At 38.6% G+C, this 121,896-nt stretch overlaps 17 protein-coding genes and 2 non-coding genes across 28 annotated transcripts in view; 10 read left to right on the top strand and 9 right to left on the bottom strand.

Moving 5' to 3' along the window:
- Positions 1-684: 684 nt before the first annotated feature.
- Positions 685-5,626, bottom strand: LOC137942491 (transcription initiation factor TFIID subunit 12b-like). 4 transcript variants are annotated; one of them, XM_068788169.1, is made up of 10 exons: positions 4,999-5,626; positions 4,162-4,386; positions 3,366-3,908; positions 3,046-3,120; positions 2,444-2,522; positions 2,026-2,090; positions 1,902-1,937; positions 1,567-1,814; positions 993-1,091; positions 685-908 (listed from the first exon to the last, which is right to left on the bottom strand). In XM_068788169.1, the coding sequence occupies exons 1-8, from the start codon at positions 5,575-5,577 to the stop codon at positions 1,632-1,634; spliced, it is 1,785 nt and encodes a 594-aa protein (XP_068644270.1). In that variant the 5' UTR covers positions 5,578-5,626; the 3' UTR covers positions 685-908; positions 993-1,091; positions 1,567-1,631. The 4 variants fall into 4 exon arrangements, with proteins under 4 accessions (XP_068644270.1, XP_068644269.1, XP_068644271.1 ...); XM_068788168.1 differs by having other exon boundaries at positions 685-1,091; XM_068788170.1 differs by having other exon boundaries at positions 685-1,091; positions 3,366-3,905.
- A 2,206-nt stretch (positions 5,627-7,832) lies between these two features.
- On the top strand, positions 7,833-15,844 carry LOC137936472 (probable sulfate transporter 4.2). Its single transcript, XM_068781178.1, has 17 exons — positions 7,833-8,264; positions 9,667-9,715; positions 9,799-10,000; positions 10,164-10,332; positions 11,079-11,144; positions 11,250-11,357; positions 11,765-11,872; positions 11,964-12,029; positions 13,120-13,180; positions 13,494-13,621; positions 13,728-13,769; positions 14,093-14,209; positions 14,350-14,401; positions 14,685-14,823; positions 14,953-15,041; positions 15,182-15,258; positions 15,354-15,844. Exons 1-17 carry the CDS (start codon positions 7,974-7,976, stop codon positions 15,618-15,620), a joined length of 2,031 nt encoding a protein of 676 aa, XP_068637279.1. The 5' UTR covers positions 7,833-7,973; the 3' UTR covers positions 15,621-15,844.
- Positions 15,845-17,151: 1,307 nt separating this feature from the next.
- LOC137936479 (probable monofunctional riboflavin biosynthesis protein RIBA 3, chloroplastic) lies at positions 17,152-20,881 on the bottom strand. 3 transcript variants are annotated; one of them, XM_068781199.1, is made up of 8 exons: positions 20,815-20,881; positions 20,193-20,740; positions 19,799-20,102; positions 19,276-19,494; positions 18,870-19,195; positions 18,582-18,711; positions 18,170-18,466; positions 17,152-17,723 (listed from the first exon to the last, which is right to left on the bottom strand). In XM_068781199.1, the coding sequence occupies exons 2-8, from the start codon at positions 20,246-20,248 to the stop codon at positions 17,460-17,462; spliced, it is 1,596 nt and encodes a 531-aa protein (XP_068637300.1). In that variant the 5' UTR covers positions 20,249-20,740; positions 20,815-20,881; the 3' UTR covers positions 17,152-17,459. The 3 variants fall into 3 exon arrangements, with proteins under 3 accessions (XP_068637300.1, XP_068637292.1, XP_068637307.1); XM_068781191.1 differs by having other exon boundaries at positions 20,193-20,829; XM_068781206.1 differs by lacking the exons at positions 20,193-20,740; positions 20,815-20,881 and having other exon boundaries at positions 19,276-19,478; positions 19,799-19,821.
- Positions 20,882-21,623: 742 nt separating this feature from the next.
- On the bottom strand, positions 21,624-29,621 carry LOC137936498 (adenylate kinase 4-like). The gene is made up of 6 exons (XM_068781216.1): positions 29,477-29,621; positions 28,369-28,514; positions 28,127-28,246; positions 27,861-28,028; positions 26,878-26,967; positions 21,624-22,017 (listed from the first exon to the last, which is right to left on the bottom strand). Exons 1-6 carry the CDS (start codon positions 29,583-29,585, stop codon positions 21,916-21,918), a joined length of 735 nt encoding a protein of 244 aa, XP_068637317.1. The 5' UTR covers positions 29,586-29,621; the 3' UTR covers positions 21,624-21,915.
- A 3,913-nt stretch (positions 29,622-33,534) lies between these two features.
- Positions 33,535-40,908, top strand: LOC137942489 (uncharacterized). The gene is made up of 9 exons (XM_068788166.1): positions 33,535-33,806; positions 34,479-34,591; positions 35,092-35,163; positions 35,703-35,738; positions 35,950-35,995; positions 36,659-36,746; positions 39,064-39,121; positions 40,373-40,444; positions 40,635-40,908. The coding sequence occupies exons 1-8, from the start codon at positions 33,728-33,730 to the stop codon at positions 40,421-40,423; spliced, it is 543 nt and encodes a 180-aa protein (XP_068644267.1). The 5' UTR covers positions 33,535-33,727; the 3' UTR covers positions 40,424-40,444; positions 40,635-40,908.
- Positions 40,909-41,230: 322 nt separating this feature from the next.
- TRNAY-GUA (transfer RNA tyrosine (anticodon GUA)) lies at positions 41,231-41,323 on the top strand. Its single transcript has 2 exons — positions 41,231-41,267; positions 41,288-41,323. It is a non-coding gene; the product is annotated as a tRNA-Tyr (tRNA).
- Positions 41,324-41,483: 160 nt separating this feature from the next.
- LOC137942487 (psbP-like protein 1, chloroplastic) lies at positions 41,484-44,765 on the bottom strand. 2 transcript variants are annotated; one of them, XM_068788162.1, is made up of 8 exons: positions 44,607-44,765; positions 44,423-44,525; positions 44,015-44,095; positions 43,768-43,850; positions 43,425-43,547; positions 43,244-43,315; positions 41,936-42,032; positions 41,484-41,794 (listed from the first exon to the last, which is right to left on the bottom strand). In XM_068788162.1, exons 1-8 carry the CDS (start codon positions 44,667-44,669, stop codon positions 41,670-41,672), a joined length of 747 nt encoding a protein of 248 aa, XP_068644263.1. In that variant the 5' UTR covers positions 44,670-44,765; the 3' UTR covers positions 41,484-41,669. The 2 variants fall into 2 exon arrangements, with proteins under 2 accessions (XP_068644263.1, XP_068644264.1); XM_068788163.1 differs by lacking the exon at positions 43,244-43,315.
- A 1,494-nt stretch (positions 44,766-46,259) lies between these two features.
- Positions 46,260-54,522, top strand: LOC137936456 (ABC transporter B family member 20-like). Its single transcript, XM_068781144.1, has 11 exons — positions 46,260-47,050; positions 48,978-49,032; positions 49,117-49,292; positions 49,392-49,592; positions 49,869-50,128; positions 50,232-50,542; positions 50,622-50,845; positions 50,916-51,256; positions 51,574-52,370; positions 52,479-52,720; positions 52,840-54,522. Exons 1-11 carry the CDS (start codon positions 46,676-46,678, stop codon positions 54,067-54,069), a joined length of 4,212 nt encoding a protein of 1,403 aa, XP_068637245.1. The 5' UTR covers positions 46,260-46,675; the 3' UTR covers positions 54,070-54,522.
- A 119-nt stretch (positions 54,523-54,641) lies between these two features.
- Positions 54,642-56,592, bottom strand: LOC137936462 (photosynthetic NDH subunit of lumenal location 1, chloroplastic). 2 transcript variants are annotated; one of them, XM_068781156.1, is made up of 9 exons: positions 56,529-56,592; positions 56,322-56,378; positions 56,140-56,239; positions 55,869-55,952; positions 55,694-55,767; positions 55,473-55,595; positions 55,322-55,393; positions 55,063-55,159; positions 54,642-54,970 (listed from the first exon to the last, which is right to left on the bottom strand). In XM_068781156.1, the coding sequence occupies exons 1-9, from the start codon at positions 56,565-56,567 to the stop codon at positions 54,867-54,869; spliced, it is 750 nt and encodes a 249-aa protein (XP_068637257.1). In that variant the 5' UTR covers positions 56,568-56,592; the 3' UTR covers positions 54,642-54,866. The 2 variants fall into 2 exon arrangements, with proteins under 2 accessions (XP_068637257.1, XP_068637269.1); XM_068781168.1 differs by lacking the exon at positions 56,529-56,592 and adding an exon at positions 56,471-56,499.
- Positions 56,593-56,966: 374 nt separating this feature from the next.
- Positions 56,967-63,049, top strand: LOC137936449 (vacuolar fusion protein MON1 homolog). The gene is made up of 14 exons (XM_068781131.1): positions 56,967-57,595; positions 58,075-58,154; positions 58,279-58,350; positions 58,449-58,488; positions 58,809-58,910; positions 59,041-59,162; positions 59,364-59,496; positions 60,842-60,933; positions 61,035-61,116; positions 61,455-61,519; positions 61,761-62,051; positions 62,178-62,269; positions 62,483-62,547; positions 62,639-63,049. The coding sequence occupies exons 1-14, from the start codon at positions 57,083-57,085 to the stop codon at positions 62,732-62,734; spliced, it is 1,845 nt and encodes a 614-aa protein (XP_068637232.1). The 5' UTR covers positions 56,967-57,082; the 3' UTR covers positions 62,735-63,049.
- Positions 63,050-65,391: 2,342 nt separating this feature from the next.
- Positions 65,392-69,211, top strand: LOC137936437 (receptor-like protein kinase THESEUS 1). Of its 2 annotated transcripts, none has more exons than XM_068781109.1 (2): positions 65,392-66,107; positions 66,340-69,211. In XM_068781109.1, exon 2 carries the CDS (start codon positions 66,373-66,375, stop codon positions 68,899-68,901), a length of 2,529 nt encoding a protein of 842 aa, XP_068637210.1. In that variant the 5' UTR covers positions 65,392-66,107; positions 66,340-66,372; the 3' UTR covers positions 68,902-69,211. The 2 variants fall into 2 exon arrangements, with proteins under 2 accessions (XP_068637210.1, XP_068637218.1); XM_068781117.1 differs by having other exon boundaries at positions 66,337-69,211.
- Positions 69,212-70,011: 800 nt separating this feature from the next.
- Positions 70,012-71,713, bottom strand: LOC137943226 (uncharacterized). The gene is made up of 2 exons (XM_068788916.1): positions 71,665-71,713; positions 70,012-71,043 (listed from the first exon to the last, which is right to left on the bottom strand). Exons 1-2 carry the CDS (start codon positions 71,686-71,688, stop codon positions 70,198-70,200), a joined length of 870 nt encoding a protein of 289 aa, XP_068645017.1. The 5' UTR covers positions 71,689-71,713; the 3' UTR covers positions 70,012-70,197.
- A 10,424-nt stretch (positions 71,714-82,137) lies between these two features.
- LOC137936430 (aquaporin TIP1-2-like) lies at positions 82,138-83,433 on the top strand. The gene is made up of 3 exons (XM_068781096.1): positions 82,138-82,348; positions 82,458-82,708; positions 82,804-83,433. The coding sequence occupies exons 1-3, from the start codon at positions 82,216-82,218 to the stop codon at positions 83,176-83,178; spliced, it is 759 nt and encodes a 252-aa protein (XP_068637197.1). The 5' UTR covers positions 82,138-82,215; the 3' UTR covers positions 83,179-83,433.
- A 369-nt stretch (positions 83,434-83,802) lies between these two features.
- On the bottom strand, positions 83,803-83,889 carry TRNAY-GUA (transfer RNA tyrosine (anticodon GUA)). Its single transcript is given in 2 exon segments — positions 83,803-83,838; positions 83,853-83,889. It is a non-coding gene; the product is annotated as a tRNA-Tyr (tRNA).
- A 444-nt stretch (positions 83,890-84,333) lies between these two features.
- Positions 84,334-87,309, bottom strand: LOC137942697 (uncharacterized). Of its 2 annotated transcripts, none has more exons than XM_068788430.1 (9): positions 87,115-87,309; positions 86,957-87,042; positions 86,806-86,853; positions 86,620-86,708; positions 86,112-86,165; positions 85,103-85,170; positions 84,955-85,004; positions 84,730-84,869; positions 84,334-84,622 (listed from the first exon to the last, which is right to left on the bottom strand). In XM_068788430.1, exons 1-9 carry the CDS (start codon positions 87,171-87,173, stop codon positions 84,521-84,523), a joined length of 696 nt encoding a protein of 231 aa, XP_068644531.1. In that variant the 5' UTR covers positions 87,174-87,309; the 3' UTR covers positions 84,334-84,520. The 2 variants fall into 2 exon arrangements, with proteins under 2 accessions (XP_068644531.1, XP_068644532.1); XM_068788431.1 differs by having other exon boundaries at positions 84,730-84,827.
- A 599-nt stretch (positions 87,310-87,908) lies between these two features.
- On the top strand, positions 87,909-94,814 carry LOC137942485 (diaminopimelate epimerase, chloroplastic-like). The gene is made up of 9 exons (XM_068788159.1): positions 87,909-88,297; positions 88,391-88,558; positions 88,810-88,880; positions 89,137-89,194; positions 90,039-90,218; positions 91,763-91,847; positions 92,684-92,743; positions 94,262-94,335; positions 94,455-94,814. The coding sequence occupies exons 1-9, from the start codon at positions 88,043-88,045 to the stop codon at positions 94,569-94,571; spliced, it is 1,068 nt and encodes a 355-aa protein (XP_068644260.1). The 5' UTR covers positions 87,909-88,042; the 3' UTR covers positions 94,572-94,814.
- Positions 94,815-96,498: 1,684 nt separating this feature from the next.
- Positions 96,499-97,930, bottom strand: LOC137942661 (transcription factor MYB59). The gene is made up of 3 exons (XM_068788390.1): positions 97,761-97,930; positions 97,501-97,630; positions 96,499-97,335 (listed from the first exon to the last, which is right to left on the bottom strand). Exons 1-3 carry the CDS (start codon positions 97,873-97,875, stop codon positions 96,810-96,812), a joined length of 771 nt encoding a protein of 256 aa, XP_068644491.1. The 5' UTR covers positions 97,876-97,930; the 3' UTR covers positions 96,499-96,809.
- A 16,216-nt stretch (positions 97,931-114,146) lies between these two features.
- Positions 114,147-117,193, top strand: LOC137942483 (protein SOSEKI 5-like). The gene is made up of 4 exons (XM_068788157.1): positions 114,147-114,749; positions 114,839-114,908; positions 115,029-115,889; positions 116,489-117,193. The coding sequence occupies exons 1-4, from the start codon at positions 114,530-114,532 to the stop codon at positions 116,661-116,663; spliced, it is 1,326 nt and encodes a 441-aa protein (XP_068644258.1). The 5' UTR covers positions 114,147-114,529; the 3' UTR covers positions 116,664-117,193.
- Positions 117,194-119,813: 2,620 nt separating this feature from the next.
- Positions 119,814-121,896, top strand: part of LOC137942673 (protein ALP1-like) — a 5,186-nt gene continuing 3,103 nt past the window's right edge. The window contains exon 1 of the mRNA XM_068788403.1: positions 119,814-120,274. Within this exon, the coding sequence (XP_068644504.1) occupies positions 120,148-120,274 (127 nt within the window). The 5' untranslated portion in view covers positions 119,814-120,147. The remainder of the gene's footprint in view (positions 120,275-121,896) is intronic.

Raw genomic sequence — 121,896 nt, 5'->3', positions numbered from 1 at the left:
TGCGCAAACCAAGCACTGCAGTTCTCAAGTGTTTAAACTTTGAAACCAATCTCTGGCTCCGTGCATCCGAATCAGGGGCGGCTATCAGGTTTTGGAGTACGTAAGCCTCCCAATGTCGTGCAAATAAAAGAGCTCTTCACCCAGGAGAATTTGTCTGTGAAAAGGAAAGAAAAGAATACCTTGTACACTATCTTTTCCAGTTTTTTGATAATAATTTATACTCACCTAAGGTATTACGTACCTTTATCACATAGAAAATTGCCCTCACATGTGTACACACACCCACATTAAACACTAAACAGAATAAGCTCATTCATGAAAGAATCAGAACATCAGTTCCTGTGAAGGGCCAAATTCAGTACGGGCATGATGGTCTTGCTGATTATGTTACAAAGCTTTATAGGTAGCTTTTCTCCAAAACGAAGTTCATTAGATACTGAAGGGGAGTGTAATTATTTATACCATATTCAAGAAATATGTAAATAATTAGCCCAAAGAAAAGGCTCCTTCCTGGAAAAAAAAACTGGATTGTTTCAGCCAACAGAACATGGTCAACCTGCTCTACTTCATCTGATAATTTGATCAAATTGTAATTTTTTACCTTCAAAAAAGAAGACCAAGAAAACCACAAGCCCTTGATCATTTGGATCAGTCTATCTGCACAAATAAAAACAGATGGTCCTTGTAGCCTGCAACTGTGCGTACCAGTACTTGGCAGCCTTCGATTAGTTTTATCATGTACACGAAGATGTCTCTTACAAAAATCACAGAACTAGTAGATCAATTTACAAGAATGATTCTCTGCCAACTAAGATTCGAGTACAAATCTATTTAATAATGTACAACAAATCTTTCGGTAATTCAATCTGCTTTAAAAATGTTGAAGCCAAGCCTCCTTTCTGCTTCAGCTGCACAAAAATGGAGTCACTGATCACTGGTGTTAGAGTGCATCATACGAATGCTGCATTAAAGGGCAAACGGGTTAGTGCTACCATCCTTCCTACTTGGAAGAGCATCTGTACTCCTCTTTCCGCTAGTGAAATTTCACATGAATCATGAGAATGGTTCCAGCATTTACTAAAATATCCAACCTGCAAAAAAAGACATGAATTCATTTAAAGAGCTCCTCCACATTCTCCTTATTCCGGGAAGACTCTTCTTATTGAAATCAATGAGATTGGAGAGAAAGAACAATTTAGAAATTAATATCTTCCCATCCCTGTATAATAATATGTTGCTACAGAAAACTAAAAAGGTCACTTCCTATCTCTAGAAAATAACCTACTCGTGTCAGGGATGATGAAGATCAAACACTGAAACCATTACAACATAAAGGCAATATATATCTCTTAAAGGCCTATTAAGTTTTTTTACTTTATTTAGACCTTTAAAAGAATAATCAATGACAGCAGGCCTTTTTTTCATCTCATCCATGCGGATCATTTTGTCTTCCCCATAGTGTTCAAATCCATAAAAGGAGGATGAATAGATTTACCCATTGCTGTACTGCGTAGGGCAATGCACACAACTATGAATGAATGATTGACTGGAAACGAGCATACTTACAGTCAGGATCACACAAGTGAAGTGATGCACATTAGAGGAAACCCATTTAGGCTGTAGCTAAACAACTAAAATCGCGGTACTTTCTGCATCATCAAAGAACCCACTGGAGGTGATAGCAACTGTTCTGAACTCGGTGAAGGTTTAATTGGATGATCAACAACTGCTGAACTGGCAATACCCTGTCGGATTGTGTCTCTTGCATTACTTGCGTCAGTTTCAGATTTTGAGGTCTCCATTAGTGCTCGTATCTGTTATGCAGTTCAGTTAATATCAGCTGAAAATTTTGCTTATAATCAGATAAAAAATGACAACCATTTAATGGTCATGTGAATTACCAGCCGCAAACGTTTTCTGTGTGCGTCACTTGATAACTGCATAAATATTTTTAAACAAAATATCTGTCATAGGATTTTATATTCTTGGAGATATGCCATATTCTTGAGCAATAAAAAGTCTTACATTATTCTTTTGAAACTTTCGTTCCTCACTAGTAAAGCCTGGAATAGTCAGATTCCAGTTTTTCTCTGCACAAGTTCCAGATCCAGTAGTAAGAAAGAAATAGCCAGATGTTGACACAACATGCATGAATATAAGAAACACTTTAAAAATTTACTTAACTAATCCGTATTTGCAGCATAATGGAATAAACATATATCAATGCAAAATTCAGTCTTAAATATATTAAGGAAAATTTTGAAAAACAGGCCAGCATCAATGTTAATGACAGCAACCTGGAATAAACACTTCATTTAAGTCTACTTTTTTATTGCAGAAAAAGTCATTTATGTTTGATAAGAAGTATCAGACCAAGATTTCCATTTAAAAATAAAAAAAATAAAAAAAATAAAAAAAATTCTATGAAAAGAAAGTATCAGACCAAGATGTAACAGTAAATCCTTGGATTCTAAAGTAGAAGATTTCCGATGCTTTGCTAGACTGCATGCAAGTGCTGTAACCTGCAAAAGGTGTAGATCAGTTTACATTAACACGAAACAGCAACAAAGCTTTGCAATATTCATAAATCAAAGCTCTATAATGGGTACAGTTAAAAATGGGAAGCAATAAATAAGTTAAGAATTATTCAATTGGCAAGAGTTAAAGCAATCCTAAATGAAGGATTGCTTTTACTCTTCTTTTTTTTTACATTTTTTTAGACAAAGGTTTTTTTTTTTAACATTCAAAAAAAAAATAAAAAAATGAAAGCAGTCTTTTAAGGACAAGCACCATAAATCTAATGTAAAAGACACAAGCACAGGAATCAGTAATGAATTAAAAATTAACAACACATAATGAAGAAAGTATAGAAGTTTTAAAAGAGAGAGAGAGAGAGAGATGAGGCCAGTGAATGTTATCTGCAGCAGTTTCCTCATAAATGCTCTCTAAGTTTTCTTTTGAAAAAAAAAAAAAAAAAAACTACAGTGGATACATGGTCAATGGCATCATCCTGACTTGTACATGCAAAAAAATTAACATCATTACCGAATCAATGAAATCATCAGCAATCTCCAAAAGAAGATCTTCAACCTCAGGATCCAGCTTCCCTTGTGAATCAACCTGCAGCACAATAAAAAAAAGGCAACCAATCAGTGGAGATAGTGGTTTCCAGGGGGCTTTCCACATCTTTAGACAACTTTGTGAAGGGGCTTCAGGTGGTTAACTAGCAATAAGTTGAGTATCAGAGCAAGAAAAGGGTTGATAGATTTAGTCCCTAGAAAAAACATCAGGCAAATAACGGTCCCAATGCATGAAATTTGCTTCATCATGCATGATATGATCTTCAAGAAAAGAGAACAGCAAACCTGTGAAACCAAATCCTGTATTTTTCTCTTTCCAAGCAGAATATTACTTGCTTCTGTCCCTTGACTAGAACTGCCACCGGGCGTAGCTGTGCCAGATACAGGAGTATTAGGCTGTGATCCTGCCATACTTGCAGATTTCTGGACAGCTGGCCCGGCCATCCTTGGGGATTGCTGTTGTTGCTGTTGCATCATGATCTGCTGTTGTTGATGCAACTGTTGCTGCTGCCCTGCCTGCTGCTGATGTTGAACTAGAGCTATTTGTTGTGGATTCAAACCCATTGTCTTTTGATTAATTTGAGGAGATGAGGAGAGTTGTTGCTGTATGAAGGCCTGCTGTTGTTGGGGTCTCTGTTGCTGCTGTTGAAGATGAAATGAAGGAGATCCTGGGGAGGAAAGTGCAGGCTGCTGCACTTTGTGCAACCATTGCTGCTGGGTTAAAGAATTTTGCATCAAAGCAGATTGTCCATTCTGTGCCAGCCCAGACAACTGAGGATTCATTGACGCCAGTGATGCTGTCCTCTGTAAGGTTTGAGCCTGCAGCTTCTACAGATGTACAAAGATCAAAAACCAAATGTTTTGATGTTCAAAATTTTCAAGAAGACTAACAGTGGAAAGAGCTAGTAACGCCTTTACAGAAATCAGTTGCAATTTTTCATTAACAATGACAGTTCTCATAAAATTAACAAAATTGTCTTAGATATATGCAAGTGTAAGGTAACTATAATAGATAAGGCTTAGCCTGCACAGAGATGACAACAGAAATCACTGGCATCAAATGTAGACATGTCGGAAATACCTGCGGAGAAGCAAGAGACATTTGTTGCTGCAGCTGTTGTTGTCTTATTGCAGTTCCATGGTTGACACGTTGCTGGGCATAGTTAAGGGCCCCATTTGTTCTCATTTGTGAATTCAGACCAAGAGAACTCATCATCCCCATTGCCTGAATTCCGTGCAATTGCTGCCCTGATGAATTTGCAGTATGAAATTGGGAACCCTGAACTAAACCAGTCTTGGGCCTTGACTGCATTGAAGAAGGGGAAAAAGCTAAGGGAAAGGTATGATCTAGATCTAACCAACTGATACATCACACTCTCCCAAATCACGTACCAAATATATATATATATATATATAGAGAGAGAGAGAGAGAACTGAGAAAATTTTCTCTCGCACCAATTAGGAATAGTTTGTGTGAAATAATTCCAAGTAGTTGATAGCTGGAGGCACGATATGAGAGACACAAAGTATAAATTGCAATAAGATATTTTTTTCTCATTGTCTTAAAAAAGAATTAAATAAATTGCACGAAGATCACCTAATCACCTTAGAATCGAGCATTAACTCTTAACCGAGAAAGTCGCAAGTAAATCCAAAGTCAAAGAATTAAAAGTGAATTATCTTAAATGTCACAAAAGAAAAAGTCTCTAAAACAATTCAATTAGTAACTACAACTATAGTAACAGTTGGAGAAAAAATTATAACCCAAGAAAATAACACGTAAAATTGGAAAACAGAACTAAATACTGGAAGTTAGGATCAGAAACTAGCTAAGTACCAATCAAACTAAAACCGAAGCCAAGAACCTACTTTTTCAAAAACAAAAAGAATAAATAAAACATAAGAATCTATTTTGTACCGGTGACAGCAATTGCGACTGTAAATTGAACTGAGCTGCAGCGGCAGCCGCGGCCTGCCCTGGCAAGATGGATAGGTGAGCTCCGCCCTGCGCCACCTGCCCCAACAACCCCGCCCGCGAAATTCCACCGCCCAATTGCTGCTGCTGATGCTGAAGGTGAGTGGTGGTGGTGCCACCAAAGTTCATTTGGCCGTACATTCCGGTCGACTGCTGCTGCTGCCTCATCGCTCCAAACTGCTGCTGCTGCTGCTGCTGGATCTGAGCCATTCTCTGCATGGACGGCGACCTATGTAGGGTTTGTTGGATTTGGAAATTCTGAGTAGACATCAGATTATTCTGTTGGCTTTGCTGCAGATGTTGTTGCTTTTGCTGTTGTTGTTGCTGCTGCTGCTGCTGAAAATCCAGGGGGCTCAATTGACTAATACGAGGAGAAGATATTTGGGTAATTTCCATAGAAGGAGAAGGAGCTATGGAAGGAGAAGCAATGCTAGGGTTTGAAGTGGTCTGAGGGTTCGAATTCATCGAGTCAATTGCGTTTGGGGTTTGTAGAGGTTTAGAAGGGGAGGAGTTATCAGCCATATTCAGGGACGCGAGACAAGCAGAAGGAAAATTTGAAAGGGTAGTTAAGGAGGAGAAGACGAAGGTAGTATCATTGACGTTGGAAGGTATGTTCAGAAGCTGGAACTTAATGGACCAAAGCCCAAAACGTATACCAATAGGTCCATCGATTTAACAAACAAATCCGGTTGGGTCTACCGGGTTTGTTTTCCGGTTTATTTTAAAATAAAATTATAATTTTATATATAAAATAGAGTTCCATGAATATCTTTTCCTCTTATTCGGGACATTTTTTAGCCTCACAAAAGCTGACTCCCAAGAGAAAAGCAGAGAAATTGTGGAGAAAATTTTCTCGGCTGCCTCCTCTCCAACGCTTCGTCCTCTATCCTCAGATCGGATTCCTCCCTTCGCAAGGAACCTCTCTCAACGGACGAGTCGTCCCGGTCTTGCAGGTACCTCTCTCTTTCTCTCGCTCGTTCTCATCTGTGCTCTCTCTCTCTCTCTAAGGCTGATCCGTATGCGCTGGATTTTCGAGTATAAAAGACAAAGAGGAGAAGAGTGGATGGACTGATATTGAAACAGTGACTTCTTGTGACCAAATCGATTCCCACTGATCAATGTTTAGTAATGACACGATGACTGCTCTGTATCTCGACATCTACCATTACTGTCGGCTTTTTTCAGTCAGCTGGCTTCTGTGATGCGCCTTTTCTTATCAATTAAGCTCAAGATTCGAGTTCTCTGCTGATATGTTACATGGATTTGGGGTTTGGATAATGAATTAAATGGAGTAATAGATATATTGCTTCATCTAATAGTTTTTTTTTTCCTTTTCTGTTTATTGATGCACGTCTTTTAGCCCTTGCATTTTCCCCCTGGTAAGACGATTCTGGCGTTTGTAGTGGTGATCAACATTTTTGTATACGTTAAATTGGGTTAAAAACATATCCAAAATGACTACCCAAGTAGTAAACCTTTTCGGCTAACTAATAAGTTCAAAAAAAAATTATGTCATTGATCCATATAATACTATTCCTTGACAATCTCCGTAGTCATGTGGATAATTTGGGTGAAAGACTTTATGGGTAAACACGTAGATAATTTGGGTGGAGACCCACATACTGAGTGTTTATTTTGATACCATGTTAAATTATGTCAAAGGCTTATCCTAAAATGACTAGCCAGTTAGAAAAACTCTTTTGCCAACTAATAATCTCAAGATTTTTAATCTCACTAATTCATATGAGGTTATTCCTTAATAATATAGGTTAACCATTAAAATGTTTAATAATGACAAAATGGTCTTTGATGGACTTTATCTTCTTTTTAAACTAATGGAAAATTTCAATAACAAGAAATCATATGGTTATGGTAACATGTGGCTTATATGGCCATTATTGGATCATTTCCATTCAATTCATTTCTCTTAGGAGTTCTCTCTTGTATTAGAGTAGTTTTGTCCACTCTTGTAGGCGGTACCTTTTCATATCTAATAGATCGGTTTCTTAGGTTGTATTGGCTAGCCGCTATCATGGAATCAGAACTGGGCATGCCACGTCTCACGTTCGAATCCCGTGAGAGGCAGTCAAGAATGAGCGGGGTGGGTATCAGAGTGGTTCCGTCCACTCTTGTTGGTAGTAGTTTTTCGTACCTAATAAATTGATCTGTTAGGTTGTATTAACTAAACACTCTGACATCTGGCATTGGCACTTTTCTCTTAATAGTTCTTTTTTGCATTGGCAGTGCTTGAAGGTAGTGACATTATCTGCGTAGACTTTGTAATGTTTAGCAATTCATTTTTCCAGTTTGGTATGGCTTGAATATTTTGGGTCATGGTTCATTTTTTAGTTAACTATTTATTATAATAAATACTTACAAAATAAAAAAGTCAAAATTTAAAATTATTTAATTTAAATTTAATAGTTTAGTTAAAAATTTGAGCGCATATTTAACTCAGTTGTATTTAAAATTCATATTCTTTTTTTATTATTTATGTAATAAAATATAGTTTATTTAGCCGCCTCAATTGTCACGTGGCAAATCTGAACCAATCTATTACATCAGCATTTTCGTACTCGGGATCCCATCAATGTTCTCTTGCAACACGCATCCATGATTGGACGTATCTAGCCACATTCCCGGTCAAATTATGAATTCTCCGCTAATGAAATTAGAAACGTACATTCTGGTAAAATTTAAGCGTCGGCCGAAACTCAAAAAGATTGTTGGAGCCATTCACGGCAAAGAATTTTATCATGAGAATCAAACCAGAGCCAGACGCCACCCAGAGACGAGACGTCTTTATGGTTTTTTACTGTAGCGTCTGATATGTTAAGCAGCGACCGACCTGAATTTCGTTTTTTGTTTTAATTTATCTTGCTTCACGGCCTTTTCGCAGGGGGGGCGTCGTTGTGCGCATGGAGATAACGTACGCCACGTCGAGCTCGTCCGACGTTGCGGCCATGTCGAACGCCCCCCGACAGGTGAAAGTCATCCCTTTTCAGCACCCTTCGGCGTCTCCTTCTTCGTCTTCTCCGTCGATTTCTTTTACTGCCAAATGGCGCGCGAATTTCAGCCGGATGTCGTTTCTGGAATGGATGGAGCTTCTCTTCCCTTGTGTCAGATGGATTCGCACCTACAAATGGAGAGAGTATCTTCAGGTCGATCTAATGGCAGGGATCACTGTCGGAGTTATGCTTGTTCCGCAGGTGCTCACAATTGTGCTCCTTCTGATTTATCACGTTGAATCTCTAGCTGGAGACAACAATCGGGATTTTCAGTCTCCTTTTGAAGATGAATTTCTTTGTTATTCCTCCGAGCTGACTATTTGATCTTCTCGTATTCGTTTTTTTATTAATTAATTGATCCTTGATATCTCTTGGTCATGAATTGTTTGATGGTGTGAAAGTTTGCGACTCTTACGTCGAACAGTCTAGACGGATGGCTTGTAAAGCTGTACTCGTAGTAATTTGGGAAGGAATATGTTTTCTTCGGTTTTAGTTTATTTTGAATTTCTTCTTTGATTTTTGAGTGCAATTGTTTCCACTTTTCATGAAAATTAGCAGAGGTTGTCTGGATCGGTGATAGGTTTCTCAAACTTCTGTTGATGTTTCTCTTTTAGTTGGATTTTGAATGGTTGTTAATTTTTTCATTATTTCACATTATATACCTCTTTTTTGAGGGGGATGGACATCAAATTGGCTTTGTAGAAACTTTTCCTTTGAACCTCTAGTTTGATATTTTCCGGTAATTTCTGTCTTTCATCTTTCGTTTATTCATTTTACTTTTATTTTGGAGTAAAAGGTCACAAAAAATTGCCATTAAATATTAATAAAATTTGATTGAGCAATTTCAGTATATCGTAGTTGAAACTTGCAGAGGCATAACCTGGCTTTTGCAGTAAAAAAAGATTCTTGTTTTGGAGTTAAAGGTCACAAAAAATTGCTGTTTTTAAATATTAATAAAATTTGATTGAGCAATTTCATTATATCGTTGTAGAAACTTGCAAAGGCATAACGTGACTTTTGCAGTAAAAAAAAAATTCTGAGAAGAAGTTAGTGCTTTGGTTTTGGTGTTTGTATACATGTGAAATCATTGCTTTATGCTGTAATTTTTATTTAGTTGGTTATATGGAGGTTATAGTGGACTATACAGTAGTTTAACCACTATTTTAACTATCTGTCTCGTATGACTTTCTTTTGAATAAAATAAACAAACTAGAAGATAGACGCTTAGGTAGTATTACTATAAGTTAACATAATAAACATTAAAATGAGAACCTTGATAAACAATTAAAACGATTTCTGTGAGATTTAAATATTTCCAAAAATAACTTACTATTGACAAATGCAAATTGATGTTGTAAAATAGCGAAAAAATATTTAACGACGAAACATATATTTTGAACTAGTATTTTGCTCTGGATTTGGAATATGGTCAAACTTTTATCCTAACTGTTCAGAGCATTATTTACTTGAATTATGACTTTTAAACCGACTGATTTGTTGTAGATTGGCTATTTTGAATATTAATAGTCTTTTTTGTTCCATATTTGGCACTTCCCTTTACTGACTATTTTAGCCCTTTTCTTGATTTTTTAAAAATGATCAGGCAATGTCTTATGCAAAGTTAGCTGGACTGCATCCAATATATGGCCTTTGTGAGTATTGACTACTTGTTACATACCTCTTGAGCCCTAAGTCCACAAAATATACTTCATTAACCTTTTTCTTGTACAAACAGATTCTGGTTTTGTTCCTATATTTATATATGCTATATTTGGGTCATCACGCCAACTTGCAATTGGTCCGGTAGCGTTGGTTTCCCTGTTGGTGTCAAATGTCCTGAGCAGCATTGTTGACTCTTCAGATGATCTGTACACAGAACTTGCAATATTACTTGCTCTGATGGTTGGGATATTAGAATGTATTATGGGTTTGTTGAGGTATGATGGTTTTGCAATCAGTAAGATTAATTATTTTCTTTAAACATCTGAACAGATATTTGTGTCAGATGATTTAATGCTTCAGTTAATATGTCATTTGCATAATTCATCTTCAGCCAGTACTTGAACAGTTTTTGACTATCATCCTCACACTTCTGTGTAGGCTTGGTTGGCTTATTCGTTTCATTAGCCACTCTGTAATTTCTGGCTTCACCACTGCCTCAGCAATTGTAATTGCCTTATCTCAGGCCAAATACTTTCTAGGTTACAGTATTGTACGAAGCAGCAAAATTATACCACTTGCCAAGAGCATCTTTGCTGGGGCCAGTCAGGTATATTTTTTGTGCATGTAATCCTTTTACTGTTAGAATTTACTTCTGGTTTCCTCCAATTTCATTGCGTTTATGTAAGTTTCTTGCTTTTGAACTTTCATTAGTCCTTATGAAAGAACGTGCCTACTAGTTTACCACCAAAGGATTAAAGAATCATAAACTTTTTTCTACCTCTACTAGTTACAGATTAATCCACAACTGAAGCCCTCATTTTACTTGCTACCTGTTAAAAATCTTACATAACTTCATTATGTCAAGCTTTTTGATGGATTTTGTTCTTAGTTCTGTCAAAATCTCATTTTAGGATTTTATGTTTGTCAATTGTATTCTTTTGAGCTACTTCTGGAGGTCGTTGTTGTGAGCCTGACTTATCAAGCCTCCAGACCTGTGTTTGTGCCTCAAATAATTAAATGAAAGTATAACAAATAGATTATCTATGTCAGCATCTTGATTAACTTACTTTCTGAAGACCCTATGTACTCATTATAACTACTCATAGTTCACTTTTAACTATACAATTGCTTAATTTTGCAATATATCAATAAAATTCTTCCTTTGTTCTATTTTTTGTTGGAGGTTCATGACACAGTGTCGAATAGAACATGCTGAACAAAATCTTCTTCCTGTAAAACCTGCTCGCGTTAGATCGGGAAAATTGTATTGCTGATATTCTTTTCTGTAAAGCCCTTTGACATAAGATGCATGCTCTTCCTTTTGTTTTTCTTATTTGTTTACTTCTTTTGTAGTTCTCATGGCCTCCTTTTCTGATGGGAACTCTCATTCTTGCTATCCTTCTCACCATGAAGCACTTGGTAGGTTTCTTATCTGCTCCTTTACTGGTCCACTTGTTCGCTCTCAAATTTACTTTTCTCACATTATTGGTCATTTGAATGATTGTAAAGCCTTAAATGCTGCAGGGAAAGTCAAGTAAAAGATTGCGGTTCTTACGAGCAGCTGGTCCCCTGACAGCAGTTGTACTGGGAACAGCTTTTGTGAAAATATTTCATCCACCTTCAATCTCTGTGGTATGTGTCACTATGAAGGACTTTCAAAAATATGGAAACATTAGATACTCTATTTCTTCTGCAGTCAGATTACAATGTGAACTTTTTTTAAAATACGTTAAGTATGTGAAATCCAAGCTAGGGCTTGATTCATGTTACTTTCTACTTTATGTTTAAGGCTTGCTAACCATAAAGAGGAGCACTATACTCTCTGTGTGTGGTGTGTGCGTGTGTGTGACTTGTTAACCGTAAAAGGGAGCATTATAGGCTCTGTGTGTGTGCACACACGACTTGTTAACCGTAAGAGGAGCTGTATAGGTTGTGAGCATTTGACTATAAAGAGGAGCAGTATAGCCTCTGTGTGTGTGTGTGTGTTGTTTGTATTTCATTCTCATATGCTTATTACAATTTTTGGGTTTTGTTTATAGGTTGGAGAGATACCTCAAGGCCTCCCAAAATTTTCTGTTCCAAAAGAATTTGGGCATATGAAGTCATTGATTCCAACAGCGATGCTCATCACTGGTGTAGCTATATTGGTACCAGACAGGTTTTTGTGCAGTCAATTTTGTTATGCAATATTTACTGTTTGAGCTTTGCATAATCGTATAAACAAATATATAATTTCAGGAGTCGGTGGGGATAGCAAAAGCACTGGCAGCAAAGAATGGATATGAGTTAGACTCAAATCAGGAGGTGAGGATATGCTGAACATCTTTGGTGTACTTCACGATCTGTCCATGCATTTGTTTTGAAATTTGTTCACAATATTAGCTTTTTTTCAGTATCTACAATCTAATTTTTACTTGAGATATATTTTATTTTGACTGTCATTAAATCTAGAAATGGGGCCTAATATGTTTCAGCTTTTAAAATGGCATTTTGAAAGTGTTGTTTCATTTTTATAAGATGGAGGAAATGGATCCTTATCTGCGCCCTTGAATATCCACCCCTAGCCATGCTTGTATCATTTCCTTCATTTCTATGGCCTCTCAATAGGCTACATTTTCTGATTTTAGTTTCAGAGATAGGTTACTACCTTGGGATGTTTGATCTGAGAAACTACATAGAAATTCTTGGAAAGAATTTGCTGTTGGTATATTGTTATGGTATAATTTCTTTAAGCCGAAAAGATGCAGCTGTATAGCACTGGGCGGGAAAAATATTAAGGGCTTGTTTACTCCTTGCATAAGAAACAGTTAATCTTACTCTTTTTCCAAAACTGGTGACACTTATAAAGTGAAGCAGTGATGATGAAAAATTAGCTGCACTGGCTTACATGGATCTTCTATACAGTATATTAGGTTTGCAGATGTATGTGTAGAAACCTTGTTGCATAAATAAGCACTTTATTATGTCATACATACAAAATGGAGCCATCATCAAAATCTGAAGGGTTCATGTGTCCTAAAAGTGACTTGGCACTTTAACCTGGCATTATTTGGTGTACTCTTTAGCCATTGGAGACCATTCTAACTTGTCTTAATTTGTTTTCACATTTTAAGAAGTGTACATAGAAGAATTTAATGGATATGCATCATTAGAGTGCATATTGAACAAAATCATTTCTCTGCAGTTTTTATGAATCACCAATTTTGTTCAGATTCTGCCCTTCTCTCTCTGTATAAAAATTATATCTTACTGGAATACAAATTAATTATGGGTGACTTGCATGTATTACATTATTTTCACAACCATCATTGCCAGATTGTCTCAAATATGTTGTGCTCTTTTAATTTTTTAGAATGTATGCGGAACAAAAATTTAATGTTGGAGTCTTTTGCAGTTATTTGGTCTTGGAGTTGCAAATATATGTGGTTCCTTTTTTTCTGCATACCCTACAACAGGTAAGGATACTAGATAGTGCTTTCGCCTGTTAAGGATCTTATTTTTCTTTCGTTGATGGTAGGATTTGCTGTTAGGAATTCCTTGCATATGAAATTTCTTTATTCCTATTTTTTTCTTTCTTCATTCTTTTAGAGTAGCCATTTCAGGTGGCAAAACATTAATAAAGTTCTAACTTTCAGGTCCAGTTCCAGTACAGAGATTCTAGTTCTAAATGTTTTGGTCTTATTAGTCAGTTTCCAATATCTGAGTTTGGTTTTGCGATAATCTTGTTCACAGAAGAGTACTTGTCTATGTTTTGAAATCAAACTGCAGGCTCTTTTTCCAGATCAGCTGTAAACCATGAAAGTGGAGCAAAGACAGGCTTAACTGGAATTACCATGGGAATCATAATGTGTTGCGCCCTTTTGTTCATGACACCGTTGTTTGAAGAAATACCACAGGTATCCCTGAACTGTCAAGGTTCTCTCTGTAGTTTGCTTCAGTTCATAATATCTTTTTATTGGTGATTTGCTGACTTTTAAAATGATTAACCTTCGGATGGTGCAGTGTGCTTTAGCTGCTATTGTAGTCTCTGCTGTGATGGGTCTGGTGAGTGTATCCGTATTTACTCTTCAAATAGCTGATAGTTGGCTTAAATTGGACTTAAAGTTATTTATTCTTTGACTTTAAGTTTTTATTAAAAAATTTAATTTTAAGCATGTGGAAATTATTTACTTTTCCCTTTTCTTCGATGAGTAGAGTGTGTTATATTTACCACTTAGTTTAGAGCATGGTACTAAGAAATGTTGAAGGGAGATAAAACAACCGTCAACTATTTGAATAGCAATTAGATGTAAATTCTTTTTGAACTTCACATGGATCTGCATTCGGGGAAGCTGTTACCAAGTAAAAGTTGAACATTGTTGTTTTAGGTGGATTATGATGAAGCTATTTTCTTATGGCGTGTGGATAAGAAAGATTTCGTTCTGTGGACAATTACAAGCATTACAACATTATTTCTTGGTATTGAGATTGGTGTTCTTGTTGGGGTAAGGACGTGCTTTATCTAATGTATTCGTATAAATGTCATTCATGTTTTTTATTCTGAATTTTTTTTATTCGTTGAGTCATTAATTAAGCATCCTAGAGTTCTATTTTGATGCCTATTTATATTTCTTCTGCATTTTAGGTTGGTTCTTCCCTAGCCTTTGTCATTCATGAATCAGCAAATCCCCACATTGGTAAGTGCGCCTGCTAGTTTAGGTGATCAAATTGTAGCATAACTGAGATAACCTTCTTGGTTTGGGATGAAATCTATTGTCTTAAACTGGTGTATGAGGTAAAATTTGCTGGACAGAGACTCTGGTGAACTGATACCAGCAAACTGGAAACTTTTTTATTGGAATAGCATCTAACTTGGCCACTCAAAAAAAAAAAGGGAAGCAGTATTATGATGACATGAACAATACTGACCGGTTCTTTATGCTGAAAAAACCCTCTGAATTCAGTATGTTTTTGTTACAGCTGTCTTGGGACGTCTTCCTGGGACTACCGTCTATCGAAATATTGAACAGTATCCAGAAGCATACACTTACAATGGGATTGTGATTGTCCGAATTGATTCACCTATTTATTTTGCTAATATAAGTTACATCAAAGACAGGTGAAGACTTGTACTCTTTTAAAGTGTAGAGTGACCGTCTGAATAAAAACTCACCAGTATTTTTATTTTGACTATGCTTTATGCTTTCATAAAATTGGCTATTTACTGATTTATTTTTGCTTGTCTTAGGCTACGAGAGTTTGAGATCAACATTGATGGATCTACAAAACGTGGTCCTGAAGTTGAAAGAATATACTTTGTGATTATTGAGATGGCACGTGAGTTTTACTCAATCACCTTAAAGCCTCTCACAGTTTCCTTTTTTTAATTTGGACTCGATGCATTTAAATCTTGAACTTAGGAAATGTCTCCCAATTATATAGAGAAATGATGTCACCTGATGTTCTTCCTGGTGCAGCTATTACATACATCGACTCTAGTGCAGTTCAAGCCTTGAAGGACTTGTATCACGAGTACACGTCCAGAAACATCCAGGTAAAAAGTCTTCTAAGAAGAATGACATATTTCTGGATTCTGCTTCGTGTAGTATCAGTAAACATACTTTAGTATGCCTGTTTATTCCATTTCAGATTGCTATAGCCAATCCAAACCGAGAGGTTCTCTTAACTCTTTCACGATCTGGTGTTCTTGAACTAATTGGCAAAGAGTGGTATTTTGTCCGGGTTCATGATGCTGTTCAGGTTTGCCTCCAACATGTACAGAGAATGAATGGCGCTGCAAAGGCAGGAAACATAGCACCCAAGAAGCAATCAGGCTTTCTGCAAAGGGTATTAATAGACCAGAGCCAGAGCGATTTGAGTTCTGAAAAGGAACCCCTCCTATCTCAGAAAGTGTGAGTCGGTTCTGTGATCTAAATTCTTGATTCATCTGTAAAAAATTTTGTGGCTAGTTAGTCACTATTTGTATCTTTTATTTTGTAAGATGCTCCAAATATGCATTGATTTGTATTTAATGATTTGTGGTTCTTGTGCCCCCACTTTATCAAGTTTCAATACTCTTTCAGTTTCTTTTAGTTGTGTTTGTATCAATGCCCTAAAAACCGATCTGGTTCAACTGAGTTTGAAATAAAAAAATCTGGAGAGACATTCTCCCTTGATGTTCGATGGGGTAGGGGTTATCGTCCTTCCTGCTTGCATGGTAGGGCGATGCCTCCCCCGCGCTCACTCCGAGAGCTCTTTGTTTGCAACAAGAAGTTAGAGATGGAGAGCTGTTCGCCCGCGCGAGCTTGCATTCGCAAGAATTTTATGGCGGGGTTATAAGCTGGCCGAGCGTTGACGTTGCTCACCTTGCAGAACTCGCTCGAGCGGGCCTCCCGGATAACTCTTAAGGTATTCTGTTCTTAATCCTCTCATCAAATGTCAGTTTCTTTGAGCTCTCTTATTAGTATGCATCTTCGCACTATTTTGGAGACCAGAATATCAACTTTACATTTCTCCATGGAGTGCGCTCCACCTGGAGCATCTTCTCTTTTAGGTAAAACTGTTTTGTACATTTTGTTTCTTACTTACAGTTAGCTTAGCTTCTGCACATTGGAAGTGCGAAACTTTTATCTTTGATTTTATTGTATTTTTAGCCTTGAGTGTCTAATTAGTTATTTTGCCTTTATATGCTTTCTGATCTGAATTAGACATAACAATTTGTCATTTTGATTTTCCAATTCTTTAGCAAATAAAAGCTGGTTTTGGGTTGACGTAAATTAGTAAGTTTTCTGAAACAAAAAGACAGAGGGTCTGCTACGCATGGAGCCGAGAAGACGAGCCTCTGATGCATCAGGACGTCCATTATCACCCCAACAACTGAAAGTAACTCGCAGGTCAGTTGTTACATTGATGAAACGCCGAATAAGACAACGGAAGAGAGCTGAGAGATCACCAATAAGACCGAGTGGAACTGGGAATACCTTCTGTGTGTCTCTAAATTGATTCAGATACATGCGTCTGTCCCTAAAATTAAGACACCTTCTAGTTCTCTGCCATTGGTTTTGTGCTTTCATTTTCACCGACTTAGAAGACGTTGCTCAATGAAGAAATCTATGAAGGAAACGAAAGAAAACGAAGGGAATTCATCTTGTCAGTGAGCTACTAGCCTAATTTCATTTTTGTTTCGATATGGCAGGCGATGTTAGAACACAGTTTTCAATGTTATATCTTTGGTGAAGGAACATCTAAGCTTTGCTGAAGTCACTGCTGAAAGCACATTTGATCATCGGATGGTAGATACAATTCACAGGGAATGATTACTTCAAGAAAACAAAAGCAAGAAATGATTCAAGGTGTGAGGTATGTGGCACTTGACTCAATTCTTTATTTTTTTGGTCTTAGTGGTACTAATATTGGTATTAAATGGCCAAAATACCACACACTCGAATGGAAACATATGGGGTGTAGCTCACTAGATTTGAAGATTCACTGTGAGTAGCAAAATACAAGTACAGGAGAATGCTGGCAGATGTGTTTTTTTCTTGCTTGTTGTTCTTCTCCCCAGAGCTATTCTTCTGTCCAAGAGCAAAAGAACCCACCATCATGAGCACCTGCCCTTCTCATGGGACTGCTTCTGGCTCTGAACTCTCATCAATAGGCCGTGGATTTGTAATTAATATGGCATCCTTCAATGCTTCTTTATCTCAAACAATGGTTTCAAGTTAATAGCCGTTTGCACACCTCAATCGACTAATTTCAGTCCCTATCCATTTGCTCTGGTTGGTTTTCCTTCCCTACAAGGGGATCAAAAAATCCAGCCATGCCGCCCGGCAGATCTGAACCATATACATGTCCCATCTTTGTGCGTTTCGTTTCCAAGTATCTCTGGTTTTCCTTTGTGATGGGAGTAAAGACAGGAACACGCCCAACAACTGCCAAACCGTAGCCCTTCAAACCAGTGAACTTTGCAGGATTGTTTGTCATGAGACACATGGTTCTCACTCCGATGTCTCGTAGAATCTACGAGAAAGGCACAAATCTAAATTAGCATGTTCATTTTCAATAATCCTCATCTTGGCCATCACCTATATTGTGTTTGCTTCTTGCTAAGTTATTACACCTAACTTGAGAGTTTCATGGAAACATAGCAGACAACACCATCATCAATTAGCTTCTATGACATAAAAGCATCCTCAAAACTTCAAATGCAAACCATCCATTTGAACGCCCAGGAATGGAAGCTCCAGACTGGCTATGCAACAGTAAGATTCAGCTGACTGATGTGTTAACAGTTGCTAGCTGTTAATGGTGTCTGAAGCAGCCCTAGATGACGATTTGGAGATGACTATAGTAGCACAAACAGTAAGAAACTTGAGCATCAACTGCTTCTGATGCAACTCTTGGAACGTACTCTATACACTTCATCATAGTATATAACACTAATTAGAAACGATGATAACTTTTACCTGGGCACCAATACCGTATTCACGAGAATCCACTGCTAGTCCAAGTTCCAAATTAGCTTCAACTGTGTCATGTCCTTGATCTTGCAAATTGTAAGCATGAAGTTTATGACCTAAACCAATCCCTCTGCCTTCATGGCCACGAAGGTAAACAAATACACCTCGACCTGCCTGCTCAATTAGTTGCATTCCCAGTTCCAATTGATTACCACAATCACAACGAGCAGAACCGAATATATCCCCTGTCAGACATTCTGAATGCACCCTTACCAGAACATCTTGGCCATTTCCTATATCCCCCTATCAATTTCGAAGCAAGAAGAAGATTAAGCATTCCATTCACTATTTCCAGTCCTCTTTCTAGCAGAAATAGTTATCAACATTTCAGTAAGTTGAATTGAACATTCGTTCTTACCTTAACAAGAGCTATGTGCTCCAATCCATCCAACTTTGAGTGATAAGAACAAGCCTGAAATAAGCCCCATTTAGTGGGAAGACGTGAGATTGCAACTCTCTCCACCAAATTTTCCCTCTTTCTCAGATACCTGTAAGAGGTTAATCTTTGAAATTTTTGTTTGTTTAAGTAAACTATCTATAACCATATTAAGAACAAGAGTAAGCAGATAAAAGAATAGTTTTTTTTCATTTAATTTTCTCCCCAGTTCTGAAAATTAGAGGTCGAGGCGGAAACTACAAAACTCACCTTATCAGATCAGTTATTGACACAATGGGAAGTTGGTACTGACCACTCATCTGTCTTAGTTGAGACAAGGAAGCCATAGAACCGTCCTCTGCGTCAATGATAGCAGAAAGAACAGATACAGTCCTTAATCCAGCAAGTGAAACCAAATCCACTGAGGCTTCAGTATGACCAGCTCTTCGTAGGACACCTCCATTTCTGTACCTAAGAGGGAACACATGGCCTGGTTTTCTAAAATCCTCTGGCTGAGAATCAAGAGAAGCAAGGGCCAGAATGGTTTTTGCTCTGTCTGCTGCTGAAACCCCCATCGAAACACCATTTTTAGCATCCTAAACAGACCAGAAAATTAATTTCATCATGATCCATGAATACTTGGAACTGATGGGCAAGATGAGGGAAATAAACCTACCACTGTCATTGTGAAAGCAGCAGCGGACAGACTCTGTGTTTCACCAACAGGGGACATCATCGGAATGCTTAGCCTCTCAAGATCCTCCTCTTTCATGCCTACCGAGACAATCCCAGAACCATGCTTGATCATAAAAGCCACAGCTTGAGGTGTCGCAAAGCATGCTGCCATAATAATGTTTCCTTCCACTTCATTTTCATCATCTACAGCAATCACAAACTACAGGGTGGACTGTGATTCAGATTTCAGAAGAACTGATCTAGAAAGTGATCTGAAGTAAACCCATAAGAAGCAACCAAATGTCTATGATGAAAGTCAATTTCTATAAGAACGACCCAACTGCTCAAGCGATGGTGAAAAACGTATTATTGATTATCAGATGGAACATATGATCCTGTCAAGAACAGCTACCACCAGCCACACATAATTGATTTATACAACACGAGACCCATCACCAGAAATCCACTCAACAGAATGATAGTTCAATAAATGCAAAAATTCTGAAATATGCAAAGTCGCAGACCTGCCCACGGCGCAAAGCTTCCAGTGCCTCATCAATGGAGGAGAAGCCCTCCGTAGGACAGTCAGGGTCACCCTCTGCATCACTAACAAAGAAATCAACAGTCTCATGCGTTATTTCTGCATCTAATGTCTCAAAAGAAGAGATATTTGGCTTGTTGGACCCAGAAAAAATGGGTCCATTTTCGTTCTTCCCCACTGCTCCAAACCCATCACCTTCTGCGGTGCAGCAAGTCAATTTGAACCACCTTTTTCTGCAAACCCGCCCTCGAGAGTGGCTGTGCAAGGTTGTTAACGAACGATGATGACTGACGAGTCGCAAAACAAGGACAGATAAAAGAACGTTAGAGCATGAATTGATCAAGAATGCTTTTTCAGTTTCAAGGAAAAAAACTTACCTAGCATCGGTAAGTAAATTTGGAAAAGAAGGATATCGCAGGAGGAAACAATCCATTTGAGTGGAGAGTCGAAGCTTGAGAAATCCGGATGAAAGGAAGTGTTTCCATGGCGCCACATGTAGAGCTGGATAAAAACGACACTTCAAATCGACATCAGACGGCTTTTGGAGGCGTGCGACCCATTTGAAGCGTTATCCAGCGGCAATTGGTCGTACGGTAGACGATAACCACATAAATTATCAAAGGCCTCGTTCTCCTTCAGTTAATAATGCGAGAAGATAAACGATAGGCTTCTTCTGCTCTCGCGAAGCTCGTCATCTTCGAATGACACACCACCCCCCTGAAGCCAATCTTCCCCATCGTCGGTGTAAAATTGCCTTATCAATCTTGTCCAAAACTGGGTCATTTGGTTGAAAGCTCCCTGCAAATGTAGCCCCACTCGTGACCATTTTGTTGTAATCTGAGAGTTTGAGATTCCAGGGCTCTTACTGTGGAGGGTTATCCCATGCTTCAGACCGAAGGTTGGAGTTGATCACTGCGCTACGGAACTGTCCGGAGTTGCAGGTTAATGTTTGGATTAATGTTGGCGAAGTAGAGGAGTGTTCTAGGAAGGTTGTCATACCCTAGAATAGAGAAGTCAATGAGCTCCCGACTCACGAACACTAAAAGGAGAGCCTATAAAGAGTGACAGCTTTGAGCTTTTTAATCAATCAAACAATGAAAGACGAAGCAAAACCAGTGTTAAGAGTTCTGATTGCTACTGCTGCTCTGATTCCAGCTAGTAGTAGCCATTATCTGAAAGCAGCAATTAGAATAGGAAGAACCGAATAGGGACGCAAGCAGAATTATTTAGTTAGCACTAATAGCTTGAAACAATGGAAGCAAGAGCAAAATCAATAGAATTGCTTTTCAGTTGATTTCAAGAGTTCAACAAAGATTTACCAGAAGAAGAAACTTAGCAATCCCAGAATTTGAAACTGTTTTGTTTATTTGTAAACTAGGCTTTCTTCTATTGTAGGTTCGCGAATAAGAAGTTTCAGAGGAACGGCGAGATTAAATTCAAGATTACTCGCTCAAACCGAATCACGTCTTGTTGCAGGATCCTTACATTCAAAAAGGATTTCTACCCTTTCTCTCCTCCAAGATTATCAGTTGTTATGGGCTCGTTTTTTTCAGTTTGTTTGCTTTGTATAATTACTGCTTAGATTTCCTCTGATTGAAACCACTGCAGAAGGCCTCACATTACTTCAAAATTGCAAAATCTCATAGACAGCTTAAAAACCCAATAAGTAAAACATTTGTTACATTGTCCAAGTGAAAGAATGAAGACATGCGTCACGTTTGTATTATGAAGGATACTCAAACCTATGTGAAGTTAATAGAAAGTATACCAAATCATGAAGACGATAACAATCACAAAACATTTGAAAATAAAAGCAAAAATACTCGGCATACTGTGAGAAAGCTTCAACAAAAATAGCCTTGTGAGACTGTAACAGTATTCTTGGACTTCTGAAGCTAATTTTTATTTTGAAAGAAATCAGTTATGCCTCAGAGGCTCACAAGACTCAACGTTTAATTAGCAGAACAGAAACAGAATAAAAATTAAAAGAAAAAAGAGAGAGAGAACAGTGTTGACGATCCGACAACTTGTACCGGATTAAAATGACTTAAAGCTTTGTAAAATTTTCAAGCTCATACAGATGAACAGGGCAGCCACATGTCATGAAGAAAGAACTTTCTGAACCTCTGCTATAACCTCCTTTGGAGGTTTCTCAGCGTGAAGATCTGTAACAACCCCCTTCTTGGCATAGTAATCAATGACCTGCAAATTCAAAAAGATTAGCTGTTAAGAAAAATAAAATAAATTATTATTATTGAAATAGAAGTGAAAATAATGGTTAATGGAGGAACAAGCAACTGGCAAAAGGTCCATAGAACAAGCTTTAAGCTTTCAAAACATGTCTTTGGAAGAAATGTAATGAACCGATGTCACGAAAGCAACAGCTAGCCTCTCTAATAACAACAACCATACCATTCATCACTAGTCCAGAGACCTGCATTTTTTAAAATATTTTCAGCTTCTCACAATATTGTACCACTTGATGTCACTCCTACCTGTATAAACTCGGTGTTGGTTGTTGATTTTCAAAACTCCGTAGATTACATCTTGGGTAAAGAAGAGAAGGAAGAAGAAGAGAGAAGAGTGAAGAAAGGAGAGAGCACGTGAGGAAAGAAAAGGGGAGAAGAATAGGGTTATGGACTTAGTCCAAACCCTACCCTTAAGCTATATTTATATATGCTAAAAATAACAATATTATACTTATACCCTTTACCCTAGTAAGAGTGAAGAAAAGACAGAAAACATTAAACTAATTACAATGACACTCTAATTACATCATATTTTCCAACACTCCCCCTCAAGCTGGGAGGTAATAGCAGATATCCCAGCTTGAAACAAACAGCATAGATGTATTAATGAGCTCCTCCATTATAGTGTCCCAAGGATAATTACAAAACTAGGTATAGACTCTCAAAGTGTAGAAATGAGTGATAAAACATACATCGAAACCAACCTCAAATGATTTCGAACAAATATAGTAATAATAATCACTAAAATGGGTAATACCTGTCATCCACAAGACAACAAAAAAAAAATCCAAGGGTACCAATAAAAAGTATCAATAGACTTAAAAACACCCATAGATATAAAAAGGGTCAACCAAAGCAATGCACCAAAAGGGTTGGCCAAAGGGTAAGAGTCAAATAAAGGATGGTAGGAGAAAAACTACCAAATAATAAAAGGGTAATGGGGAATCAATAGGAAGATAAGGTGAAGAAGTCGAGGTCACCATGTGCTTTATTTTCCTACTAATTCAAATTCTTCATCAGATAAACCAATGCCAACAACAATTAGCAAACAATGATCCCAAGGCAAGCAACCGAGGAGTTCATCTTCAATAATAATGCCGAGTCAGGAGGCCAATCTGGCTCTACAAAAAATTGAGACTCAGAATAAAGGGCTCATGGGTCCGAGTTAATAGCTAAGTCGGTTTCAGACCAATGTAACCAAGTCAATACCAAAATGCAGTTATCAAACCAATATGCATAACACACCAACTCGGGATCGGGAGTGATATACCAAAGGCAGAGAGCAAATCGGCCTAGTCAAGCTGACTTGTGAGTCCGAGTTGACCCAAGTCAGGTACCAAGTAAGCCGGATCAGTAAGCCGAAGATACAGTAGTAATTTTGAGATAAACTCGGAGTAATAGAAGTAAGAATGTAATTCCACAGAACCGTATAAATTTCCAATATCAGGCTCAGAAAATTCCATTTGAGTCAAGACCGAGTCGAGTCGAGTCCGAGTCAGATGGATAAGGTGCTGGTCTTCAAAACCAGAGTAGCAGAGTTGAGCTGAGACTTCGTCCTCCAGAAACAGCAACGAAGCAGCGATGAAACAGCTCGAGATACCAACAATAGAAGCCAGTTACGATAGAATAAGCAGCAACGAAGATAGCAGTAAACGATGTTCTGGAAGAGGCAACGCAGCAGCAATCAATTACGATTGTAATCGCAATCAAGGAGTTTAAACCGAAAACACGCGCAAAGATTCTGTTTTCGGAATGAGATACTGGATGCCAGCCAGGGAAACTTTGTTTCTAGATGATTTTATACAGGCAGTTGTCACTTTATGATCATCACTGGACAGTTAACTATAATAGATCTCTAACTTGGAAATCATTCCAGATTTCTAACAGCAATCGTGTGCAGGCTCGGATGAAACCATATACCAGTCGGATGACAACAGATAAGGCCAGGCTGGATGAAAAACGAAAGGACGTCCATCCAGCAATCTTCCAGAAACTTCCCAAAATAACTTCAACTTACCAGCATAGTAACGAAGTCTACTGGATCCATGATTCAGGCAATATCAGTAGTGTCAGAATAAAGAATGAAGATGTTGGCAAGATATGAATTCCGACGGCAATACCAGCAAGATACGAGTACCGCCTGCCAGCAGATGACAGCAAGAGAGAGATGGCAGCAATGGCAGAGAGCAGAGAGTGTAAGTACTGACTTCCGACAGTCAAACAGAGTAAGTTACGGAAGCAATGCAGAAAAGAGTCAATCGCCAATGCTGCTGTGAAGGCAGCTTGATGTTCTGGAATTTAAGAATCTCTCTATTGCATGGGTAGAAATTGAGAACAACTGCTCTATGGATCAGTCTTCAGTCCATTTGGTGCCCGCGATCAAAGAAGATGACTGGGATACTGATGGATTTGTAATCCCGAGCAAAACAGTAGGAGAATCCAAACAAAGTAAGCTTCTCAAGACAAGCAACAGTAACAGAGTGCATGATCACCGGACAATACCAACAGGCCGAGCAGAGCAAACTTCCAACAAAAATATGATGATGAGTATTAGCAAGAGATACCAATGGCAGTGATACCAGCAACCTTGAATCTTACTTTCTCAGTCTTGACCATCTCTGTGACTATTTCAAGTTGGCCACCTCCAGTAGCTTCAATGGCAGAGGGAAAGAAAGACTCTTCTGAATATGTCTCATAATCTAAACACGTACCCTTCTCAGTCGACCTTACTCACGAAAACAGAAAACGGAGCAAAAAATACAAAGAATGGTTGCAGTATACTCTCAGAGGAGTTCTGAAAATCAATCACTGCTTTGATACTATGTTGATTTTCAGGACTCCATAGATTACATCTTGGGTAAAGAAAAGAAGCAAGAAGAAGAGGGAAGAGTGAAAAAAGGAGAGAGCACATGAAGAAGAAAAGTGGAGAAGACAACCCTCCCCTTTAAGCTAAATTTATAGATGCTAAAAGTAACAATATTATAAGTATACCCTTTACCCTAGTAAGAGTGATAAGAGACAGAAATATAAAATAATTACATCAATGACACTCTAATTATATCATATCTTCCAACATTGGTTTTGGTCAGTGTTATTTCACCTGGATCAGACTGGCTGATGAACAAGGCTCCATTCAACCCGGTGCCTCATCTGCATCAGAAACACCAAGACCCATCATGGATCAAAACCCAGTTGACCAGGCAGGGTTACCTGGTTCAACCAGGGTCATGTAAGGAAACCTTCCCCTTTTTCAACACTATCATGGGAGGAGCGTTCACCCTTCCTGACAGATGGTGGGGAGGGCAAGAGCCCCTCCTCCAACATTGCCAAACAAAAAAAGGGGGAGCAAAGGCACAGCAGCTCCCTTCCCATTCCCTTTTCTGCACATACACAAGGGTGAGGGGGAAGGGTGGTACTGCCCTCTCCTCCTCCTCTTCACTGCAATTATGGGGAAGGGATCCCCTGCCCTCCCAGCTGGGTGATCCCTTCATTGTCATTGCAGAAATGTTGTAGGGACAGGGGGCAACCCCCTCTCTTCCAACACCATCAAATGACAACATCACCAGTTAAACTAGTGGTCAAACCTGGTGGAACCAGATTCCACCAGACACAATCACTTTGCCAAGTCAATTACCAGGCAAATTTAATAACATCTGTTTTGTTAGCCACTAGCCAGACAACCAACCCCCTTCGACCTACTTCAGGAAATCCCAGAGAGCTAACAAAAAAACTGTACTAATGTCTTTAATTTCTTCAACTTTGTCAAGGCAGCTTTCACTTCTGCTTGAGAAACCTTGTCAATTACATTGTTATGACATACCTCTTGCTTCCCTCCAAATTGACAATTTAACAAAATAAAATGCAATTACCAAAATACCAATTATGAACATTCTTTCCAGCATATGGAATCAAGTTAATGTGCGCAATGGAATTACAATCAACAATATAAAAAGGAAGGAGAAAAAAAAAAGCACAAGAAATTAAAGAGAAAGAAATGGGAGTAGAGAGAGAGAAAAACAGAGGCAACCTCTCCCTAGAATTCCATTTTTATCTCACATCCATCTGAAAAGTTATAGGTCAATCAATTTAACAGTTCAGTCCCCTCTTTTATCTTTACAAACCACCTCATCTTCCATCTTTATCTCACGTCCATCTGAAAAGTTATAGGTCAATCAATTTAACAGTTCAGTCCCCTCTTTTATCTTTACAAACCACCTCATCCAACTGAAATTATGAGAAAATCGGGGGCTTCCCCCTCAGGATGAGAAAGGAACTCCAGAAGGATTGGAATAAATAAAATTTTAACTTTTATTAAGATTAAAATCGCTGTTTAGGTGAGTCAAGGACTCGAGAAAGGAATGAGGAAACAAGGGGCAGATAGAGTGAACAACAGATCTCACCTTTAATATTTTTTCTTGCAGGTGATAATCCTAAAAATGTCATTCATTTGACCAATCAGATAGAGTGAACAGCAATCTCTTTCATAAGATCTGCTGGTAAAATCATAAAACGATTAAACTACCATCTATCGAAATATAAAACCTCCCACTGATTTACTAAGGTTCCTGAAACTCAATGTATGAGAGCCTCGAGCACAGCCCTTTACTACAGAAAAATTCATTCTTACAATTTAATCTCATGGCCACATAAACCAAAGAAAACTTTGGAAACTGTAAATGCAAAAGCAAGGAGCACAAAGCATATATAGCACTGAGAGGTTTGCCATCTGAAACTATAAATATGAACCTTAAAAATCTTTAGCAATGATAATACAACTAGAAACACTACAATAAGTAAGCAAGAGCAAACATACAGGTTTGGTTTGCTTGTGGAATGCTTCCAGCCTTGACTTAAGAACTGCTGCAGTATCATCTTTTCGCTGAATCAGGGGTTCCCCAGTGACCTTTCATTACATAAAAGTAGTAGTAAGAGCAGAGGAAACTACGAGTTCTGAGAATTACATACAGAGTGTGGATGGCCATGTTCGGATATTTCTTATTATGAAATCTGGGTGGGTAACAGTGGTGTAAATTCATATTGGGAAAAAATAACAACAATAACTACAAAGAGAGAACCCAGCCACTTGTAAAATAACATTCTGAAAACAAAAACACAATTGCATCCAAAAACTATATGCATAAAGGAAGCAAGAAATGATTATGCAGGGATTGTTCATCCAGAAGGACTCAAGGAAACTAGGAAGTTCACATCTGTTGACCTACAAGGGACCAACCAACAATATCAGCATAAGATAGAAATGCAAACACAAGTAAAACAACTCTATGCTGCATGCTGGGAATGCTTACCCAGGAAGGCAGTCTAGCAGGCATAACATTTTTCCCAGAGAACAGCAGACATCCCACAAAATGTTGATTAACAAGGACTACTAGACACTTTACCTGGCCCAGTCAAAAACGATGCAGCCTTATCCACAATTAAGGGCATTCATCTCCTTCATTGATATGTAACTTAAGCAAGTAGAGGATAATTAGAATTTGATAGTTTGATAGCAAGGTTCTAAATGTACAACTCCTAATATCTGCAATTATCTCCTGGACTAGACTCCCTTCAACCATTGCATGCTTTTATTATTATTGTTATTCTGAACAGAGATTGATTTTATTACAAACAAAAATTACAGATTCAGAGAATAATCTTGAACAAAAAATGTTGCAGATCAACAGATGTCACATGTTTAATTATTCTTGCAAGATACTAAGTTCAAGTTCAAATAACCTAAATAGCAATCACTCAGTTAATCAACAGCTAAATAAATGATATGTCTTATTGGCTTACATCATCAACACCAGGAGCTTTTGGAGGAGCAAATTTTGTGTGATAGGTACGACCACTTGAAGGATGGATCCATCGACCAGTAATTCTCTCTTCCAATATGGCATCATCAATTGCAAAATTAAGCACTTTATCAATTGTTGTTCCCTGATTTTCAAGCATCTCATCTAGCTGCATCCAAGAACACCAGGTGTGACAAAAAACAAAACATATAACAATAAAACATACTTTACCAAATATATCATCAATGTGTCACAGGGGGGTAGTACCTTCTGCGCTTGGACCACAGTCCTGGGAAAACCATCAAGGATGAAACCTTTCTGGCATGAAGGCTTTTTAATAGCTTCATCAATTATCCCAACAACCAGGTCATCTGATACCAGTTGGCCCTACATGAGTATGAACAAATCCATAAATGGGGAAATATTAAGCAGAATTTCATTATTAGCGAAAAAGAAAACACATAATTCTTCAATTAAATATATAACTTAACAGCCAAATGAAGTATTACGTTATCCATAGCTTCTTTGGCCTTTATTCCAAGCGGAGTCTTTGCAGCAACAGCAGCTCTTAGCATGTCTCCTGTTGCCAGGTGGCATAGGCAGTACTCATCTTTTATGATAGGAGATTGAGTTCCTTTGCCAGAACCAGGTGGACCTGACAATAATTAATCTCCATTGTTATGCATAATGGAAATAGCACCAGTGACATAATTGAAAGAACTATAGCACAACCAAAAACAGCAGGACTGCCTGAAAAAATCTGCGCTACTTTAAACATGAAGGGACAATAAATTGGATCACTCCCTAACGCCCAGACAACCCATGTAATTTACCCAGAGGTTTCACTGATAAGACTAACTGAAGAGTGGATGTGGTGAATGTGATTTCCAGTATAGTAAAAAGCATTTTTTCACGTACCAGCACAATATATAATTAAGAGAAATTATTTAGCATCCATTCTAAGTACCTATGAAAGTGACGAACCTGGTGACCTATAAAAAGAGGTAGTATGTTTCTCAGTTTTCGGTTACATTTACTAATTCTTGAAAACATTGTCCATATCAAAACTGAAAATTGGGAATGTTCAAATTTTAATTCGTCCATGACTAAGCATGTGAGAAAATGTAGATTGACTGGTTGAGAAGTTTTTCCATCAAGCAAAAATGCAGGAGACTAGCAATCAGATTTGCTACAAAATATAGGGAAATGCCAAAAAATGCAAAGTAATTTGGTACAAAGTTAAGGTTGTCTAAATAAAAAATCAAAACGCTAGAAGAAAACAAATTACAGAAAGTCAAACCATAACCAATACCAATAAACATCTACCAAGTTCCATTGAACTTGAAAATAACGAACCAGGATGCGCAGAATCACAACATAAAAATATAAAGAAGTGAGGTATCAACCAGAGAAAAGGATTAAATCACAGAACTAAGATACAAAAAAAATAAAAGAAAAAGAAAAAAACCACAATAACACTCTAAGAAATCTACGACTTTTAGTCATAAACTAAAGCTCCATTAGAACAACCATAAAGCAATATTCGTAAGGCTCCTCACTGGATTACAAATCTGAAACCACATTGGCCGAGAGGATGACATAAACAGAGAAGATTACCAACGAGGATGAGGCGTTTGTCAGGTTTGTCGGCGCACTTCATGCGACGAAGAAGCTCTGTCATTAGAGACACAGAAGGAATATCGGCCAAATCCCCTGAGCTCGCCATTTTACGAACGCAACGCGAAAATCACCTCTCTGAATATTTCTCTTCGATTTCTGGTGGGAAGAAAAGAAACCGAGGTTTATAAAGGGTGTGGAGCCATCATGGCAGACCAAAGCCAAAAAGGACGGTTCCTACAACGGCGGCGAATACGGACCGGATATCGCAGTTCCGAATCCGATCTTTGTTCAAGTATCCGGATATCCAAATCCCGGAAAACGCAGTTGACTCAGAGGCGAATCGTTGAATTAGTGCCCCTAAACGAATCGTTGGATCCAGATCTCATGATTCCAGTTCCTTTCAGGAATCATGTCGGACCTTTATAGGGTATCCGGATCTCTATTTCGCATTATGTTCCTACGAATCCGAATGGATCCGGATAATATCCGGACCCATCGACTACTCACTACGCTGAACATCTGGGAAGGAACGCTACCGGGTCTCTCTCACCAAAATTTGAATAGACTAAATTAACCCTGCTTCCTTCTCGCTGGTGCCGAGAACCGGAATTCAAAGCCAAACCGACCATCGACTCGGCCGGTCTGACATAAACATGTGACTATCTGATTATTTTTTAAAGTATTTTAATTCCGTTTATTTAATTGATAAAATTAAAAAATATTACAAAAAATTTATAATATCTAAATATATTAAAAAAGTATACAATAGCATGCAAAACAAAGTCCTCCCAAAATAGTTATGTTTGAACCAACCCGGTCTATGTTCTGGGTCTATCCGTTTTGGGAAATAAAACCACAGGTGTGGGCATTTTCAGAGAAGGAAGGTGGGAGTGCATATTCTCCCTCCCACCCACCCACCCACCCAACCGCCCGGGTTCCTTATTTGGTTTGGTAGATGAAGTCAAACGTCTCTGCACACGATATTTTAATCCTTTCAATAACAATCCTCCTCTTAAATCATCTAAAAATCCAAAAGAACGATCCAACTTTCTGAAGCTCTGTACGAACCAGTCGTTCCAGATTAGCTTCGTTTCTTGAACCCACGACGTCGTCTCCAAGAGATAATGGATTAGTTTAAGAGATAAGATCTCCGTGTATTATATAAATACTATCCTTAATTAATCAAAGGTGTAATTCAGTTTATCCTCTCATATGGTATCGAATATTCTTCTACATTTGTTGTCTTCTATTTTATTTCTTGTTCGAAATCCTCTCGGCATATCAGTCCCTCTATGCAATGTCCTCCAACAATTCAAATTGAACCACCGGTCACGCTTTGTGTTAGCCATGCGCATGCACTTTAGCAACCTCTCGCATTCTCCAATTTTCCCCATGTTTGCTTCCTTTTCCCCGTCAAAAGTAAGCAGAGACTAGGAAAAAAAACAGTGAGTGTCTTTCTTTCGCTACTCCATGCTATCGCCGCCATCACCTGTTGCTGCATCAGCCTCCATCGTCGTTGTCCATCAGACGATACCTTTGTCACCACTATCAGTCGACACCTCTGTCACTGAAGACCATCACCTCCGTTGCCCGACACCTCCTTCCTGAGCTTGCATCTTCATCATCTAGATATCCTCTTTCCATTGCCAACACCCAAATTCCACCGACGACTGTTCTTCCTTTTGTCGATGTCCTACTGACTTCCCATCGACAACGCATCCCTCATCGCTCCGCCCATCGGTTTAGGGTTACAGTTAGGGTTAGGGTATAGGGTTGAGGGTTTCAAACCCTGCACCCTAACAAATTGGAAAGGGTTTAGGCCCTAAACACACAAAATTGCAAATTTTATTAAAAAATTAAAATCAACTTCAATAGATCATCCATTAGAACAAAATCATCATTTAATTAACATAAATAAAATACAACATTCAAAATCATCAATATTGAATAATCTACTCATTTACTGAAATCAAATACATTAAATGGCATAAAAATCCATAAACTAAAAAAAATACAAAGATCAATTCAATCAAGTTTCAATTAAAGTTAGTAACAACTTTAATTTAAATCACAGTTTAATTTATCTGTAATTGCTAGGATTTTCATTAACAAAAATTCATTAATTAAATTATAAATCACACGAAAAATCAATATAGTAATTAAACTATAAATTACTACAAAAATCCAATATAGTAATTAAATAAATTAATTAAAATCAATACAATAATTAAATACAAAAATTAGATTCAATTAATATAAACCCTACAAAATTACCTTGGTCAATCGGCTTCTGAAATCCAACTTTAGAGGGTGAGGAGTTCAATACAAAACGATTTTGAGAGAGGGAGCAGCGAGAGGATGAACAGAGGGGAATTGAGAAGAAGGGTGAGAAATGTGGCTGAAATGAAGACTAGGTTGAGAGGATAGCTGAGAGGATGGTGTCTATGGCGAGGCTGAGCCACCGTAGCAAGGGAGCAGCGATCGAGCGAGAAGGGAGTAGGCATGATGAGAGGGTGAGAGGAAGGTGTCAAAGTTTTGAAGTGTCGAGAGGGAAGCAGGCGTTAGCAAGAGGAGTGTCAAAAGACCGAGTGTTGAGAGGGAAGCAAAGAGGAGTGTCAAGAGAGTGCGACTTTCTCTCTTCTTTTATTTATTTTATTTTATTTTTTGTGGCTGCCAAACACACCCTTAATATTTTTGCGACTTTCTTAGGGGTGAATAATGGTATGAAAACATGTTTTATGTTAGAATATGATTTTAAAATTAGTGAAAATCACGTGTCTGCATTAAAATAAACATAAACCGTTATTAATTTTTAGGGCCAACACATAAACACAAAAGATTGTAAGGGAAAGATAGAAGACAGGGAAAACACTTGGGAGAGAGGAGTGAAGAAACCAAAAGAGAAAAAGAAGAGGAAAAAAGAGAGGTGTAAAGACGAATTTGAGCTAAGAGGAAGAAACTTAAATATTTTCACCTATGCCTTTAGCCTATATCTATAATTGTGGGAGGTGTTCACAATGACTATAATGTCTTTACGATTATATAATTTAAATGAAACAAAATATAAGAGGACGTACACCAACTTGTATAATTAAATTTTATGTCATATCTATGAAAATTATCTTTATTTATTAGCTCCACCACTCCTACACACATGGGTGTTTTTTAACATTTATATATAATTTTTCATTTTAAGAGAGTTGATCCAATACAAAAAGCCATTTGGTATGAAACATTCAAAATTACTATTTTAGCCGTCCGATCAACGACTATCTCAGTCATCCGATCATGATCGGATGACTGAGATACTATTTCTATGTTGGATGATGATTGATCTAGGATTTTTAATAGACTATTAGGGGTAAAGTGAAAAACAAGGGCCAAACAATTGATGGACAATAGAAAAAAACACAAAAATACTTTACAAGGGTAAAAAATAATTTTAATTAATTATTTTTCTTTCTCCTCTAAGTAGTATATCACTCGTAAATTTCGGGTTTATCAAACCCAAATTGTGATTTCACTTGTTGTGTATAACGTTCTTAAGTGAAAAACGAGTAGATATATGAAATATCTTATTTTATTTATATTATTCACTTAATTATAGAGGGAAGTACACAACTGATCCAATATGAAAAATCATTTGGTGTGAAACATACGAAATGACTATCTCAGCCATCTAATCATAGTTGGATGATTTAGATAGCCATTGATCGTACGGTTATGATAGTCCTGATCCAATATGAAAAACAATCTGGTGTGAAATATAAGAAACGATTGAGATAACCATTGATTATGATCGGACGGTTGAGATAATCATTTAATATGTTTCCAACCAAATGGTTTTATGTATTAAATCAGGCTTCATCTCAAGTACAAATATAAAATTAGTGCATATTATTTAAATTATTTTATTAAAATATCTAAGTTTATTATTCCAATTCGGATATCCGAATTTGGAGTCACTTGGCAGCTCAGCCACTCCGGACGTGCCTTGGTGGAATGCATACTCAAGCGTTGTGAGGAGTAAACCAGACCGGCCCGTTTGAACTCGAGACCGAACTCTGAAGCTTGTCCGTCTGAGAATAAATCGAGTTTCACAAAGACATCTTACCGATCTTCTTCCCCCTTTTCTATAGGCGCTCCATCTCTGCTCGTCTGTCTCCTCTTCTTTTTAACCTCATAGTTGGGGGCCGAGTGAGAGAGCGGAAGGTTTTGAGTTTCAAACAAGGGAGCAGAGTAGGGGCAATGGGTTTTATTGGGGATACTGTGGAGTCGATCCGTTCTCTTCAGATCAGACAAGTCCTCACGCAGGCCGTTAGTCTTGGTAAGATTTCTTTTCATCTTCTGTTCATTCCTCGGAAGCCCTCAGGAATTGTTTCGGTGACTTAAAAATTTCAACTTGATTGAAATCGATTTATGTTCGGCCTCGTCTCTATTAGAAGAAAAGTTTCACTCACGCTTTATTTTCATAGAATATCCTGTATGCTTCTATGTGCATCTGGTTCTATAAATCCGACTCGGTGTTTTTTTGCTTTGGATTCGAGTAATTGAATCAACTTGAGTAGTTAAGCCTCTGGCTAACACTACTACATGGGGTTTATTTTTGAGTTCTCAGGTGCTTGCCATTGTCATTCTTCGTTGAACAACCTCAAATATGTGATGCCAGCTCATCTATTTTTGCAATCACTTATGTTTAGATTAAAGTTGATGGAAGAAACATTGGAAAGGAACCATTTTTACCCAACGGCAATATGTAACTGTTTGGATTTTGATCCAAACTGGCCGTTTTGCGCACTCTTTTCATTCTTGTGTTCTACCGTCAGTTTATATCGACCAATATCTTCTAGATAAACGTCCTCAATAAGAATTTCAAACCTTTGTACTTATGGAGGAATCTTTCTTTTGGCTTTCGGTAAGTGATGTGCACATGGGATTGTCTTGTTTGTTCAAATCCGTTTCTTTTGGATATTCACACTTCTACCATTGTAACTTTCAGGTATGATTGTCACATCCGCACTAATAATATGGAAAGGACTTATGTGCGTTACTGGAAGTGAATCACCTGTAGTAGTTGTTCTTTCTGGGAGTATGGAGCCTGGCTTTAAGAGGGTGAGTCTTTTTAGCAAAATGATTTGGAACTACTTCCTTATGGAGATTTAGGCTTGTTTTGACCACTTGCGAGTGTGATGTGTCACTTGCTTATATTTTTCAAGAGAAAAGGTGCGAAGTATTCAACTAGTCTTCTCATTGATTGCCATAGAAGTCCTTCCACTTGATCATTTGTAACTTCATCAAAATCTCTTCATTGTTACAGCACGTCAGTTCTCTATGAAGCATTTTTTTTATTAACATTCAAGTCATGAGCTCCATTTTAAAAATAAAATCATGATGTTTCAAAATAAAAATAAAAATCAGGAGTTAAAAAAACTGGTGGAAAAAAATTCTCATTTATGCTGATATAGGTCAATGTTGGGCAAAAAATGTTCTCTTTCTCTCCCAAACATAATTACCCACAAATGTGCACATGCATGTGGATGCAAATACACTTTTACAAACATTTTATATTCCTGTCTGATGCTTTTGTAGCATATTCATTTCTCGTTTTGCAGGGAGACATATTGTTCCTGCGCATGAGTAAGGATCCGATTCGTGCTGGGGAAATTGTTGTATTCAATGTTGATGTATGCATTCCTTGCTACTGTTTCATACACTGCTTTTATTATTTTCTTACATTTCTCTTGTATATACATGATTAGTTTAAGGGCAGTTCATATTTTATTTGTTTCTCTTTCACTTAGGTGTTGTTGTCTCAATTGTTAAGAGTCATGCATTTTATTTTTTCTGCCTGTGTAAATAGATCATAAAGGTGTGGATTAACCACCCTGTGCCTACCCCTATTTTGTCCTTCTATTATACCTTTCCTACTTTTTTTTTTCTGTTGTACCAAAGAATTATTGGGTACTTGCATTCTGGTATAACCATAGATTGCCGAAGGATCCACATTGGGTTGTTTTTTTATTTACATTCTGGTATAACCATAGATTGCTGATGGATCCACATTGGGTTGTTTTTTGAGAAAGCTGTCTCTTCACTTTTTTAGTATTTGCTATGGTTGATTGTTTTGTTTTTTCATTTCTTCTTCTTGTTTCTTACATGGTTGTGAATGTTTAGGTTTTTTTATCCAAATCTCTCTTTTATGTCCTCATGTCTTTGGTTGCAGGGACGTGATATTCCAATAGTGCATCGAGTCATCAAGGTACTCTTCTAAGCTATGTTTTCTCTGACTTGAGTTCTATCTGACTTTTCCAACTCTAGTCTTTCTTGTACTGATAGTGTGCAAGGTTTTGTAAATTTCTTGCTACACAGTCATTTGTTAATTTTCGTCAACTTCTTTACTGTTTATTCTTGCATCTGAGGTTGAAATTTTTGTGTTTACTTTTAAACTAACGTTTTTCTTTTTGTTGTAGGTTCATGAACGACAAGATACAAAGGAGGTTGATGTACTCACAAAAGGTACTGAATGTTCCAAGCTACTCTTTGACTCTTGTTCTTTTCCAAACCCAAAATAGGACTACTGTTGGACTAATCTCTTCATGGGTATGATGAATTAAAAATTTTCTTTTGGTGAAGAGATGTGAGCCACTAATAAGATTACTTACAGGTCAAGATTGTCTGTACCCCATCAAGCTATTGTTACATCATGATCAGTTTAGCAATCTATACACCCTAACACCAAAGTTCTGTATCCTATGCATCATTATTAAAAAAAATCTGGATGGGGTATGCTTTATCCATGAGGTCTAGAGAATTTGATAATTTTCTGCAGCTTTAAAATAGGTTTAAGGAACCCTTCTTTTCCTACTCACCTTTTTATTTTTAAGCAAAACAGATTAACTTTGCTTTTTTCTTTTTTTGGAATGTAGATTATACATGCAACTCCCCCCAACCAATATGGCTTATGACAAGAAGAAGAAATTATAAATCGACATAAATATTTATACATGTCCCATCTACTCCATGCATTCCATATTCTGTGTTATTTCCTTTGAAGTTTTTCAATGTGGATATATGTTTTGTCCATCACTGTATTTTCTTTATTAGTTTCTTTATCAACTACAATTTGTGAATTATTCAGTGATGACCTTCTTTATTAGAAAACTTCTCATTATGGTTCAGGTGATAATAATTATGGGGATGACCGGTTGCTGTATGCTCATGGCCAGCTCTGGCTGCAGCAGCACCATATTATGGGAAGGGCAATAGGGTAAGTAGTGAAGCATCCCCTTTTATTTTATATTAATGTACTTTGCCTCCTAGAAACTTTTGAAATGCACTCATTCCATTGAGAAACCCACTTATTGTACTGACCTTGGCAGTGTCTTTCTGTCAAATAAAACTATCTAAGGGTGAAATACCTTAACTAACTGGATAATTTACCATTAATAATCTGCTCAAATGAATATGAAAAGCATGATTGAGATTGAAACCAAGGGAGTGCAGCTCATCCATCATTTTTATTCAAATTTACTTGGAGATATTGATGAATTGTGCATCTTTTGAAGTGCTCTTTAAAGTGAATTAAAATTGTTGCTACCAGTTTAAACAACAAAAGAGTGAATTAAAATTGATGCAACTGAATTAAACAACATAAGACTCTACCATCCTACCAGGCATCGTTTTTTTAGGTTGAGCTCAATTCCATCTCAAAATGTCTAGCCACTCAGGAGACCTATCGCCCAATTTACAAACCATTCACTTCTCTTAATACATTTCAATGTGGGATTTTTTATCACTTCGCACTTCCCTGTGTCCATGCTTACATGGAATGGACTTGCAGTATGTCCACGACACAAACAACCTAGTTTTTACCTCATGGAGTTCATAACACACAAATAACCTAGGAAACACACATTGGGCCTCGGCCCACTTTCACAACCTGCTCTAATACCACTATTTGGTTGAGCCCAGTTCCATCCTAAAATGACTAGTCACTTTGGAGCCCTATTGATCAACCTTATATCCCATTTACTTCTCTCAACATTTTTCACTGTGGGATTTCCCCTTCATAGTTTCTAAGTGAACTGATTAAATGACAGAAAAAATCCATCACTAGAACTTCATAACCAGAATTAATACTGACCATAATGGGGAAAAAAACTGAACCAGGAATCTAATAAACTGAACTTGTTGAAGAAAGGAGGAAAATAATAAATCAACACTAGCTTCCTAGAGGGGTATTATAGTTCAAGTTGTATACTTCTGTATTTTATCTAGATGTTAGAGGCTTAACTGGTGACTACGTCTAACTTATTCTGCTATGTCATTGTTTCTATTTGTTAAGGGCATACTTGCCCTTTTATGAAAGAAACTCACTTATGCCTAATCAGAGAAGAGCATTGTGAAGTAGTAGAATATTAGGGTTTGATGAGAGGGAGGTTCTGGATAGGGGTCAAATTCGGTCCCTAGACCTCTCTTATAGTCTATTAACTTAATAGACATGAAAATTTCAGAAAAAAAGCCCCTCTCTCCGTAATTACATCAAAGACGGCTTTGGAAATACAAAAATTATAATAAAGAAAACATATATTTCAAAGGATAGAGGTATAAAGTAAAACAAAACACCTAAATTACCCTTGTGATAAGTTACAAAATTATCCTTCAGTGTATATAATACAAAATTATCCAGTTTGAGAAACGCTTCCAAACTAATCCTGAAAGTCTTCACTTCTTTAAAACTCTTTGCTGGATCTTCAAAGTCAAATATTTTACAGAGAGAGTACCCTCTTTTGGGATGAGCTTTGTGGTCCTCACATTGGGGAAACAGATAAATACAGAAATTTTTGTGTGGGAGTATAACATAGTAATCTGCCTCAATTGTAACAAACTGGATAATTTTGCTTGGAGAGGTCTTTTGGAGCAGAGAAAGTGAGATCCATGGTTGAATGAGTGACAGAGGGATTCAAAGCACACACAAAGCACACGAAGAACCCTAATCAATAGGAAATTGATTAGCAATGACAACTATGAAGTGAGGTCTTGGGTTCAAGTATCATTTGGGTATAGGTTTCAATATTCCAAAAAAAAACCCAACATTTTTTCTGCTTCTGAGGCAAAATATAAAAAGGCACAAGGGGAACAAGAATTTCTGTGGATGAACTGTTACTGCATTTTCCTGTTTTCCGAAAAAGATGAAGAAAGCGTCAATGACTAGAATTTAAAACTGATGGATTAGTGTAAATTAATAATTTTTCAAGGTGTGGTGAAATAATTTTGATAACTCTTTTTTATGATCTAATAATTAAAAGATAGAATACGGTGTTGGGTTAAAAAAACACTATGAATTGAACAGTTAGAACAAGAGAACAATCAAGCAGTATCCGAAGGCACCTTAAACATCTGTAAACCTTCTATACCTATGAAATTACATGAAAGCCTTGAGGATTGAGTATTTTATATTTTTCAGAAGTAAACAGTTTACCTGTTTATTGTTTTTTTGGGAACTGAAAGATAGAAAGGAAAAATGTGTAATTGTCAGTCATTAACTAATAGCCTATCTATAATGTCTTTTTCATTCTTTACAGGTTTTTACCGTATGTTGGTTGGGTGACCATTATCATGACTGAAAAGCCTATTATCAAGGTTTGTTCTCTGATGTCATTGTCTTTTACCTTCCAAAGTAGTTTTGTGAAAATTATATATCATCTCAAAGTGCTTTAGTGGAATTTTATTTATTTCATTTTATATTGTTAAATATAGCATGGGAGGGTGAATGGTGAAAATCTCCATCTTAAGATTCATGTCTCCTTATGATTTGCTACTAAGAAATTATTTAGGCTGGGCTTGCACCCTTGTAGAAACTTGAATACTGTGAAATAGAGAAAATATTTATTTCCATAGTCAATGCACGTTATGTGATTAATATGAAGAGGGTAAATGTGGGGTACGAAATGCAATTTCACATTAGAATTTACCTATGTTGAGAGGTCAGACTCAACAAAGGTCTTTATTAGTATCCTCTTCTGGAAATGCATCTATACGTGAAACGTTTTCAGGGTGCCCCCTTGTAGAAACTTGAATACTGTGAAATAGAGAAAATATTTATTTCCATAGTCAATGCACTTTATGTGATTAATATGAAGAGGATAAATGTGGGGTACGAAATGCAATTTCACATTAGAATTTACTTATGTTGAGAGGTCAGACTCAACAAAGGTCTTTATTAGTATCCTCTTCTGGAAATGCATCTATACTTGAAACGTTTTCTGGGTGCCTTGGAGAGTTTATATTTCCTAGAAATGTGTTTATCTTGACAATATGGAAAGAGTTTATTGAAGAGAGAAGGTGATAACCTGAGGCTCCAACAAAAAACGCTGAACCTTGCTTTACAGGAAAATTAAAGCAGTTTGGGGACAGAAAACCATGGCATATTTAATGGACAAATTTTAAAAAATGTCCAGATTGACCCCAAGTTCCTGCATTATCCATTTTACTAACATATGGAGGGAGAGAAAAATGAAATGGCTTGTAGAATTTTGAAATTTTTGTTTGTTATGCAGCCACTCAGTTAAAGTTAGTTTATCATGGCTTTTTCTTTTGGATGGATGTTGAGGTTTCACGTCATTTTCCAAGTCTCTGTATTAGGGTGTATAGTAGTATTATTGATAGTTTAGCTGAATTGGGCTGTATGAAGTACCTAATGAAAATGATATTTCAACAAGTAAAAGGTTACTTTTGTGGGCTCCATCATACTCTCTGCTTGAAATTCTCTTTGCTTTAGAAAAATCATGAGACCTAAATCGTTAATAACTAGTTCTTCTGGCATTAATACTACTGAAGATTTCATTTGAGGAGTTGAATATCTGAATTCTGATTGTTGCTGTTTTAATGCAGTACTTACTAATTGGTGCCCTAGGGTTGCTGGTCATTACTTCAAAAGAGTAGGAAGAAGTATTAATATATGTGGTGAGCTTAACTACCACACAACCTGTTATTCCGTCACTTGTACTGAATCCTTGATAAAAAAGTGTTTTACTGGATCCAATCTTGTTGTTTATTTCATGAATTCAGTTCAATGCCATTATGTTATCCTCCCATCTTTAAATCTATAGCTACATTTCTGGTTTTAAACTGCAATTTTTTTCAAATTTTACAGAAGCTTAGTTTCTTGCCAATTCGTCATGTTAAAACTCATGAGCGAAAGGACTTCTAAAGCATCAGGTGAAATAAGAAGAAATGGATAATAGCTTTAACAGCGATCCAGTTTGTTGGTTTTATTATTCATGATCGTGACGTTATTTCTGCTGTTCTTGGATGACTCACAGAAATACTATTTAGAGGAAGGATGAGTATTTGATTCAAACACAGTAGGACTATTTGAATTCTCTGACCTCGAAATGTATAAGACTATTTTGTTCTTCTTTTGCCTATGTTCATCTTTCGTAAAGGGTGGCTAAAAATAAAGTTAAATAGATTAAAGACGAACAGAAAAAGATGGGCGTGCAGTTGATGGTACAAGCGAAAATGCGTCTTGTTAAGCCTGAAAAATGACATTTTCTAAGCTGGCTAAATGAACCTCAATTGCTTCGAAGCGCTGGAGAAAGCCGAAGTTACGTTCAAGTTGAGATGAAGAAAAAATTTTTGACTGCAATTTCACGGAGATTATGTAGGGTGGTAAGACTAATCACAAACGCTTCGAAACACAACAAGGCAATTTGTTCAAAGTTAAATGTATTAAGCACTTTCATCAAACCGACCTTAGCTCAGTTGGTAGAGCGGAGGACTGTAGTCGGACGAAATTCTTCAGAGATCCTTAGGTCGCTGGTTCGAATCCGGCAGGTCGGAATTTTTTACCCCCTATTCATGGGCGACTCTTTATCCAAACATTTTTGGATTTCGTTGTTTTAATCTCATAGCTTTATATAATGTTGATAGGGGAACTCAAATGCTAATGCTGCATTTGATTGTATTTTCTTAGTAACTACCAGTTAACACTCTCAAGAGCAGTAAGTAGGTTTAGAAATTTATTTGCTCCAAGAAATGTGAATGCCTCTGCTTCCAATGCAGATTGTCATCCAGATTTGATAACATAGGAAAGAATCAAAATGATGGGAAGACACCTCCCTATCTACATGTGATTGCTTGTCCAAAATCCAGAAGGATCTTTCAGCAGCAGCACGATGTTTGATACTCATGCAGGGGGGGCAGAAGGGTCAGCTGTGAAAATTTGGAAGGAGTCGATGACAGTGATCAGTTTATCTTTCATCTTTCCCCACCGCCTTTCATTGGCCCCAGTCGTCAATGTGTAGAATTTACCTGTAATGGAAGACAGTTTGAGGAAAATAAAATTAATGGTAAGCTGCCAAAGTTCAAGAGGAACAAAAGGAGAATAGGGAATTTCAATGCACACAGAACTTCGAGTTAAAGACAGCAGTATGGAAGTAATTAGTTAGATACCATTTCCAATAGTAACTGCTCCCAGACCATGGCGTGTAAAGTTTGGAGCCTGAGCTACAAACTCAAATGTGTAGTAAGCTTTGCCATCAACATCTTGCTGTGACAGTGCACATTCAATAATTAGAAAGACAAGGTGCACACATTGATGCTAAGATGGTTCCAAATGTAAGCAAAAATACTTGGTCACCGTGATGTTATCACGTTTTCATCACGGCAGTTGTCATTCAGATTGCTACACTACATCTAGGAGAAAGGCAAAACTCACAAGCAACTAATTCTAATAGAAAAACCAACAGGAATTGTCATTACATTCAGACATAATTGAATTTGGACCATAATAGAAAGCTCTGGGTCATGAAAAAAGAGTAGTCTCACAGAATAGGAGCTTAGCAAGCCTCTTTCCACATGAAGAACATCAGACTGACATAGTTTGTATTTAGTGAAGCAATCACCCAGAAAACTGCAACATGTGACGTGTTTTTGCCTCAGTTTGGGGAAAACAACATAGGCTGGAGTTTTTGTCATAAACTTCTATTTCCAGAATTTTGGACCTATTGATTCTTAGGGGATGCCGAAGTTGATTGTGCCGGTGAGGAAAGTAATGGATGGATTTTACACTGAACAAGAGTTTTGTGGAATTGAATGGGGTAATAATTAGGTAAGTTTATCTCCTAAATCCTCTGACTCAGCTGATTTGATCACTCAGTTGTACTTGAAATTCATGAAGAGTTCATAAGCTAGACCTATAGTTCTACAAGAGTTACTCTTCCATTCCCAGTGGAAAGACCGCAAGTTAATAACATATCCAAATGTACAGCTTGTTATGATTGTAAATTTTGTTATTTTAATTTTTCAGTAGCTTGTAGCTTGGTCAACTGGATACTAGCTGGGATTCTGGTAAGCATACATGCAATAGCTGCCACTTTTATTGCTAACACATACTACATAATTTTTATCTACAAAATTTTTCTTTAAACTTTGCTGCTCATGCAACCTTGTTGATTCTAAGTACTACATGCAAAGTTCTCAAGTGACTGTCCGAACAAACAGACTAAATAATATTGCATTAAGCATTTTTGCATCTTCATTATTATTCATTTGATGTTTGAGAAGTCTGTTAGTGTGCATGCTCTTGACCAGGTAGGCAGGGGTTTCTTGTGGCTCCATCAAAATTGCCAAGCATCTTTCACTTTAGGCATTGATCCACTCCAAGATAAAACAATGGTTGGAAGAGTGTATAAAGAAAACCTGAAAAGAACACTATGATTCCAAATCAAAGTCAGATGCACGTAAGAGAAGATACCAAACCTCTTTTGCCTCAACTAGCTTAGTTTTCTGTGATGGAGGAGCCAAGACCCTCTGGATTAAAGCTTCTGCAACCTGAGATGAATGAATATTTCTCTACTAGTCTTCATAGAAGCAGACATGATATTCTATGCAACACAACAATGAATATGAAGTTCATTCATAGTAAATAAGACTGACAAACCTGCTGAGGTGATCCAAGGTCTCGAATGTCCCCTTTACTTGTTTCAATCAGGTTGACGCTAACACTCTCTAACGGTTCAATTACATCCTTGAATACCTTATCTTGCCCGTCAATAACAACTTCCTGATATGGTAAGTTTGGACGTTGAGTAAGAAGTCTTCACATATAAAGTTCAATTTTTTCGAATCTGAGATACAAACTTTTGATTAGAATTTATCTTAGCTACTGTAGCTCTACTAAACCTTGCAGGCCAGGTTTTCCACTGAGGATATGGTAATTGACCTCAACATGTCTTAAACTTACTAGTTGCTCATGCTAGAGGAATTGTTATCACAGAACTAACCTCCCAACCAAATGGACATAGAAAAGAATATCCATCCTTCTTGTCGTTCACCGCTTGAAATCCTTTCTTTGATTCTGCAGCAACTGAGCCATATCAAGGGTGTTCTTTAGGACATCCATAAAATTCAAGCAAGCAATGCACTGCAGAATAAGCAGGCATGTTCTCAATGCTATTTAAGAATCATTAGGAAAAAAACGAAAACTACAAAAGTAAGAAGACAAAAGGTGAGAGGAAGTATATCACTTACATGATAAGGGAGTAGCATTCAACAGAGAAATGCTAGGTACAAGTGCTGCTGCCATAAGTGCTTGACGGCGTCCAGATTTCTCTGAAAAGAAGAAGTATCAAGCGATTACATTGTACAATAGTCTTCATCTTCTTGCTTACTTCCTTAGTTCTATTACAGATCGGGTGTATTTTTGTTGAATATTGGAGGGTTGGGGGAGGGGATAAGCTTATTATTTTAACAAGATTGCTATCATATCCAGAAGATTTACAGGCCTAGGGTGATATAAAATGTTGAAACCTAAAGATCAGTCAATAATGCAACATTGCTATAGGGTTGCCCACTAGAGGGTTGCTATGGCGAAAAGAATTAAAAAAAAAAAGTAAAAAAAGCATGTACAGATCAAATAGCAGTAGAAATGAAATGTACCTTGTGAGGAAGACGTGGATGCTGTCGAGGAATGTTCAGCCCTGACGAGAACTGAGGTGCTTCTTCTCGAGCTTGGTAAGAACAGCGGAGACTGTGATTTCGTCTGTGCGTCGAAAGAAGAACAAGGCAAGCCAATTAGAGCAATGATCAGAGCTGAGACAGTAAGAGAAGCAGACGTCAAGACCTGAGTGAGCGTGTTTAAGAACAATGTCCGATGAATTGAAGGCCGATTCTGCAGGGAAGCCATTTTCTTCGAATATTATTGTAAAAAAGGTCTTCTAATAATAAATTCGCTCAAATAAATTATTGCCCAGAAGAGCGGTCGCACGGTATCTTGTGGAAAGAAGACTATCTTATCCGTTTATCCAGAGGACATCAAACGACGATTCTGCATTCTTTCTCCTCCGCAGAATATTCAATGCCCGAAATACCCTTTCCCGCCAAAGAGCCTCAGTACCTCGCTTCGAGCAACGATAGCTCGTCATCTACAACGGACTAACTGTATCAGTTGGGACGACTCGAGGATCTCCTCCCTGCTTGGACCATATATTGGTCACATGGGCCTAATTTTGATCCCATTTTTTGGATTCCCATAGAGCTTACTCTCAAACTATACAATCCACAGATCATTGTTCAATTGGCAAAACCGATAGGCCATGCGGCTATATCGCCGCATCAGGAAAACGAATAAACTAGATGCAATTTCATTTTTTTTGTTTATATTTTTCCTGCCAGTTTCCTTCTGCTCCGTGAATCTTGCCACCAATTGTTAAAGTGCTGTTGTTCTCTTTTGTGAACGTTGAATACTCTTGCTGACTCAAGGAAGTGTAAAATCATTTCAACTTCCGAGAGCATAAACACACGAGCGTTCGAAGCTGAAGATGGCCGAATACCTCATCAATGACTCAACAGTTTAAAAAAATAGAATACCGGCCCAGAACAACAGCGAAAGGTGAAAAGCTCTCACCAAAACATTGAGCACGGGAGTAGCCACGGCAGGTATGATTAAAGGGGACAAGTCACTGCAAGCGAACGTGGGGAGTCTCTAGAGGAAAAGTAAGTCCCACCAAACCAGAATTTTACAACTCATTCGATGTCGAAATGGCAATTGGGAAAGAAAAAATGCTTTTAATCCAATTTCTATATAGGTTCCGCTTTCTTGTCTGGGTACAAGTTGGCAATCACATGCAGAGGGCAGAGCCAGCGGCGAACTGTAGAGTGCTCAGCCATCTTCGCCGGTAGGGAACCTTCCACCTTTCTTCTCGAAAAAGTTCAGCTAGTCGGATTACCACGGATAAACTCCATGAAGGTTTGTTGGGATGATGGACTAGATTAGGCAAACAATTCTTCCCGACTGACGTAGACTGGTAGCTGATTTCTGGGTAAGAGTCCATCTTCCAGAATGCCTCCGTTTGTTTACTAATAAACAGCTGAACTGATTCTTATGCCGCCATTAAACCTGTTTGAAGAAATGCCTCAAAGGGCATAAAATAGTCCAAAAAGTAATCTTGATTCTGTTTAGCCTCCGGATCATTTATTAGTTGCGTGTCCGGGGGCGTTACTTACCGCCATATTTCGGAAACTACCCCTGTTAGTTAACGTAATGACGGAACTACCCTTGATGGATGTGATCTCATTTGCCTGCTGGGTCCCTGTAAGTGAATCAGTTGGCGTCTTACGTAGGTCTCACTGCGGGGACTTCTCAGTTTCGTTGTAGCCGGAGGTTTCAACGACCGTCGTCGGAGGCCAGTTCGCGGTCAACGCAGACACGATAATTAGGTTTTAATTGTGAGTAATGAATTTTTGTCTTTGAAATCCAAATCCAAAGATTCTTACGTTTTTTCAGATTGCGCTGGAAAACTGGGAAAAGGCGAGCGTAATGATTCCTGCTTGTGTCCGCTTATTTTCCGAAAACAATTAAGAAAAACAAGACAGACGTCGCTTCGCTTTTAACGCCTCACCGGAAAGGAAGAAAAAAAGATCCACGACGCCACGCCGGAAAAGTTGGCACGAATTGTTAAAAGTGCAGCTCTTCTCAGACGGCGGACTTGCTTGCCTCTTCTGATACCAACCTTTTTCTCTCTCCATTTCTCTGATAACTTTTTTTCTCTTAGGGATTTTTCTCATGTGGGGCGGAAAATGAAGAATCCGTCGGTTTCACTGGTTTTGCTGCTATGTTCTTGTTTATGATGGCGAGAAGCTTCTGGGTGTTGATGAATTAGGGCTAGGGTTTAGGGTTTTAAGCCCTCAAGGATGATGATCTCTCGCGGGCTCTTCGGTTGGTCCCCGCCGCACATCCAGCCGTTGACGCCGGTATCTGAAGTCTCGGAGCCGCCGGAATCTCCATCCCCGTACCTTGATTCGAATGTTGAGTCTGTGCCTGTAGAAGAGGACCCGGGAATTGAGGACGCGGAGGATATTGAGCCGCCTCCGGCTGCTGTGCCCTTCTCGCGACTGTTCGCTTGTGCCGATGGATTCGATTGGTTCCTTATGGTTGTTGGATCGATTGCTGCCGCGGCTCACGGGACTGCGCTTGTCGTCTATTTGCACTTCTTTGGAAAGGTCCTCCAGTTGCTCAGCTCCGAACCGCATCTGTCGAAAGATCAGCTCTTTGACGAGTTCAGTAAGGTATGTTACATAAGCGCTGACTGACCCTTGTTACTTGTTTTGTCTTTTTTTTTTCAAAATTCATTGCATTGTTCTTTTTTGTGAATTAGCTGAACATTTCGATATGTCATTAAAACTAGTACTTACCTAGTCTACATGGTCGCTTGATGAACCTGCTGGATAATTTGTGAAATTTAGTCTAAAAAGATAGTCTTTTGTAGAGTAATTCCCTAGTCTCTGTGGTTGCGGGATGAACCTGCTCGCCAAATTGTGAAATCTAGGCCTAAAAGACAGTCTCTTGTAGTGTAAGTCGTTCTGCTTTCACTTTCATTTTGTTAGAACTGGTTGTCACTAGTTCTTCGGGAGGAATATTGACGGTGCCTTCTGGCACTGTAAACATCTGCAGTTCCTTAGTTTGTTTTTCTTTTGCCTTCTGGCTTTATAAAATTGCACATATTTTCAAAAATAAAATAAAATTTGACAGTGCGTTTAGGCAATTGGTTGATACGTTGCATTGATTTCCTCTAGCCAATCCAACCACTTTGAGAGATGAAATATGGTTCAGTGAGTTTACTGAATAATAGTTTTTAGGGTTTCATTGGACTAAATTTTGGAGTGGACCAAACATCAGCAGTTTATTAGTTTAGTATTCTCAAAGCTCCTAAACTGTAAAGTATGGTGAATTAGTGATTCCTGTGGGTGGGTTTACTCTGGAAAAGTGCATGTGGGACAAGTTCTAGTTCTTGTGAGCGTCATGCTGTCTAGAGATTCCAGTATTCGTTTGTTTTTTTCCCTCTATTGCAATAGAGGGAAGTTATACCATTTCAAATAAAAATAAAAATGGAAGTTACACCTTAAGGAAACTTAAGTGCTTCCTAGTGCTGCATGTACTTGTTTTGCAATCCTCCCATCATGAAGGCTCAAACAAGTAGGTGCTACTTCTTATAAAGCATTTGGAGTTCGTTTGAATTTTATTGTTGTGGAGGTCATGTGGTCTACTGTTAAAGGTTGTCAGTGCAACAATCACTCTACAATGAGTTTTGGAATTAGAGGAACCTTATAAGAAAATTTAGAGTTTAAGAAAATTTATACTTGCTGAAGACTTCCTTCAGTTGACTGGTGCTTGTTTACCCTGAGATGGCATACTGAGACAATCAATGATGATTGGCAGCAGTAGCTATTGTAATTGTTGGAAAAGCATCTGTTGTTCTCACTAGGATAATATACTCTACTTCAACTTTTTGGAGTATTTGCTCTCATCATTAGCCATGCTTCATAATTTGAAAATGGGCACCATGAAAGTACTTGCCATTCAGCCAAAGAAAGATGTTGGAGAGTTGACCATAATGAGCACTAAGGAACTTTTGGGAGATCTCTAAATTTATGGCTACCGAAATGATGAGCATTAGCATGTGGCTTCCAGATCCATGTGGTGTATCAAGGTCCTCAGGTGTTGTTGCTCTTGAGAAATGGCTGGCTTTGGGTTCATTGCTCAAAAGAAGTTTTTGTGGTTTCCCTGTCCAATGCAATCTTCACTTTTGGTTCTGGTGACGAATAATCATTTAGTTCTCCTCTTCTGGTCAACTCAGACAAAGAGGCCTGCTAACTGTCAGTAAAAGTGAAGCCTTGATAGATGAGTGTGTATATTTATGATTAGTTCCGTCCTTTCCTATCTACCATGTATGTGTTTTCTTTAGTTATGTCATTTACTAGAGCAGAAAAGTGATAAGTCTTTGGGTTTGCTTGCATTTCCAACAAGATTCAATAATGTGAACTAGGTTCTAACTCGCTTAAAAGACTCCAATAACAGAAATTTGCATTGTGGTAAGAATTATGATAAACTTTTTCATAGTGGAGGAGTTCTTAGATGTTTACATGCTGTGCATGAGATTAATGTTCACTGAGTCAATGTTTTATAATAATTTATTTTTTCTCATTTATTTTGCAGCATGCCCTGTACATTGTTTATATAGCCTCAGGTGTTTTTGTCGCCGGATGGATTGGTATGATGATACGATGAAACTCCTGCACTTTCAATCTTTCATCTAGTCTTGCAGGCCTCTAAACTGATTTCATATGTTTGATAGAGGTTTCATGCTGGATTCTTACGGGGGAGAGACAGACAGCAGTCATTAGATCAAAATATGTGCAAGTCTTACTGAATCAGGACATGAGTTTTTTTGACACATATGGAAACAATGGGGATATTGTGAGCCAAGTTTTGAGTGATGTGCTCCTGATCCAGTCTGCTCTTAGCGAGAAAGTATGTCTCAGCTGCCTACTAAAAATATAGAAACTAGTCTCTTGTAATTGATCCCACCTCTAATAATGTATCTGTTTCTGTTTGTCTTGATAAAATCAGGTTGGAAATTATATACATAACATGGCAACATTTTTCGGTGGTCTTGTCATTGGATTGATCAATTGTTGGCAAATTGCGATCCTAACATTGGCCACTGGCCCATTCATTGTTGCTGCTGGAGGAATTTCTAACATTTTTTTACATAGACTGGCTGAAAATATTCAAGATGCATATGCTGAGGCAGCAAGCATTGCAGAGCAGGTAGCATATATTCTTTTCTCTTAGTTATGCTTTTGGAGTTGGCCATCCAAACAAAACATTTTTTTTTTTTTTTTGATAAGCTAGCCAGCTGTCTGTGTGTTGGTTAATTTATTTAATTGTTTGTCAACATGTATAGAACTCAAGAATGTTACGCTAAATTTGAGAGTTTTACTTTCAGTGTGATTCTAGTAAGATGTTATGTTATACTGTTTGCAATAATTGTTGAAATTGACTACCTTCCTTCTAAATTCACCTTCCTGTGATTTGCTTGTATAGGCTGTTTCTTACATTAGAACTCTGTATGCATTCACAAATGAGACACTGGCTAAATACTCTTATGCAACATCACTTCAAGCAACCCTTAGATATGGTATATTGATAAGTCTCGTGCAAGGACTTGGACTTGGATTTACATATGGGCTTGCCATTTGTTCTTGTGCATTGCAACTTTGGGTTGGAAGATTCCTTGTTTCTCGTGGGAAAGCCAATGGTGGTGAAATCTTAACAGCCATATTTGCTGTTATTCTGAGTGGCCTGTAAGCATCCTCTTTGTGAAAATGTTTATTATTTATGCATGTCTTTCAATATTGTTGTGTAATCTAATCTTCAAATACAACTATCGTAACTTTGATGTTCTAGGGGATTAAATCAAGCTGCGACAAACTTCTATTCATTTGAGCAAGGCAGAATTGCTGCTTACAGGCTATATGAGATGATAAGCCGTTCAACTTCCACTGTTAATCAGGAAGGAAATATACTTGCTTCTGTTCAAGGGAACATAGAGTTCCGAAATGTGTATTTCAGCTACCTTTCTCGTCCTGAGATTCCCATTTTAAGTGGGTTTTACCTGACTGTGCCTGCTAGGAAAACTGTGGCTCTTGTTGGCAGGAATGGCTCTGGAAAGAGCAGTATAATTCCTCTCATGGAGCGGTTTTATGATCCTACATTAGGTGCGCATCTTCAAGAAGTCATGTAGTCCAAGTAATGACATCCTGCTCTCTTTGATGTTTATTTTCTTCACTTGTGCAGGAGAGGTTCTTCTGGATGGAGAGAACATTAAAGGCCTAAAACTAGAATGGTTAAGAAGCCAGATCGGTTTGGTCACACAGGAACCTGCTCTTTTAAGTTTGAGCGTAAGGGATAACATTGCATATGGGCGATCAGATGCTACTTTTGATCAGATTGAGGAAGCAGCAAAAATAGCTCATGCTCATACATTTATTAGTTCACTTGATGGAAGATATGACACACAGGTAGAATCAAGGCTGCTATTTAGATTTCAGTTTTTCTCCATGCAAATGTTTTCTTTTTTATATGATTCAGGTGGGTAGGGCCGGTCTGACATTAACTGAAGAGCAAAAGATAAAACTTTCAATTGCAAGGGCGGTGCTTTCAAATCCATCTATTCTTCTGTTGGATGAAGTGACAGGAGGTCTTGATTTTGAGGCAGAGAAGGCAGTTCAGGAGGCACTGGACATCCTAATGTTGGGGAGATCAACAATCATTATTGCCAGGAGGCTTAGCCTAATAAGAAATGCAGATTATATTGCTGTAATGGAGGAGGGCCAACTTGTTGAAATGGGTACACATGATGAGTTGCTAACATTGGATGGCCTGTATGCTGAGCTCTTGCGCTGTGAAGAAGCGGTAAAGCTTCCCAAAAGGTATGTTGTATCATTAAATTTTTCCAGCTTGACAAAAACGTTGGGTTTCAAACAGTTTTCAAGCCAATATGTTCACTTCTCATTGTGTCATCTGCTCTTAAATTTCAACCCTTAGTGCTGTACCATTTACTTGTATGTTCTTTATCTTTTAGAAAAAAAAAATCTCAACTAGAGCTGCTCATTTAACAGAAACAATAATGGTTTACAAAACCTAGTTAGATTTGTTTTTCTGGAGAACATTGTTGATCAGGAAAACCGTCAAAATTAAATTTTTATATACAAGTTGCCGGTATCATTTTTTTCTTTTACTGTTTCAGGACACCAATAAAAACTTACAAGGAAACTTCAACTTTTCAAATCGAAAAGGATTCATCTGCAAGCCAGAGCTTCCAAGAATCTTCTCCAAAGTTGATTAAATCATCTTCTGTCCATAGGGTTCATGGGGTACCTGCATTTTGGAATCCAGATCCTACTGTGAATTCTCAAGAGTCACCAAAGACCCAGAGCCCACCCTCCGAGCAAATGCTAGAAAATGGTCTCTCTGTACTGGATGCATCAGAAAAAGCACCTTCTATCAAGAGACAGGACAGCTTTGAGTTGAGATTGCCGGAGTTACCAAAAATTGATGTTCATCCTGGACATCATCAACAGGGATCAAATGCTTCAGATCCTGAGTCACCAATCTCCCCACTTTTGATATCTGATCCCAAAAATGAGAGGTCCCACTCCAAGACATTTAGTAGGCCTCTTTGTCAGTTTGATGAGATGCCTACAAGATATCAAGACTCAAATGACCCACACAATCAGAAGCCTCCTTCCCTTTGGAGGCTTGCAGAGCTTAGCCTAGCTGAGTGGCTCTATGCTCTGCTAGGTAGCATTGGTGCAGCCATATTTGGTTCTTTTAATCCTCTTCTTGCTTATATTCTATCTATGATAGTAGTGGCATATTATACAGCTGACAGCTATCATCATCTACGCCATGAAGTGGATAAGTGGTGCTTGATCATTGCATGTATGGGAATTGTTACTGTGGTTGCGAATTTCCTGCAACACTTTTATTTTGGTATAATGGGGGAAAAAATGACTGAGCGAGTTCGGAGGATGATGTTCTCAGGTGAATGAAATTTCTAAACTTCTATCAAACTACTAGTGTTTCCCCTGGTGTTCCCTTTCAATAAGAAAGATGCAGAAGTTCACTCATTGTTTGGATGTTTCTTTTCAGCTATGCTGCGGAACGAAGTCTGGTGGTTTGACGAAGAGGAGAACAGTGCAGATACATTGTCAATGCGTTTGGCAAATGACGCTACATTTGTTCGTGCTGCTTTCAGCAACCGCCTTTCTATAATTATTCAGGACACAGCTGCTGTGATTGTAGCTCTTCTGATAGGAATGATTCTTGAATGGCGTTTGGCACTAGTAGCTTTGGCCACCATACCCATTCTTACAGTTTCTGCAATTGCACAGGTTTGCATTTTAGCCCAATTTCATGATTCTGCTCAATGGATATTTCCTTGAACCATTTTTGGATCCTCTAGTTGATGAACCTTACTATGTTCAATCGATGTTAAATTTCTTTTTTGCAGAAAATGTGGCTTGCCGGTTTCTCAAGAGGTATCCAGGAGATGCATCGAAAAGCCTCTTTGGTTCTTGAGGATGCTGTTAGAAACATCTACACAGTGGTTGCATTCTGTGCTGGGAACAAAGTGATGGAGCTCTATAGGTCACAGCTAGAAAGAATTTTCAAGCAGAGTTTCTTCCACGGGTTGGCCATTGGTCTTGCCTTTGGCTTCTCACAATTTTTGCTTTTTGCCTGTAACGCCCTCCTCCTCTGGTACACAGCTACCTCTGTAAAGGCTGGTTATCTTACTCTTCGAACAGCTCTGAAGGAGTACATGGTATTCTCGTTCGCAACTTTTGCACTGGTGGAACCTTTTGGTCTTGCACCTTACATACTTAAGCGGAGGAAGTCTCTAGTATCAGTCTTTGAAATTATTGACCGGGTCCCAAAGATCGATCCAGATGATAATGCAGGGCTAAAACCACCTAATGTTTATGGGAGTATAGAGTTGAAAAATGTTGATTTCTGCTACCCCACTCGTCCTGAGCTGATGGTTTTGAGGAATTTCAGCCTTAAAATTAGTGGTGGACAGACTCTTGCTGTAGTTGGAGTTTCAGGTTCCGGGAAGAGTACAATTATCTCTTTGATAGAAAGATTTAATGACCCAGTTGCTGGTCAAATTTTACTGGATGGAAGGGACTTGAAGGATTATAACTTGAGATGGTTGAGGAACCACCTAGGGCTCGTTCAGCAGGAGCCAATTATATTCTCAACAACTATAAGGGAGAATATAATATATGCAAGACATAATGCAACTGAAGCTGAGATGAAAGAGGCAGCAAGGATAGCTAATGCTCATCACTTTATAAGCAGCTTGCCGCATGGTTATGACACACATGTGGGAATGAGGGGTGTAGACCTCACGCCAGGGCAAAAGCAGAGGATAGCTATTGCTAGGGTGGTGCTCAAGAATGCTCCCATTTTGTTGTTAGATGAGGCAAGTTCGGCTATTGAATCTGAGTCAAGTCGGGTGGTACAGGAGGCACTGGATACTCTTATCATGGGAAATAAGACAACTATACTGATTGCTCATCGAGCAGCTATGATGAGACATGTGGACAACATCGTAGTTCTCAATGGTGGGCGAATAGTAGAGCAGGGAACCCACGATTCATTGGTTGTTATGAATGGGTTGTATGTTCGCTTGATGCAGCCTCACTTTACAAAGGGACGACGGCAACATCGACTTATCTAGATTGGTGAACATTCTTTCCATGCCAGAACAGTAGCTTTTGGCAGTTGCTTGGCTTTGTTCTCTTTCGCCCTTTTTTGCAGGTCAGTCTGAATGTTAATGGAAAATGCACAGAGCTTCTGGACCATTTGTATTCTTTGTTGGTGTATACAGAACAAAAGGGCAAAAAAAGAGAACTCTGAGGGGGCTTGTAACATTGTTCAGATGTAGAATTCATAGATGGTGAAGAGTTTGGGTGATTAAAGGACAGTGTGATGGATGCATTCTTTTGGAGGCTTTGGCATCCTGGACACTAGATGCCATTGCTTCCTTTGGTGTATTAATTTGTTATTTAAGTCGAGAAAAAGGTTCTGGGAGAAATCATATCTGATGTTGTCATGGTCTGATATTGAGCAGTTGCAGCAAATTCAGTTTTGCTCTTAACATGTATGATATTTACAGCAAGCTTCCTAGCAACTTCAGCTCTCTTGATGGTAAATGCTTTCGTAACAGGATCCAGACCCCAGAAATACTTCACACTTCTTATTTGAACTGTAAGCAGCACCTGTATATATTAAAAAAAATCTAATTTCCTTGGAAGTTCCCATCTAAAAATTTCAAATTATTCTAAATTAAAGATAGTTTCCTCACACTGAATTGCATGGTTGGGATGATTAAAGAGAACCTCTATTACAAGGATTAAAGTAGCATAACAATAGCCCTTACAAGCAGATCTACGTCTTATTTACAGCAAAATTTGATCAAAGTGGCTTTTCGCCTGGAATAAAACAATATCAACTAAACTGTTCTTGTTTCCCACATCAGATATCTATCAATTTGAACGAATCAGCCACAACCTTGAGTCTATTGCGAAGCTTATTCCATCGTCTTTCGTTTGCACCAACAATCAATGTGTAGTATCTCCCTGCCAATGCAAAACAAGTCTCAGAACCATCTCAAGCACGCCAATTGTTTCCTTTAAGCAAGATATCCCACAGTAGCACTTGGATGACATACCGTTTCCAATCGCTATTGTAGCAAAGGCAGAGCGAGCAAAGCCAGAAGATTCAAGTTCATACTCAAAGGTCCAGTAGTTTTTACCGTCAACAGATCTCTGATGTGGAACACGAGAAGAAGAACCAATAAGGGGATTTAGAGAAAAAAAATTATGAAGAATAACCAGGAATCACCATGTTATCCAACTCGGAAGTGATTGCAGTGGAGGCCATGTTAGCTGAAAGTTTCAGTTGTAGATTACACCTGGAATAAAACGTACCTCCTCCATCTTGTAAATAGTTTTCTTCTGAGTGGGTGCAGCGTATATATTATTCACCAGATTGAAAATGACCTAGGAACGAAATGGGAATCAGTAGAAGAAATCTGTCCCCTGTTAAAAGATGCAACAGCAAAGTAGCAGTAACTAATACCTCTTCCATCGGACCCAGATCGTGAATGTCTGTCTTATCGGTTGGTTTGAAGCTGACTCTGACATTCTGCAGAGGCAGGATCCGATCTTTGAAAGCTGAATCATGTCCCCTGAAGTCGAAGTCCTAAATGGAGGATACAAGAAGAAGAAGAGAAAAGTCACTCATTAAGCAAAACAGAGAAGAACTTGTAAAATAATGCTGAATCACGTTTTGGAACCTACCCTCCAATCCGAGGGGTAATAGTACGAGTACCCATCTATAGGATCAACGAATGCTCCGTATTTATCTGGTACTTCTGCATAGATGGAAAAAAGAAAAAAACGTTTTTTTTTTTGTCTCAAAATGGATTGCCTAGCTGATGCCATGCCAGAACGGAACGAAGACCAGTAACGGTACCTTCAGCTAAAGCAAATCTTGTTGAGAAGAGACTTGCTCCCAACGTGCCCATTCCGGTGAGGAGCACTCTTCTCCCAGAATACTCTGAATTCATCATATTAGTGCTTAGCTTAGCTTCATTAAAGAAAGCTGTAACGCGTTGCTTTTGATCACAGAGGGATGAAGAAACCCTTGAATTTTAAACCTAAGTAATTCAGTAATCTATTGATGAACTACAAGAAACTGTATAATGGAACCAGTTTCAACTAAAAAACTGAGGTGAGAAGCTCACTGTCTTCTTCGTTAGCCAGTGTCTCTCTTGAACAAGCCTTGGTAATGGACAACGAAATCGCTCTCGAGCGCGTCACTGAGGGAGAGCTTGGAACATATAGCTGGATATTATTCGATTTCGTATCAAACAAAAATTCAATTGGGAACGAGAATTCAAGGGACAGAATTGCAACAAGAAAGAACCTGGTAAGGTAAGGATGCGAGGAAGGTTCCCGTGAGAGATGAAGCCGCCATCTCTGCCTGCAAAACGCATCAGAAAAATTCAGAAGGGATAAACTTTCTAGCTTCATTCTTTATCTGTGGAGAGTAGAAGCGCGCAAAAGATGAACTACTGTGGGTCACTGCTGTCTCTTTCTCTGCTTTTTGTAAACTGCGAAGAATTTCAATCACCTTCCCAGTAAAATCAGAAGCGAGTTTCACTTTCACCATATGAAAAAGCCGACGATTTAGGCTCATCATCATTCCGGCCCATTTTTTCAGTTTTTGATAACCGAGTGACAGGGTATAAGGATCACAATTTTACCACAAATTCATTTCAAAATTCATAAAAACAAAAAAAATTACTCGTATAAAGACATGCATTTAGAAGAAATATTCAATAATTTCAGTTCTTTCGTAACAAACCAGATTAAAAGTGGTAAAAGGGATTTTTTCATAAATTATAAAGTATATAAACGAGTCAGAGTTTCGACTGAATTAGACAGATTGGAATGTTAAGTGCACAGAGCTCACCGGGCGACGACGTTAAGGTACGTAACTACTGGTCAAACCAGACGGCAGACAGCTTCGCACCCAAGTTTAACTTCCGAGGTTGGTTTACTGGCGAAAGTGGGAACGTCAGAAATTATGCAAAAAAATTCCCCCTTAGCTCGTTAAAAACTTCCCCTCCCCCGCCTTTCTCGTTACTCCCACCTAACTAACAATTTTTGGATTCCAAAACCCTGATGGACTCCGCTGTAGATACCGGTTCCGATTCCGTTCCTCCTTCCTCCGTCATCGCCGATCAGCAGAACCCTAATCCTTTCGTGCAGTTCGGTGATCGCTTCAAACGTCTGTCCCTTGTCGAGACCGACACTTCGGCTACCGATGCACCGGAACAACATGAAATTGACGAGGATTCTCACGGCGGCGTCAATGGCGTTCTTCATACGAGGTCTGCTAGTGAAGAAGAGGACAGAAAGGAGAAACGGGAGGAAAAGGGAGGAGAAGCGACTGGGGGTGTTTTAGTTCCTGCACTTGTGGGTATGGAAGTTGCCGGGGAGATTAGGAGATCGTCTTCGGGTGTGGGTTTGAGGGAAGAACCGTGTAGCCCCAGCAGCAGTGGGTATGCGGGGGAGAGGGGTAGTAGTAACGCAACCAGTAGTACGGGGATTGAGGAAGTTAGGGACGATGGGGCTATTGAACCTGATACAGCAGATTCTTCTGAGTGGATGCCGGGGAAGCGGCACGTTGATGAGGTCAGTGGGATTAGTTTCCATTTTTCAGTCATCTATGGGCTTTAATGGCTATAAAAACTTTGTGAATTTGTGTTTCCGATGCTTCGGGTGGTTGAAATTTGGAGTCAAACTATGAGCGAAAATATGAACATTGAATGTGCTACAATTTTCTTCTCGGTTGAAGCATCAGTGACTTTGCAGTCCAGATTAAAAGAAGAAATCTTTTGCAAACAGTGTTCATGTTTAGAATGCACGTACTAGTTACGTGGTGACTGTCATCTCTTTAAATTTGCAGTCCGATCAACCTTACCGATGTATTTTGTGTTGTTTCACTCATATTATTATTGGCTTTGTTCACTTTATATAGCGTTTATTTAGCTTTGGTTTGTTCTGTGTTTTATTGGCCATTGACATCTGACCGTTCCACCAACCGTGTAACTTTTGGATATGTAAGTTCTCTGCTTACTTATTTTATTGCATTTATTACAATTTGTGTGCAGGATGATGGTTCTGTTTCTTGGAGGAAAAGAAAAAAACACTTTTTTGTGTTAAGCAACTCTGGGAAGCCAATATACTCTAGGTCTCTCTGTTTCTCATCTTTACAGCAAAATATAATATTGATATTATCTTTAAATAGAATATTGATATTATCTTTTGGATAATATAGCAGTTTCTGATCAATGATTAACTTTACTTCCTTGCAGATATGGAGATGAGTATAGACTAGCTGGATTTTCTGCAACTTTGCAAGCCATTATCTCCTTTGTGCAAAATGGGTAAATGACTGGAACTGGCTTTATGGAATTCTGTTTAACTATAAATTCAAGCCACACTGGTTCAATTCTGTTGATTTTCTTTTCTTGTCTCTTTCTAGTGGAGATCATGTTAATTATGTAAGGGCCGGAAATCATCAGGTCAGTTTTTGGTGGTTGTTTTATTCTATGTGAGTTGAGTGAGAGTTATGCTGGCATAATTTCATTTGTTAAAAGATTTAGGTTCAAATACCTCCCACCCTCTTGCTTCGAACCCAATGTAAATATTAAATAATACACAAGATCATTTTTTTGGCTTTCTTTGTTCATGCAAGACAGCTGATTCACAAAACACACTGCATGTCTTGTAAAAAATTATCTTCTAGATTTTTTTTGTTCTGAAAAGTTTTCTAGGATATATCTTCTAGATATTGTCAGCATCAGTTTTCTAGGATATTGACCAGAAATTGTTTTGTGCCCAGGTAGTTTTTCTTGTCAAAGGTCCTATATATCTGGTCTGCATCAGCTGTACAGAGGAGCCTTATGAGGCATTGAGGGGCCAGCTGGAGCTTTTATATGGACAAGTAATTTACTTACTTTCTGAATGTTTTTTATTAGAATGCTAATAATAGAATGTGGCTTCAGCATATGCTTGTGTACTTTTCATTTTCATCTGCTCTGGGTTGAACTTTATTTGTTTTTATTTGGATGCAGATGCTTCTTATCTTGACAAGATCTGTAAATCGATGCTTTGAGAAAAATTCAAAGTTTGATATGACACTCTTACTTGGAGGAACTGATGCCGTTTTTTCATCTCTCATTCATTCTTTCAGTTGGTTTGTGCATTGCTCTCTCTCTCTCTCTCGGGTTGTCTTAGGGATCTCCTTAATTTTTTAATCGTATTTATTACCTTTTCTTCAACATTTAATTCACGTTTTATTTCAACTAGCTTGATTTCTTTGGAAGTGGATGGGACAGAACAGCTTGTGTGTTTTTGATTTTTTTGATTTATTTTTTGTTACTTTAATCTGTTTCAGGAACCCCGCAACATTTCTTCATGCATATACATGCCTGCCTCTTGCTTACCCGACAAGACAGGCAGCTGGTGCTATATTGCAAGATGTTACTGATTCAGGTGTTCTTTTTGCAATATTGATGTGTCAGCACAAGGTTGGGTCTAAATATCCCTAGTGCCTCCCCTTAATTGTTTTTCAATTGATTGATTTATATACCACTAAGCATTTTTGTGTTAGTTTGTTATCATTTTAATGGTAATGGAAACAAGGAATTGAAGACAAGAAAATGGAAAGTAATGAAGACAAAATGCATTAGTGAACTTGTGAAAATTCCTTGTCCTGCAAAGGTAAAGAAGTTGCTCCTAGTGGTGCACATCAAAGTACTGCCTCCTTAGCATTAAACATTTTTTATCACCCCATTTTGTTTACTTAATTAGGTGAGTATGTCTCTTCCTTCGGTTGATAGAGATAAATTGTTCAAAAATCTACTTCTCTCCATGGGGAAGGAGATTTATGAGGCTCAAAATTTTAAATTATTTCAGTTGTCTGATCACTGGCACTGAATATCTTCTTACTGGAGAAGGAGGAAAAAAATGCCTCTCCTTGCTTGAGTGTTGAAGAGAAAACCCAGATTTCATGGATTCACTCCATGTTTTTCCTTTCTTCTTCTTCTTCTGCTTCTTTTTCTTCTTTTTCTTCTTCTACTTTTTATTTATTTAGTTTTTTGGCTCTGTATCCCTGCTAACTCGTAGGGGGCTGAGTTAAATTATAAGGGTTTGTTACTGAGATCAGTTGTTGCCATTTTTTGTGCTAAAATTAATTGCATGTTTCCCTTTCCAGTTATATAAGCGAGAATAAATATTCTCTAAGTGTTCTTTGAATATCGATTACCTTAAAGTAAGATATTTTAGATCTTTTTGGCTTTTATTTTTTCCAAAATTTCAAAATACACAAACATACCTTATCAAATGTCAGACTTGAACCCCAGACTTCATGTTAAAAAACAGCTCCATGTGGCGATGGAGTGGAAGGCTGAATTCATATGGGCAAAATTTATTTGATTTTTTTTTTTTTTTTGAAATAAGATTTGATGTTACTAGACAATAAGCGGTCAGCATGCTTGGGCACCTTGTATGAGAGAAGGTCTCTAGTTAGGAATGTATATTTTTTCTTGAATGGTGGCTTGAAATGTATATGGATCACTTTCATCTTAGAAGCCATCTGGTCTGTGCTGATAATTGTGAGCCATTCTTCTTTTACTTCTAATTTCATTCCTTAAAACAAAAGGCTATGTTTTAGATGGTTTTGGCATGCATTTAATCTAAAAACTCCTCTATAAATGCATCCCAAATAACATCAGTTATGAATGAGTACCAAACACAACATGCATGCATATTTCCAGAAGCACATCAAATGTTCTTTTGAGGATTCAGTTTCCTGTTTGGCTTTCTGGAACATTCGATGTAATCTGTTATATTTCTTTTCATTTGTTCTCGCAGGTTATCAGTCTTGTCGGAGCACAAAAATCGTCTCTTCATCCAGATGATATGCTTCTGCTCGCAAATTTTGTCTTGTCTTCTGAATCATTTCGGTGGGCACAGTATTTGGGATTATTCTCTTGTGAATAAAAATGCATTTTAATTTCACTAATGACCTACTCCTATTGTGTCTCCTTATCTTCTCTCTTTGCAGGACTTCTGAATCATTTTCACCCATCTGCTTGCCAAGATATAATCCCATGGCATTTTTATATGCTTATGTCCATTACCTCGATGTAAGCAAAATTTATGTTCTTGTGTTCTATTTCCATTATATATGGTTCACAACAGGGTGTCCTTTGATGTCTTGTTATAGTGTTTGATAAGGTTTGTTTGTAGGTTGTGCTAATTGACTAGATGGATGCAGATTTGTCGACCTAAATCCTAGACTTCAATTTAGGCCAGCACCATGAACATGAGCCAAGCATAGAATCAGATTTTGAAAACTTGAAGAGACTATTATTAAAGTGATGAAACTAGTTGCAGAATGTTATTCTAAATTATTAGCTATAAAGACCTTTTTTTGCATTTCAAAAAGAAGAACACTAAATGCTAAATATTCCTCATGATGCAGGTTGATACATATTTGGTGTTATTAACAACTAGTTCAGATTCCTTTTATCATCTTAAGGACTGCAGGTAAGCTAACATCTTTCTGCTTCAATATTCCTTATAAGTTATGAATAATTAAAAGGTAGTTATTTATTTATTTATTTTGAATATCTACTTGTGACTTCAAGGATTGGTTGGGCCATGCCATCTGCATTGGTCCAATATACATGGACAGACAAACCACCTGATTATCTTGATGTGAAGCATGTTTCTAAAGGCCTTTTTTATATTATTCTTTTTTGTAAAATATTTTTTCATGTGTTTTCAGGATTCGCATTGAAAATGTTCTCCTGAAGTCAAATGTTCTAAGTGAAGCTCAGAGATCCATTCTAGATGGTGGACTTCATGTTGAAGATCTTCCTGTTGATTCTTCTCACTCTGGATCTTTATCTCCTCACCTGGGGCAAGATAAATCAATACCCGGATCTCCTGACAGATCTCGTGCAGGCATTGGAGGGCCTGCTGGACTTTGGCATTTTATATATAGAAGTATTTATCTGGATCAGTACATGTCATCAGAATTCTCATCACCTATAAACAGTTCCAAACAACAAAAATGGTACCATTCTTGTTTACTATTACTACTTATTCAATTAGCAGCTTGTCATTCTCTGACTTTAGCGGTTTCTATATTTTCTGCTGCTCGGTACATGGATAGATGGGTAACATATCTATATTCTTGCAGGTTGTATAGAGCTTATCAAAAGCTATATGCTTCCATGCACGGTAAAGAGTCGAGCCCTCATAAAACACAATTCAGAAGAGATGAAAACTATGGTACTGTATTTGAATTACTACTGTCAAAGCCTGGGTTCTTGTTATGCCTAATTGTATAAGAGTATGTGTATGTTAATTGTTCAGATTCTGTGACAACTGAACTGAGATATACTTTTCTCAGCCTCTATTATTTTTGTTATTTTTGTCTTCCTAGCATCTTAATGATTTTGCCACTCCACTTTAGGATCCTTATCCAGTTTTGTTCTGTTACAGTTTTATTGTGCTGGATCACTCAGGACTTTGAACTTTATGCTGCATTTGATCCACTGGCCGACAAGGTTAGCCTCTTGAAACTTTCTGAAACAGTTGTCTTCTCAATGACCATGTATCTGACACTATACTATACAATGGACTGTGTTGGAACTGCAGGCTTTGGCAATAGAAATTTGCAATCGAGTATGTCAATGGGTTAGAGACATTGAAAACGAGATTTTTTTGTTAGGTGCAAGTCCATTTTCTTGGTGATTTCCTTCAGGGGTATGGATATTAGGTCATTATATGCTGGTTTGTTTATTGCTAATAAAATTCCCCACCGATATTTTTCACAAGCCTGCACTGCTAGGAAGCGGATCCTGCTCCATTATCATCTGAGGTTGGGATTTGCTTCGGTGGCTGCAAAAAATCAACCTCTCTTTTACACAGGAAATATGCTTTTAGATGGTAGAAAATTTCTTCTCTCATTGTAGAAATTACGTGTAACATACAAATTGTTTTTGCCAATGTGTTTATGTAATCTTCACAAGTCTATCCCATTTTGCCTCTGGTTCACAGAGTTCAATATCTGTTTGAGCTGGCACTTGTCCATAGCCTTTAGGTTCAAATTCTTGCATTTATCACGAAGGAATTCGAGCTAGTTCCATACATGTACAGTGGCTAACTATCATCATATTCTCAAAATGATTTGTATGATAAACTTACAGCACTGAGAAGTGTTTTTCATCTCCTGAGCATTTGCGTCTCAGGTGTGGAATCTCATCAAAGTGTAGAACAGTAAGACTAGGTGAAGAGCTAGGAAATACATGATTCGACAAATTAATTGAAAAAGATAATTTCCTCACTTAATTTATATCCCAGCTCGATAAGTCTTCAACAGTACTCAACAGTACTCAACAGACGCAACACCTGCCCTCAGAGCATCGACGGGAAGATCATCACCACCAGAGTGCGATATGGGACCGGCGGTTTCTTGAAACAGAAACCAGGTATGGGACACAGAAAGCTTGAAAGATTTGAGAACATCGAGGGAGCCTCCGTGGCCAATCTTCATTGTTGAAGTCTCCTAAACGAACTGCTCAATCGTTTCGCAGTCGCTACCATTGCCCTTTTTCCTTCTAAATGGATTACAGGAAGGGCTTCTAAAATGCTGGGTTCCAGCCATTGACTCTGCAACAGCGAAGAAGGGTTGTCAAGGTCGGCCCCGTTTAAAAGACGTCTCTGGTTTCTGTTTCTTAGGAAGGATCCATTGAAAAACGGGCGGTGCTTTCTGAGGACGTTGTAGTAGCTCAAAAAGAGAAAAATGGCGCAGATGCTAGCAACCATGGAGATGATCAACAGGTTCCACGAGGGGTCTGTAAGCGGACGGAGATGGAGATGGAGATGGGTTGGCAGCATCGTCTCCTAAAATCAAAGCAGAGAGGTGCATCGGGAAGCTCTTAGAAGTTACTTGGATATTGATGAGCTCTACTTATTCCCCACACATTTCAACGAAGAGGTTTACTGCCTCTTCATTGTGACCCGTTTGGCTAAATGCACTGATTATAGCGTTCCACCAAAACCACGTTCCTCTCAGGCATGTTTCGGAAAAACCTGAGAGCCTCTCCAAACCTCTCAGTCTTCATGTATGCACAAATCAGTGCAATGTAGGAAACAACATGTGGCTACTGAATGTCATCAAACACTCTTTGCCTCTGATTGAAGACCCACTTTGATTGCAGAGGCGTGGAGTTGCTTCCCGCTGTTGTGGTCTTTCAACTCCGTGCAGGAATGAATTAGAGTGCTAAAGGCGAAGTCGTTGGTCCAACGCCTAAAGAAAGCATGAGGGAGAAGATACAGACTGCGTCTCTGAAGTCCCCATAGCGTGTCAAATGGCCGATTATAGCTTTCGCCTAGACTACTTCCCAGGCAGTCGTTTCATCGAATAACCGGCGGGCATCAGAAAAATAATCCCAATTTTCTGTAGCTTTGATCAAGGGTGTATTCACTGATAGATGCACCGAATTTTAGGAGGTAAGTGAAACCATCTTCCTGTATCTCAAATAAAAAAAAAAAAATTTAATGAGGAGATGAGTGAAACCATCTTAAAGCACAAAACTGATTTACCGAGGACAATTCCCGTTATCCATGAGAGTACCAGATGCTGACACCAACGAACCAATATTTTAGCTTTGTTAATCAGGAAAATGGGTCAACTTCAAACACAGTCGTACTGCGAATTAAAATAATGGAGCCTGACCGTGACAGACTGATAGTGGTGGCCTCTGTCACGAGGAACTCTAATCGAGTGTGCCTCCTAAAGGAAACCTTTAAAGGAGGCAAATGGGTATCTGAAGAGCTTCGTCCTCATTGGGTTGGCTCATGATTTTCTCCAGAAAATGGGTCCCCCTCCATACTGACTTCGAACAGATTTTTTTACTTTCTTGACTGTCAATGTGGTGGCCATCAGGTTTTTCACAAAAGTATCGGGAGCCTGGTACCGGAAAATTCTCCGAGAACATCAAAATATGCCGGAAAGTATCCATACTAACACATATTTCTCGAATTTAAACCAGTAAGTCTAATGGCCGTCCCTGCTACCAAACTGGGCATAATAAACAGAGGCCATCCATTCTCTCCTACTCCTTTATTTTGATAAAGCTAAAAGCACAAGTAAAGAGTACAGGGCATATCACTAATGGAAATGGAAAGAGAACCTTGAGGGTCTCTTTTGATAAAGACGGGCCATGTCGACAAAAGCAAAAAAAAAAAAAAAACATTTGCTTCAGCAAACAATAAGTCTACCATTAAGATTTCTTTGTGAATCTCCCCATCAATCGAATTTGAAGAAACTCATCCGAGTCCCAAAATCAATGGGTTTTTCCTCTCCGGTCGTACGGTGAAATTCGATACCGAAACCTCAATCCAAGGTTTTCATCAGGTTCAGTCGAATTAGGTTATCGATGCCCACCCTACGTAAAGACACGTGCAGATTTGCAAAAACCAGATGGTAGAGGTGGCCAGACACCGACTTTTCAGCTAACATCGAGCGAAGTCACGTTGTGAGAGCGTGAAGCAAGGACGCAAATAGAGAAGGATTCAGAGCGGGCTTGTGTTAAGCTGATAATGGTGACGATGAATAACTGAAATAAGTAAAATAACCTGCACAGTTCCCACTGACCGTTACTGGCACTATTAGATGACTGCAATTTGTCACCCGCCAAATGCTTGTCTTTAAAGGGTTATGAATTCCCATTCTGAACTTCAATTTCTATATTCATTGCGCAAGTGGTGAGCTTCACAGAGACTCAGACGCCCTTGGAAACGATGCCCTCTTTTAAGACGGGCTGCTCAAGCGCATTTCCCTTTTTCGCTATTCTCTCTTCTTTTCTTGAGTCCTGAGGTTTGACCACGCTTCTCTGTTTTCTCTCGTTTTCTCCTCCATGGCACCCAAGGGGGACACCCGACTGGTTCTTCTGTGCTTCAAGGGCTCTGTGTGAATGGGTTTTTCTTGATTTTTCTTACTGGAAGTGGTACATGAAGTATGAATGAGGAAATGGGAAGTCGACAAATTGTTGTATTTTGTCACTAGACTTCTCCTTCGTCTTCCTCGAGTTCGAGACAATGGCTACTAGGGGCTTTTCAGGTACTTTATTGGCCTTCCTCCTGATGTTCAATTGTTTGTTGTGGCACTTCTGTGGTAGATTTCCATCAACAATCTCAAGGCAAAAATAGAATTTGACCGCAGTGCTGGTGCTGGTCCTTTTAGGCACTTTTCTTCTATTTTATCCCTGAGACTGGAAACATCCATGGAGTGTACCTGTGTTTTCTCTCCTCTAATTTTAAGTTCACTCATGTAATTTGTTGCTTGAAAGAAGGAAACGAGGAAAGCTAAAGCGTACATGTGAACAATGATCCAAGGGATGAGTAATAAAGTTCTGGTTCTTCTCGTCAGTATTTTGCAAATATTTCGGATTCTTTTTGTCCTTGTGGAAGCTTCTTTCCGTCCTGCCGGTAGTTTATCTATCGATTGTGGTGGGAATGTAAATGTGACATCAGAGTTCAACAACGATCGATCTTTTCAGCCGGATTTAGGGTCTTCTTCTGTCACTTTGTCGCCCATTTCCCATATTGTGGTTTCGAAGAATGTTATGGGTCTGGCTGATTTCTACAGGACTGCCCGTGTGTTTACCAAAACTTCAACCTATACCATTGATGTCAAGACTGGCCGATACTGGCTAAGATTGTACTTTTATCCTCTTGATAATGCTCAGTACGACTTGCAAAATGCAATTTTTTCCATCAAAGCAAACGACTATTTGCTACGTGAAGGATTTTCATTAAGGAGATCTAAGCGGTCGCCCATGTTTCTGGAGTTTGTGATTGAAGTGGTGTCGAGCTCAACGGCCTTGGCACTGACATTGACCCCTTTGAATGGATCCGTTGCTTTCATCAATGGCATAGAAGTCGTTCTTGTTCCGGACAACCAGTTCCCTTCCAGTGCATTGTCTATCCCATTAGGTTCCACAATTCAAATGTCTACCCATGTTGGCTTTGAGACATTATTCCGAGTTAACATGGGGGGTCCGCTTGTGACCCCAGAAAATGACACACTATGGAGGACTTGGCAATCTGACAGTCCATTCCTTATTAACTTAGCTTCGGCTCATTCTGTCTCAACTTCTCCAAGTTCAATCCAATACCCATATGGCACTTCTGTTGAAATTGCACCAAATTGGATTTATGCAACAGCACAAGAAATGGCTGATGCAAATGTTGGAGACCAGAAATTTAATATCTCATGGGTATTTAAAGTTGATCCTGGTTTCACCTATCTTGTAAGACTTCATTTCTGTGACATTGTAAGTAAAGCTCTGAATAATCTGGTTTTCAATGTTTACATCAATTATAAAGCAGCTTTAACATCGTTTGATATCTCAAGCAAAACAATGGAGTTATCTGCTGCTTACTATGTGGATTTTGCTGTCAATGTTTCGGGGAAGCCAGATGAGATTATGATTCAAGTGGGTCCGTCTGATATCATGAGTGCCCCCTCAAATGCAATCATTAATGGCCTGGAGATTATGAAACTCAGCAACTTGCTTTATAGTTTCGATGGGTCTTACAGTAAAAACTTTACTAGGTCCAAACATCCCAAGAAACAATTGTTGATAATAGTTGTCACCGTAGCCTGTTTGGGAGGGCTTGCTCTGTTGAGTTCTCTAGTGGCAGCTTATTATTGCTTTTCTTTTCAACGAAAGAGTGCTAAAAAGCGAAAGTGTACATCTGCATGGCTTCCACTTCCTACCCATGGAGGTCATTCTGAAACAAAGATATCTACAGGCAGTTATGCTTCATCAGCTCCTTCCATGGGTTTAGGAAGAGTACTGGCCTTTTTAGAGGTAAGAGAAGCCACAAAAAACTTTGATGAGAATCTAGTAATTGGCGTAGGTGGCTTTGGAAAAGTCTACAGAGGGATGCTAGAAAATGGTGTTACAGTTGCTGTGAAACGTGGAAATCCAAGATCTCAACAAGGTCTAGTTGAATTTAGGACTGAAATCCAAATGTTGTCAAAGCTTCGTCACCGCCACTTGGTTTCACTTATAGGATTCTGTGAAGAACTAAATGAGATGATTCTTGTCTATGAGTACATGGCTGGTGGACCCCTCAGAAAACATATATATGGGTCAGATCTCCCCCAGTTGACATGGAAACAAAGACTAGAGATTTGTATTGGAGCTGCAAAAGGTTTGCATTACCTTCATACTGGGGCAGCTGAAACCATCATCCATCGTGATGTCAAGACGACCAATATTTTATTAGATGAGAACCTAACAGCAAAGGTTGCAGATTTCGGGTTGTCAAAGATGGGTCCAACTCTCGATCAAACCCATGTGAGTACTGCAGTGAAAGGAAGTTTTGGGTATCTTGATCCAGAGTACTTCAGAAGGCAGCAACTCACAGAGAAGTCTGATGTCTACTCATTTGGAGTTGTGTTGTTGGAGGTATTATGTGCTAGACCAGCTATTAATCCCTCCCTCCCCAGGGAACAGGTTAACATTGCTGAATGGGCCATGCATTGGCAAAAGAAAGGTCACCTCGAACAAATAATGGACCCATATCTAATGGATAAAGTGAATCTAGATTCGGTCCGAAAGTTTGGTGAGACAGCAGAGAAGTGTTTAGCAGAACAAGGTAGTGAGAGGCCAACGATGGGAGATGTATTATGGAACTTGGAATATGCACTTCAGCTTCAAGAAGCTACAGCTCAAAATTTGGTGGATGAGAATAGCACGAATTATATACCAGACCTGCCTGACTGGATCCCTCATGTTGAACATGTTGAGCATGAGAGTTCTGTCATTGTCACTGAGAGAGAATCGGATGTTGACACAAGCAGTCTAGTCTTCTCACAGCTGATGGATCCCAGAGGGAGATAGACTTTCTTATACTTCGGATACTTTTAACTCAGAACTGCAGCCTTTTTGGATTCCCAAACAGAAAAGTATTCGGAGTTGAACAGAAGCTAACATTCTTCTATTGAGATTTGGTTTCCGTTTTCAAATATTTGTTGTGTTTCATCTTATTCATCTTTTTTATTTTTTCCATTTGTTTCTTCTTTTCATGTTCAAACTCTGTCATTCACTTACAAAAGCCTCTTTTTGTTGTACAAGAGGTTTGCTTGAAAGATTAAATGCTATCAAGACTCAGAAACAAAGTGATATTCTGATGCAACTTAAGAATAAAATAGTTTCCATTTGCAGATTGTAATTTTCTGGAAGCAAATGAATATAATTTGTTTGACAATCTGCAGTCAGAGCCTCAGCATTCACAGATCCACTTCAGTTGCTGATAAATTCTTAATAGTATGAACAATTGAAATTGATGAACTGGACAGGCAAAGAGCAATCAAGAAGGGGAGAAACAACAAATTCAATCATGGAAATGAAGAGGTAAATAAACAGGTGATTATGACATAGTGGGTTATACTTTTGGGTGCCAAATGATCATAGACAAGGACTTGTCCTGAACTTTTTGGGCAGGAGAATCTTGGTCTCATGCAGAATAAAGAAACAAAATCTATATCACTTGTTTGCCCTCTACAGAAGTAGGTTTAAATCTCCATCTACGTATTTGACAACAATTTTCAATTATTTTTTTTACTGTATTGAAAGAAACAAACGATTCAGGTCGTGATTCACAAAGTATAGAAGTTGACACAGAGTACAACAACATCAGAAGGGGTAGTTGAAGCTTGGACTTTTGAGTGCCTGTTCGCGTTGTAGTTTTACTTCAGTGGCTTACATGGTTCACGATTTGCCCTGATATGGACTGCGAGAGGCAGGTCTGCTGAATGTGCTAACCAGTTTGTTGAAGCTTTAAGAATTCTCATTGAAGCAATTTCCCATCCAAGTTTCAACTTTTTCAAAACTAGCAGAAATTGACTTGGTCGGAGAAGGAGAACTTTATTAGATTGCTTAATTAGACCAATCGAAATATCAGTGTAGAAAGAAATTTAAGCTTTTAATCTGAAATTTGAAGTACCCACTTATAAATGTTTCGAGTTGTCAAAAATCAAGGTAAAACGATAGCCTGAAACTGTTCAATCTCGCTAGAAACCTACTTTCTATACAGATTAACAATGATTTAAAGACATATTTCATACAAGAGGCTGAGGCAGCTTCTGCTCAATGTCGAGCTTCCCCACTGCAACAACGATTCTCAGCTGAATTCCCCTACTGAAGCTTCTGGTGCTTTAAGGTGGGCAATGGACCTGGACCGTGGAAAAAATCATCTCGTACACCAGAAGAAAGAATTGATCTCTTCTTCTGACTTGAAATGGCTGTGCTGCAAAAGTTCATCACTGGGTTACTGCACCTTGGAGTTATCCCATTGAGGGTATCACGATGTGAAGCATAAGAACTCGGTAAGGGTTTTTGCGTAAGTGTGTCAGCATTGCTGCCTTTGATTGAAAGAGGTGGAATTTGGAAAGATTGCAGGGGCGGAGGGTTTCGCCATTGTGGCAGTGAACCAGCAACAAGGAGGTTTTTTAGAAGCGGGCCTGCATTGCTCATGGCTTCCAGGAATTTTCCTCTTTCGGGTAATTTTCTCTTCATGGCAAGCTGATCTATTATCAGAGAAGCCGGATCAATCTGAGTTGGGGTAGGAAATTCTTGTTGAACAGGGTGATGCCGAACGACGATGTTATTCGAATCAGGCATGTTCAGGTTGGACATTTCCGGCAAAGAACCGGCGTCGAGGAAAGAATCGACCGGGGAGCCGTACGAGTGGTGACTGTTGTAAGTCTCGGATAGGCAGTCAGAATCTGTGCTGCTGGTTATTCCTTTCGAAAACCTGACGGGTGGGCAGTCGGACTGGAGATTCGGAAGAAGATTGCAGGGCTCTGTCAGCTTGGTGAGTAATTTCTGCAGCTGCTCCCTCAGTTCGTCTCTTTCGCGAGAAGTCTCTTTCAGGAGAAAGAGTAATTGCTTCTCAGTTTCTTCGTCCCGTCGCTTCCCCTCCTTTGCAGCCTCGAGTTCAAAAGAGGTGTACATCAGCAGCTGCTTCAGCTCATCAATGTTCTAAAACAAGGTACAGGAAATCAGAAAAAGAAAATCAAAACAGTTTACGTCTAAAAACATCCAGTGAATCCTCAATGCATGCAAAACGAAACCCGTAAGAAGCAGAAAAAATGGCGAATTTCACCATTTATTTCGATCGCGACAAATCCGTTCCTTTATTGTAAAGATAGGAGTTGATTTTCGTATTTAAACAGAATCATGTTCAGCTAAATCCTAACATGGAGTAAACGAACACAGTTGGAATTATGAGGAATGAATGAAATTTGACCACAGAGTGATGGCGCTGATCATCATCCTCTTCAGTCACCGTAACTGTTTAAATTTAGAGGACCCAATTCTCAGCAAATTCATCATCGACCGCTTTCTGTTTGTGAAGGCCGCAAAAGAACAGGCTTTACTAACATCGAACTATGTTCTTCTTCAGCATTAAAAAAGGCCAAAAGAGAAAAAAAAAAAAAAAAACTAAACAGAGGCGTGGAATCAAGGAAAGTAGAAACATAACTTCAGAACTTCAATTCACGAGTAGGAAACAAAAAACCGACCGCAAGTGCTCGAAAATGTACAAGAGTAGAGGCAATGAGAGCAGAAACAGCAAAGCTAATGATCTGAAACGAAACCAACCTGCTGATAACTCCAAAAAGCCATGCCTCCCGTTCTTCCTTCTCTAAACCCGAGGACTTCCAACCATTCCCAGAAGACATGGATTTTGGCCCTTCTTATAAAGCTCTCTCACAAACTTCCAGAAACCCAATCCACATCAAAGAAAAAGAAAAAAAAAAAAAGGAAAAAAATATTTGATAAACCTTCAAAGGAAACTTGCCATTCCGCGTCCGTAAAAACCCTCCTCCCCTCTTCTGTCTGTAAAATTGACCAGAATTTTATCTTCAACCTATCTTTGTAATGCCAGCATGTAATTATCTCTTGAACAGTTGCGTTTCCGATATTTTCCACAAGTTTTAATTCAATATATGGTAGGAGAGCTTTTACAGGAATCACAGCGGCAGAGGATCCATAATCTGTACCCAATAAACAATCATCTCTCCCTACTCTATACGTCCTTCAAGCACGATTTGTTGATATATAGAATCCCATCTTGGTCAAAAAAGATTATTTTCCAGCAGATCTTCCGCTGGATCCTCCAGAAAAAAGAAAAGTAATTGCTAGACCTACTTGTGTACTTTAATTTTATCACGAATTATTTGTTTCTTTTATTTATTTAGTTGTATATATATGAAATTTAGAGAAAGACGATATAAAAATATACATCACATATAGTTCTCATTCTACATTGTGTGATACTTTGAAGGTAATATTTGTTCTAAAGGATTGAAACAACCGTAGTGGATAACTTATTTTTAATCACTTTAATCAGTGAAATCTAGTACCTACGAAGTAACGCTAGAAAAGGACTGAAGCACATGAAACTGCGCAGGCCTCGTCCTTTGGATTGAGAGGAGAACTGCCCAAGAAAACTGTAATAAACCATCTCCAGGTTGACCCTCTATATTCCTTATTCAAATCCGAAAACCAGTTTATGCTCCCGTTGCTGCGGCATTACTTTACACTCCAAAAAAAAAAAAACGAAAGAAAAATTGAAGGCCTCGCAGCATATTTCAACCCAGAAATTTGTCTTCTCCGGCGTCGAGGACGACAAATTCTTCAAGAGGAAAAACGGGAATTTCCCACATTCATAGTTTATTCCCGACAAGGCGGTTTCGGCACTCTTTTTGAAGATTTTAAATTGCTTCGGTGTTGAATTCTGGTTTGGTTTAAGCCGAGTTTGCTTCTGTTTGGGAGGAGAAAGAGACAAAAGGGGATTTGGAGATGAAATTCCGTCTTTTAAGCTCTTGTTCAATGAATCTCGTCTTGTGAGCTGTGAACTGGACTACATTTTCCGCCTCCATTAAATATAAGCCGTTTTACCGTCGGTGAAGGGGAGAGGGAAGCAACGGCTTTACCGGTCGACCAAACCACGTGAAACCCGGATTTTTAAATTCGAATCCCCCTGAACAGAAAATTCCGCAGATTCTCTTCCGTCACTGAATCGACGTGACGTGTCTCCGCTTTTGGCTTCTTTAATATGAGTTTTTTTGTAATTTTAGGGCCAAAAGCGGCTCTCGATTAAGAAATGCACGCTCTACCTAGTCTACCCACGGAACGTCCCCGTCAATCATTAACAAAAGTCGGGAGGCGCGGGACGAGGCCGCGGTTTTGTCCTCTATCGCACATGCTGGGTAGGTACAAAATACACGTGTCACTCTATCCGCTCATTTACCTGGTCATACACGTGCACCTCGCGTCGTCCACGTGGCGAGACCCCACCGCGCCGCCAGACACGGGCCTCCGTCCTCTACCACTCCACTTTGGTTCTTTTCACGAAAGACTCGATTATTTTATTGAAAAATTAAAAAAATCAGAAAATATTAAATGGATGATTTTATAGTTTTTATTTTAAATTCCTCATTAGATGATTTTCTTCACCTTCTCTCTAGTTCCAGAACCGTCTCCTCCTTATAAGAGTCAATTATTGGCAACCTACGAAAAGAATCTTCGGTCATTTCCCTCTTCTGGCGGCCACCGACGGAAAAGAATTTCCAAGTTTTGTTTATTGTTTGAAAGTTTTCGTCCCCATATTCATGATTTTGCGATTGGAAATTTACATTTTTTATTCTAAAATTTAGGTAATATATTTATTATGTAATTATATTTTTTATTTTTAATAGAATACGCTGAAATTAAGTTATCTAATTTTATTAACCCCATTAAGGAATGAGTCATGGATATAGGCCAATTGAGTAGATACCATATGGAATTATAAAAACCCTATATAAAGATACACAAATGATTATGGTCCCGAATATATTAATTCACACACATTTCTTTTCTCCCCATCCGGAAGAGAGACGAAGGTCCTATTGAGGAATAAGGAGATTTAGTTGAGAAAGACCACAACACCCATCATCTGTTCTTATCATTCATCAAAGATATTCCACAACAGAAAGACGAAATTTCAGGAATGGATTCAGGTATGTATTCAATCATAATTTTCTGGAATGTTGTAAATTCTGGATTAAGATTTACTACGGTTTTCCAACACAATCTATTTTGGGGAAATTTTATCCATTTGAAGCTTCTCTCAGTTCCCTCTCCTACTTGAGGCAGCCGGAATTTCTCTCTTGGTTGAGTTAGCTTGAAGATTCATCTTTGTTCAATTGGTTTCTCTGTCTCAGTCCCTTAGGTGAAAGATCAGCCAATGGGGACTATAATCCCCACTATAGCTTTGTAATTAACAAACTCAATGTAATCCATCGTCGCCATTCATAGTCAACATTTTTCTTCTTTGTTTAAACTGGTCGAATGGATGGGTAAATATGTTAGAATCTAATTTAACAATACATAGAACAAAAATCCAGATTTGGGTGAAGGAAAAGGAAACAATTGAGAGAAAAAAAGAGAAAATAAATTTCTGAAGAGCCTAAAAGGCTTTATTAGGGAACTATGCACGAATTCCCAGATTTCTTAAATAGGTGTTTTGAGTTACGAATTACAAAAATACTCCTATACACTAAATAAACTTTAAATAAATCTTTGACATATAGAACAAATTTATTAATGTAAGACCACACCAACGATGTTAAATTGTTGTCTACAAAAACTATGTTTAGAACTAATTTACTACACCTCGTGCTGCAACTAAAATTCTCGTAAAAACTTCTTGACAAATAGACCTAATTTACTAGTGTAGGACCACCAAGGATGTTAAATTCTTTTCCACAAAAACTATTTCAACTTTGAATGAATCCAAAAACATTAGTATCACAATAGTAAGAATATGAGAAAATTAAAACATTTGGGCGATACTAAGGAGAAAAGAAAAAAATGAGAGAATATCAGATTCTAAACCCAGTTAATTAGCCATAGTTGGATTCTTTTCTCTGCTGTTATAGTTTGCTTAGAAATTAAAGTAAGAAAAAAAAATTCGAATATCGTTGTGGCTACTTGAAGATAAAAAATAAGAAGGTAAATATCGATTAAACATAACCAAGTAGAAAACAAATAATGAATTGTTGGGTTAAAATAATGAAAGTAAACACGTTCAAATAAAGCAATAATCATAATAAAACACAAGTCTTCAAAATACTCAGTTCACTTTTTGGTGTGATACTATGCTATAGAATTTATAGATAAGTATTGATTGAGTTAACTCCTAGAACCCGCTTTGATACTATGTTAAATTTTTGGAAAAGAGAAAAACTTCACTGACTTGATGTAATTTGAGTACAGAGCCTCTATTTATAATAGAGAAAACAAGTAGAATCCAATTACGATCAAACTATTCTTGTACCAATTACACCGAAAGTTAAACACTAAAAGATAAGTCCTAGAACAACTGAACATAAATAAAAAAACTAACTAAACCTCCTCTTATGAAACTCTTGTAAGATGCTATCATATTAATTATGGCTCTGTGAGACTTCTTACTATAAGAGTTATATAAGATTCTTCCGTACCTATTCTTTAATAGAGGGAAATGGAGAAATAGACAATTTTGATTAGGAGAACAAATAAATACCTCTATCAATCTAATGGTTGGCAACTTGATCAAGGATGAAAATTTCTGATTTAGCACATTAATTTAAAAATTCAACAATAATAATCATAATAAATTTACTAAACTAAAATGTCACTAAATACTAAACTAATATCAAAATTAGATATATTAGAGATTATGTGAAATCAGAATAGAAAACTGTAAGAAATTGAAATCAAACACAAAATTGTAAGCTGCAACTGAATTTATTGAAAATATCATATTAGATCACCACTAAATAAAAAAATAAAAAAATAGACTTAGATATTTAGAATTGGAAGAGATGTACTTTGCAATAACGTTTCCAACTTGATAATAAGAGCTTGTGCAGATCATTCCTTGGATACCTGAAAAACAACGCAATCAAAATTTTTATCCAAGAAGCATATCTACTTCAGTCTATATTATCACTAAAAGAACTTTGCAAATTGGAGTGAGTGTCTGGCCAGCACTCTTATATGTAAGATTTTTGCTTATGAGTCCCATCCTTGATCGATTCCTGTAAGATACAGGTCTGCATTGCATGCCTGCTGCTATCTGTGCCAGCTATCTATTAGGTCAAATAAGGCGATGACTACAGAATAGTAAAGTTAGTTATCAGGGAGAATACTCTTCAGCTCCAGAGGACAACAGAACAGGGATCTCTGGTTTGTTCAAAAGAGCTAGGTGCATGGTATGCTTAGTTTTGCTGCTTTTCGCATATTGTTCCACAGAGCTAGGACGGAAACACGAATTATAAAACGTGCGGCAAAGAAACAAATCCTAAGCTCAATTGCCTAAACTCATCGATTGAAAGGATTAAAAGAAGCCAGTCAAATCTCAAGCGAAAAAAATAAAATAAATACATAAATAACGACAGAATCAAGTTCAAGTCGACCAATTATCACCCACTCCAAAAATGAAATTAAAGATACCTTTTAACACAGATTACGAATGCTCTATCGCCACCAAGATCGAAAAAATTTCACACGATCTGACGCCCCGTCCACTGAATCTCATCCGATTTGCGACCGCCTGAAGAGACGCAGCAAGAGAGAGAGAGGATGCACAGACAACAAACTACAGAGTAGTCGGATGGAGAAAAAGGAAAAGGAGTAGAAGACGCGAGAAAGAAGCGGAAGCGCGGTTAAAAATTGGGAGTAGCGGGAATGAACTCCAGACAGAAGATTGTGTGAGTGAGACTGTTATTTACTCACCTTTTACTTGTACTTTATTCTTATTATTTATAAAAAAAAAATATTTTTATATTAAATCTTAGGATCCCAGTATCAAACTTTTAAGGAGTCTTTAGGTGACGAGCTCGAGTGAAGAGACAGAGAGAGAGAGACAGAAATGATTAGGGTTTCAAAGTGATGCCCTAGTACTTTATCTTAAGCTTTTATATAATTATTAATTAATAAAATATTACATATTTACCCTTTAACCTAAGGGTTGGAAATAAAAAAACTGGATTTAAAAGATAAAAACATGTCATCCTTTTTCTTGTCTTTTAACATTCCCTCTTAAAGTAGTACAAAAATTATTAGGAATTAAATTCTCTAATTCTAAACTAACGAGAGTAATAATAATAATCACGGAATAAGGAAAAAGCATGTACGAAAAAACAAACAATAAGATTTATACAGGTTCGCCTCAAGGTGACACTACATCATGTTTTTCGCCGCTGCAGTAATCCACTATGAAGATGAAATAGTTTACAAGATAAATTGCACATACTTACAAGTGTTTTTCTCTAAACTCTTGGGCTGCAACTCAAGATGTTCTTCGTATGATGATAAAACCTTAATATCAGTGCCCCACAATTAAATAATAAAAACATTTATTTTGCAATGCCTTCTTCCCTTATGGTAACTCGGTCAGCTGCCATATATGATTGGATAACAATAAATCCATCTCGTCCTTCATGGGCAACTCCCACTTGGTTGATTCATCAATTTGCTCGACTTCCTCATAACTCTCTGGTTCACCTTTATCAGTTGATCAAATATAATTCAGTGCAAGGGAGTACCTTTGTGGTGGTCTATTAGTTCTAACAGATCTCTTGAGTTCAGTCACATGAATATTCTGATTTATTTCTAGGGGTATGTTGTCCTAGTTTTCCTGAGCGATATTCTCCATCTCAATAATTGGAAGATCTCTCAACAGAATTACTTAAGACTTTTTTGCTTCATCACTTGTGCTCTCAGACTTTGTTTTCAACATGTCTTTATACATGACACTTCATTGAAGATCACGTCCTTGCTCCTAATAATTTTATGACTTTGGTCATCCCAGAAGCGATAACGAAACTTGATACCACCATAGCCAATAAAGAAACATATCTTAGATTTAATATCAACTTTATTTTAAACTGCAAAATCAATATGAATATAAGAAACACAACTAAGAATTTTCAAAAAAGAAAGGTTCACCTCTTTGCCGCTCTAGACCACTTATGGTATTTTGAAATCCAATAGTGTTGAGGGATCTATGTTGATCAAATAGGCAGTGGTGCTAATAGCCTCAGACCAAAACATATTTGGCAATCCCACATATAATCTCATGCTCCTTACACGCTCGTTCAAGGTTCTGTTCGTCTTCTTAGCCACACCATTTTGTTGAGGTTTTCCAGGAATGATCTTTTTCATCTTAATTCCATTATCAACACAGTACCGCTTGAAATCATCATCTATGTATTCTCCCCCATTATCTGACTGCATGCACTTCACCTTCAAATTTGTCACATTCTCGACCATTATTTTCCATCTCTTGAAGGTATCAAAGACATCAAATTTCTTTTTTAGGAAATTAACCCATACCTTTTTGCTTGCATCATCAATAAATTTCATATAGTAGTTAGAACCACCAAGGGAAGTAACAGTTGAAGGCCCTCACACATCTTTATGAACCAACTCCAATTTTGCTATCTTTTATTCCTTTCCAGCCTTAGAAAAACCAACTCTTTTCTGTTTGCCAAAAATACAGACTTCACACAAACTGTTGTTTATAGTTTTCAACCTTGGTAACTTCCCTTTGGACTGAAGCACTTTTATTCCCTTCTCACTCATGTGACTGAGCCTATAATGCCACAAGTCATAATCAGTAATAGCATCAACAACTGCAACTGTGTCTCTGCAACTGGAAGTGATGTAAAGAGTTCCACTTTTAACTCCTTGTGCATCAACCATGACTCCCTTTGTAACTTTCTAAGCAACACCATTAAAAGTCACATTATGACCTTCATCAAACTGCCTTATTGAGATCAGATTACGCATAAGTTTGGTACATGTATCATTTTGTGAATTTTTCACACTGACCCGTTTGACTTCCTCAAAGTGACATTACCAATACCGACAATATCCAAAGGTTCTCCATCAGTAAGATACACCTTCCCGTGATCTCCAGTAACGTAATTCTCCATAATCTCACGATGTGCAGTGGTATGAAAAGAAACTTATGAATCTAACAACCAATAATCAATAGGGCTATCAACCAATAAGAGTAAAACATCTTGTACCTCTTTAGTCACTGCATTTGTAGCATCAGTTTTCTTTTTATCCTTCTTCGGTGCTCTGCAGTTTTTCTTTATGTGACCAGACTTCCCACACTTCCAGCATTCCACATTCCTTCCGAATTTGGATGTGCTTCTACCATTCTTTGACTTCCCTCTACCATTGCCCTTGTTGGAATTCCTCTCGAAGTTCCTGCCCCTAGTATTAATATTTAGGGCAAAATTAGATGTCGATAATTCTCCAGAGTCCTTTCTAAGAACTTCCTCCACAAGAATGGTATTTCAAATATCATTAAATATCAACTTCCCATTGCCTACAGAGTTGCTGACCGTTCCCCTCATAGGCTCCCAATAATTTAACAGAGACGCTAAAAGAATTAAAACACGAACCTCATCATAAAATTTAATTTGAACGAAGTCAATTAATTGATAATAGTGCTAAACTCATTCAAATCATCTTTAAATTGAAGAGTTTTTTCTTGAGATGTACCTTATTATTTGTGAAAGGCATATAATACATGTCGGACAAAATCTTCATCACCCCCGTTGTGGTTTTCTTCGACACCACGTTGTGAGCAATGTTCTTCAACAGTGTTGACCAGACTATTACCAACACCTGTCTATCGAGGAGATTTTACTCATCATCTTTCATACCTTCTGGTTTCATATCTAGAAATGATACATGAAGTTTTTTTACTATACAGATAATCTTCAATCTGCATATTCCAAAACACCTACTTATTCTCCCTTCTATCAACGTTAAAGAGTCGAGCTCGAGCATATTCCTTGTAGACTTAGGGGGGGTTAGTCCACAATGAAGTGGAATGAATTCCCCCCGCATTACTTAGTTCATCCTATTCTGCTCTCCCCCCCCGTCGGCCTTCCTTCCTCCCTCTCTCGACGTCCGTCGCAGAGCACGGGAGGCCAAAGCCCCTTGACCTCCCTCTCTTTCCGCCTCCCCCCCCCCCCCGTCGGCCTTCCTTCCTCCCTCTCTCGACGTCCGTCGCAGAGCACGGGAGGCCAAAGCCCCTTGACCTCCCTCTCTTTCCGCCTCCCCCCCCCTCCCGTCGGCCTTCCTTCCTCCCTCTCTCGACCTCCGTCACAGAGCACGGGAGGCCAGAGCCCCTCGGCCTCCTGGCTTCTCTTCTCTCTCGGCCTCCCTATTTTCTCCCTCTCGGCGCACCGTAGGAGCGTCGCCTCCGCCGCCATCGCCGTTGGCCGCTGCCGTCGCCGTTGCCAAGCCCGCCGCAGAGGAAGACGAAGACGATGTTTAATTTTTCCTAAGTTAGGAAAAATTAAACATCGTCATAATTGGTTTAATTATCCAATTAATTAAACCATTAGTTTTTCATTTTTTGTTAATATATTATTAATTAATAATATTTAAAATGTTTATTATGTTATTGATAAATTAATATATTTATTTATTTATTATGTATTTATTTATTTATATTAAAATAGTGAGTTTTAATGTTAAACTATATCTTATGTTATTACAGAATAATTTATTTATTTATTATATTCACTTATGTTATTTTAAAATTTTTTATTTATTTAAAATAATTTATTCTAGTCACACGTAATTAGTATATTAATTTATAATAAACTATAATCATTAATTGGTTTAATTATCCAATTGTTATAATTAATTAAACCATAATTATTGTTTTAATTTATAATAAATTATAATCATTAAGTAATATAATATAATTTTCATTAATTAGGATATTAATATATTCTAATACTACACGTTAAATCACTTATAAGTGTAGTAACCATGCTTATTTTTGTTAATTATATGTTTAGGTATATGTTCTATTTAAGTATATTATAAAATATTACTTATTCTCTTTTTTATATCATATTTTTTATTTGGGGGCACTAACACTGTAATCTATTTTCCAGCCACTTGAACTCGTCTATACTAACACCCAAACATGAGTTGAAGTGGAAGCAATTAATCTCACTTCAATTCAATTTTCCACTTCATTTCTACTTCAATGCGGACGCCCCCCCCCCCCCCCCCCATAGGATAAATGCATTTGTTGTTTCTAAAAGGGCACTAGTCAATCTTTATAATGAAATGGCAAAGGATTCCTTCCAATTAAAGTCTCAAAACCAAAAAATAGCTAAAGAGTTGCCACGGGCCAAAAGAACCGTACAACATCATCGGTTGTCACTCCTCAATAATTGCCCACGATAGGGAACGGGATCGGTGAGTTAACGGAGGCACGTCTGCCCGAGAAATTCCTCGACAACAGAAAGATCCAGAAGCGGTAATAATTAAAGCATAATGAAGTCATTAAACAACTCTAAACCAACCAAAATAATCGAAGTGCACCCATGGTCGGTGCCATTTCGTCATTTTCTTTCTCTCTCAGCTTATCCCAGCCGCCTATTTTATCACGTTAATTTTCACACCCGGCGGTCATTAGCTACTCTCCTTACACATTTTAAAATGCGGATTAGCAAAAATAATATAAACTCGAAGTGGATTAGGAAAAAAAAAACATTTAAAATTTCAGAGTTGTCACCATAGATGTGCCACGTGGTCGAAGATAAGACGAGACTGTACAGCCAATAAAGATCTGCCAGCTGGCTTCTCGTGTTTCATTGATTTCCCATATTTGGAAAAAAATTCATCACCATTTAGTATTAAATAGTGGATAGAGCAACCGGAGATTACCGTCTTGTGTAGGCCCCACCTAGGACCACAGCAGATCTTACGGGGGTACCAACTTGTTTGGTCGGCGATTCAGGCCCGTGTCGACGGCGATTTTCGATCTTTTGTTTTTCACGTCTCAATCCGATCATACACGTGTCGAATGCTGATAGAATGGGAGGCCGTTTATTAGCTGTCCACGGACCGACTTAGTTTGAGAGAAAAAAGGTGTCTTTCTTTTTCACGGAAAAGGCCAAAGAGGGCCCACGTGGAAACCGGGAATAACCGGTCCTTTTGCCGTTTCGTTATGGTATATAAGCTGTGAGTGAGGAACGAGCTTCCAGACGCAGAAGCGGACAGGGAGGAGAAGAGAAGAAGAAGAAGAAGAAGAAGAAAGGTTTCTACAGAGTGTCGAAAGAGAGAAATAAAATGCCGATCAGTCGTATAGCAATCGGAGGAGCCGGGGAGGTGAGTCATCCCGATGCCATCAAGGCGGCTCTTGCGGAGTTCATCTCCATGCTCATCTTCGTCTTCGCCGGCCAAGGCTCCGGCATGGCTTACAGTAGGAACCCTGTCTCGTACTCGTCTTTGTGTCTTCTGTTACAATCAAAGAGCTTTGTAGTTGTTGATTGGGTACTGAAAGTGTTTGTTAATATTCTTGATATTGACAGATAAGCTGACCAATAACGGGCCCGCCTCTCCTGCGGGATTGATATCCGCTTCACTGGCGCACGCCCTGGGATTGTTCGTGGCCGTCGCCGTCGGAGCAAACATTTCCGGTGGGCACGTCAACCCCGCTGTGACTTTCGGCGCTTTCTTGGGTGGTAATATCTCTTTATTCAGGGGAATTCTGTACTGGATCGCGCAGTTGCTCGGCTCTGTCGTAGCTTGCGGTCTCCTGAAATTCGCCACCGGTGGACTGGTAAGAACCAGAAAAAATCCTTGGACTTGTTATGCGCGTATATAGTTAGTTGAAATGAATCTCACGAGATGTTTCGTTTGATCGACGAATTGCAGCAAACTGGCGCCTTCGCTCTATCATCAGGCGTCAACGTCGGGAACGCTCTGGTGTTCGAGATCGTCATGACCTTCGGCCTTGTCTACACCGTATACGCCACTGCCGTGGACCCCAAAAAGGGTAACTTGGGAGTGATTGCACCCATCGCCATCGGTTTCATTGTGGGCGCCAACATCTTGGCAGGCGGCGCCTTTGACGGCGCCTCCATGAACCCCGCCGTTTCATTCGGACCGGCGGTAGTAAGCTGGACATGGGACAACCACTGGGTGTACTGGGTAGGGCCCCTCATCGGCGGTGGCCTCGCTGCACTCATCTACGACATCATCTTCATTGGGCAGAATTCCCACGAGCAGCTCCCCGTCGCAGACTACTGAGACCGCTGTTAAACTATTCTCATCATCTCCACGAAACAAGTCTCTGGCTGATATTTCCTTTCTTCTGCTTCATCTTCTCTGTTGTGTCTGGTCGAAGCCCTTAATTGGGTTCAGAAAAGTTGGCTTTCCATGTCCTGTATGATTTGTCGATTCTGTAGTGATAGGAGTGGGTGGTGGAAGATTGGCTTTTATTCTGTACGAGAGTCTGTAATGCTTCTGGCAATTTGAATTTTAACGAAGCCGAGACTTTCCCACTGTTGACTGTGATTAATTATTTTTACGGATTAACTTGTCAATTCCGCACACAGAGTTAATGGAGCTACACATGATTGGGATCATTCGAGAGAGAGAGAGCGGCGACGGCCGATATGTCATTATCTGATAGTAGACAAAATGATTATTTGATTGGAGGGTTGGCCGCTTTTGTGGAATGATGCTTCATTGATAAAGCAACTTAATAATTACGACAAGGCCAGAAGATCAACAGTGAAAGCTCGATGGGATTGTGGGGCGTTTACGGCACCTGTCCGGTTACTTTATTCTGGTCAAACAAGATTTGGCGTGGGATTTTGAATTCTAACTATAATGAAGGCGGTGGACAGAAAAAGTAAAAATAAGAAAAATTCCGACCTGCCGGATTCGAACCAGCGACCTAAGGATTAACCTGCTGATTACTACAGTCCTCCGCTCTACCAACTGAGCTAAGGTCGGGTTGTTGTATTGCAATATGTCGACTAATAGGGATTGCATGCAAGCATAAGATGATCTACATTATCTAACACATGTGGAAATCTCATGAGATAATGGCCTGGTCTTGTGGCATGTCAATATCTCATGGGATGAGGACTATCCTACCACATGTCAAATTCTCACGTGTGAGGACGTGGTCCTACCACGAGTCATGGTCCATTGTGGTCAAAATCAGAATTTCAATAAAAATTCCAAGATCAAAGCTGATTAACGGTCAAGATAACCCGACCACCACCAAAATCAAAATATAGGAGAACACCACTTAGGTGCCACATAAACGTATGAGAAGAAGCCACATGAGCAATACGTGGCAACAAAAAGGACTCCATATCACCCAACAAGTGTCAAAATCTCATAGGTAAGCAAGAGACCGAAATTTTCGTTCAAACATCAAACAGAGATACTCAATTACCCAATCCGAGTCGATGATTAGAGTGCCACAACTCGTTTTAGCAATTTTTTTTAAACTGAAATTCGAATTTCTCATCTTCTCAACTTAAAAGTTATTTGTCTCAGCCAAAAGCAGAGAGATTAACAAACAGAGGCAGTACTCTGAAGATCATAAAACCTACAAAATGTAATACGAAAGTGATCAATGTTTCTTCTCATGTGTTCTCCTCAGTTTTGATCTTCGTTGCTTAAATAGATGCAGATATAGCTTTAGCCACAAAAAGGGGTAGAGGACAAGCAAACCCTGATTCAAAAAGGTCAATGACCATAAGAGTTAGGCAAACACAGTTGATAAATAAAGAAGCAGCTTCACAAAATAAGAAAAGCAAGTGACCATTTACATTCACATACCACAACAAATGAGTAATAGCTGAAGTGGAGCTTGTTGAAGTAGTTTGCATAAAGATTTTTCTCCTCTATGAATGGAAGTGCTTCATACATAAGCCACACTACATGGAAACAAGTGTTGAGTTCAATTTCCCTGCCAAATTCTTCAATTAAAAGAATTTTAAAAAGATATACCATGAATGTATTTAAGTACAACAAGGAATCGATATGGATTACTCGAGGTCTTACTTTCTCCGAGAGCCACCCCAACAGGATACACAATAATAAAAGCAGTGTATCTGAGATAAGGTATTGGCATTAGCTATGAGAAGGCATAGAAAAGAATCCAAAAAGGAAATAAATGAGAAAAATTTAGATTTTAGATCATATGTTGAACCTGAGGTAAGTGAGCCAAGCTGGACAGCTTCCTATGCAGTTAAAGGCATAGTGGGAATACCTAATTACCTGTAGAATTAAAGGAAACAAAGAATGAAAAAAGAAGAAGAAAAAAAGCATGAATGTGTAAGTGGGTATAATTTGGACTCTAAAAGGAAATGGTGGCTAAACATAGAGGTGATGCAATTGAGAATCCACCTCACCTTGGAGAAGTGGCCCATTCTTTCCAAATGAACACAGTTTTGAAATTTGGACTGCTTATTGTTTGATTAGACAGGTGGAAATGATACCATTAACTTGTGGACTTTCAAATCTAGTTTCATGCAGCCAATTGACTTAGGTTTGGTTTGGTTTGGTTTGTTTGTTTTCTTCCCAGTAGAAGTTATTTTCCTTTCATTTGGTTCAGTCAGGAAAGAGTAAGTCTAGAAATGCAAACTTTTGGGTTAATTTAGCATACAGAAGGTTAAAAACCAAAGACAATCGAGATTTGAAGCTTCAAATGACTGTTTGGAGAATGACCCCATCCTTACTTGAAGGAACGGCCAATGAAGTTTTGTTGCAAGAGTGGCTACCACTAAAGAGTATAGGAAGCTGCTCTGTAGTATCAAAGGGATATTCATATAATCGGGCACATAGATTACACAGTTGAAGATCACCATGAGGGGAGCAAGGCTCCAATATGAAGAACATGATTGGCTTAAAGCTTACAAAAAAGATTGCCTTAAAAAGCTTTCAAAAAAGATTTCCTTCAAGCTCCTATAGAGAGCATGTAAACTGTAACTAGCAAAGCAACTAATAACAAGGCAGCCTCCACATGCATCCTTATATTGGTTCTTCATCACCCATGCTATATCCATTATTGTGTTTTCTTGAAAGAAAGAAGCATTTCCAGACAGATAGTTCATTATCCAAAATTAGTTGTGAAATTTCTTGCATGTGGCCTCGTTATGTAAACTTAATAGTTGCAATAACTGAACACTTTAAGAAATAAGAAGAGTACCAGACCACACCTCACCAATGCCCCATGCAACAAAAGCAATGAAAACTGGTGGCAGTTCTTGAACCTACAGAAATGAAGAAAAATACCTGTAGTTAGACAAATTAGGCACACGGAAATGAATTTTATGCTTGAAATACATGATCTTAGTTCGAAGTAGGTCCATTCTAAAATAAAGTTCATTATAGCGAGGCAGTTCAATTCTTTTATTTCTCTTCTCAAGATGCAAAGTGCAGAAACTTTCAAACAATAACCTCAAGATGCTAAACTGCTTTGTGCACATTTTTAGTAAAACAACAAAAGCCAGGTAATCTTTTATCATATCTAAGTGCTTTGGGGTCACAAAAGTTAAAAATTGTCAATTGTTTACACGACCTGTTCGCTTGCCATAAACAGAATTTATCACATTTGGGATAACTTGATCCTGTACTGACACAGTGCACAAGAAAATGCAACCGAAATGCTTAGCAAAAAACACAGTGACCAAGAACGAGTGGCGTTCTCAGTTCTTTAAGACTAACCTCGACGATTTGCCGGACAATGGCCAACAGGAAATGGGTCCTTCCTCCCCACTGCATTAGAGGCATTAGCACCCCAGTCGGGACGAGGCCTGAAATTCCAATCACGAACAAGGCAAAGGTGAAATACTAAATGCCCATTAACAAGAAAGAAACTAGAGCTTGTTCAAGGTAAAAAGAAAAACTCACCAATGGCCCCATGAAGAACTTCCATGAACGAAAATGTTTGCAGCAGACCTTCAAAAGAACCAAAAGGAAACGCAAAGATAGAATTTTTCCATTAAATGCTGAAAAGGTTTTCGTCACTCAAGTCAGAGTTTTCTCCGAATGCACAACTTACAGATGAGATCCCCGGCAGCAGCATAAGCTCCATTTAATGACTTGGTGGAGATGAACTGGGAGATGATTCTGAATAGAGAAATCGCCCTACGATAAAGAAGGGAAGGTTGGTAACACTGAAAGACTCCCAAGATGAAATAGCAAGTGCTTGGCACTTACCATCCGATGGTCTGAAGAGCGTTGTAACAAAAGAGATAGAGAGTGGAAAGCCGGGGCATTTCTAAGTTTCCTTGTTGCTTCTTGGGTGAAGAAGCGCCTTTTTTTTTGCCCGGCGGTTTCGGCAGTTGCCACCAGCGAGGGACGGAAAACACCCTTCACCGGCGAGGATCCATATGAAGAACCTGCCGAGGAATGAGCTCGGCTCCGCAACCACGAAGCAGATATCAGCTGTAATTTATATGGCGGAAATGTCACCACGGGTCCATGTCACAGTAGTTAACCTTTATTATTGCCTTTATGGACTTCTATTAGTAGGCCCACTTCAAACCGTAAATCAGCCCATCCCAAATATAAGGCTCACACGAACGTGCGAAATGATGCCGCTTGCCGGGTTTTATTTACGGCAATGACGTAAAATAAAAGTTAAATCTATTAAAGTAATTTTATATAATAAAATATTTTTTTTATTTATATAAATTTTTTATTTTTAATATTATATTTAATGACTATTTTAAGAGTCAGAATTTAGATATTGTAAAAGTAATAATTTGCAATTTGGATATTATAAAAGTAAGGATTTGTTTAATTATTTTATTGTTATATATTTAATTTTAATTTAATTTTAATTTAAAAACAAGTTAAAATATATTTTAGTTTAGTTATAAAATTAAATCTAAAAAAATAATTTTGTATAATAAAATACCCTTTTTTATTTACATAAATTTATGTAGCACGGAAAGAAGCCTTTCTTGACCAGAAGCGTTGAAGTCATATGCTCTCTGCCGGCTGCTGAGACTTAGAGAGGCGAGAGCCCAAGGCCTGAGGGTCTGGGGCGTCCCGAGTCTCGAACAAAAAAACCCAAAAAAACCAGGTTCGCTCACGCCTTCTCGCCTGTGTCTCCACTCTCCTCAGGTTCTAGGCGGCGACCATGGCAGCCTCCATTTCTGTCACTCTCTCTTGTCCCTCGCGTCGCCTTCTATCTTCCTACAAACTATCAAGAGCACCTCCGAGATCGTATTTTTTCCCTTCCTTCTCTTCCCGTCAAAAGTTCAGCCTATCTGTTTCAGCTTCCATGAGCATTGAAGCTCCTCAGAAATTCTCTCGCTCCTCGCTTCTGGAACCAAAGGACTCTGGTTTCCTCCAGTTTGTCAAATATCATGGCCTTGGAAATGATTTCATCTTGGTATTTCTGGCCAAGCTTTGTTTTTTTAGTCTCTTCATCCTTTTCGTTTTGATTTTGAAAATAGGAGTTTTATGGGGAAATGCTGTTTTTCAGGTGGATAATCGAGATTCCCTGGTACCAAAGGTGTCTCCTGACCAGGCAGTGAAACTATGCGACCGCAATTTTGGAGTCGGTGCTGATGGGGTGATCTTCGTGATGCCCGGTGTTAAAGGCACTGATTACTCGATGAGGATTTTTAACTCGGATGGAAGTGAACCGGAGGTAATCGTTCTATTTATTGTTAGCTGGTCCATGAGACTGATAATGATCTAAATAGGCTTGGTCATTCGGTCTATTAGTAGAAAACGAGAGACTGTTCAAATTCGAGAGTTTTCTAAGCTTTACTATAGAATTCGTTGACCTTTCTTTCTTTGGGAAAGAGGCACATACTGAAAATACGATTGTATAACTGTCAACTTCAGCAATTCCTCATCAGATTGTCTGACATTGAACCTCAATTTATGTGAATCCAGATGTGTGGCAATGGTGTGCGTTGTTTTGCCCGTTTCATTGCTGAACTCGAAAACTTAAGTGGGACTCAAAGGTGCTCTATGTTCTTTTGGTGTTTGTATCGACTAGTTTTGCTGTTGCTCAATGTAATCATATTTGTATCAAAACATAAATGCTTCGTCATTTATCTGATCATATCATTCTAATGATGTAGTTAACATAAGGCTTTTCTATGAAGGATTCTATATAATGTTTTGTTTTGTGGACTTCCTGTTGGATCTCGATATGTATGCATATGATTCCTGCAGTAGTCAATCAACTCATGATATTTTTATTTTTATACTTTGCAGCTTTATTGTTCACACCAGTGCTGGTCTAATTGTTCCTGAAATTCAAAATGATGGGCAGGTATAACAAATAAAGTACTTTTTTATATACTTTGCTTTGCGGTTCTTGTGCTATTTGAGTGTCTTATTACATTTTCTCTACTAGAATTAGAGATACATGCAGAGTCTTAAGAAGATAATTTCTTCTTTGTTTAGTCGGACCATTCTTCAGTTAGTGCTGAAAATTCACAAATTTTACTAGTTCGGGATCTATCTGATGCATTCTTCTAGTTTGGCATGTAAAGGACTCTTCATAACTTGTTGGAAGTTTGATGTTTTACATGACTTTGTGGATTTGTCAAAGACAAACATATTTCTTCTTCTAATTGGCCATAGAAATGCCATAAGTCTTTATGCTGTTACTGTGGCTTGCAACGTGTGCTGTTGCTTTATCTGCTACATCATTTTTGCTTATGTAACCTTCAAATCTTTCTTTCTCTGAAAATTAAAAATGTTATTCTTCAAATCTTTCTTTCTCAGAAAATTAATTGTCCTAAAATGTTATTCTTCAAATCTCTCTTTCTCAGAAAATTATTTGTCTTAAAAGTTATTCTCTCAGCTAGTCTTATGTTCTTTGACACAAGAACCAAAACCTAATTCAGAGACACTTGCCAGTCATGGTCCAGTTCTCAAAGACAAAATTCATGCACCCCCAAAAAGAAAAGGAAATAAATGTCCACTTTTCCTTATTCACATCGCTTGAAAACAATAATGACTTCACAATCTCAGCTCTTGATTTGAACATGAAATTCAGCTGAATCCCTTCTTATTTCTAACTACCTGGAAAACAAAAAATGTGGTTTTGGACTGGCATTAGATGACCGTAATTGTTTATTGTGTGAAAGTTTTCTAATTTGTGGTCTTAGGTAAAAGTTGATATGGGTCAGCCGGTACTTACTCCATCAGAAGTACCCACTAGATTGCCAGCCAATAAAGATGGAGCCGCTGTCAGAACTGACTTAGTAGTTGACAGCACCGATTGGAGTGTGACATGTGTTAGCATGGGAAATCCTCACTGTGTTACTTTTGGAACATATGAATCTGAGGTAAGATTTCTATGAGAAATACAGCATTTGCTTGGTTTTTATTACTGGTTCATCTTTCCCATTTTGGGGGGGGGGGGGGGGGGGGGGTTTAGTCGACAAACTTAAAATTTGAACTTCATCTTCATCTCCTACTTCAAATTCTTTGCATTCATCTACATGAAATTCAATTTCAAACTTGGTGTTAGTGTGGACGAGTTCATGTGCACTGGAAAACAGAGTCTAGTGTTAGTGCCCCAAAATGAGAAAAATATAAAAAACAAGAGAATGAGTAACTTGTAATAGTATACTTAATTAAAACATAATTAGGTAAAACAAACATGATTATTACACGAATAAGTAATTTAATATATGGGGAAGGGGGGGGAGGGGGGGTTAGTCAACAAACTGGAAATTTGATGTTCATCTTCATCTTCATCTCATGCATCTACATGATCTTCATCTTCGAAATGGGTGTTAGTGTGGACAAGTTTATGTCCACTAGAAAACAATTTCCAGTGTTAGTGCCCCCAAATGAGGAAAACACAGAAACTAAGAGAATTAGGAACTTGTAAAGTATACTTAATTAAAATATAAAATTTAAACATCAAATTAGGTAAAATAAACATTATTACTCACGAATGACTAATTTAAAGTATAACTAAAATATATTAATGTACTAATTAATTTAATTATATATTATATTAGTTAAAGATTACTGTTTATTGTACATTAATACTGTAATTACGTGAGTCAATTAACTGTGCACATGATTAATCATAAAAAATAAATAAATAACGTTAAAAATAACATAAACGAATATAATACATTTAAGTTATTAATTTATTGATAATATATGGTGTTCTTTAACATAAAAAAGTCATGATTAAACAGGAAAAATCTATTAAATACTAACATTAACACACTATATATTTTTACATATTATTAATTAAAATTTTTTTTCCATTAAATATAAAATCATTGATTTTATTAATTATAAAAATGAGTTAATTAAACCAAGTGCTTGAGTTAATAATAATTTAATTACCACTATTAAATCACTAATACAATAGAGTAAATGGGGAAATTGAAATCGAAATGGGGAAATCAAAATCGAAATCGAAATCGAAATGGGGAAATCAAACGAAATCGGAAGGTATTTTGGGGGAAAAGAGAATAGCGAGAGAGAGAGAAGGGAGTGGGAGGCTGAAAGGGAGAAGAGAGGGAGGTCGGAGACAAGAGGGAGTAGAGACGGAGGCCGGAGAGGAGAGTCCGAGAGAAGAGAGTGAGCAGAGACGTTAGGGGCACAGGGAGACGAGAGGGAGCAGAGACGGAGGCCGGAGAGGAGAGTCCGAGAGAAGAGAGGGAGCAGAGACGTCGGGGGCGTAGGGAGAGAGAGAGAGGGGTGGCGGGAGAGAGGGAGGAAAAAATGAAAATGAGGACGGCGAGAAAGGGGGGTGTGAGGAGAGGGGAAAAAAAAATGTCGAGAGAGAGAGAGAGAGAGAGAGAGAGAGAGAGAGAGAGAGAGAGAGAGCTAATTTACTAATTTGTATGTTCCTGTGGTTCAGATTTTGCAGGTTGATGACTTAAAGTTGGCTGAAATTGGCCCTAAATTTGAGCATCATCAAATGTTTCCTTCTCGAACAAACACAGGTTAGCTTATTTTTTCTAAGATGCAGTTGTGAATCACCAGATGCTTGCTCTTTGCATTTGAGAATTTGAGATCTAGAGTATAACTTTCAAGCATCATATTTTCAAACTGTATTTAATAATAATTATTTCTTATATTTGCTTTCCATGACACTTCCTGGTAGAACTCGGTGTGTGGTGTAACTGATACTCAGAAAATTCATGCAACTGTACTGAGGCAGCAATACCCATATTTGATGTCCACCCTAGGCAGGCCAAGTTAATCCTATTACTATTTCACCATTGGACAAATTAAAAAAAATCATCTTGAGGCACTCTGTTTGAATCTTCTCTTTTGGATTAATAGTTTTTATTTCAAAATTGGATATGGATACCATATTGATCTAAATGCATCTTATTTCGTGATGATAACTGTAGTAATTTCCATGTACTTCATACTTCCTATGAATTGTTTACTTGAGTTATATTTATTTGAAACTTTTATCTTAAGTTTTATTTTTTATATTTGTACTACTAAGCATATTTATGACATTATTTCCGGTTGAACTAGTGAGCCAACCTGTTGAACTAGCAACAGTACTTTAAACAAAGCTCTGGTTATGTCCCTACTGGCAAGAAATTCATGGAAGCTGAGAAAAGGTCTGCATCAAAGAAGTGATGCATGAAAATTGAAGGAAAATTGCTTATAGAAGATTCTTGCACAAGTTACTTGGAAGAAATAATCGTTATATGGCTGATTCCACTGATTAGTTGCTATATGTCTTTCATAATGTTTGCTGTAAGGAACATTTTATTTTATTCAACTACCTTACAGAAGTCCTATGTTTTACTTGTTACAGAATTTGTGCAAGTTTTCTCCCGCTCCCATCTTAAAATGCGTGTTTGGGAACGAGGTGCAGGTAATTCTTTTTGTTTATCTCTGATTTGTCTTTGTTAAAAATAGGCTGATTAAGGGATTAGGGATCCATTGATTTCATTGTAAAATATGCTGCTATTATTTTGTTGACTAGTGAAAGTATGTGATGTGAGCTTTGATCTTGTTGAAATTCGATCTTCATGGCCTTGCTACCGCTGTTACACTTTTTTCTGCTTTAAATAAGATACTATCATTATACCTTATGGTAGGAGAGTTTGATTTGTGATATGCTCTTGACCAAGTTGGGTCCTTGTGGATCTGGATTGTGGTACTAAAAGAGTGACCTGTACTTTATTTGAGTTATATATCATAAAAAACTTGGACCCTGGCCCAGTCCTAATAACTAAATGGATCCAAAAGCTGGACATAAGGCTTGATTAATATGTGTGGGGTTTTGTGAGTGACCAAGCGAAAAACAGCTCTTTTGATGAGCCTAATCTGTTGTCAGCAGACTCGTTTATCAGTGTATCATTGTTGGGTGTCTCAGACTTCCTTAGACGTCTTGGGCATATTGCCAAGACGGATCACCCAATATGCTCCTTATTTTATATGAGGAGTCGTATCATCTTGCACAAGAAATTGTCTACCTGAGACTATCCCTTGGCCTGTAGGTCCTAACACAAGGTTAGAATTCTAGCTCTTCCAGAGTGGTATCTCACCGAGGACTCGGACCCCCCTGTAAGGTGGCCTTCTTCGCCTTCCACCTCAGCTGCGCAGGAAAGGCCCAAAGCCAATCCCAGGGAACAGTAAAGCTTCATAGGGTCTTTCTGTCCAGTGGTAGGTAGTGCACATCTTCACAGACATGTCTATTTCATTGAGTCTCTTTGAGAAAGTGCCCAATTGTTACACCTTTCGTGCAGGTCAGAACGTACCCAATGAAGAATTTCACTACATTAGGACCGTTATAGTTACTGTCGTGTTTCACCGGGGCTTCGGTCGCTGGCTCCCTTTTCATCAGGTCACCAACTTCCTTGACCTTCCGGCACTGGGCAGGCGTGAGCCCCCAACATGGTCTTATGACTTTGCGGAGTGTTTTTGGTAAACAGTCTTCAGGGCCTTCTGAGGCACCCCTATTCCCAAAGTTCCGGGGCTATTTTGCTGAAGTTCCTTAGAGTTGTCTCATGCCCCTTAAGTATTTTCTACCTACCCACCTATGTCGGTTTCGGTTACAGGTACCCTTTTGTTGAAGGTTGTTCGAGCTTTTCTTGGGAGTATGGCGTGGGTTACTTCAGCGCCGTAGCACCTGGTACTCGGATATTGGCTCAAGGCATTTTCTCTACTGTGTGAAGTCTCATTATTTTACATGAGGGGTTGCCCACCTCTGTCATGTATTGCTAGTGCTTGATTGTATTTTCTGAGGCTAAATTTAATTGTGTTGTAGATGCATGTCATTAATTACACAAACACTTGAAAGACTCAAGTATCTTTGTCCTAAGATGTTTGGATGATGAGAAACAGAGGAAAAGACCTAATTATCTAAAAGTTGTTTTTCCAAATTCAGGTGCAACACTAGCCTGTGGGACTGGTGCTTGTGCAGTGGTAGTTGCTGCAGTTCTTGAAGGTCGTTCTGAAAGGGTAAGAGATAAATGCTTTAGATATATTTCCTGTCTCTTAGCTTTGTTTCTAAACGGTGGTCTTCTTAACACCTCAAGGATAAAAGAATTATATTATTAACTTTTTCATGTGCAAAACAGAAATGCACGGTTGATTTGCCGGGGGGGCCATTGGAGATTGAGTGGAGAGAGCAAGACAATCATGTCTACATGACAGGGCCAGCAGAGATAGTTTTCTATGGTTCTGTAGCCCTATGATTTGTCAAGCTGTGAAGTGATGATCAAGGTCGATTGGGTTTTGTTACATTACTGATCCTACGTTCCTAGGTACTGAAAATTCAACATAATACTGTAGACGTTCTTCCCAATAAAAAGTTGTGACGTCTGATCATTCCTGTATCTAAGTCGATCTTAAGCTTCAGAATACCTGCTTCTGTAGCTTTCAACTGTCAAATGTAATTTTATATTTTATCTTCTAGAGTGGTTTAGTATATTCTGCAATTTGCTCGTTAGTGCTTAATCTTCATTGTATGCGCGCCTGCTTCTTGTATTTGACTTTGACACTCTAACCTACTTCCGTTTTTTCGGTATTTTTAATTCTTATAAAAAAAGAGATCATTCTGTTGTCAAAGGCACCAGTTTCACTAGTTTTTTTCTGAATGAATAGTGAACTCTTTGTAGTTTTGCAGCAAATTGGTTTTTGTTATTTGAATGGAAGTCACCTACCCAAAGTGAATGGAAGCCATTGGAGCAGCACTCGCAGGAACTATCAGTGTCATAAAAAATTTCCATTGTCTCATTTCTTTCGAATACCAGAGGTGGCTGCATCAAGGATATATAATACCAACTTGAAACAGGAAGTTACCCTGAAAAGGATCATCAAAACGAATGTGCTTGATCAGGAGCTGAATTCCCAGCACAAGTACAGTAACTCCATGAGAATGGAAAGTGCTGAAGTATTTGACAGAGTTGATACCCATGTGTGATGCAATAATGAATCGACACAGGAGCAATGACGGTGGCCAAGAGCAAATATTAATTCGAGGTGGATCCAAAAAACCAGGACAGTGATGCCCCACCATAAAGGGTCGCGCTTCGTGCTGGTTAGTTTTTGCCCTGTGTAAATCTTGGAAGTGCGTTTGATGATCGACCATTATTCTAATAGCTGTCGCTTGTGTAGTTAATTTGTTCATCTCTTTATCCTTTTGGCAGGATTAGAGTCGTGGGAGAATTATCTTACATAGAACGTTCCAACTTTTAGTTCACTAGGGGCAACCTGGTTCTTCACGTCTTCCAAAATTTTCAGTTTTTCAATGGAGGGCTTCTTTCCTCTTTTGGCGAGCAGCGTCTAAGCTTTTGGGCTGAAGGCTAGAACAAATGAAATCGCGAGTCATATCTTGAGATGATCCTGGGGTGGCCATAGTTTATAATTTCATCTGTCCAGTTTTGGATTCTTCTGTGTAGTTTTCATGAGAATTATGGAAGATAAACTTTGGGGACCATTCATGCAGTCGTAGGAAAATAAATTCTCTGGCCGATACGTAAACATCTTCACTTTTACCTTCTTTTTAATTAGTCACTCTCCCTAGCTTTTCTTCAGCTGTAACAGCTGCCTTCTGAGCCAACGCATGCACTCACGCTCGACGTCACTTCCTCACGGCTCGTCGAAGATGGAAGTGATCGCAGGAAGAAGATGATTGACGAAGAAGAATATATAATATGGGTTGATGGGCATGGGCGGCAAAGCACTAAGTTTTTTACTTTAATGAGATAATTATATGAAGATAATGAGGGAATGATTGGGACCATCGCAAGACCAAAAGCAGAACAGACAGGGAAGCTGTTTGGTATGAGTCGAATGCGTGCTTATCGTTCTCTCTATCTTCCCTATCGTGATTCACTCCCACTGATCTCTCTCTTTCACGATCCCCGACTTCACCCAGAATCGCTTTGATCGGCTTATTTCGCCCCCCGACCCTGTGCTAATCCAAGAGCCGTTAATCCTTCCCGACTTCTGACCTCAACCCTATTCCTATCTTCTCCCTTGTTTTGATCTTTCCGTTTAGATGACGGTTACATGCATGGAATTAAAACACTGCAATTCTATCTGCGTACTTCTTTTCAGTGGAGCCCAGTTCTACTTTAATAGTATTTGCTTGAGTATATGTACTGTAGCATATAGAGATTGAGAAGAAAAAAAAAACCTCTTTGATGTTCTGGAACAAAAATTACAAGCTTGGGGTGAGTCAGAGATCGAAACAAAACTCGTATGGATGCGAGAAACTTATCTTACAGTACATGATCAGCTTTGTTACATGGTTTAGAACTCAGAAGACTCCTGTGTCATCTACAGAGAAAGACATACAAACCATGACGGGTTACACAGACACGAACGAACTTGGAGAAGAAACAAATCTAAGCTTCAGATGTCTTACATCAACACTGTTTTGGGCATGCAGAAGTAGGTTATGAATAGGGTTGTTCTTGTCTAGCATCTCATGACTCTCTACCGAGTTGCTGGTAGTTGGCAACATTGAGATCGCCACCTGGATGCCAAACCTTGAGCTCATCGCTGTCCATCGTCCAGACAGCGTCGAGGTCGTAGCGGTAATCGCAGAGAGGAGAAGGCATTGGAGGACAAGAAAAACTGCACCCGGTATCTCTACAACCTTCCTCGAACGACCCACTTGTCATCTCTGGAGAAGCAATTTCTTTCCATATTTGATCCATAGAGTAGTAGCCTTTAGGTTCATCTTCTTCCTCGATTTCCTCTCCTCCCAGAGTAGTAGTGATGGAAGATCCATTATCGGTCATCTTCTCCTTCTCCTCAACACTGACCATGTCCATCTGGGAATCCATGGATGGAGTAGTGGGTGATGCTGGATGACAAAGGGCAGAGAAAGACAATGAATGGGAGAGGTTTCGCTTCCTTTCTTGAGCCTTCTTTCTCATGTGGGTCCTCCAGTAGTTCTTGATCTCGTTATCGGTCCTACCAGGCAACCTTCGAGCAATTCGTGACCACCTGCGAGATCATTTACTTTCAGTAACAGTCACACCCAGTCCAATAAATTGCACTAAATAATGGAGAACTAAGAAAAAAAATCAACTAGTTCATCCCAAACAGAAATGGGGGAAAAAACACCAAAGAAGAACAAGAGGAACTGAAGTGGAGAGCAGAAACAGACACCTATTTCCCCATCTGGAGTGGAGTTCGAGGACGAGGCGTTCTTCTTGAGGAGTCATCCTGCCGCGTTTGAGGCCAGGATGCAAGTAATTGACCCAACGTAACCTGCAACTCTTTCCTGTTCTGTTCAAACCTACAACAAAACAGTGGGTTAAACGTAGCGCCCCCACCTTCCCCTCCAAATAAGCGTACCTATTTTGACAATTGTTTCCATTTTTTCTTGGTTTATACTTTGAATTGTATTCCCCCGCCGCCCCGCGAACCTGAAACTTTGGCTATGAAATCCCAACGCCTTTCCCCGAATATGCCCACGAAGAAAACCAGTCGAAGGTCTTCCTGCTCCATCCATGGTCCCTTACGAGTTTCCTCTTGCGCCATCCCTTCTCTCCCTCTTTTCCTCTATCCTCCTCCCACAGCTTGCTTGTTTTTTCTTGTGCTTGATCTTTGTTGTCTCAACTTCTCTACTAGCCGCTTATATAACGACCCCCGTGTAAAGATGATGTCATGTCAAGGAAGGCTCAGGGCTCACAGAAGAATACCACCACCACCACCACCTTTAAAACTATAAAGAGATACTTGGTGTATAAGTCATCTCTCAGTAGTATATTCCCATCTCACAAAATCTATTAATTTCCCATGACTGTGCATCCAAACCCTTGAAATCCAGGACCACCACTGCAATTCTAGGCAAGATAAAATAAACTGAAATGCTCTGGAGCTGAAGATCTTGTGGAGATAACCTGAATAACTTATTGATTCCAGTGTCCGGACTTCGAATTTGATGGCAACATGCAACAAGTGAAGGAGCAATTGTTCTTAATCTGATTCAGTGCTCATACTTGGAATGAAAAAAAAGTGTGCAGATTTTGGAGAAAAACAAAAACTCAAATGACAAGACATGATGGTTGCTAGTGTCCCTTGACTTTATTAAGAGGCAGAAGAAGTGATGATAAAAAACCATAAAGGACAAGTGGACAAAAGACTTGGTAGAAGGCCAACTTATACTTTATGCCTTGTGGTAGGACTATCATTTCTTTTTCTTTTTTTCTCTCACTCAAACTAGCACCAAATAGCCCAAACTAAGCATGGTGCGAGTAATATGGTACAATTACCAGCTACAACTTTGAACCATAACTTTGCTAGAGTGGTAACTTTAGTTCAGTATTATGGCATGACAAGGGTAAATTTCTTGATTGCCCACAGTTAATGGGTTCAGACAACCAAATAAGACTAGTTAGGGCCCCTATTTGCCGAGAGCCCTTGCAGAGCCACAATCACTAGGGATTGATAAAATGATAACTTGAGAGACAGACGAGGACTGTTAGTATTTCACTTCATAAAGCCACTAAGTGGGAGGAAGACGGCTCGGAATTTAGCTGTCATTCATTTCATCTTGATTTCTGTTGGCTTGTGTTGGTTTCTCTCCTTCTTTGGGTTTCCTACAGCTGAAAGCATGATTTGGCAAAAGGTTGGACCTCCACACAGGAATGGTTCTATATATACCAAGGGATGACTGTTTCATCAGCTGCCATTGGCCAACATATGCCAGCTTGATGTGCTCTTTAATTTCTCTTTCTTTTATCTGAATGGCATATATGATTGGTGACACCGGTGAGGCTTGGAACTGGGCCCGCCAGTATCTATCCCAGATAGCATCAACTCAGACAATCGAACACAGCACCTTCTCATCAAGGACCTACAGTCAAAAGTCATGTTTTTGACTGCAATAAGATTCAAGGAAACAAATAGAACAATAAGGAGTTTAGCTGGTGTAGAGTCATGTAGGGCTGTGGGAGGAAGGTGATAAATATGAACTGAAGGTGGGGCTGTCAACCGCACTAACACCCACCTGGTTATGAGTGAGTATTCATGCTGCTGCTTATTGCTGACAGCCTCTCATAATGTAGTTTATAAAACTCAAGAACAGTGCAATATGTCATCATCTCCCTTTTAATCTTCTACTTAACAACACTATATTCGTGGCGATCTTAGCCCTCTATCCAGCATCGTACTGCCAGTCTCCCACTACCACTCTCTATAGCAACTGCCTCTTTTTTTATCCATTTTAAAAATCTTTTGTAGACAAAAAACAAAAAAAATCACTCTTTATGAGTTGAAAATCTCTCTCTCTCTCTCTCTCACACCCACTGTTTCCCCTTCTGTCAGTATAGCATCCACTCATGACTTTACCCAGCAATGCATTGGGGCCTTATCCGAATTAACAAAATGGGATTTTTTCTTAGAACTTCTTATGAATTATTGAGCTTAGTAACTTGGAAAATCCATATGCAGAGAAAAAAGATGAAGAAAATGGTAAGAAGTTAACCTTTGATGTCGTTTAGGAGAAGGGTGGCAAGAAAAGTGCGGAGGAGAGTCGCCAAAAGACGGGGCAAAGTGACGTGGAGACCACGATTTTGTACTGGCCACCCCACTGAACACCTTTCCATTTCATCTTCTTTATTGTTAGCTTTGATACTTCTCTCGCATTCCTTTTTCTTTTTGTTGTTAGATCTCATGGAAAGGCAAATCGATCCTTTGGGCGCAATCCTTTTGTTTTTTATAATCCATTACGCTAGATTCGAGACCATCTACCGAAAGCATGCCAGTCCAATTTCACTTCTTCTCCTTGATCCTGAACATGGTCTGCCAGTGTGAACAGGGTTAATGATTTTTCTGGACTCCTGTTTGAATCATGAGATCCTTTCCATTTACAGATGTGGATTTCCCATTGTAGAAAGAGTCAGAATAGAAATCATCCCGGTGGTTTTATGATTACTTCCTCCTCACTAGCGTTTGCTAGCCACCGTCACCTTCTCTGTCCACGACTTGGCATTTGTTCAAACACCTACCAGGTTTCTTACTTGACTATGATGGGAAGAAGCAGATAGAGAGATGCGTTATGAATCAAAACAAAGAAAATGACAGAAAGACGGGTGGTGTGCGTGTTGTGGCGACAGAGGACACAAGAAGGGGAAGCAAAGTATGGATAACTTGTGGAGGCTGCTCAACGGTCTTTGGTGCTCCATGTCGCAGGCCGCAACTCGTAAAGTTTGTCTGACCTCCGTAGTTTCACAATCTGCAGTGCCATCAATTATTCGTATGGTGAGTCGCCACTACCAAAGACAATAAAGGTTGCTTCTTTAATAGGGTTGATGGTACGAAACCCAGCAGCAGTTAATAGCTAGGCGCTCAATCCCTTGTTTGTTCCTCAACATCTCACAGGATAGGCTACCAGGTTTTACAGAGTCGAGCTTTAAAAAATAAGCGAGTACCTGTTGCAGGCTACGGCCGATGTTGGGTGTTATGGATCAGACATATGTGATTTATGACAGCCTTTTACCAAGTCTCTAATTCAATCACTATGTTTTTGGGGGTTAATCAATGAACTTAAAATTTAAATTTCAATCTTTTATCTCCTACTTTAAATTCATTCCATTCATTTACATAAAATTTAACTTCAAACTTGGTGTTAGTATAGACGAGTTCATGTGTACTAGAAAATAGTTTCCAGTATTAGTATCCCAAAATGAGAAAAATATAAAAAATATGAGAATAAGTAAACTGTAAAATCCAAATTAGGTCAAACAAATATTATTATTATACGAATAAGTAATTTAATATTTAATTAAAATATATTAATATACTAACTAATTAAATTAGATATTATATTATTCAATGATTGCTTTTTATTATACATTAATACAGTAATTACGTGAGTCAATTAATTGTGTACATAATTAATTATAAAAAATAAATAAATAACATTAAAAAAAATAGCACCTAAGCAGACCCATGGCTAAGGTACGTTTAGAAAAAAGAAAGCTCCCACATTACAAACTGATTACCATCGTCAAACTTCAAATTTTAGAACAACAGTGTTAGATTGTCAAATGTTACAAAACAAAAACAAGCTATCATATGTACAACTATTACCAAATATGACTAACGAGACATAAAATGATAAGATTTTATCAAGATGAATTGTTTTAAAGGGAGACATGTATCTTGATTAGGCTTGGCACCCAGTCAACCTCTAGAAGGAGTAGGATTGGTCGCATTAACAGAAAATAGCACCTAAGCATGAACATCAGAAAATTGCCATAAAATTATAAGGATCATTGAATATATGCTGCCACTTTTTCTCATCACTTCATATGTTTCAAAGTTGTCTATGGAGTGAAAAACCACTCCACCAACAACATGATCGTCTGGTCTAGCCAATGAAACACTTCTAAATTTTGGGGGAAAATTGAAGCCGAATGGGAAAATCGAAGCCAAATCAAAGTAGAATTGAAGCAACTGAGGCCGAAAATGTTGAAAATCAAAATTGAAATAGGGGAAATCGAACGAAATCAAAAGGTATTTTGGGGGGAACAAGAGAGTAATGACAGGGAAAAGGGAGTGGGAGGCCAAGAGGGATAAGAGAGAGGGAGAAGTGAGTGAGAGGCCGAGAGAGAGAGTGAGAGAGAGAGAGAGAGACAGAGAGAGACAGAGAGAGGGAGAAGCGAGATGGAGGCCGAGAGGGAGGAAAAAAAATTCGAAGGAAGAAGAGACGAGAGAAGAAGGAGACCAAGAGAGTTGAAATCCAGTGCGTTCGACGAGGGTTCAATGCGTCCTGCCCGCTTCATTCGGATTCCCGAAATTAAACCATGGAGATTATTTTTGTGTTCATCTGATTCATCAACATGAATCGGGCACTGGTGCTCCACTAACGACATTAGGAAATGAACTAAGTAATGCGGCTAAAATTCATCTTCTGCGACATTAACCAACCCCCTCCCCCCCTCTATCTCTATCACTATCTTTATCTCTATCTCTATCTGTGACGGTTATAGAGCTTCATAGAAAATAACTCTTTAAGAATATGTAAGTAACAATCATTTTCTATTTTTTAAATTTAATTATAATATTTTTAATAGAATCCTAATTTACAAGAATCAAATTTGATGTAAATAATAAATTTCTTCCTGCAATGTCATGTCTTGTGAACTTGAAGCTTCAAATGTAAGTGTATTGAACCTATCTAACTTTATTATTAGTTTTTTATTTTTATTTTATCATGATATTTAAGACTCCATTTTAATTTATATTCCAATTTTATTTACTAAACTGTAAAATAGTTAATGCAAGGGTTTACAAGAGTAAAGTTTGACCACACCCGGCCCATAACTATTCCATTATATAAGTTGTTGCTTTGGTAGCAGGTAACTAGGTAATCTGTTAGGGTCTGAGTTCGGGTCCGGGTCAGAATTGTAAGCCACCACGTTGAAAAGCAACCTTTAACCATGTCATCGGTGCTAGGGGTGGCTTCAAACCGAGCCAGCTCGCGAGAGGCTTGTGTTCGGCACGGTTTGACTCGTTATATATCGAGCTCGAGCCGAACTCGAACTCATAAATGGGCTCGTTTAGGTTAACGAGCCGAGCTCGAGCAGAGCCAGGTTCGGCTCGTCGGCTCGCGAGCCGACTCGTTAATCTCTCTCCCGAAAACTTTTTTTCGGTCTCTCTCCTGCCCTCGCCCTCTTCTCTCCCGAATTTTTTTTTCGGTCTCTCTCTCGCACTCGCTCTCTTCGTCTCCTCCTTCCCTTCTCTCTTCTTCCTCCGAAATTCCCTCTCACGGTCTCCATCTCCCTTGTCCCTCTCGCCGCCGGTGCCCCTTCTGCCGCCGTCGGTCCTAATCCTTCCCCCCGCTCATCGCCTTCTCTGCCTCTCATCGTCGTCGTCGTCGACTCCCGTAGCGTCACCCTCTCCCGTCGTTGTCACCCCCCTACCACCGCCTGCTGCCGCCGTCAAATCAGTCGACCACCGCTCTCATCGGAACGGGAACCCCCGGATACCTAAAGTTCGGACACCTAAGTTGAGGGGGGGAGATTATTTTCCCCCCTCGACGCTCCGTCCCGCACAGCGTGTGAACTCGCACGTGCAGTTCACACATGCGAGTTTCGCACGAGTGGTTTTTATAAAAATAAAAAAACTTGCAAATCTTATTCTCAGCCTTTTTTTCCTCTAGATGATGCAATAATACGTAAAAATATAGTGTGTTAAAGTTAGTATTTGATCAAATTTTCCAGTTTATTTTTTATTTTTTTATTTTTTATAACTAATCATGTACACAGTTAATTGGCTCACGTAATTATTGTATTAATGTATAATAAACTGCAATCATTAAAGAATATAATATCTAATTTAATTAATTAATATATTATTTTATTTTAATTATACATTAAATTACTTATTTGTGTTGTAATCATGTTTGTTTTACCTAATTTGGGGTTTAAATATTATGTTTTAATTAAGTATACTATTATAAGTTACTCATTTTTTTTTTTATATTTTTCTTATTTTGGGGCACTAACACTGGAAACTGTTTTCCAATGTATATGAACTCGTCCACACTAACACCAAGTTTGAAATTGAATTTCATGTAGAGGAATTAAATGAATTTGAAGCAGGAGATGAAGATGAACTCCAAATTTTAAGTTTGTTGACTAATAATTCTCATATCCACAGTAGCTTCGGAATCATTATTTAGTGCTGGTGGTAGAGTAATAAACTCGTATCGTTCTTCCTTGGTACCAAATACATTTTAAACTTTGATTTGTAGCACTGGTTGGGTTCAGACTCTTTACGGTATAAATAAAAATCAAAAGGTGAATTTATTTGATTAATTATTTATTACGATATTTTTTAGTTTTATTTATTAAAATTTTGCTTTATGATTACAGCTTGAGAAGAAGAGTGCAGAGATAATGCTACCAGCTACATGATTTTTCATGTTTTTCTCATCATGGTAATTTTAATATTTTAAACAACATTAAGTAACTACTAGTGGAAGAGTATTTTTTTATCTGACAATAACTAATTTTATTTTTTTGTTTTTGTCATAGGTGGAGATTTTGCTCGATGTATATTATTTTCTAGCATAAAGAGAAATAACTATAGTTTGTAAATTTATAATGGATTTATAGTTTTTATTTGGGTGATTGTAAATTGATAGTGATATTTCATTTAATTTTGTTGTGTTTTATTATTGTATGAAATTTATTTATAATATTATGCAGTGTATGGAGTGTTTAGACTATTTTATGGGGTGTATAAACAATTTATTGGAGTGTTTATGGAATGTATAAACAATTTTATAGAATATTATGTATGTTGATTATGCCCAATTTTAAATAGAGGTGTCGAATTTTATATAGGTATTATATATATATATATATATAGATTATGCTTAATTTTAAGTAGAGGTTATGCCCAATCTTATACATATATTATATATATAGGTTATGCCTAATTTTATGTAAAATATATGCATAATTTTATATATATTTTATTTGGTATATAGTTTTTGAAAAGTTTTAAATGTATGTTGAGGCTTGAGTTCGGCTCAAAACTCGACTCGAACTCGGTGGGCTCGAGCTCGATAATAATTTTAGGCTCGAGACGAGGCTCGGCTCGAAATATTTAAATTAAGCTCAGCTCGAACATAAGTAGGTTCGGGCTCCATGCCAGCCCTAAACTTTATTCCGCGCTTTGAAACAAAACTCTTTTTGAATGTCCCGCCTTAACATTCACCTCCACCCTACGGCTATCAAGTTTCAAAATTTATAAGCGGTTGGAACTATGCCTCGTAGGAAATTTAATTCCTCAATTTTCCCTCCATTTTCAAAGGAGCTGAAAAGCAATGAAGTTTTGGCAGACCAAAACCCTCACTGGCAACTTTCGTAGACATCTTCTCGAATTCTTGGCTGTTTCGTGGATTTTCGCTTCCTTCAAACGCATAGGAATAATCGCAAACATAAAAAATCAGGTTAATTTTGCTACAACAGGGCTTTGATTAAGGCCATCGTTGTTAGAATTACGTAGTAGAGTTTTGATTTGGGATGTCTGTTTTCAGCCCTATAAATTCTCTGTTTCTGATCTTCAGTCAGATCGATCTTTCTTTTCCTAATTTCCTCGCTTTTGTTGGGATGCGGAGCTAATAGTCATATTCAGATTTAGTATCTTGAAGGACTCCCAGATATTCACAACTGCCTCGATATTAACTTTTATTATAAGTTGGTGATAGCTGCTCTAATCCTTTGGTATTTTCTCTTCAGGTTTAAAAGCTTGAAATCGATAGAGATTGATCATGGCGTTGACACCGGATCAATACAGGAAACCAGGGTTAACACTGTTACCTTCACCTGTCCCCTTTCTAACACCTAAACCTAAAAGACGTCGAATGGATGCAAGATGGGTGGAAGGGAACTGAAACCGATTTGATCAAGATAAGGAGGTCAATTAAAAGTAATACTGCGATCCAGGTTAGTTGTGACATATTTCTTGTCCTGGTTCGTTTGAGGAGATTCCAACTATTTTTGGCTCTCTTTTTTTCTGTCCATAGCCGAGATTGAGCATCGGTATGAGATTACATTTCAATTATTGAGTTTGTCATACCACTTATTACAATGAAATGTTATAGATTCTTTTAATTGGTATGGGAAGAGTAGAATTTTGATCAGTGATTCGGGAGAAGATATGGTGGCACTTGGATCAACATTACTGAAATTGAAAACAGTATTTTAAGTTCAGACTAATGAAATAAGAATTTATAACTGAGAAGACTCGATATTTCGTTGAAGCAGTCTGTTGTTTAAAAATTTAGTTGTGGTTTTAATAACCAGATTTCCGCCTTACATTGAGGGTTTAAAGTTATTACAAGAGCAATGGATGATGTCATTTGGTAACTGGCTACTAACTGCACCTTCTGCTCACTGGTTTGGGCAACAGAAACTAGACAACAATTTGACCAACTGGCAGTCCATTTCTTGTATTGTCTAGATGATCATATTCAATGATAGAGATCTGAAATGTTGAAGTAAACTTTGCTGTATCAGTCGTTGATAATGTACAGTGTCTGAGAATCTGATATTGGCAGATAGGCGGCACATTATTTTGCTCAAAATATAAGCATTATCATGAACCTTGATAGAAAGTTTACACCAATTGAAATCATATATTTCACTTGTTTGTACTGGAGTCATGGTATGAAAGAGCTTCATATTTGATGTGGCATTAAGTAATGTTTATATCCGTCCATTTCCTGTCTATGAAGAGTTGAACACCATTGTTTTCTGAATAGTGAAAATGCAATAGTTTGACCCTGAGGATTGTTCATCAGGCCCTTAAACCATGATGAGCAAAGTCTGAATGCTCCAAATGTTATATCATCATTCTGTCAACTGATAGTTGCTTTTGTTGGTTTTGAACTAAGATTGCTTGAATTTCTACTAAATTTTTTCTGTCGGTTTTTTGGGCCCAGAGCCCAGCAAAGATCAGTATATGATCAGGCTATTCAACACATTGTCAATCAACTCCTAGAAGGTTTTAACCGCACTGTCTTCCCCAGACAGACAGGCATTGGTATACATACATGATGGAGGGAGAATGAAAACTAAGATTGATACTTTTCGCACTGCTTCGGATGCGTTAGAGCCTCTGAAAAAAATAAACAGATAGTGATATACAAAGTTGGATATTGGGTGAGAAGTAGAGAACCTAGTACAAGTCCTGGGTTCTTTCTTAACCCATTGTTTGTTAAATTGATTATTGATGTCTCTTTCCTAGGTTTTATTTGAGTGAATTATATTACTCACGGCTTACCTCTCATGGCTAAAGAACATATTGGAAGTAAGAATGATGTTCTTAAGATTACCACCATACCTAGAACAAGAAGAAGATAATATTTATTCTTCCTCAAGCTCAAACAGTTACAATAATTTAAAATTATTAGAGTTAAAAGATTTAAGAAATTATCTTAATCATGACAAATAAAAATATATGCACATAGGATGCATTCAAATTGCCTTTAAACCTTCATCACTTTTAGGCATGAATATGTACCTTTAAGCAATACTTAGAAATAGAAGGAATATAGACTGGAAACCTTCCTTAATGGGTGTCATTGCTGTTTATTTCAATGTTCAGCCTAATAACACTCTATCCTTCACGGATAGAAATCTAATGGATGCCTTACAGCTTAAGACTTTTGACCCAAGGATATAACTTCTTACTTGGAACAGAAACTATAACTATAATTATGCGCATCCATTTCAAGGTAATGAATACCTTGACTCCCAAAGTTCAAAAACTTTTCGAATATTGATCAAACTGTTATTATGGAAACGGATTTATTGAGTGCCAGTGTTGCCACTCCTAAAATGATTTCTTGGGAGGAAATCAAGTCATACCCCAAGTTGTTCCACCAAGACCTTTAGTCAATACTGACATTGAACAAATTATTGAATCAGTGGATGGTGATGTGGTTCTAAATTTCAAAACCATTTCAAACCCCCAATATCGAGTATCTTTAACACCCACTTCTCGATACTAGGATGTTGGTTCCACATCTTGGAAAACAGAAGCAGACATACCATATCTTGCTATTTGAGATGATATTTATGTGGAAGGAAATAAGTTTTCCCATAATGAAATTCCAAATGGAATTTATCATAGGAAGGAGGAAGAAAAAACCTCTCGTGCTCCTGAGCGAAATTGATCATCTTACTATTTAAAACGAATAGATCAAAATTTATCATTAATAAACAAATTATTATAGATGAATTTGAACATCCAACAAATGTTTGATTTAAATCATGGTTCTTCCAACGACATACCGTCCTGAACAAAAGAACCTTCTCAATGTTATACTTATCTCCAATAGGAAAAGATAATTATGTCTTTTGAATATTGATATAGAGTAATTCATCTAAAGATGAAAGAAAAATAGGAGCTTAATACCTTGAAAGAATTAAAGTTTGACATATTTAGTCAAGAGAAAGTGTTCAATCCAGTTGAACTAGAATCATCTAGTTCTTCAGGTAAAGGTACTACCCTTGAAGCTGTAGCTACAACCTGAATCTCATCCTAATTCATTTAGTGATATTCAAAAAATAAAATAATTTTACCCATTTAACTTTACAGACCATAGGTCAATAGTTCAACCGCATTGAAGATGGTGTTTAGGAGAAAAGTGTTCCCAAACAATCTCTTAAGAAACCACCTGTATTTTCTCCATTCAAGAGTAATGATATTATTCTTCCAATTAAACCACCACCTGGTATCAAAGGATTTAAGACAAATGCAAACAAAGAATATATGCAAGAATTATAGATAGGTTGAAAAATGTAAGTCTCTTTATGTTAGCCATACATTCTAGCTCAATGTCAGAGTTTAAAGAAACTACCAATATGTTAGATGTTACCCAGCTTGAAGAGTCTCTCCAACAAATAGTAAATGAACCTGCAGTTCAAAAGTTGAATAATGACAAAAAATCCCAAAGACAATGCAATGCTTGACAAAAAATCTATTAATGTACGCCTACACCCGTTGACCTTCTCTATGAAAAAAATTTGTATCTAGATAAAAAATCTTATAATGGCACAAGTATCTATGAATGGAACATTAATGGTCTTTCTGAATATCTGATTTATGAAATGATACGCAAAATGATAATGTATAGCAGTATTTGAAAACAACAACACAATCTTGATCGCTTTAGGATTTTCTAGAGTCTTGAAGGGATGTTGGGACAATGTTCTCAAAAAGATTATTCACAATGAGAAGGGCCAACTCACTCAATCCAATACAGAGGATGTTTACAGCTTCTGTCTTGCAATTCTTGTCCATTTTGTCGGTACTCTTACCTCCAACACTACATATGGATGAGAATTACTCCAAAATCTTTGTTGACAAAAACTTAGTCAATTTAGGTGGTATATGGATGCCTTTATCACCAAGGTAAAGTAACGATCAGATACTAATTATGAATATTACAAATTTAAATTTATTGATAGATTGCCTCCATTGTTTGCTGCCAAAGTTCGTCAAATATTGTTAAACACAATTCGAGGCAAATTAATTGTAACAATTACACATATAGCCAATTAATGCCAATTAATTGTGTAATGAATTAAGCTTTAAGTTCAGCTTAAAAAACATAATCTTATAGGCAAAAAGGATTTGGGAGAATTTTGCGAGCAATTTTGTTTGTTCCACCTTTGGACATTTTTCTTCCAAGAAGAAACAAAAGATGTTCGCCCCTTCCAATCATAAGAGTAGAAAATTCTATAAAAAGAAAATAAACTTAAATCAGATAAATTTATTTCTAGATCCCAATCAAAGAAACCGACTATAGAGAAAAAATAAATTGCTTGTTACAAAAGTGGCAAATTTGGCTACTATTCTAACAAATGTAAAACTCAAAAAAAGAAAAGAAAAGAAAAACGTAATGGTCTTGATCTAGATGAAAGTCTAAAAATTCAATTAACAAAAAAAATGTTAATTTCTAGTTCTGACTTTGAACGAGAAGAAGATAGTATTTATTCTTTTTTTTTTATCTTAGAGGAATAACCAAATTGTACTTGTTCCAATCCCAATCATTTAAAATTATTAGAGTTAGAAGATTTAAGAAATTATTTTAATCATGACAAATAAAAATACATGCACATAGGATGCATTCAAATTGCCTTCAAACTTTTATCACTTTTAGGCAATATTTAGAGACATAAAGATAATAGACAGGAAGCCTTTTTTAATGGGTGTCATTAAAGCTAGTCTTTGTCAAGGCCTTGATTATGTCAATGTTCATCTTAATTTAACTTTATTCTTCACATATAGAAATCTAATGGAAGCCTTATAACTTAGACTTTTAAGGATACAACTTTTTACTTGGATAAGAAACCATAACTATAATATGTGTATCCAATCCAAGGTAATGGATACCTTGACTCCCAAAGTTCAAAAACTTCCCAAACTTGATAAAACTATGATTATAGAAATAGATTTACTGAATGCCAATGTTGTCACTCCTAGAATGATTTCTTGGGAGGAAATCGAATTTCCTCACACTTGGGGGTATACCCCAAGTTGTTCCACCAAGACCTTTAGTCAATACTAACATTGAACAAATTATTGAATCGGTGGATGGTGATGTTTTTCTCAATTTCAAAACTATTTTATACCTCCAATATCGTATATCATTACCATCCACGTCTCGATACCTAGATGTTGGTTCCACATCTCCGAAAATAGAAGTAGACATACCATATCTTGCTACCTGAGATGATATTTATGTGGAAGGAATTAAACTTTCTCATAATCAAATTCCAAATGGAATTTATTATAGGAAGAAGGAAGAAAAAACCTCTCCTGCTCCTAGCGAAATTGATCATTTTACTATTTAAAATATATCAAAATTTATCATTAATAAACAAGCTATTATGGATGAATATAAACATCCAACTAATGCATAATTGAAATCATGGTTCTTCCAACGACATATCCATCTTGAACAAAAGAACCTTGCTTTTCAATCTTAACCTTAGTGTAAGTTGTGGTTGGTTGCATAGGCAAGTTGACGTCAATAAAACGTTTCTCCAAGGTACCCTATATAAGGATATTTTTATGGTCCAACCATCAGGCTTCATTGATTGTAATCATTTCCACCATGTCTTCAAACTTTTTAAGGCTATTTACAGTCTCAAGCAAGCTCCATGCGTTTGGTATCATGAGTTGCGTGAGTTTCTTATTGCCTCTGGTTTCACCAACTCTCATGCTAACTCCTTGCTATTTATCTCTCACACAGGCACTAATGTGTTGTATATTCTAGTATATGTGAGTAACATTATTATTATAGGAGAGAATGATCAAGCTATGACAATGTTTATCCAACTTCTTGCTCAGTGATTTTCACTCATGGATCTTGACTCCTTGAGTTACTTTCTCGGAATTGAAGTTGTTTATCATTTTAAAGGATTACTTTTGTCTCTATGATGATATATTTATGATCTCCTTGCTTGCACTCGCATATGCAAAGCCCGTAGCTATGCCTCTTGCCACAACATCTACACTCACACTTCAGTCTGGTACGCCAGTCTTTGATCCATCTGAATATCATATGATTGTTGGTAGTCTCTAACACTTGTCTCTTACCCGCCCTGATATTGTTTATGTCGTGAATAAGTTGTCTCAATTTATACATTGCCCTATTACTGGCCCGTGGGATGCTATCAAGTGATTGTTGCAGTATCTTTGTGGGACTCTAGATCATGGTATTATACTACCTCGACAATCTTCTTTGCCTCTCCATGCGTTTTCTGATGCTGACTAGGCATGAAACAATGATGATTTCACTTCCACATGTGCTTATCTTATTTACTTAGGTCGTAATCCTATCTCTTGAGTTCAAGAAACAATATATTATAGGTCGATCCTTTATTGAGATAGAATATCGATCGGTTACAACTACTACAAGTGAGATCCATTGGATCTGCTCTCTTTTCACTGAACTTAGTGTTTTTCTTCCACCATAATTGATGTTTTATTGTGATAAGGTCGGTGTTATAAATTAGTGCTCCAATCAAGTATTTCACTCTCACATGAAACATGTAGCTTTGGATTACCTCTTCATTCAAGAACATGTTTTGAGTGGCGCTTTTCGGGTTACTCATGTCTCCTATGCTGATCAATTAGCAGATGCTCTCACCAAACCACTTCCGAAAACACGCTTCATCCTCTTGAAGACCAAGATTGGATTCTCCTCTTGGAGCTCCATCTTGTTGGGGCATGATAGAGATAACAGATAATACTTATTCTTCATTGTGAGTTCTATAGTGATAACCCCATTTCGTCAAAGAAAATGGGTCTGTGCTCTATCCCTACAAAACCGGCCCCTCTCAACCTTGTTTTATATTTTTGTCTCGCATGTGAGTCGGGTTCGGATCGGGTTTGGGAAAACCCATCCCCGACTCGAAATCCGGCGGGTTTTTTTCCCACCCTGTCCCTGACCAGCAGAGTGAAATTATAAACCCAAACCTAGGTTTTTTTAGTTGAGTTGGGTCAGGTTCACCAAAAAAAATAAGCCCAGATTCAACTGTTACTTAACATACCAAATTCTGGGTTTCAAATTTCAATTATGTCCTATGCTCTGTACACATCACACCTTTGGCGTAACTATAGAAATGGAGGAAAGTCTGTGAATGAAAATGTTGAGAACAAAGAGATCACTGAGTGTCTCGAGAGGAAACGATAGCGCAGAATCGAAGAGGGCAACGGTACCAGATCAAGACAAAGGTGCGATAAGGTTGTACCTTGTTTTACTAATGATATAGTTGGAAGTATTTGTAGAATTTCACCAAGTTAAGGAGCTTGTCAGAATTGGTTCAGTTAAACCCTGTAATTCATCTTGGTTAGAAAAAAGGTCTTCCTTTCCGTTTCTTTTGGCACAAGCAAGTCTACACTGCTGATGGTAAGCATGTCGGGATCGGGATCTGTCATTCATCTCCTCCATTTTCACTCAAAAACAGGAGAAGACTTCTCTTACTCTCTCCAGGTACCTGCGATCGTTGGGTTCTAATAAACATCGTTATCACTTTCAAAGATCCGCAAGGTTTCCAAAGTTTTGCTGAAATGCTGCAAATCACATTGAGAATAGTGAACAGGAGCAAGTTAGAGACAATCTATATACCTCTAATTGGCCCCAGTCGGCCTGTCAAAAAGTCAAAGCCAGCAACCAGTTTGGGAAAACTTCCAAACTTGTCCGAATCGAACAATCAGGCCCGTGACCCTGAGGAAATCAAGGGGGGTCGGGCCAGTCGGCCGGACGTAACAAGGGTTGGTGTGTTCGTCTTCATCTTCTTCCATGCAAAGGGGACAGCGACGCATAGCAGGCGACGAAGCCACCAGACACAAGAAGATACTGCTAGTTTACAACCCCAGTTGATTCGCGATCCATCAGAGTTCAGGCCTTAAGTCGTAACCCACGACGCAGGTTCGTTCCCATTGGACAACATATGACGAACCTTTGTCATTTATCTCCAGACGGCGGGTCAATCACATGCGTTGGCGATCTGTACGGCGTGTAGCGTTGTGAGACCCCCTTGGACTCTTTTACGCCGATTCTTTGGACTACCGACCACTCTCCTTCTCCACCGCAGATCCACCGGCCACCCACTTCAGTTTAACCCAACTCGGAAAGGGTGTCACCGGCTTTCCGGACACGATAGTAAACGCCGCTCAGGCTCTCAGTCAAGGGAAAAGCCAACGAGTAAATTACCAAACGGGAGTCGCCAATTTTAGTGAAAAGTAATTAATACGGTCCTGCGTGGCTGCCGCGCCGTAACTGCCGTACCCACCAGGCGTTTCTCCTTTCTGAGGTCGCTAAAAGTTCAGAACTTCGTGCATTCCTACTGGATACCAATTTCCTTCTCCGGCTCAGACCCAGAGTCAATTTCTTTGAAATTTTATAGCGTCATCTCGTTCGTTGTTCAAGCGGGACCTGATTCTACCGGGGCCCACTCTGAACGCAATCCTCAATCTTCGACGCTGCCTTTGGATCCTTCCCTGTCACAAAGTCGCATGTACTGTCGATTCGCAATCGTTTTCTGAAGACCCGAGATATTTTAATTGGACGAAAATGACCCCCTTGTCAGCAGGAAACGGCTAATGCGATTGAGGGTGTGTTCGTCTTTTGACATGTGTCCGATCTCCTATGAGCGGAAGCGAGAGTTATGGGCGACCTTCACTGTTGTCTTCTCCACCTAGCTCGTCGGTACTCCTCCATTGTGGTAATCAAGTTTCGGCGAGAAGTCGCTGGTAGTGTTTCTTTTTATATAATTACTGGTACTAGGCCCCAATTTTCTATTAGGACTGAATATCAGACTTTTTGTTCACTTGCTGTTGTCCGCAGTATCCATTTGAATGCGTCCCGCCCCCGTCCATACCAACCTTTTTTACCCCTGCCCACCTCCCTATAAATATCTGCCTTCTCCTTATTCTTCACCCTTGATCGAAAACTGTGTATCCACGGTAGAAAGGGGAGACTCGAGGGAACCCTTCCGCTGCAGATCCTCGCGTTTTAATGCCTTCCTTCCGCTGTAGGGTCGTCCCTTGCGTTTCATGTTTGTTCTAGGGTGTTTCTGCTATTTAGGATTGTGAAGGTGGTGGTGCTCGAGGAAAGGTTTTTGAAGTTTGAATCCTTGTTTGGGCAATTAAAATGCCGGTAGCTTCCAAAGAAAGAACAGAGCAGCCGATGGTGGTGAAAAAGTACAGGGACAGAGAGACGAGTCCTGAAAGAACTAAAGTGTGGACAGAACCTAAGCCAAAAGCTGAGAGAAAAGTTGCTGTCGTTTACTACCTTTGCAAGAACGGTCAGCTGGAGCATCCTCATTTCATGGAGGTTCCTCTCTCGTCGCCTGAAGGACTCTATCTCAGAGGTAAGTGCGAGGATTATTGGATAATATTTTACTTTTTTTTTTTTTCTGTTTTCTGGTTGGATGAACTGAAATCTTGTGTCGTTTGCTAGATGTGATAAATCGTCTCAATGTTCTTCGAGGAAAAGGGATGGCAAGCATGTATTCTTGGTCCGCCAAAAGGTGGAATCATAAATTTCAATTCGTCTTGATTATATTTCTTGTTGATGTGCTTTTTGTTTTTGTTTTCAGCGCAAGTATCAGGTTGTAATTTCGTTGTTTCTCTTAAAATCACTGATGCAGGAGCTATAAGAACGGTTTCGTATGGCATGATCTCTGTGAGAATGATTTCATCTACCCGGCGCACGGCCAAGAATACGTTCTAAAAGGATCGGAGCTCCTTGAAGCTGCTCCGAGCTCTAGATCTCAAGGAACAGTATCTTCCAGTCCGGAAAAGATGCCAGACATACAAAAGTCAGATAAGAACGAGTTTCCTGCTAGCCGGAGGCGAAATCAATCCTGGAGCCACCTCGATCACACCGAGTATAAGGTCTACAAGACGGAAACGACAAACGAAACAGCGTTACAAGCCGCCAACGCGTCAACTCAGACCGACGACAGAAGCCGCCGGAGAAGGAAGCCTCTCGCCAGAGAAGACCGCAAGCAGAAAACAATACCAGAACAATTGCAAGAAGAGATCATCTCCACGGACGAAACGGAACTCTCCAGGGAAGAGATCTCTCCTCCTCCGTCCACTTCCAGTCCTGAGACTCTGGAATCTCTGATGAAAGCCGACGGCCGCGTGACGCTCAGCGTCATCGAGGAGGCGGATATACGAGATCGGAGCGCTAATCACCCGAGCGGCCGGATGAAAGCGTCAACGGTGCTGATGCAACTAATCTCGTGCGGATCCATTGCCGTGAAAGATCACGGCCTGTCATTGATTTCACATTACAGAGGGAGGCTGCCGCGCGGCGGCGGCGGCGGTGGTTCAGACCAGACCACGAAGGTGATAGAGAGCTTGATGGACAATTCGAGCTTCGGTGCTGTTCGACTGGAAGATAAAGAATACTTCAGCGGGAGTTTAATCGAGACAAAGAAGGACACTGGCGGGACTGCAGAATTCCAGGGTTTTCAGAGGTCGTCTTCTTACAATGCTGATCGGTGAGATCCGTCTGGTCCTTACTATGCTTACTTTATTCTTCATTATTACCATTAATTCCTCTCCCAACACGGTGGTCGTCGAGTTGGCGAGTTACTCTGGGGGCCTGTAAACTCTCCCTCCTCTCCTCTTGCTTTTGAATTATCTAGCCTGGTCTGGGAAACTAGCGTTAACTCTTTATCATATCGAGGTTCGCGAATGCCAGAAAATATACTAGATTAGGGTTGACCCAAGGTGTTCAGGCTTCTTTCTTTTCGGTCATAAAAGCGATGCTCAGATTCAGGAATGACTTTGGTTTATTATACCTCGTTAGTAGTTACGAAAGTGGAGTTATTTCTTTCTGTTTCTAGTTCGAACTCTTTCTGTTGGCGGCCTCTCCAGTCCGGACTTCTGATCCCCTGTCGCAGCCTCGCCGCTTCCACGAAACGTGATGATCGACGGGCTGTTCTAATCAATCTGTCCAAGAAATCATCAATCGTATCGTGATGATCGTTGCTTCTGCTTTTCTGCAATTATACGTCTTGATATATGGATTTAAATGTGATAGCCGTCACAAGCTATGACTGCTGATGGGACGTCTTTTTTCATGGAGAAATTACAGGAGCTCCAAGTCTGATTTAATGGAGATGGAAGCAGACGATGCGCGCGCCAAGTGCATTCCGAGAAAGCCCAAACATTCGCCAGCGAAGAAAGGAAGCAATAATGTCATCTCACGTAGTGCGCACAACAGCAACAGGATCAGCGCAGAGGCTGTCAAATCCGCCATCGCTTCCTAGCTTTGGACCGAGTAAAGCTTCAATTCTTAATCTCTTTCTCTCACTGCTACTTCATTTTTAAATCTACAAAGCGCGGGGAAAACCAAACCGCCTTCCCAAGATCTCTTCTGTCAAGAAACTTGGTATAACTACGAGATGTCTCGACTCTCCGGTCTCCATCGCCTTGCCAGCTACGGCACGGGACCTGCAAGTGTTTTCCACATTTCAATCACCACGAGGAGGTTTTACTGGTAACCTCTTCCTGTACATAAGGAAAACCTACTTATTTTATCTTCGAATTCTGGTTCCATTACTGTAATTTAGCCCTATTTGTCAACCTGGATTTCACGGACTACCATGGCAGTTATAGAATATAGCGCTTTAATGGAGACTTGTGAGGGCGGGCGGTCGTATCATTATAGTACTGAGCTTGAGATACAATTAATTTGGGTTGGTGAGCGATTGACTAGTGTAGTCTTGTAATTATTGTTTATTAACTTCCAAATGACTGCAAGTAGCTGGTATTTGACGAAGACGGTTGTGTCTGTGGTGTGGGAGGTACAGGCGACGGCTTGTTGGTCGTTGAGAGTCATTCAAGGCTTAGGTCTCTCAACTACCCTTTATGAAACAATTTAAAAAGGTGTTGCTTGCTTGGGCCCTCACGCCTCAGCTACCGTCGGAGTTTCCCTTTTCTTCGGTGCCGTCTTCTCAGTGACGAGATGTGTTCTGAGATCTGGTTTTGAGTCTTTTGAAGCGGGCGTAATTTTCTACCAGCTGGGCTACTGTGCTAAACATTGGCAACTTTTATCTTTTAAGAACTTCACATGGACGATTCTTGGAGTGAATTAGCCTGTAGCCTGGCTAGTGTGCATTCCGTGTCCTCGGACTTCACAAAAGCTTTGTAGTGAACCCACGGGCAACAGCTAATATTCGATTTCCTGTTTCCTTTGCGCATTTTTCAGAGTCTCTCTTACTTGCCGCAAATATTCTCTTGATCTGCCATTTGGTTTGAGCCAACAGCAGCCCTTAAGTTTTTGGACTGTTTGGGGGTCTTTTGACAGAAGTAAAACCATTGGATGTTGTGATTCGGATGTCCTATTTAAAATGGCTCTGGCCCGGTCCCTTGTAAAAGTATGTGCCCCTGATGTCGATACTCTATGGTGGTCATTGGCCCAGTCGACAATGGCTCCAGTAGAAGGAAACTATCTGGGCTCGTTTTGCAGAGCTGGATACCATCGTACATTCTTTTTTCTATGGCTCAGGCTTTTACTATTGGATCTGGTTACACGATCGGCCCATGAACGTATGATGCAATGTGTCACCTTTTTTGCTTGGGGGAATTTTCCTGCAATGCTATGTATTGCACTTAGGTGGTGCTTAGATGGCGTTTCCCTTGGATTTATTCTTAGTTATGGTCCATGCAACAGCCTTTATAATGACCATTTATTGGGCCATGATCTCGGTAATCAACCACGATTTTGAAGATAGTGGACTTTCTTCATAACTACTTCAGAATGGATTTACTTGAGATGGATTGGACCCAATGGAATAGTGGACTCAGGCATGGAGATTACAGATTTGAAGCCTGCAAGTAGTAGAGAATTACAATCTCATCGCTTCCAAGCTTCAAAACCATATTCGTCGTCGTCCCCATCAGAAAGAGTAGAAAGAAGAAAGAGTAGGACTAGCAGTCGCCATGGTGGACTTCATATCCACTAGGATGAAGAAAAGTCTGGCCACAAGGCCCTAGTCAAAAACTTAACGGAATTTCCAACTTCGACCGGTTGCGTAATTTTCACGAACAGGCTGGGACCATTCAGTGAAAAGCACCCTTCCATCATCCCAAGTGACCATGCATGTTGTCGGGCAAGAAAGCGGAGATCTTTCGGGCTTCTGCAACTCTGATGGCCGGACTTCCGCCTTGTTCTAGATGCCAAGATGGAAAACAGTTGATAAACACGAAACCGAATGCAGTCATCGTAGCCGAAATGCTGGGTTGTGAATACGATAAACAGGAGATTGTAGGTTTTGGCCATATGCCAAATGGTGTTACTTCGTTAGGAAAGAGGAGGGACAAGGGAGGGGGCTACCTCCTCCTCTACGCTCACCCCCTCCTTTTCTTCAAATTCCTAGTCCCAAAACACCCTAGTGATGCTTTCTTACCATGTTAGACAATATCTCCGATGGAGGGTTGATCCAATACGAAAAATTATTTAATGAAAAATATGTGAAATATTATCTCAATCGTCCGATCTTAATTAACGGTTATCTCAGTCGTCCGATCACACCCGAGTGATGCCTTCTTACTCAGTGATGCCTTCTTACCATGTTGACAATATCTCTGATGGAGAGCTGATCTAGTTCATTTGATGTGAAACATTATCTCATCCGTCAAATCATAATCAACGGCTATTTCAATGGTCCTAATGCCTCTTAACAAACTTAAATTATTTAATTTTAAGAAATATGTATATTAGAATAACTAAAATGCCCCCCATGAGAAGATAGGAAAATTGATAACCTTGACAAGTGAGGTGCCCTTAGTATGAGCCTTACATCTGATACCAAGTGATGTGTGATTAGGACAGCCCCATCTTCCCCCAAAATGGTGACCAATTAATTGAGAGAGGAGTGAGGTGTCATTTACTTCTTTTTACTTTATATTTCCTATGGGTAGTTTTGTTATTTCACCTTTGATTGCCTAGCAATTTCATGGGTCTTATGACACAAATATAACATATGATCTCCACATGGGTGCACCAGATGATCAAGTGATTGGTGGGGCCATTATAGATTCTCAAATCTCGCCTAAACCCTTATTAGAAAAGTACTCAACTCAGGCTATTTGACTTTGGGAGTCAATTGGTTTAAATTGTTAAATACTTCCTATAGGAGGGCACATCAGTCTTTTCCAGCGGAAAAAAAGAAAAGAAAAATAAAGAACTAAAATCAAAGAGATTGGAGGTGTTTCAATTTGAGAATTGAACTGATGACACGATTGTTACTTTTTTTTTTCTTTTTCTTTTTTATCTTTCGAAGCATTAAAATCTCCGAAAGAAGCCACCAAGTAAAAAACTGTACCTTGTGAGAGAGCAAGAGAATGAGGAAGCTCTTACTACCCATATGCTCTTCACTTCCCTCGCTGCATTGTCCTCTGCATACTAGATTTTCCTTTTCTTCTCCTCTTCGAACTTCTTCCCAAGTCTTCTCCTCGTGGAGGACTCTCTCTTGCATGCTGCAAAGTGCACACAACAACAACATCTGAAACCAGCCGACCAGACATCTTTTTACCACTACCTTTGCATGCTCATCTCTCACTGCCTTCATCACGGCCCACTCTGTCCCTTCCTACCTTTCTCTCTATTTTCCTTGTCATGGAATTCGTGTCACACCCACATGGGTCTTTCTCTCCCTCTTCGTTGAATTCCGTGTGATGTCTTTGATTCTTCTGGGTCGTCTTCGGTGGGTTTCTTAAACTTTGAATTGGGTCAATTTGGGATTCGTCATGGGGCCCGTTAGAGGGTTCAAGAGGAGGAGAAAGTTAGAGAGAAAGGTCGAGGGTGAAGGTGTCTCCGAATCGTCCGAACAAGAGCCCGTTGATTGGTGGGACGATTTCTCTAAGCGGATTACTGGTATTATCCGTGTGCCTTCTTCCATACTGTATTTATAGCTTTTGTATTCTACAGTTAATTAGTTTTAATCATCAGCTATCTTTTCTTTACTGTTCCTTAGTTTCTAACTGGTTTTACTTTGTCTCTGAAGCGTTATTGGATTTATTCTGGTTATTGATTCTGTAGCATCTGCGCTGAAGTTTAGTGTGTCGATTTCTTTTGAGTTGTTGTAATTGGATCGACTTTATCAAAAGTCATATCACCCTCCTGTAATGTGAAATATGTACATCCCAAGAGCGTTCGAGTTCCTTGATAATCTGTTCCATCTGGATTTGATACTTGTAGGTATTCAGTATAATAGTAAATAGTGGGACTCTTTAACGCCTTTCTCTGGGAGTGCAAGAAACACAATGTAGTTGATTCCTTTGTTATTATTCTCTGCTGTAACTTCAAATGCTTGTCACGTGTCCTTCCATTTTCATAGTCTTTGCCCATGCTTTATGATGCTTCAAAATTAAGAAAGCCATTGAAAGGTACAAGTAGTACTAAAGTATGCAGCTTGTGGATTACTCTCCTGTTCATGACTAGCTGATATAGGGCTCCAAAATGTTTGTTAACTGATCTTGGTACCAGAACATAATTTTTGCATTGACCTCTTCCTTAATGTTTGTTCCAGATACTTTTTTTTTTTTTTGCAACGTGATGAAATTTTGTCTTATATTGATTAAAATATTGCAAGAGAGTGCTAGACAAGCTGCCTGCCAAGTCTTCATTTCTTGATACTACAAGAACTACTGTGAGAAGTTTTAGCTTGTGGAGCAGCTGATTTCTTCTTAATTATAAATCTCTCAACACTATATATGGTTTCTAGCTTGTAGATTCCCATGGTTTAATGTCTGGGTGGCATTTTGAAGCATGCAAATGCAGGCGATGAGAAATAGCAGCAGTATCTTAATTCCATTGGAGCATCAGTGTTAGCCTACATTGTAATGAGAAGTGCAAAAGATGCTATTTTGTTAGGATAAAAAGTGTGGCATTTTGATCAAGTTAGCTTGCTGACAATTGATCAACTTTTCCCAGATGTTTCCTGTTCGCTAGATCTTTTTCTTATAACTAGATAGACAATCTTCTTACTGACTTTAATCTCTTATAGTCATAATGTGTGCAAGTAAATAAAATTAGACAAATATGTTCTTATGGTATTTGTATCAACTTTTGGTCTTATAAATTTCTTAAGTGCAAATTTGAAGTGGTTTCTATAAGTAGGAGACTCGATTACTATCTAAAGAGTCCTATTATACAGGTTTTTACTGCCTGACATAGATTCTATTGTAGTATGCCACAAGATTATCTTCTGAGAACAGAGTTTGTTATCTTGAGTTGTATAGCTCGTCCTGAAGAGTGATACGCAAACCTATTTCAGCAAAGCCTACTACTCCAGTGTTCTCCTGACACGCCTCCCTCTTTACATGCAGAGTGATGTAAAATATTCCACTTGTGATGGACTCTTGACATCCATAGGGGATGCTGTACAGCTTTTTGAGTCCATATTACAAGAGTAAGAAAGGTTAAATTTTAGCTTCTCTGTCTAGGAATGTGCTGGCATCACGATGATGCAATTCTAAATGAATAGGCACTTTTTC

Source organism: Aristolochia californica, unplaced genomic scaffold, assembly GCF_029961685.1.
Source record: "Aristolochia californica isolate CCGP_79_NKW_82.1479 unplaced genomic scaffold, dmAriCali1.0.hap1 SCAF_10, whole genome shotgun sequence".
Lineage (NCBI taxonomy): Eukaryota > Viridiplantae > Streptophyta > Magnoliopsida > Piperales > Aristolochiaceae > Aristolochia > Aristolochia californica.
This window is presented reverse-complemented; position numbering and strand designations above follow the sequence as displayed.

Excerpts from the sequence above, each read along its gene's own strand:
- LOC137936437 (XM_068781109.1), top strand. The coding sequence starts at position 66,373 with ATGATCCAAGGGATGAGTAATAAAGTTCTGGTTCTTCTCGTCAGTATT.
- LOC137936449 (XM_068781131.1), top strand. The coding sequence starts at position 57,083 with ATGGACTCCGCTGTAGATACCGGTTCCGATTCCGTTCCTCCTTCCTCC. Across the intron at positions 58,489-58,808 it reads TAAGGGCCGGAAATCATCAG|GTAGTTTTTCTTGTCAAAGG; the intron begins GTCAGTTTTTGG and ends TTTTGTGCCCAG. Across the intron at positions 60,934-61,034 it reads TTGTCTTCTGAATCATTTCG|GACTTCTGAATCATTTTCAC; the intron begins GTGGGCACAGTA and ends CTCTCTTTGCAG.
- LOC137942489 (XM_068788166.1), top strand. The coding sequence starts at position 33,728 with ATGGGTTTTATTGGGGATACTGTGGAGTCGATCCGTTCTCTTCAGATC. Across the intron at positions 33,807-34,478 it reads CACGCAGGCCGTTAGTCTTG|GTATGATTGTCACATCCGCA; the intron begins GTAAGATTTCTT and ends TGTAACTTTCAG. Across the intron at positions 35,739-35,949 it reads TAGTGCATCGAGTCATCAAG|GTTCATGAACGACAAGATAC; the intron begins GTACTCTTCTAA and ends TTTTTGTTGTAG.
- LOC137936498 (XM_068781216.1), bottom strand. The coding sequence starts at position 29,585 with ATGGCGAGCTCAGGGGATTTGGCCGATATTCCTTCTGTGTCTCTAATG. Across the intron at positions 28,029-28,126 it reads CTGTGGTCCAAGCGCAGAAG|CTAGATGAGATGCTTGAAAA; the intron begins GTACTACCCCCC and ends TCTTGGATGCAG. Across the intron at positions 26,968-27,860 it reads AAGCTCCTGGTGTTGATGAT|GTCACTGGGGAACCCCTGAT; the intron begins GTAAGCCAATAA and ends ATGTAATGAAAG.
- LOC137942483 (XM_068788157.1), top strand. The coding sequence starts at position 114,530 with ATGCCGGTAGCTTCCAAAGAAAGAACAGAGCAGCCGATGGTGGTGAAA. Across the intron at positions 114,750-114,838 it reads TGAAGGACTCTATCTCAGAG|ATGTGATAAATCGTCTCAAT; the intron begins GTAAGTGCGAGG and ends GTCGTTTGCTAG. Across the intron at positions 114,909-115,028 it reads TATTCTTGGTCCGCCAAAAG|GAGCTATAAGAACGGTTTCG; the intron begins GTGGAATCATAA and ends TCACTGATGCAG.
- LOC137936479 (XM_068781199.1), bottom strand. The coding sequence starts at position 20,248 with ATGGATTGTTTCCTCCTGCGATATCCTTCTTTTCCAAATTTACTTACC. Across the intron at positions 19,495-19,798 it reads AAGCTTTGCGCCGTGGGCAG|TTTGTGATTGCTGTAGATGA; the intron begins GTCTGCGACTTT and ends TCCACCCTGTAG. Across the intron at positions 19,196-19,275 it reads CTGCTTTCACAATGACAGTG|GATGCTAAAAATGGTGTTTC; the intron begins GTAGGTTTATTT and ends TGGTCTGTTTAG.
- LOC137936462 (XM_068781156.1), bottom strand. The coding sequence starts at position 56,567 with ATGGTGAAAGTGAAACTCGCTTCTGATTTTACTGGGAAG. Across the intron at positions 55,768-55,868 it reads AAGATTTGCTTTAGCTGAAG|AAGTACCAGATAAATACGGA; the intron begins GTACCGTTACTG and ends CCATCTATGCAG. Across the intron at positions 55,596-55,693 it reads ATTACCCCTCGGATTGGAGG|GACTTCGACTTCAGGGGACA; the intron begins GTAGGTTCCAAA and ends TCCTCCATTTAG.
- LOC137942487 (XM_068788162.1), bottom strand. The coding sequence starts at position 44,669 with ATGGCTTCCCTGCAGAATCGGCCTTCAATTCATCGGACATTGTTCTTA. Across the intron at positions 43,851-44,014 it reads GAATGCTACTCCCTTATCAT|TTGCTGCAGAATCAAAGAAA; the intron begins GTAAGTGATATA and ends GATATGGCTCAG. Across the intron at positions 42,033-43,243 it reads AGCTAGTTGAGGCAAAAGAG|CAAGATGTTGATGGCAAAGC; the intron begins GTTTGGTATCTT and ends GCACTGTCACAG.
- LOC137936472 (XM_068781178.1), top strand. The coding sequence starts at position 7,974 with ATGGAGATAACGTACGCCACGTCGAGCTCGTCCGACGTTGCGGCCATG. Across the intron at positions 12,030-13,119 it reads AGTTAGACTCAAATCAGGAG|TTATTTGGTCTTGGAGTTGC; the intron begins GTGAGGATATGC and ends AGTCTTTTGCAG. Across the intron at positions 14,402-14,684 it reads ATCAGCAAATCCCCACATTG|CTGTCTTGGGACGTCTTCCT; the intron begins GTAAGTGCGCCT and ends TTTTTGTTACAG.
- LOC137943226 (XM_068788916.1), bottom strand. The coding sequence starts at position 71,688 with ATGGCTTTTTGGAGTTATCAGCAG. Across the intron at positions 71,044-71,664 it reads CTTTTTGGAGTTATCAGCAG|AACATTGATGAGCTGAAGCA; the intron begins GTTGGTTTCGTT and ends ACCTTGTTTTAG.
- LOC137942485 (XM_068788159.1), top strand. The coding sequence starts at position 88,043 with ATGGCAGCCTCCATTTCTGTCACTCTCTCTTGTCCCTCGCGTCGCCTT. Across the intron at positions 89,195-90,038 it reads AAATTCAAAATGATGGGCAG|GTAAAAGTTGATATGGGTCA; the intron begins GTATAACAAATA and ends TTGTGGTCTTAG. Across the intron at positions 91,848-92,683 it reads TCCTTCTCGAACAAACACAG|AATTTGTGCAAGTTTTCTCC; the intron begins GTTAGCTTATTT and ends TACTTGTTACAG.
- LOC137936456 (XM_068781144.1), top strand. The coding sequence starts at position 46,676 with ATGATGATCTCTCGCGGGCTCTTCGGTTGGTCCCCGCCGCACATCCAG. Across the intron at positions 47,051-48,977 it reads TCTTTGACGAGTTCAGTAAG|CATGCCCTGTACATTGTTTA; the intron begins GTATGTTACATA and ends TTTATTTTGCAG. Across the intron at positions 52,721-52,839 it reads CAGTTTCTGCAATTGCACAG|AAAATGTGGCTTGCCGGTTT; the intron begins GTTTGCATTTTA and ends TCTTTTTTGCAG.
- LOC137942697 (XM_068788430.1), bottom strand. The coding sequence starts at position 87,173 with ATGCCCCGGCTTTCCACTCTCTATCTCTTTTGTTACAACGCTCTTCAG. Across the intron at positions 87,043-87,114 it reads GCTCTTCAGACCATCGGATG|GGCGATTTCTCTATTCAGAA; the intron begins GTAAGTGCCAAG and ends TCTTTATCGTAG. Across the intron at positions 84,870-84,954 it reads TGGGGTGGCTCTCGGAGAAA|AATTTGGCAGGGAAATTGAA; the intron begins GTAAGACCTCGA and ends TTTTAATTGAAG.
- LOC137942661 (XM_068788390.1), bottom strand. The coding sequence starts at position 97,875 with ATGGCGCAAGAGGAAACTCGTAAGGGACCATGGATGGAGCAGGAAGAC. Across the intron at positions 97,631-97,760 it reads TTTCATAGCCAAAGTTTCAG|GTTTGAACAGAACAGGAAAG; the intron begins GTTCGCGGGGCG and ends GTTTTGTTGTAG. Across the intron at positions 97,336-97,500 it reads CACTCCAGATGGGGAAATAG|GTGGTCACGAATTGCTCGAA; the intron begins GTGTCTGTTTCT and ends ATGATCTCGCAG.
- LOC137942491 (XM_068788168.1), bottom strand. The coding sequence starts at position 5,577 with ATGGCTGATAACTCCTCCCCTTCTAAACCTCTACAAACCCCAAACGCA. Across the intron at positions 1,938-2,025 it reads GAAAGTTTCAAAAGAATAAT|TTATCAAGTGACGCACACAG; the intron begins GTAAGACTTTTT and ends ATATTTATGCAG. Across the intron at positions 1,815-1,901 it reads ACAGAAAACGTTTGCGGCTG|ATACGAGCACTAATGGAGAC; the intron begins GTAATTCACATG and ends ACTGCATAACAG.
- LOC137936430 (XM_068781096.1), top strand. The coding sequence starts at position 82,216 with ATGCCGATCAGTCGTATAGCAATCGGAGGAGCCGGGGAGGTGAGTCAT. Across the intron at positions 82,349-82,457 it reads AGGCTCCGGCATGGCTTACA|ATAAGCTGACCAATAACGGG; the intron begins GTAGGAACCCTG and ends TGATATTGACAG. Across the intron at positions 82,709-82,803 it reads AATTCGCCACCGGTGGACTG|CAAACTGGCGCCTTCGCTCT; the intron begins GTAAGAACCAGA and ends GACGAATTGCAG.